This window comes from Diceros bicornis, chromosome 10, assembly GCF_020826845.1.
Source record: "Diceros bicornis minor isolate mBicDic1 chromosome 10, mDicBic1.mat.cur, whole genome shotgun sequence".
Lineage (NCBI taxonomy): Eukaryota > Metazoa > Chordata > Mammalia > Perissodactyla > Rhinocerotidae > Diceros > Diceros bicornis.
The window spans coordinates 61,811,039-61,955,217 of record NC_080749.1 but is presented as its reverse complement, the minus strand read 5'-3'; the positions used below and the strand labels follow the sequence as shown (position 1 = coordinate 61,955,217).

Below are 144,179 nucleotides of genomic sequence, written 5' to 3'. Positions count from 1 at the left end.
GAATGGTCACTGTGATGCCCGTGTGGAGGGTAGATTGGAAGGGGGCAAGACCAGAGATGAGACGAGAACATCTGAGGATATTATAATAATCTACTCAAGAGATGACAAAAGCCTTAACAGAAGTAATAGCAGTGAAGATGAAGAGAGAGAGATGGACAGAATATAGTTATTCAGTGAAATTGGATGATGATAAAGAAAAAGAGAGATTGAAGAGTGAATCCAAGATTTCAGATGCAGCATCTCAGCATATGGGGGTATCACTCACCATGAGAGAGAATGTGAGGATAAGATATAGAGCAAAAAATCAAGTACATTTTATTTTGATTTGGGTTGGTGCCAGTGACCCATCTAGGTGGAAATGCTCCTTACATTTTTTTATCATTAAAATTAGTGAAAATTAAATTTTAAAATAAGAATAAAAATTCTAACCATTTCATAGGCTTGATATGAGGATTCAGAGTCATAATTCATGGCTAATTGTGATGGTATTTTGCAAAGATGGTTGCAACCTCTCCTATTCCACAGATTCTTCTGCAATGTGCCCTTCCTACTCCCTCACCAAGAGGTGGAGTCTAATTTCCCTCCCCTTGAATCTGTCTGGCCTGTGACTCATCTGTAACCAATAGAGTACAGAGAAAGTGAGGTTGCATTACTGCCAATTTTATGTCATAAAAGGCCATACTATTTCTGCTTCGTTCTCTTACAACACTTACTCTCTAAACTCTCCATCTGGGAATGCTTCATCTTAGAAACCAGCCATCACACTGTGAAGAAGCCAAAGCCACATAGAGGATACATGTAAGGACTCTGATCAACAGCCTCAGCTGAGCCTAGCCTTCAGGTCATTCTTACCAAGGTGCCAGATGTGAGTTAAGAAGCCTCCAGAGTATTCTAGTCCCTACCTATCCAAGTTATCCAGCTGTTTGAGTCTTCAGAGCTTATGCCATCAAAGTGCAAAGAAAAGCACTTCTGCTCTACTTTGTCTGCCTACCCTCTAAATGCCCCTTCTTCAGATACTTTCTTTCAGAATCCAGCTGATATGCAGTGGGAAGCCCAAGCTACATGGAGAAGGCACATGTTGACTCCAGTCAACCGCCCCAGTGAAGATCAGCTTTTGAGTCATCACAGCCATCTCATGAGACACGTGAGTGAAGAAGCCTCTAGATGATTCCAGCCTCCAGCCATGTGAGTCACCTCCCGCTGTTTGTGTGTTCTGGCTGAGGCCCCAGACAACATGGAGCAGAGACTAGCTATTCTCACTTTACCCTGTTCGAATTCTTGACCTACAGAATATGGGAGTATAAAAATTGATTGTTGTTTATACCACTAAGTTTGGAACAGGGCTATAGAGTCAAAACTCAGTAATTTTTGGCTACTTTTAAAGTCATTATTATTATTTTTACAGCTGGCCATTTTATGGGTTTATAACTCAGAAGAAAGGTCTCACTTGAAGATATACACATAAACATATGTCATTGTCAAATAAGCAATTGAAGACATGGAAGTAGATAAATTAATCCAAGAATTATGTAGGATGCAAAGAGAAGGAAGCATAGAATTTTGAGAAACCCAAAGATTAAGGGAGGAAAGAGAAGACAGAATGGAAACAAACAAAAATTAGTCAGAGAGGTAGGAAGACCAGTAGAGAATGGTAACAGGGAAATCAAGGCTGAAGAGAGTTTCTTTAGGAACGTTGTAATCATCACTATTAAAAAATATCTGTTGAATTTGCAACAACATGGATGGACCTTGAGGTATTACGTTAAGCGGAATAAGCCAGACAGAGAAAGACAAACACTGTATGATTTCACCTATATGTGGAAGATAAACTAACATACGGACAAAGAGAACAATTTGGTGATTACCAGGGGGCAGGGGGTTAGGGGGTGGGCACAAGGGGTGAAGGGGCGCATTTATATGGCGACTGACAAATAATAATGTACAACTGTAATTTCACAATGTTATAAACTATTATAACCTCAATAAAAAATAAAAATAAAAAATATCTGTTGAATTTTAGTAACTAGGATGAGGGGGAGAGTGGGAGATGGGTAAGTGAAAACAAAAATTTACTCTAGTTCTTCAAAAAAACCCTTGGAAATTAAAAGAAAGTCTCCTTCATACACAGGACCAAGAGTGAGAGTGGAGTAGAGATTTTTAGGTTTGTTTTATAGATGAGCAAGACTTGAGTATGTCCTGGGCTGCAAGGAGGTAGCTGATGGAGAGAGAGGTTGAAAATACACAAGTGACAGAGGAGAGAGAGGGAAAATTTGTTGAAAGAAATGTAAATATCATTTTTTTAAGTTGAGGAGAATAAAGTGTAGACAATTTATGTCAGATTATACATCTATTTTCTGTGCTGGAATTACTACTCAAGATTCCTGAGGAGTAGGCCAGTATACTTTCTAGGAGGCTAGGGTTGCGCTTCTATTTCTCAACAATAAAAATAAACAAATGAATAAATAATCCATTTGTAAAATTCTTCACATTTTATCAATTTTTGATGATACAGTGGTATATTCAATGATGATAAAATTATGTTATATGGGTATTTTATTGGTTTTGGATTTGGAATAACTTCTAAAATCTCACCCCTGGTTGTTGGCATGGTTTTCAAATAATTAAAAAACTTTTTTTTCACAGTCTATTAGTAAGTACGCCTAAATTTAAAAAAGCAGGTTATTAAACAGTGTGTGTAGTATAATTCCATTACACATTTATACGGATACACACACACATACACACATGTTCATGCATTAAACACATATTGAAATATACATATATACATATTTATATTTGTGTGTGCGTGAGGTGAGAAAAATATTTGGAAGAACCTGTGTTGAGATATTACTAAGGATTATCTCTGGATAGTAGGATTATACGTCATATCTTTACTCTTTATGCTTTTCTATTTTATACAATGGGCAAGTATTAATTTTATAATGAAAAATTAGCTTCCAGAATAACAAATATATTTTTAAAATAGTACTTTCTTTCAAAGGTCTCAATTTTCATGCATAAAAGATTTTTTTCACACTCTCCCTTAAATCAGAGACATTAAAATAGAGTAGTATTTCAAAAAAACGTTTCATCTTTTAATTAAAGACAACCTGCTTTAGATGAGATCCTTATTTCCACAAGCATATGGAATTTACCTCCCCTATTAAACGCAAAAGAACAATGTTTGTGACACTCTTATATTTGCCTTTAAGAGCAATATTGCAGGAAAGACTGCAGGTACACAACAGGCCTTTCAGTCTACTTGCTGATATATGCAACATAATGCATAAGAGCTACACTCATAACTGGAAGAAATCAGGAGAATCTTTCTTTTCTTGTAATTTCCCTGAAAGCAGCTATTATTTTCTTGTTTATCTTTGTTAATTCTTTGTCTAAGCTACAAATGGAACATATCCTTACTTTTATTGTTACGTAATTAAAACAGTATGTGTAAATGAATGAATGAATGTAAGAGAAAAACAGAAAGAACAGGGCAGAAGATGAAGCTCCTTGAACTTTAAGGAACTTCAAGTCTTCTACTCAGAAGAAATGTTCAAAGCGTAAGCGGTATTACATAAGACAAAAATGTGATCAGGAAAAGTGTGAAATATATTCTGGTAATTCTCATCAATCAGAGAAGAACTGAAGGTACAAGTTCTCTCAAAGTCCTGCCCAGTCTTACTTTTTCAGGTATCTCCTCATTTGCAAGAAACATTCTGAAGAAAAAAAATAGGCAACAAATAACTCCCCAGCTAATATACTATCTCCAGTTTAGTTCTTTAAAACATGTCATCAAATGCCAGCTAGAGAGCAATCAACCTCAACTACCCCCAAGATTTTCAATTCATGGTTTCTCAAAGCAGGGTTTTGTGAGTCACCTGAGGTCAGTGCCTTGTAACCTCATGTGACTGATGTCAGGCACAATCTTGATAGTCATCGAAATTTTGATAGATTCTTAAACTCTCTCATTCGTTTCACAGACATCAGGAAAAACATTTGTGTACTACCTTTATCGAGAGGCTATTTTAAATAATTGAAGAAGACAGGAAAAGACTGCCTTCCTGAGATGGTGAAGCACTTTACTTTAAAATATATGTAACCTCTTAAAGAGTACTCAGGTATAGCTAGAGGGAGATCAGGTAGATCCCAGCCAGCTGCTGCCACCAGCCTAATTCTGACCCCTGGGAACCACTGAGAATTCTGATTTATAGTTCTCAGATTAGGGCTTCTTCTAACCCTGAACTGGTGTGTCAGTCCATCTCCCCTCTCACCCCTTCAGACTTGGACAGTCAAATAGTTTCTTACAACCCTGGGGCACAACTAGAAAATCTGAGTTCCCCAGGGAAATTCCAGGAAGGGCCCACTTTGTATGTAAGGTTGTAATTGAGATGTTTCAGATTTATCTTAACTCCAAAGCGGGCCAGTGGCGCAATGGATAACGCGCCTGACTACGGATCAGAAGATTCTATCTTAACTCCAGAAGAATCTCATATCAGAGTGGATATCAAATCTTTACCCAAGAGGTATGACCACAGTCCTTTTCAATTACAATTTGTAATAAGAATAGAATCCAAGCTCTGTGATGACGTAAAAAAGCAGACAAGATTTTTTTCATTGAATTTTTGGTTGTTCTGTGAAATGTTTTAATAGAATCTTCTGCTGAACTCATTTGTACCCTCAAATATACTCTGTGGAATTTAATTTAAAATTTACATAACACTGAGACATACATCAAGTAAGAAATATGCTGAGTATAATCTTCTGTATATTATTTTAATTAATATTCACAACCATCTCTTGGATTTCTGTGGGAAAGAGTGACAAACAGCACACACATGATTTAAATCAATTCTTGATATTGGTTCCAATTTTTTTCCCTTACTTAATGATTTTTTTTTTAACCTAAAACTCTCTCTATACATGTATACATAAAGTTTGTATTAGAAATACTGCAAGGTGACATAATTGATATAAATTTCATCTCGTACCCCTAAAGCTTCTTGCCTTGGGTAAAATGCTAATCCTGAGAAGATCGCTTAAAAGACAAGACACAGGGGAGAAAAGACCAGAGACAAATGTCTGCATAAGCCACAAATTAGTTATCAATCCCCAGAAATAGAAAGTTGGTGCTAATAGTAACTGATGCAAAAAGATTCTCAAGATCTTTTTTTAAGAAAACAAGAGGTAAATTTAAATGACGTACATATGTGATTTGAAAGTTTCATACAGTATAGATGTCAGTGGGGCTATACATTATATGAATACTATATTCATATTGAGTGTATTTTTACTTTTTTAAGAAATATATTTGATTGAACATCTCTGTGGAAGGAAGCCAATTGTTTTCTGTACTCTTGGTGTCAGAGAAATATCTACTTTGCCAAAAATCCCGTTTCTTCTGACTTATAACTCAAGAAATGGTTAAGCTTAAGTTTACACTTTAACAGTCATCATTTTGCCTTTCTTATTATCGTTATAAAACTTGATAAATGCTCCTTTCTATCTTACTTTTTCTGCTCACCTCCATATCTACTACGTAAATGATATTTATACATTTAGTACTTTGTGTATGTTCTCTCTGTTCTAACTTCCACTTAAACAAAAATAAGTTCTTTATATGATGATCGAAACTTTTGGCTTCATGTTGTTGCAATTTAGCAATTTTCTGGTTCTGAGTGGACTCTAAAGAGGAACATGATAGCCATTCTTGAGTGTTTGCCTATGTTTCCATGCACGACAAAGGCTTATTCATATCCACAAATAATCTTAAGTAATGGAACATTAAAAAATAGAATAATTTACTGATTAGGATGAGTCACTTCCAGTAAAAGCAAACCTCTTAGTAAGAATATGAAACCTGTACTGAATGTCTGAGGGCGTTTCCCACTCTTTCTTGGTCAGATTGGTCTGTAGTGACTCTGGCCTTGTCAGAGTTGCTTAGTGATCACGTTTATTTCACAGCAACTTGTTATGGGCATCATCAGTGCCATCCCATAGTCTCTGTTTCTTGAGAGTTTGAAATCTTATAAGGCTTTTTTAATGATTTCCTAACCACTTAGTTTTAAAAGTATAATTAACATATGACTCATTATACTACTTGTGTAATATATGCATAATGATTTTGAAAGCAAAGAGATTATTCTTACTGCAGAAAGAACAAGAAATTTCTAGCAATGTTCTCAGCCTTATTTTCCAGTGCAAATAAAAAACTATGACAAAGAAATCAATTTAGATCATCACCTGGCCCTTTAGAGTAGAAAGAAATAAAACAAATACTTATTTTCCAGACACATCTCAAGCCATGCACCCTACAGCCACCACTGAACTTCTTGTTCTATCTTGAATAACCCAAGCCCTGCACAGTGCTGCATCTTTTGTTCATGCAGACACTTTGCTCAGAACATCTTTCTACCTCACCTTCCCTACCTGGCAAACACCTCTTCCTTTAAGACTGAGTTCAAATGCCCCCTCCTCTGAAATGTCTTCCCAGAATCCTCTGAGCTTTCACAGGACTTTGTTCATACATTGCTTTCTGCTCTATTAAACATTAATTACACTAATTACTAATGTAATAGATGAATAACATTCATTGTCTACATCTGCCCCCAAACAAATAAGATGCCTAGCATGTCCCTTTCCCCAGTCTTCACTCACCTGACATGGTGAAATTATCTTTTATTTTAATTTCAGGGGTTTTTTTTCTTTACAGTATGTCTGATTATTTCATTTCACTAGTTTATTTGCTCACCATTATTCCTATATCCCACTTCTTTGTCTTGGATTCATTCTCTGTCTTGCTGAACTGTGTTCTTTGGTAATTTTTTTAGAAATGATTCATAGGTAGTAAACTTTCTAAGTCTTTGCACGTCTGAAAACACAAATCTTTATTTTTCCCTCCCACATGAGTGAGTTTGGCTGGGTAAAGAACTCCAGGTTAATAACTTTTTTCTTTCAGAATTCCGATAATATTTCTCTGTTGTCAACTTGTGTCCAGTGCTACTGATTTTAATCAAGAGAGAATTCTTTCAAAGGGAATCTAATTTTTCCTCCTGAGAAACTTGTAGGATTTTATCTTTATGTTTGGCATTCTGAAATCATATTAGGGTGTGTCTAAATGTGGGTAGTGTTTTTCTATTCATGCTACTTTTCGGATCCTTTGATTATTTTGAATGACTCACTTTCATGGTTAAGTTTCTTCAATTAGTCTGTAGTTTGGGGCGGCCCTTTATATTTATGGCTGAGCATCTTTGTCAAACAGGATTGTTGGAATGTGTTTCATCAGATCAAAAGAAAACCTCTTACTGTAAGTGACTTTAAATTCTGAGTATAGAAGACTGCCTTGGAAGTTTGGGAGCGGGTCAGGCTGGGAATATTTGTAAGGTGCACAAATAACTTTTATTTAGAGTCTGAGGGCTCCCCAGCCCTGCTGGTTGTTGTATGTTACCTGGTACACTGCTCACTCTGGGAGCATCCTGTGTCAGAACTCCCATCTCAGAATACCTCACTCCCAAATTCGTCCCGCAAAGGGCATCAGTGTTCTCCTTCCTCCCCCCTCTCTGCTGTGGATTTAGGTGTTCAAGTTATCTCAGGCTTGGCTTCCCTTCATGTCCAGCCCCAACCTTCATACAAGTGACTCTCCTAGGGAGGTAACTCCATTTGAATGGGAAATAGTGATCTTGTTGATTCAGACCCAAAGGACTTAAAAATAAGAAACACATTTATTAGCTGAATAAATAAATAATAATATTTAGCACTCATTTTACATGTGGGAAAAGTAGTTATTTACCAATATCAGCATTTCTCAAATGAGGTTGCTAGATTCAAGGAAAGTTTCTACAAAATTTTTAATTGTGAGTTTTCAATTTAGTGACAATTTAAAAAACAGCCTACACATCTGAAAAGGTTAAAAGTTCCAGACTGAGGTGATCAAGCTGTTGAGGATGTTGAGCAACTGAAATTCTCATACACTGCTAGTGAGAGTTAAAGTGGCACGATCACTTCGGGAAACTATGCATATGGTAATATCTATGAAAGCTTAATACATGCATGGTCTATGCAATCAACTCTACTCTCAGGTATTTGCCCAACATACCTCCCAGAAATGCAAACATTTGGGCCTCAAAATACACTTACAAAAAACTTATAACAGCATTACTCGTAATAGCCCTAAACTGGAAACAACCCAAATGCCTATTAGCAGTAAAATAAATTGAGAAACAGCCATGCAATGGAATACTCCAGAGCAATGAAAACTAATGAACTACCACTACATGCTACAACACGGATGAATCTCACAATAAGTTGAATAAAAAAGCCAGGCATAGAAGAATACATACTGTATGATTCATTATATATGGCTAAAAAGCAAGAAAACTGTAATCAGAGAACTGGTTACCTTTTCAAAGATTCTATTGAATGGGAGAAGGTACACGGAAGACTTCTGGGGTGCTTGTGTTATTCCATATCTTGATCTGGTGTTGTAATTACCCCTGGGAAGAAGGCTCCACTGCCCAAGGCTTGGCTGCATAGACATCGTTCACCCACTGTGCTCCCTCTCAAGTTTATGTCATTATGGTGGATACAGATGGTGCTCCACCCACATCCTCTTGGATCTTCCTTATGAGTTTTATGCTTCCTTATGAGTCCCTCAGCTTCTATATATTGTCCTATTGACAGCTCACAGCAACAATCTTCAAAGGACTGTCCTTGGGTTACTGGACCCCCTTTGGCCATACCTGCATAGAGCTGGAAGTGCCGGGGAGCTTTGGTCCCCCACAGGGTAGCCTGTGGCCAATGACTGACTGGTGTGGAAGAGTGAAAGCCCAGCGCCTTCCCCTCAAGACAAGACAAACTCTGAAATGTAATGTCTTCTGCACAACTTCCTGTAGGATCAAGCTGGGGTTGAGACTTGACATAAAACTACTCCTTCTTCTTCTCTCCCTTCCTTGTCTAGCTTCCCTTATGCCTCTACTGGCTTTTCCTGGGAGTACTGCCTTAGCAAATCTCTTGCTCACAGAGTCTCATGTCAAAGTCATCCTCTGAGAATCAGATCCAAAGGAGCCATATTGGAAACCCAGTATCACATGGATGTAGATTTCTTTCCCCCATTACTCTTCAAAATACTTAACACTACCTTCCTTACTGCCTAGAGTTTACACCCCAAACAGTCCCTTGTAGGGATTAAGGCCTTGAAAGGCTTCCATTGATTAAATGGGAGCACAATCTGGGAGGCATGACCTGTGAAGCATTAGTCAATGATTTGCATTTTAGCAAAATGCAATAAGATTAGCAATGCAGTCATCTGACAAGACCCTCAGCCATTAGGAGACCCACCACTGGCTGGTGATTGTGGGGGAAGGAGTGATGTCAGTAAAGGTCCAAAGCAGAAGCCTTGCCAGGAAAGGGGAGCTGAGTGGGGCATGAGAGACACATTCCTCAGTCTCCATGTGGCAATATCAGATTTTGATCATGTGGGCACAGGAAGGGAAGAAAGAAGACTCAAAACAGAAACAATTTTGAGCAGAAGACAAAGTAACTTCATGAATTTTACCTAGAACTAGCCCTGACCTGATTAATATTTATTTATTTTATGTATAAACAATGGAATAAAGGCATGTTATGATTCAATAAGTCAGAAGGACTTATAATATTTTTAAGTGGTTGAGAATGGGGAAATTACTACCTGTCCTGGATGAAACCCAGAGGGCTTCACGAATTGAGTGAGATTTCAAAAGCTTTCTTGATATAGTTAGCACAGTTATCCAGTGGAAAAGCTCATCAATACTACCTATTCTAACTCAAACAGCTAATCAAATTTTTTTTCCCAAAGTCCATTTTAAGGTTTCACAATATGAACAGCTGGTGGTATGAGCTTTAGAATTAATTACAGAGTGAGTCAATAAACATAAAATTATGTAACTTTCAGATGGAAATTTCAAAAATAATATATTTTCAATCTGTATTTCACAATTTCAATGTACTTGTATCTAAAATAATCTTAAATTGGCCTTTTTAAACAGCTTGTGCATGCAAAAAGAGGGATGTTAAATATTACATGATTGACTTAATTGGAGTGAATGGTAATCAAAATTATCAAAAGAAACGGTGACACAAAATGGGATGAATAAAACAAAATAAAAATGTATATAACATAAAAATGCGCATAGACAAAAGGCTAGACTGAAGCACGCCAACATTTCAATAATATTTATTTCTGCATGCTAGAAGTGAGGATCACTTTATTTTTTTCATCAGGAAAAGTGTTGTTTATTAACAAGATGATATATAAGACTCTCCCTCCAATTCAAATTTCCCTCAAATAAAGGCTTAGTGGGTGAATGTCACCTGAGCATGGGTGTGTTATGAAAGTATATTATTATAAATGCTTGTGTGAATTAGGTAGAGAGATTTACTTTAATCTCTTTGAATTACAATATACTGCCTAGAAAACATTCTAAAATATAAGTGAGTGTTGCAGGCCAAAATAGACCTGTTTATGTGGGTAGTGGCAAGATTAAACAACACATTTCCCTAATATCTATTTCCTTGATGGACAAATACTGAAATGGAAGGGATAAGCACATTTAAACACACACATTACCTTTACCTGGTGGAAAAGCAATTATATTTGGGCAGGTCTCCTTTAAGTAATTGTTCAATGACTCTCTTGCAGGTTATAAATGTCAACCAATTCGAAGATATGGTAAAGAGGAAAGAAAAACGGAACAAATTTCAGAGAAAAAGCACAGCTGATGAGAACAGGATTCTTATCAACGGAGTTTCAAATATCAAGTTTCCATCACATTGAAAAGGATCAGCTGTGACTCTGTGGGAGGGTTGCTCTCACGCTTGGCATTTCCTGTGAGTCACACCTTTCATCTGAGCATCTTAGAATATTTTATAAACACAAAACCTCAATAACATCTGCATTATTTTCTGTTTTTTAAACGGACTAATCAGTCATCAACGAGCTGGTAAAGCTGACAGAGGTCACCTAGGATGAGATGAATTCCGTATCAAGGCCACTCCCCACGATGGCCCTCAATTAGGACGTGAGAACTCCACAGCTTCCACTCTAGCACATCCTGGAACGTCAAACCCCTGTCCTTAACTAAATATAGACACGACGATATACTTAGAAAGGGTTCATAACCAATAAAGTAGCAATAAACTGATAGCAGGCAGAGAAGTTGGAGCCTGGCTCCTGACCGTGGATGTCTGCCTTTGTTTACATAGCCGAGAACAGAGTGGGGAAGTCTGTAGGCAATAAATAGAAAGGTGGAATGTTTGGGATTCTTTTTTTTTTTTTTTTTTTTTTGGCTAACTCCTTTGTCAATGGTGATCTTTCTGACGTCTCTTAACCCTTGTTCAGTGCTTCCAAACTTTCTTGGTTCGTGGTTCCCTGAGGTCTCACTAACGTTTTCACCTCGCCCCTAGGCTAAAAGAAATACCTAACAGTTCCGTTTATTAAGGACTAGTCAGGTACTAACTTAATAATAGTAGTTGGCGTGATGTCTGACAGACAGCGCTGTGCTTTCCCTCGACGATTGAAACTATCCTGCCGGGCTCCTTCGAGTTCACTGCGAGGGGTGCCTGGGCACCTGGGCTCAGTTTGGGGACCACAGCTCCAGATTGTCCGTGAATAAGGTGGAGTGAGCGGCAGACCTCGCCTTGGAGGAATTTGAAAACCGGTGAAAGGGACTCCATGGAGGTATCTTTCTCTCATTATAGGAACTCCAGAAAGTTATCTGGTTCTAATAAAAATGCCTGTTGCTGCCCTTTAAGCCTAATGACTACTGTCCTCCCCTAGTAAAGAGGGGAACAGCTGGTCTTTCACATAGAACATACAAGAGGCTTATTGTTATATCAGGTTTAGCTAGCTCCTCTTCAGACAAAAACCTCCAAAATTACAACCTCTAAATTGGTCTGTTCTACTCAACATTTTACTTTTTCATTGTCTATGACTCATGCTCCAATCCGAGTAACCTTAAAGATGACTGTACAAATAAAACCGGTCTCTGTATCTGAATCACACCAAAAGAAATACACTGATTTTTTGTAAATACTGCAACTTTGGGACAGACAGATTTAAAATATAAGCGTAAATGAAATTTGTGTTCTTGGACTCTGAAGGGACACTCGGAAGAACTAGGCAGTCCACTGACCTGACAACAAGCTTTGATAACAAATCTGTGTGCTTTCCGGGTGGATAAGAGGTGCTGGATACTTTAAGATGCCCTGGACAGAGGAAATGGTGGTTTTAAATGAATCTGCAGATGAGAATTACAAAGATAGGATGCTTTAAATTGCAGGCGTTGATTGGCTACAGAACTGTTTCTCACACAGGCGGCTCCATAAAGCATGTATTCAGGAGACAAGCAGCAAGGATTTTTTTTTCTTTAACCAGTGATTAGTGAGTGATTCTCGTAAGCCACACCAAGAATGCCAGAGAGTTTCTAATCAGGCTGTGGTGAGAACAAAATACGCTGTTCAGAGTTAACGTAATTCCTCTTTTTAAGAACTATAGAGAGAGTGCCTGCTAAGCGCCAGTCACTTTCTAGGTTTAGTGAAAGATCAAGGCCCGAGGTAGGGGGTGAACAGGGAAGGATGACTCTTGCCCTCTCAGAGCAGGACCTGATGGTTAAGAACAACAGGAGGTTCCACTTCACAACTCAGAGGAAAGGGAGGAGGTGTCTTGGCAATTCACTTTCCTCTCTGATCTCAATTTACTCTTTTTAAATGAGAGGTTGGACTCTGTGATCTCTAAGCCCTGATGTTCTGAGTCTAGCACCATGCGAAGTTCGCTTCAAAGTCAGCAAAAGAGTTGCAGCAACATAAATAGAGCTCAGGGTATAAACACTGTGTTATCCAAAGGGAAAATGAAGATGACAGACTACATGTTTTAAAATAAACTCACTGTGGTTTTTAATTCTCAATTCCAACCTTGAGTTTTATGAGTATTGATTTCCTAAGAAAAGAAAGCCTACAACTGCTACTTTCCTTAAGTACATTTTCTGTTCATTTTAAATAAGGCCATTAAAAATTTTCAGGCCCAATATATATAACTTTCAGTTTAAATGTTCTTCTTACCCTCACCAAAGGGACCTTTCTTATGTAACTAAAACAAAAGGTTTAATTTTGGACACATAAAAAGTTAGGCTTGATATTTACTGAGCATTTATAAGAAAACAATACCTTGCTTTGCCTGAAAAAAAATCCTGTTATGTACTTCAAACACTGACAGGAAGTGTCACTGACAACACGGTGGGATGGGAAAACGGAGAGACTGAGACCTAAGACGTTTGCAATTTACTTAAGGTCGCACAGTTATTGTATGTATCTGCCTCATTTTCATCTTATTTCATTTATCCTTCACAGCAGTCCTATCGAGTAATTTCCCTACTCTACAGATAAGGAAATTGAGTTTCAGAAATAGTATGTTCTTACAACAGTAAAGGATTTTGAAACTACCTATCTCAAAAACTCTTGCAATTTTCCCCTGTACCTTGTGAGATTCTAGCACATAACCCTACTTTCCAAATTGTATAGTCTCACATAGATCAAACGGAAAGGATACCTTCATTTTTCTTCAGAGAATGAGAACGAGGTGGTTGTAGGGGAGGGGTGAAGGGGAAAAAATGAGGTTAAAGAAGTGCCCTCCATTACTTTAAGATGTTTCCAGACTTATCTTACCCTAACCCTGCCCAGGCTTGTATTGTAGGCCAATGAGACTACCACAGTTCCTGGAATACACCCTATCTAGACTCAGCTGCTTCATTCTTTTCTCTCCTGGAATTCCCTTTCTTTCACTTCTGCTTACTGAACCTATTCATCCTTTAAAGTCCACTTCATGAGTCACTCCCCTTCCATGAGGCTCTTTGAGCCTCAGTTTCCTCAATTACAGAGTGGAGAAAGAAATTCCTACTGAGATTATAATATTTACCTGGCAGAGTTATTAAAATGATTATATGACACCTCAGTCAGTGATAAAATGTAAAAAGAAAATAAATGTCTTATTTCTCACTGTTAAAGATAAAACTGTAGTAGATCAATAGCTTTTATACTCACTCTTAGATAATGTTTGGCATTAAAAGTTCCATGCTAGTCTAATAATTGCAAAATTGGAGCCCACTCCAGTAAAGAAATAACATATCTAAACTCTTATTTGGTGTCAAGCTTTCCCCATTCTCAGAATGGAGGCCCAGGGTGAGGAGAAGAAGGGGGTATAGTTGGTTCTTAAGCAGTTCCTCCTCTGCCTCCTATCCCTAAGCCACAGTTCTGGCCTCTCCCAGGTCAGCCTAGAAAGAGAGAGACTAGAGGAAAGGGGCCAGGTTACATGGCTGGTATAATGTAATCTGGCCTCAGTGCACTCTGGACTGAAGAAGCATTGCTAACTCTTCCTCTGTTGGATACTTTTGTTGATTCTTCAGAGATTCTGACTCAAGATCACCTGCCTTTGACAACACCCTTCTCTGGGTAGCTCTGTTCTGAGCATCCAGCAACTCACCATTTCTTCATGTATTGTAACCCACTGAGGCTGTCTTTTTTTAGAAGAGATTCCCTTTTAAGATGACCATGGCCAACTCACTTTTGGAAGGAGTCTCATTTTGTCCCCACGAACCAATTTGAGTGGAAGGGCATACTACCCCAGTGGATTCTTTTTACACCTCTTCACTTTAGACTTCTCAGACTTAAATGAAACACCATTGTCTACCTCCCTCAATCTCCAGGACACAAATATCAAAATCTCCTCATAGTCTTCACTCATTGGCTTGAGGTAAAAGTAAAGCCTCCTTCAATTCCCACCAGGAGGGAGCAGAGAATACCATGCAAAGCTCCCACAAAGAAATTTCTTTACTTTCCAATTTTTCCTCTTACACCGGCTGGGGTACATGATCAAGCTGGCAGAACCATTCTGTTATCCCTTTGCATGTCATGCACAGGTGGTCCAGTGCTTCACCTTAGTACCTGGGGCATTGGGTAGGGGGGGAGAACTGTTCCTTGGAATCTATTATATTGTTCTTTGTCTTTGGGTTCCATTTTAACAACCTGTTACACAGATAATGGGCTTAAGGGATAGCTGAACAATGAAAGTGAAAGTCATCAGGAACCAAGGAAGCTTTTCTCTATCTTTCCCTTCTAAGAGTCAAATAACTACCTTAACCTACTCTTCCCTGCTCATAATCTACTTTATTTTCCTCTTTCTCTCCAAACTGTCTGTCTTTGTTTCTCTGTGCACATACAACCACAGCCACTCCACAACTTCCGATGTTACATGTTTGCTCCCCGAGATCAGCAGAGACTAACTAGTTTGAATCCTACTTCAAAATTCCTAGAGAAGAAAGACAATCTGCCTAGTTTGAACCAGGTGTCTCTTCCTGATCCAATCACCTTTGTCCAACAAACAGGCTATCAGAATCCATCCATGAGAGCAGGGAAATTCTCAAAGAAAGGAGGTAATAGTCGGGGAAGACACTCCCTAACAGTGTCAGAAACTTGTGTGTTGCCTGACACAAAGCCTAGCATAGGTAAATACTTAGCATGATTTTCTTCCCTTTCAAGACATTTATTCTCTTCTGAGTAGTTAAATATACTGGGCATTGTGTTTAGTTCTCCAACCTTACTCTCCCTTTCCTTAGTCACTAGTCAAATTTTCACTCAGGTATCTTCACCTCCCCTGGGCATCTCACACAATCAGTGGGGCAAGTGGTCAAAGCCCAAACTAATGAACATATTCCCTCTCCCTGGTCACAGTTATTTGTTCCAGGATGACTGATCTCAGGCTCATGATATCAAAGGAGAGGTTTTCTGGTGGTTTCTAAAGAAAAAGTGTTCTCCCTCATCTGAGAACACTCTTGGAAATGATCCCTTCTTTCTCCATAGATGTGCATGGAGAAGCACACTGCCATAGGAGTTGACACAACCATCTTGTGACCACAAAGGAGAACCAGGCTTAAGAAGAAGCTGAACCTGCTAGAGACAGAGAGGAGATCAAAGGAAACTGAATCCTTGAAGAAATGACTGAGCAGCTGACTCAAACCACTCCTCAAGCCAACTTATATGTCAACTTCCAGTTACATGAGCCATAAATCCTCTCTGTCATTTTAACCAGCTTGGATTGGATTCCAGAAAGACCTAATTTGTATATTCACCCAAAATTGTAACATGTCAGGACAAACCGTCCGTAAGTATATTTGCAAAAGATTCTGATGTTCCGTGAGAGGAAGTTGTAAATGGACTCTAGAAAAAAAGGAATCAAGAATTAAATCTCTCCAAGAAGAAGAGGGTAAAAGCAATCTTAGAACCTCTCAGGGAATATAGCAGGTATGTAAAAAACTCAGGGAAAGGAGTTGGAAGATGCTCGAATTGAATTATAGGAAACTGGCTGATTTTGTAGTAAAAGGTGATATTTCCAGGTGACCCCATGGGATGCCATATGGGTTGTCCCAACTCTGCCTGTGGAGGATATTGTTCTAAATCTCTCAAGAAATTGAAGAAGATATCAAGAAGTGTATAACAGCCAGTGCTACAAATAGGACCTGAGAAAATAAAAACGGCTACTCTATGTAGAAACCACACGAAATAATAACACTGCTGGGGGAAGTAGACTTTGTATCACCGTTAGTAGGCTGATCTAGAGGAGCCTTTGCACACCAGGACCCAGGACCAAGAGGAGATGGGAAGACCTTGCCAAAGAAGAGAAGGACTTTGTCATCTGAGTTCTGGCAGCACCATGGGATAGAGAGAGGGGAGAGAAGTAGCTTAGAACAGAATGCTCCTTTTTTTTAACCATTGTTTGTTGTTACCTAGTTCTTCTCAATGATTTTTTTATGCATGGGTAGGAAATCTTGTATTATATTTGTGTAGTGAAATAATATTTTGAAATACGTTACCATGCTTTTCTTTTCAAAACTTCCTTATATTTTTTTTTAACCTTACCCCTGTTCAACTAGAGCTATTCATTACCTCTGGGAGGATTAAGATTGTTATAATTAAAAAAGAAAGAGAGTCTGTAGTCAGAGTTTGGCTTTTGGCTTCCAAAATTAGATTCCTCAAATCAATTTCAGTAAGGACAGTCTTGAATTTAGTTTTCAATTTCAAGAGCCAGGCAAGAGATGGAGATAAAGGTTTTTGTTTGTTTGTTTTTAATTCTATAATGTTTCCTTTAAATGTCAAGAAACAAAGCCTAGAAGGTTGATAAAAGAGTTTTTACTAAAAACCTTTAAATATGAAGAATACAGGAGATGACAGGCGGGCAGTTTTCTAGCCCAAAGAAAGGAAACAAAAAAATAACACAACCTCCCTTAGGTGTGGTATCTTAGAGGGCTCAGGCTGCTGTAACAGAATACCACAGACTGGGTGGCTAAACAACAGAAATTTATTTCTCACAGTTCTAAGGCTGGGAAGTCCAAGAACAAGGTGCCAGCTGCTTGAATTCCTGGTGAGGACCTTCCTCTTAGCTTGCAGATGGTCGTCTTCTCTCTTTGTCCTCACATGGGAGAGAGAGAGAGCAAACATACGGGTGCCTCCTCTTATGTAGAAACTAATCCTATTGGATCAGGGCTCCACTCTGCTGGCCTCCTTTAACATTGATTACTTCCTTACTTCAGATACAGCGGCACTGGGGGTTGGGGCTTCAACATATGAATTTGGGGGGACACAATTCAGTCCAAAGCAGGTGGAAAGGATCCTGAAGGTGAGTAGAGCAAGTAAGTGAATCATAGATGAGTTTCCAGAGAGGCCCCTGCCCTGCCTCCCCTCCAAGTGGAGAAGAGGGTCAGTTATGCAATAAACTAGATGGCAGAAAACTCTCAAATAGCTCAAATCTATGTGCAGAAGGAGCTTTCACTTGTTTTGGGCCTGGAATTCTAATTGGAGGTGGCCTCCAAGAGTGTTCCATGCCAAACTGACATGTGGGCCATAAAGTAGAAGGCAACAGGGCATATTTAGACCAAGAAGACCTATGATAGCACCCTGTGTGCAGCCCCTTCGTCTCCATCTGCAGAAATTTCCACATGCTCAAGTTGGAGTTGCTGCAGGCCTTAGCAGAGGGCTGTAAGGAGGAGTCCCCTAAGCCAGGCATTGAATGGGCATCACAAAAATCTCATTGGATCTGAAACACTAGCAAGAGCTGAGGTGGGCTCTAGTCTACAGTAGAAGTTGGTCTCCTTCCTCCAGACATAGTGGCTGCTATACTATTTGTTGGCATTCTACTATTCTAATATACCATGCTGTATCTATGTAAGAAAATACAATATTTTTGTTGGCATAGTATTGTTATTCTGGAACTTTTTTAATTGACTCATTCTTCTATGAGAGCAGAACTGCTTACAGAGCTTACTCTCCTACTGCAAACAAATAGAAAACTGGACAAAATAAATGAAACAATTGTTTTTATACATTGAATAACTGTGCCCTCTGTTCCCTGAGAGAAGGGAACTAAACAAGATGAACGCTATGATTGCCCCAACAATTTCCAGACTGCAGCACAGGGACGGCAAACCCAAACAGACCCTGGAAGTTACAATGAGTTGAGAAGGCAGAACTCAGAAAAGAGGGAGGCTGAGGCAGCTAGAATTTTCAGGAAAGATTACTGGAGAGGAGAGAACTATGCAGATAATGAGCTCTAGAAATCTGCATAACAGTCTTTGGTGGAATACCAATCTTTGGTGGGTAAGGTGAAATTCAATGTGGCCAGGTAAAAAACAACTGCTGGGAGAAAATTGTTACTAGCGAACTGTAAACTGAACTACCCCCAAAACTCATGTAAACCTGGGAATCATTTGAGTCACATCAGTCAGAGTGGAGAAATGTTGTGAACACACATGGCATTTCATTAGAGAAACCAAAAGGTTCAGGGCTAGTAGTGGGATTGAAGGCTACTATAGACCTATATGAAAAACTGAAAGGCAAGCCTTGAAAAAATCAAGCTGATCTGCAAGTAGCTTACCTTGCCAGAGCAATAGCCAACACTCTTTAAAGGAATACCACAAAATCCAGCACTCAATGACATAAAATCACAATGTTCACCATCTAGTAAAAAAATTACCAGTCATGTGAAGAAGCAGGGAAATAAGCCCCATAACCAAGAGATAAATCATTTAATAGAAACAGTCCCCAAAATGGCAGATATGGTGGAATTAGCAGACAAAGACTTTAAAGTAGCTATTATAAACATGTTCAAAGATTCAAAGAAAAACAGAAACAATGAGGAGAGAAATGGGAGCTATAAAAAGAACCAAATGGAATTTCTAGAGATGAAAATATAATATTGAAATTGAAAATTTCATTGAATGATATTAACTGCAGATTAGATACTACAGAAAAGAATCCATCAACTTAAAGGCATAGAGATATCCAAAATGAAGCATGGTGGGGGAAAAAAAGAACAGAACCTCAGTAACCTGAGGAACAATATTGATAGTTTAACATATATGTAGTTGAAGTTGCAGAAGAAAAGGAGGGGTCGGAGGATAGAAAAAACATTTGAAGAAATAATAACTAAAAAATTTCCAAATTTGATGAAAGTATAAACCCACAAATCCAAGAATCTCATCCAAGAAACTCAAACCACATGAAGGCAAATCATAATCAAATTGCTGAAAACCAGCATTAAAGAGAAAATCTTAAAAGCAGCCAGCGTTGAGGGTAGGAAATGGAATTGATGTCATTTATACCTTGAGATATTCCCTGAAAGTCATCACAGACCTTTAAAATTTTGCAGTAAGCAATGGTGCCCTCATTTAGAAAACATTCTTTTATACTACCATAATCCTCAGTTTGGAGTGAACACTGCACATTACCCTGGTTAATTAAAAGTCAAAAAACCGTTTTCAGTGTCTATAACAATTTGCACAAAAATAGCCTTGTCACTTAACTATACCAGCATTCAAGGGCTTTATTTTCTTTAATTGTAATTAAAAATTGAATAACATTATTTCTTATGATTAATTAAACTTTTAGCATTTTATGAGTCTTTGATTTAATATTTTCATTCTTCTTACATTTTTATCTGTTAATTTATGGCAAAGTGACAAAACATTTGACATTTACATTTTTATAAATTTATTTTTAAATTTATTTTTAATGTTCTTATAAATTTTGTACTTAAATTTATTAAGCATTTAATTTCATTCACTATTTTATTTTGACCTCTCAACACACTTTTAAAATTAAAAAAAAATCAATACTGGTTTTTAGTTTTACATAAAGTAAATACCAAAATATTTGTGTCATAATTTCACTGCCTAATTGGAATCACAACTCAGGAGGAATCACTCTGCACTTCTCATTTTGAGAGAAACTGTAATTAATTCTATCAGCACAGTAAAAAGAAAAACCTCAAAGTGGGAATAGGCAAAACATTAATTCTTTAAGGGTATAAAGTTTTGTTTTGACTATTTCCATCAATTAGGGTATCTTACAACTGTAAAATGTGAATGTTAACTTACAGAAAACTGATAGCAATTCAAATTATTTCTGTTCAATAGCATTGCAAATGAATTTTGTCCTATAGAGATGTAAATCATTTCTGTATGGTAGAAAAGATTAAAACACAGGTTTTAAAATTCGATTTAACAATCTTATTCTGATATGCGTTTTTTTTATTATAATGTTTCTGCCTATCTAGGAAATTTTTCAATTAGCTTTATTATCCCCCTGGTTACCTCAGTAACTGACTAAATCAGTCTTTGACACTTGCTAATTTTATATTTGTAGAAGAGTCATGTTTTTAATTTTTCTGAAAATTCTATTTTTATGAGCATCAAATGCAAATGCAGATGGTGAGTAAGCTCAGTCTTAGAGAAGTAAAAATTTGCATTTCTGTACATTCACTTCACAACGAATGAATTAAAAACTCACCACATTTGTGTCGTAGGATTAGTCAGCCTGCACAGGAATTTCTATTTTTAAGAGATCAGAATCTTTTTCCCCACTATCCCTTAGGCTTATCTCCCAAGAATGTCTAAACACTGGGCACAATCTCACTAGCTGACTCCCAAGGCAAATACATAGATATTTTTCAATTTCTGTGTGTCACTGATGTTCATTTTAGGAAAACAGATGGACACGAAATACAAAAAAAACATAGGAAAACTACAAATTTAAGACCCCTAAGTTCTTTCAGCCATCATCCTTTGTCTAAAGTCCCTAACTTCTTCTGACCTAGTGATAGGAAGTTCTATTAGATTGTTTACTTTTATATGAACTTTGAAGTTCACAAAGATTGTCCCTCCATCTCCCTGAAAATAATCCTAAACAAAGTGTAGGTGGTCTTCTTTCTACAGGAAGTTCTTCTTCTTAGCCCATGTTCTGTATAAGTCATCAAAGTTGAACAGTGGAGGTCTAGTCTGAGAATACTCAGCCTACTCCATATATGCTTCTCCAGGCACCTTGCCATGGAAAAGTTGCCACCACCGCTCTCATGTGGCGGTGGTGGGTTTTCTCATGAAACAGTCAAAAGATGAGTGCCGAAGTGGAGCCCTCTCGAGTGCAGCACCCGGGACAGCAGCCTCTCCTTCGTTACTGTTGGAGAACCAGCCCTACATCACAGGCTTGACGCAAGGGATCATGGCTTAGCTAGTGTCTTTCTATTTAAGTGAGAAAAATACTAAGGAAATAAGCATAAATCAACATGAAAAGATTATCCTGCCAGAGTGCATCAGGAACAGAGATCTGACAGACATTGACTCTGTTAAATTGTGCAAAATTGGACCAATCAAATGACAAACAACTGAAAAATGAGATTCCATCATCACTCAACATTAGGTCTTGAATTAATAATTTGATCCAATTGGGTTTGTTTCTTTGTAAGTAAATGACTTTGAATCCAGAAACAGTGACTAGTTGTTCAAATGGTAGAAAGCCATTTGTATAGAACTTGCATAGAGATGCTAACTCACCAGGCCAAATTCCATATATGATTCTATGAAGCTTGGGAAGCACAAACAAGGAAAGCTCATTCACACTTTTAGGTTCCCATAAGCAAGGATTACAGAGAAAAGGATGAGCTGCTGATGTTTTTCCATTTCATCTTGTGAATCTTTCATTCTAGAAATTATCACCAGGGCTAAGGTGTTTAGGCTCATCAAAGTTAGATTGTTTTACAAGGAATGCAGCTCAACTGGTACATACTTAGTTACCGTTGACACTGCAAATGCATGCTGCGCAGGGAAAGACATACTTCATGCAGGGTCTGAGACGCTCGCAAATATGTACCTGCTGCAACGCCAACTTCCAGTCCCCAAAAGCCAAATGCAAGGGGAAGTATTTCATATATGTAAACTCCAATCCACTCCCTAAACTTAACATAATTCAAGTGAAAAAAAGGAAACACATAGAATAATCCTCACTATTCAAACAGGAGTCTGCCAATATTTACTGTTTCTACTGACCACATTTGATATGATATTTGTTTCCTAGTTTATTTCCCATAACCTCTGGACTGATAGAGGCAGTTAACAATGTAATCTCCTTGTTCTGGGATTTATGGCTAAAGATATTTAAGTAATTTTTCAATCACACCAAATTTAGTAAGACAAATATCTCCATCATCATCAAGAAGAGTATTATGGTAAACCAAAGATACAACATTGTATTGATCTTTGACAAAAGCAGCATACATCTGCTCTGAAACATTATGTGTAGTTCGGCCCATGCACTTTAAGAAAGACAGAGTTGGGGCCAGCCCTGTGCCGAAGGGTTAAGTTTGGCACGCTCTGCTCCAGCAGCCTGGGTTTGCGGGTTTGGATCCCAGGTGCAGACCTACACCACTCGTCAGCCATGCTGTGGTGGTGACCCACGTACAAAATAGAGGAAGATTGGCATGGGTGTTAGCTTAGGGCTAATCTTCCTCAAACAAAAAAAAAAAAAAGAAAGAGAAAGATTGGCAACAGATGTTAGCTCGGGGCAAATCTTCCTCAACAACAACAACAACAAAAAACGAAAGACAGAGTGAAGCCAGAAAATAGATAAAAGGGAAGCATGAACTATTGAAGGAATGTAGACAGTAGGTAGTGGGTGGGAGGAAACTACATTATGAGAGAAAAAATAAACTCTAGCGTTTCTCAGTCTGAAAGTCAGTGTGACAGTTTATTTGAAGTCTCTAAAACTTACTGAATTAATGAATTGAGGACAACATCTTGTTCTTCAAATTCCAGTAGTATTAGAGATAAGAAAATGCCCTTTGAAACAGAAATATCAAAAATGTAAAACACATAAAGGAAAATACATCACCCAAGCAGGGCAATAAATAATCTAATGCCAGCCCAAGGGTAGTGTAAATTAAAAAGGCCTGCCTCTTGCCTCTAAAAGTTTGGGGATCCAAAGCCTTCTTCATTTTGTATTCTGTTTCTTGCTTTCAAAAGTCTAAGCTGATATGATTCCTTAAAAATCCTTGTGTGTTTCTTCTGTATCAATTTATAACCAACTCAATTAGACAAAAGCCAAATCCACAAAGCTCTTCAGATAAACCCTATATAGTTAGGCTTCTTATGAAACTGCTGTGGGATAACACCGTTAAGAATCTTAGAAGCCTTATTTTTTAACTGAAATGATGTAGCCAGGCAGGCATTAAGATCCTTAAAGGACCTTTCTTCTGTTTGAAATGTTCTATGAGCAACTGTCTTAAATATTTCTGAGGTATTAACAAAGATCTTACAGACTCATCCTGGATTTGATCTTTTCCAGAAGACATTTTTTAGTTTAGTAATTGTTTTTATAGAATCTGGGTGTGAGAAATAATTTTATTTCAAACCCAGCAAGTTCTGGCTCTTTTCTATTTAATAGTTTACTCTTTAGCTCATCTCTCTTTCCTCACATTTTATCATAGGCAATGAGAAAAAAACAATTAGTTGGCATTTTGAATATTCTGCCTGGAAATCTCCTGAGCTAGATCAATGAGTTTATCAGGTACATTTCTTCTTTGCCACATTATCACAGATGACTATGTTGGCAAACCCCACCATCACCTAACAAGAGTTCCCTTTCCTTCAGCTTCCAATAATATTTTCCTCTCTTTCCTTTGAGGCCTTGCTAACAGCCTCCTCAAGGCCCTTTAGGCTTCCACTAACACTCTACTCAGGACACTTTGGTTTTCACTGTCTCCTCAAGACCATTCCAACTTCTTCCCACAGTCCAGTTCCAAAGCCAATGCCACATGTTGTAGGTTTTTGTTATTGTAGCATCCCATTTCTAGGTACCAAAATTAGCAGTAGTTACATATTGATACACACACTATCCCCAAAACTTAGTGGCTTAAAACAACAACAATTGTTTATTTTGTTCATGAATCTGCAATTTGAGCAGGGCTTAGCAAGGACAACTTGTCTCAACTCTACGTGGTATCATCTGGGATGGCTTGACTGGTAAGAAGAGAATCCACATTCAAGATAAGTCACTCACATGTTTGGCAATTTGGTGCTGTGAGTTCAGCCAGGGCCAAAGGCCAGAAGCTTCTGCTCTTCTCTACATAGGACTCTTCTTCCTAGAGTTTTTGGCCTTCCTGACAGCATGGTGGCTGGGTTCCAAGATTGAGCAACTTGAGAGAAACAGACAGCAGTTCATGGCATTTTTTGTGTCCTAACCTTGAAAGGCACAGGTCATCACTTCTACTGCATTCTGTTGTTCAAAGCAGCCAGAAAGATTCAATCAGTTTTAAGGAGAAGAGATTTAGACTCCAGCTCTTGATGAGGAAGTGGCAAGGTTTTAGAAGAGTATGTGGGACAGGAGATATTGTTGGACTCATCTTCGGAAAATATAATCTGCTACACTAAGTAAAAAAAGATTGCATAAGGAAATTAATATTGGGGTGTGGGGTATATTCCTTATCACTGATGCCAAAACTGTGGAGAAGTATTAACACTTTATAATATGGCTCTTGTTCCTCTTAAAGCAAACAAAATATGTCCAGATGAATTATAGATCTGACCCAGTTTGTGAATCTTTTTATGCCCGTCTCGAATGGACACATACTTGTAAAATATAACTATCCTAAAAATCAAGTAATTTGGCATATTTCAATCAAAATAACTGATTGTTTTTTAGTAACAAGAAAAAATGGTCAATATTTTCCATCCATATCCAGTTAAGTTCCATTTAACACGTATTTATTGAATGTCTACAACATACCAAGTGCTGTGCTAGGTATACTATGGTAAATAAGACATGTTCCTTTTTTAGTGTAGTTTGAAAGACATACACTAAACAATTAATTACACCATAGTAAGATAAATGAAAAAAAAATTAAAGGTATATACTATAGCCACATGAACATTAATAAAGTTGGACCCCTACCTCACATTATGTATAAAAATAAAAACTCAAAATCCATAAAGATCTGAATGTAAGAGCTTAAACTATAAAACTCTTGGAAGATAATATAAAAGTAAATCTTCATGACCTTGAATTAGGTAATGGTTTCTTGGATATGACATCAAAAGCATAAGCAATGAAAGAAAAAAATAGATCAATTGGCCTTCATTCAAATTAAAAAGCTTTGTGTGTCAAGGACACCATCAAGGAAATGAAAAGACAGCACCCAAAATAGAAGGAAAATTTTGCAAATCATACTTATGATAAGGGACTCATATCTAAAATATATAAAGAATTCTTACAACTCAATGACAGAAAGAGAAACTTTTTAAATGGTCAAAGGATCTGAATAGACATTTCTCCCAAGGAGATATACGAATGGTCAATAAGCATATGAAAAGATGCTCAATATCATTCAGAGAAATGCCCATCAAAACCACAATGAGATACCACTACCCACCCATTAGGATGGCTAGAAAAAAAAAAAAAGATAGACAATGACAAGTTTGTCAAGGATGTAGAGAAATTGAAACCCTCAAACACTGCTAGTAGGCATGCAAAATGGTCCATGTCGTAATTCTATTTAACCTTTGGTAACTCTATGTTTAACCAGTCACTTTGGAAAACAGTCTGGCAGTTCCTCAAAAGGTTGAACATAGAGTTTCCATCTGCCCTAGAAAATCCACTTCTAGATATCTACCCAAGAGAAATAAAAATACATGTCCATACAAAAACTTGCACATGAAAACTCTTAGAGGCATTGTTCATAATAGAGAAAAGTGAAAAAAACTGAAATAGCCATCAGATGATGAGTGGATAAACAAAATGTGGTATATCCATATAATGGAATATTATTCAACAATAAAAAGGAATGAAGTACCAATACATGCAACAACATGAATGAACTTTGGAAACATTACATTAAGTGAAAGAAGCCAGTTACACAAGCTTATGTGTTGTTTTATTCCATTTATTTGAAATGTCCAGAATAGGCAAATCTGTAGAGACAGAGAGTAGATTAATAGTAGATTAATGATGGGGGTGGGGTAGGGAGAAATGGAGAGTGATTGCTAAGGGGTGCTGGTGTTTTGGGGGTAATAAAAATGTTCTAAAATTAATTATGATGATTGGTCAACTCTGTGTGTATACTAAAAACCATGGAATTGTACATATTAAATGGGTGAATTATATGATATGTGAATTATTTCAATAACTCTAATACACACACACATATAAAGGTATGTACTAGGTAAAGTGGAGGCATTGACAAAGTAGTGATCTCTGCTTTGTAGATCATAGAGGGCTTCTTAAAGGAAGAGATGCTTCAAGTGGGTGGCACTGGAGGAAAGGGAAACGACTTCCAAGCAGAGAGAATGTGCAAATACAGGGAAGGATGGAGCAGTGTGGTTGAATATGGCTGAAGCACAGCTGCATATTGAGGGCTTTCAAGAAATGAGGCTGGGAGATGCAAAAAGGGATGCATTTGGACTCTACCAAAAATAATGAGGCGTTGGTGAAAGCTTTGAGCAAAAGGGGCAATGGGGTGACAGAATCATTTGCACACAGGACAATCACTCTAATGATATGGAGGACTAAGGACTGCTGATGAACTCCTGTAGGCAGAGATCCCTACGTGGGAAAAAGTGCCATAACTCAGGCAGCAAGTAAGAGGGCCAGAACTGAGACATCAGCAGTGGAGATGACTGGATATGAAGGAGTTAGACTATCGGGACTTGGTGTAAAAAAAGCAAGGTAGCTGGCATAAAAAAGACAACCAATATTTGCTAAGTGGAACCGGAACTTGGTGGAGCTTTTACTTAGCTATTTCAACAAGGGAAAAATGCAAAAAGTAACCTGAAAATGCTAATGCTTCAAATGACATAATCTTTGCTTATAATATTCCCTTGAAGGGAAAAAAGGGACATATGGCAAAATCTATAGATGTATTTTTATGTGCTTTGAGTCTGTAAAGGTGGGCTCAAGTATACAAAACTGTTCACACATTTCTTCTTGAGGAGAAGCCAAATATATAACATATATATAGAGTGTGTGTGTGTGTGTGTGTGTGTGTGTGTGTGTGTGAGAGGAAGATCAGCCCTGCACTAACATCTGCCAATCCTCCTCCTTTTTTGCTGAAGAAGACTGGCCCTGGGCCAACATCCGTGCCCAGCTTCCCCCACCCTACATGGGACGCCGCCACAGCATGGCTTGCCAAGTGGTGCCTTGGTGCGCGCCCGGGGTCCCAACCGGTGAACCCCGGGCCGCCGCAGAGGAGTGCAAGCACCCAACCGCTTGCGCCACCGGGCTGGCCCCCAAATATATATTTTAATAACTACATAACCACCAAACCAGGGGCTTACTTTGGATATGATGAAGTTCTTTTTATGGTTATTTTTGTAGATCAGCATCATCATTAATTAGAAGTCCCTTAATTTTTAAAGAAACAACTATGAAGTTTCGTACCTGTGATCGCAAAAACAGATGAGCTGGAAAGAAGCACATGTTGCATATGGAATGTTTTTCTAGCACTGGACCTGAATATTCTGGAGATGTCTAAATGTTCTTTGTTTGAAGAAGAAACTAGGAAGCTGGCCGTGGCCTTCCCTTCTCAAAAGTGCCTCTTCTTTTTCTTGTCTGTAATGAGATGTCAAGGTCGTGAAATACTTATGTCCACATTTCCTGATTTTCGTTGCCTAAGATGCACAAGTCATGGTTAAGTAAGTGTTACTCCCTTATCAATCCTCGTGACCTAGAGCTGTAAATTCTTCTTCTCGAGAGAGAAGATGCCAACTGTTCCATTGTAGTGTCTTTAAAAATTATTGTCAAAATTATTTGCAATGTCTACCAGTTGAATATTTATTCAACTTTAGATTGTATGTCTTTCAGAATTATATTAACCTGAGAATCACGTGGCTGTTACATAACATTTAGCATGCTAATATTCTGAATAGTAGAACCACTCAAATGTAAATGGTTATAATGCATTCTGGATATACCACATTTTATTTGTAATCCTTCTATATTGATAATAAATTGGCTTAATTTGTTAGTTTTTGTCAACCTTTTTTAACCCATACCCCACCAGTTCAGAAAATTTTAAAAGTCTATGTTTTCTGTAGTTTGTATTTCAAAAGAATATGTTTCCAAACACAAAATTATAAAACTGAATAAAAACAACATACCCATGCATGTGTACATAAACACACACACACACACACACACACACACACACACACACACACACACAGGCATGCAGAGAACACATATTCTGATAGTTGCTCTTGCCCAGCTGAGAATCGCTATGCTTACAGGGTTTTTAAAACTCAACTCATTTATTCATTGGTTCATTTTTAAAAATGAGAAACAGAGAGCCAGCCCTGATGGCCTACTGGTTAAAGTTCTGCGTGCTCCGCTTCAGCAGCCCAGGTTCGGTTCCTGGGCATGCAACCACACCACATGCCTGTCAGTAGCCATGCTGTGGCAGTGGCTCACATAAAAGAACTAGAAGGACTGACAAGTAGAATATACAACTATGTTCTGGGGCTTTGGGGAGAAAAAGAAAAGAGAGGAAGATTAGCTACATATGTTAGCTCAGTATGAATCTTTCCCAGCAAAAAAAAAAAAAAAAAAGAGAGAGAAAACAAATAGGAAGATAATGCTAGGAGAATGTTATTTTCAAGGGTATTCTTATGAAAAATAATAAAGGGCTATAAATAGTCAAAACCAAGGATTCCAGTTTTCTGAAGCCCCAAATCGTTTAAATAAATGATACAGAGTAATGCCTCTCATCATTGGCAATTATCCTAATTAATCATTTATTGTGGTGCCAATTAAGTATATTAAAAATAATAGAAAAGATAAACTTCGGACAAACGTATCTAATGTTGAGCTTTTCCTGAATTAAATAAAGCTTAGGCAAGGGCCGGCCCCGTGGCTTAGCAGTTAAGTGCATGTGCTCTGCTACTGGCGGCCTGGGTTCGGATCCCGGGCGCGCACCAATGCACCACTTCTCCGGCCATGCTGAGGCCACATCCCACATACAGCAACTAGAAGGATGTGCAACTATGACATACAACTATCTACTGGGGCTTTGGGGGAAAAAAAGGAGGAGGATTTGTAATAGATGTTAGCTCAGAGCCGGTTTTCCTCAGCAGAAAGAGGAGGATTGGCATGGATGTTAGCTCAGGGCTGATCTTCCTCACAAATAAATAAATAAGTAAAAAACCAAAAAAATACAGTTTTAAAAAAATAAAAAATAAAGCTTAGGCAGGACAAATCATATAATTTTAATAGTGGTTTATTTAACATAAAGGTGGAATAATGTTAACTGTATTTTCACTCATATTTGATTCAGATAATCAATACAGTATATCATCTTCATTTTTTAATACACTGCTATATACTTTTGCTTTCTCTTCTTCTATGATTATTATTACTACCTCTTGCTAGTATCTAATATTTATTGAGCTCTTACCATATGCTAGGCAGTATGCTAAATAGTCTCATGTTATTACACCTTATCAATGTCCCCCAATAAGACAAAGAGGTAGGTGCTATTATTATTTTCAGGGGAGCGAGGCTAAAACAAGTAAGAAAGTAGCAGAGCTAAGCCTGGAACTGAGGTCTATCTGCCTCTCAATTGGACCTCTTAATGCTTACCTTCTTCTACTCCCTTCATTATGTATATTTTTAGCAATATATTCTTGTAAAAAGAAGTGAACATAGATGTCTTTGGTTTTTAGGAAACTCAGTACAGACTCAAACATGTAGGCCAGATCATATGAAGAACTAACTTGTTTTACATACTCTGAAGTCTCAAACTCAAACAGTGTTCAGACAAGAATGACATTGAAAGGGACATTTGTTGGCAAAATGTGATATTTTAATCCAGTTCTATCAGATACTAGAATGCAAAGAAGTGAGGAAGAAAACAATGTTCTCAGAGCAGAAAAATGTGGTTCAAGAAACCCCTCAGTAAGGAAATAATTTCCAGGTCTTGAAGGGAAAGAGGTAAGAAAAGAAGAGCAGAAAGGAAATGCTGAAATTGAGAACACACCATAAAAGAAATACATATCGCTCTATAAGTACCTGTGGTTAGGATTTTTCCATCATAGAAGTGTTTCCTCACCAAACAATTCAAATTCAGGCTTTTACTAACTCCCCCAACTGCCTCCTCTTCTGTTCTTTTTATTTTTGTTATTAATTAGAAAGTGTAAAGTACTTTAAAGAAAGTTGCTTTGCTGCCTGCTTTGCTATAATTCAGCTAATCCATAAGACATTACAAGACATAGTGTAATTGGACTGTTAGTCTTACTGATGCTCCATATTGAGTTCCAGGTTGGTTTTTTCACAAAGCTAAGTATGCAATCACTTCGATTTTTAAAAAAAGATAATTTATCTAGGGGTAGACATAAATCCAAAATCTTTGGGAGGTTAAGCCTATTTTGGAAAACTGTCCTCAAAATCATGAGTGATAATTACAACTTTTTTCTATAACTCACATAATTTCTGATAATGGATGAAGTTTCCTTCACTGCTTTTGTGCCTTTCTACAAATAATTTCTGTCAATGTGTACCTAGAGTCTAAAGAAGTAAAACATCTCATAAGAGATGGGCTGTATATTCATTTCCCTTTCCCATTATGGGCATTACAGACAGAATGGACCAAGCAAAGACTCTTCTAGGAAATTAATATCTACTCTAAAAAATGGTTTAGGATTGCACCCGATAGAATTGTGATGTTATTAGTGTTCTGCTTTTGGCTTTTACAGCAATTGAGAGATAACAACAACAACAATAATAAATTGTACCAAAATTACAATATCCCTTTTGTGAATCTTGAGAAACTTGATTCAAATGCTAGTAAAAGTCACAAATTAGCAAGTAGTAAAATAAGGCCATAAAAAAATTAACTTCATCATTAGTGCCTTGTACTCAACAGTTGTTCATTAGATGTGTGTTAAATGAATTTGTGATGAGATTTCAGAATTAAAAAATAATAAAAATGTGAAGGCTCAACATTAGTCATTAAAATACTTATCTATTCCTAAGAGCAGGAGGAAACCAGTTTGCGCCAACACTGTGTTAACGCTGAAGATTCAGCCACGGTGGATTTGAATTAGTTGATTTGCAGGAGGGTGTTTTGTTAGAGAGCAAGAGAGCTTGCCAGCACTGGAGGAGAACGGGGGATGGGAAGGGCAGCAAAGTGTCTGTCTCAAGTGCTTTTCACCCATGGCCAAGACCCATGGAGAGGATAGTGAAAGCGTAAACGACCAAAGATGCATTCACAAGGGATTCTCGTGAGAAGGCTGGGTTATAAGCAGTGCTGCTTTGCTGCCAATGCAGTAAGTGGTGATACAGCAAGATAAGCTCTCTCCACTTCCAGCCAGCATGATGTCATCACAACCTTGGCCAGTTGAGGATCCCAGTGGAAGAGCAAGGGAGCACTGCAGCCCCCAATAGAGAGAGCAAGAGGAGAGGAGATCATCAGGAATTGATAGATAAGGACTATTGCGAAGACATGTAAATAACTCTTGTGGACTCCCCAATATAAATGAATGAGATTTGGGAGAGGATATGCCTCAGCAGGTGATGGAAAAAGATTAAAGATAATGTCGATCCTCATTACTGCAATCCCATTTGTCCTCAAGGGCTGATGAGGGCTGGGTGAACACATTACATTTTTATCCAAATGATTAAATGAATGAGCTCATTTTACATATCTCAATAGGTTAATAATGGTATAAGTACTTTCTAACCAACCACAAATCAGAACATTCACAACTGAGATTTATCTAATGACCCCTGTGATTCAATCAAGAGCAATCTCTGCCCAGGCACAGGATAGTGATGGAGTCTGAATCAACTCATCAGATAATAACTGCTTTGTAATACCTCAAGGGGTTTTTTACCTTGGGACTGGAGAAATAATAAAAGGAATTATTTGAGATGTACCGAAACAAAACCATGAATCATCTGTGGATGGATTTACTAAACAATTGACTCAAGAACACAAATAACATATTACAATGTGTTTGACACAGGTGTAATTGTTTTTAATCACTAATCTCTTCCCAAAAGGAATGGTAAACTCCTCCAGACATCAATGACTGGAACAAATTCCACATCCTGGAGCTGATCTCCTCTCTCGGCAGCATCTGCACAGCTAGTTCTTTCCTTTTTGGGTCTCATTCTAGTTCTTGACTGGTTGACTCTAGAGCTTATGTTTGCATTTTCTCACTGTCCAGTCAACACAGTATATAGACTTATCACCTGCTATCATTAACAGCAAAACAGCTCTTTGCTCTTGCTGTTATTGTTGCCACTCAAGGCCTCTCTTGACCGTTGTACATTTCCATGGGGTCTTAGGTGGTTCCCCTTGTGGTTTTCTTCCTATGTGCTGTGCTTACATTTGTTCTCAATTTTGAACTTTGGGCCATAATGAAAAGTTTCCTGAAGGGGGCCTCTAAGATGACATCTCCATGGAGATAAAAAGTCCTTTTCCTGCTTAAATTTCTCCCTTCGAAGCATCTGGCAGACAAATAGCAAGACATACTAATCTAAATTCTTGCTACTAAAAGAACTCCAGTTCATAGACTGGCAGCATCAACCTCACCAGAGTTCTAGAAATGCAGAAATTTGGACTCCAGAAAGTAGGACCCAGACCCAGTCAATCAGAATCTTCATTTCTATAAAATCTCAGGTGATTTGATTTCTATGCATATTAAAGTTTGAGAAGCATTGCTCTAAGTGGTATTCCATGAGCAAAAATTTTGTTTCAAAGAACAAAACTTGTTTGTTGAAAACTGAAAAGCAATAATGTTCATCCTTCACATAATAGGAGAGTCGGGTGTCCTTTGCCAGTCTCTGGTCCTATTGCTTGAAAGAACACAATGAAGATGAAAAATTCAGGCATAAATCTATAAATTCATGTTTTTTCTTCCATATAATGCTGAATTTGGCAAACCTCATCTACCTGTTACCCTATTTCTACCCACACCACCACCACCACCATTACCACAAACCTCATCGAGCTGTGCCAAGCACTGTACTAAGTGCATTTACATTCATATTGACAACTCTATGAAAGAGGCACTCTTATCACCGTCCCAGTTCTATGTAGCAGAGATTTGAACCCAGCTTGAGCCTTAACCACTAGACATATGTACATCCTGGTCAAGTCAGGGATTGCTTGAATCTCATCTAGACTAACCCTCTTATTTAAAACATTTTGTTACTCTTTCTAATGATCTAGTACCTTGTTTTCTGAGAAAGCTCCTGTAGAAATACAGAGTGATGTTTAACCACTTTTATTTACCAAAAACACTCCTTCTAACTAGTGATAAGCTTAATTACACTGGAAAAAATAGGTATTCTATTAAAACGTGCATTCGTGAACAAAAAGTAGCATTTACACTTCATTTCATGAAGCCAAATATATGACATTTAAAACTATTTTTAAAGGCATACACTTATAAAGTCTACTTTGTAAAGTATGTTACACTGGCAAGTTGCTCTCTTAGGAAAATTAAGATTTATGTACATTAGAATTAAGAACAGAAAATAATTTAGTATAAAACATTAACTCTAACTGCTTTAAAATATTCTTTTTGTGGTTGATGCTACATATCGTTTGAATGTCAAAATTGAGTACACTTGTCATTCAGAACTATATTTATTGATTCCATAGAAGTGTCTTGATGACACCAAAGTTGATTCAAGGGACATTTCTGTAAATCAAAATCAACAGGGGCATCAAAACAAGAATGTAGGTTTTCTAAAACCACAAGAACATACAAATATTTACAAATGCATGCTTTCTTGGTAGTTGTGTGGTCCTCACTCAAGTAGTATATTTGAAGTAACTTCTCAAGGTTTCTTCAATTTTTTTCTCAGCCTACAGATAAATCAGTTATTTTATTTAAAACATTTTGTCACTTCAAGTATTTTTATTTCTAAAATAAAGCAACATTCTTTTCTCAGTCCCACTTCTAAGTCATTCTGAAGTCTGCTTTTCAAAATGCACTACCTCCCGTGTTCATTCCAACTCACATTACCTACAATAATTTAATATGCTTTTCTATTCATTTAAAGAACTCTTTGGATTTTTAAAAAATGGGCAAAAAAGGACAATCTAATTCCTAAGCGTATTGCTTCTTTCAAAGGTCTAAACAATGTACTTTATTACCCTTCCTTAGAACATGCTCTTATCCATTTTTTATGTATCCACTTTCCCAAGCTCAGAGCCTTATAAAGGCTGAGTATCCAGCAAACTTGTATCAAGTGATTAACAGAGTGAGCAACTAAAGTAGTTAATCGTTGTTCACAAAAGATTTAGTCTCCTTTGGGGTATCCAAAAAGACCCTCATGAGGAAATGAACCCTGATATTTGATATGAACATTTATCTTAAAGTACATTTCTAATTTATTGCTGAGCACACTGACATTCTGTATATAAGCTATTACTCATTCAATGAGAAACAGTGCATCAGTTGTGAAAATGAGAAGAAAAAAAGGTAAAGGGCCTGAATTAATACTAATAGAAATAAAAAACCATATGAGAGGAGCTACTAATTAGATAATATCTTTACACATTGAGAATGCAGCTAGAATAAGTGCTAATTAAATGCTTTCAATATTCAAAAATGAGTCTAATCAGTCATACATAACTTACTACAGAAAACTTAGATCCTCAGCTTTAATTATAAGATAGAATGTTTCCTCTCCCCACTTCCTAGAACTGCTATCAATTCCTCCTTTCCAGGAGAGGAAAAGGAAAAGAAGACCTTGCGCTGCTTCAGCTCTGCTTTATTCCTCCCCTTGCACCACACTCCCATGTGGACGGGTGCGGAGCAGGCAGCGCACCATCTCTACAGGAATCCTCCCCCCCCACTTTTTCATTACATTATTTTACAAGCACATTACTGCATTCTTATTTTCCTCTACAAAAGTTGAAATAGGTTATAAACCTAAAACTGCTCTAAAAATATAGTTTTAAAAAAAAATAGTTGAAGATGGCCAGCTGAGCAAATAGTCTCAACTGACGTAATGCATATTTTAAATGTTACTGAAATTCAACTCAGTATTCTAAGAGGAACAATATGTACTTCATGTCTGAGAAGCTGTCAACAGTATATCATTCCCAGCAACTCCCAACTTCCAAATCACCAGTTCAAGGTACTTTTTCTTCTATGCCTTCTTCATTCAAGCTCTTAGCACACTACTCACAAGCTATAGACAACTTGGGTTCTTAAAAATATTCCTTCATCATATGCACATAGTAATTCAAACTCAATTTACGCATTCTGGATAAACTTTGCTAACATTCTTACCCGAACTCCATCCTTTCCACTTCCTGTTCTTCAAGACTTTACTCAAACCACATCTCCTTGGTAAAGACTACTCTGACCACCCCAGGCTACACTCAAATTCATTTTATTCTTCTTCATATTTTTCATTTGGTACTTCTAAAGTGACCCATAAAAACAAAGATGCCTTGTTCTTCCATCTAGTTTGTAGACCCTCTCTCACTCATTTCTACAGAGCAGCTAGCATGGTGGCTTGAATAGAGTAGCTTTCAAATCTTCAAGTACACAAAGGTTTAAAATGGGGAGAGGAAAGATGATGAAGTTCACTTAATTTCATTTATATACTATGTAAGTGATTTGTCCACTGGCTTGGCCTATTATTACAGTTTCTATATTTCTAATTTTGATGATCAAATTCTGGGTATCTTGTACTGTCAGAAATGAACTATAAGTCACTACAAAGCTGAAGAGTTAAAATTACTAAGGCCTGTATTACCATTAACATGGGGTGTTCGGTTTATACGTATCATTACTATTATTAGAATCAACTAGTTAAATTGCTGAATAATTTGAGCAAAGAATAATACTTTACTGTCTGTTCTTTGTAGTCCAACAGTACATTTTACAGAAAATTTTTATTTGGTCTCAGATGGTAATCATTAGGACCACAGAACTAGATGAGACCAAGAGGTATCAGCATGAGCTCTTTCTCCAGGGTGGTCTAGTCTTAACTGTATTTTTGAAAGCATCATAAAAGCCTCTTCAGGAAAAGAGAATATCAACTCATTAGGTTATATGCTCCAATTCTTTTGGACCTTATTTGTTACTCATCAAAATTCTTCATGTTGTAGCTCAAGAAAAGAAACTGCTAAAAACATGTTAGGCAAAATAAATACTTTATTGTTTTAATTTTTTTTCTTTAGAAATCAGCCTTTGTGTGATAATTCAAACACTTATAAACCTTTTAGATATTCTTTCAAAGAATATTGTTAACATCTTAACAGGTTTTGATTAAAATTTCACACAAAGAAAATAGGAGTTGAAAATTATGAATGCTAAAAGAGTAATTCCAATAACATTTGGCTGTTACTTTACACATTTATTTAACACATATAAAACCAAATAGGAAACCACCTCCCTTGTTTTTTTTTTTTTTTTTTCCATAAAAACAGTTCTCACTGGTTAAAACTGAATTAAAACCATCTATTATGAGGAGAACAAATCTAAATTACTTCCATTTTGAAAAAACAACACCAGCTTATTCACTTCTATCCATTCAAGTCACAGGCCCCATTATTTTGGCAATAGTCTACTATTTAGTCTAAAAGAAGAAGAAATATCTCCTTATAACAAGGAAGTCCGGACAATGCAACAAGTACATAGTGTTTAACATAAGGCATGTTTCCAAAAGAAAAATACTACATAAGCTATAATAAAATTACATCTGTCTTGGATAAAGTAACAAGGCTTACAGTGTAAGAACATTAAGTAGTTGTAGGTAACCTCATATAATTCTATCCTACTGCTATTAGTAACCTCCTCAAGAATTAAGAGCAATTTTTACAACAGAACAATTTTTCTTCTCGGAAGTGACACTAATTAACAGCAGTGGAGGGAAAATCATTGGTTGCTTCAAGCTCTCAAAAAATGAATCAGTTATTGCACAGTAAATACCTCATAGAGGTCAGTGTTTTAAGAAGCTAGTCCGAAGAAATAGGTTATTTATAAGTTGGTTAAGTCTGGAAGTTTTCAAGTTTTAAAATTAATTCTACATAGGGAATCAATTGGAAAATATTGACATACAAATAAATATTAGGCTTTTCAAATGGCTACAGTTTTGATAGTTTAGAAAAGAAATAAAGTCAGCAAAGTGCCTAAGTTTTTATGTATGCTTTTTAGATACACATAGAAGAAATAAACATTGTACACTGTATACAGTAGCCCAGATCAGCAGCAAGTATCTTCTGAAGCACAAATAACACCTCCACCAGTGTATATCATTGATAACTCCAATATCACATAGCTAATAGGATCCGTGTCAACCTTAAAAAAGAAAGAGAAGTGAACATTAATCATCTTTCAAATATAATTATTAAAACCTTCCTTAAAAGGATGAGAATATTCTCTAAATATATATATATAAACAAGATCCTCCTTTATAAATTATGACATGATTAGACATGGACCTATGGAATATGTTTGTTTAAAAGACAAAAAATTAAGAAAGATACTAAGAATTTGTGATTAACTCTCAAAATCTTGGTCTAAAAACGTACATCTGAAATATCACTACAACCAATGCTATCAAAATAAGACTCTGGTTTGAAGGTCCTGATTTCCCCAATTCCAGCATTTTTTTACTATAATGAAATTTCAGTAAAATGACCCAAGATCCCCTAGAGGTCAGCATTACAAGATTTGACTTGCTTACACTTCAAATGGGGTTAAATGAGGTTTTCACACTGTAGGATAACATATTACATTGATAAAAATCAAAATTTAGCTACAGAAACCAACCTGTGTACTAAGAAAACAAAGCATTAAAAATTAAGTACTAATTTACATTTAGCTAAAGAAAGAAATTCAGAAAAATTTACCTATAAATTCTATTTAATGATTATCTTGCTTAGAATTAGATGCTTTACTTGAAGATACTGCTGCCAAAAGTCCACTTACAATTTCCCGTCTGATTTCCCCAACAATAGACTCTTTAATCTAGAATGAAAAAAGAGAAAAATAAGAATTTAACAATATGATTGCAATCCATTTTTTCTGTTTTCAGAAAAACAGAATAGTATTTAATTTTAGAATAGTATTTAATTCTTGCATCAGCTAAACTATAGAGAAAACTACAACCTTCACGAAATATGGAGAGGCAGTGGGAAATGGTGTCCCTCTATTCTCACACCCAGATCAGACTCAGAAGTCTGGTCTAGCGTTAACTCAGATAACTTAATTGCAAAATATCACAATTCTTAAATTTAGAACATTAGAAAATGTTATTTTATAGATTAAAAAACTTCTATTAAATAATTTCCTTCATGATACAAAATAACCTGGAAGAACTGATTAAATGTTAGGTTCACTTTTATTATGTTTTTTATTAACATCTATCTTTGTATGATAATCAGGATACTCAAGGGTTCTCATTGTTAAGAAAACCAGTTTGTCGCAAAATAATATACAAGTATACTGCCTGTTTATACCAACTGAAAGCAAAGTATCTAAAGAAGTTATATATTGTTCTAATCTAATACGCAGGTTTTACATGGAAAGATCATTTAGTATAATTTATTTCAAGACATGAAAAACCTCCTCTAAACAACCATAAACTCCAAAGAAATAAATTTTTCTTTAGTTGTATGGTATGTTTGTCACCTGTCTGAAAATTTTGCTTCAGATAAGGACATAAATCTCATTTTATTATTGGAAAAGGCAAACAGACCTAGGGGCAGTGACAATTCCATCAAGATCTTCTTCTCCAGATGCCCAAACACCACACATGCCCATACACACCCTTTTCTCTCTAATGATATAGCATCACCTCCAAAGAGCCGTTTGTGAAGGCTTTAAATGTGTATTTCCTGAAATAAACTGATAACGTCTTCCCAAATTAGCACTCAAGACACTCTCAACCAGCTTTTAAAAATTCTACATTTCCACAGTTTCCTGTCAACCTAATCTATTTCCTAAAATGTTCTTAAGTACATCCTGAACACATCTCAACTGAAGTCTTTCCAAAAATGGCTCTGTATTAATCTGTCATGCAAAAATGGTACAAAATACACAGATTTATATGTAAGTATTCATAGAAACAAACTCTCCTTAGCTACCAAGCGTCTGTATTGGAATATATTTAAATAAATATAAGCTTCTCATTTTACTTCCTACCAATATTTCTACACTTTAAACATCATTAAGTTTCTGAAGTCCACAGTACTTCAGATTCTTTTTTTTTTTTTTTTCCTGCTGAGGAAGATTCACCCTGAGCTAACATCTGTTGCCAATCTTCCTCCTTTTTTCCTTTTTACGTGATCTGCAGCCACGGCATGGCCACTGATGGATGAGTGGTGTAGGTCCGCGCCCAGGAACCAAACCTGGGCCTCTGAAGTGGAGGGTGCCAAACTTAATCACTAGGTCACTGGGGCTGGCCCCAGATTCACTTTTTAAAGGAATATGTGTTGGATACAAATATTATGAAAACCAGAATCTCTTAGCCACAGTATACAAGTGCAAGGACAGTGTGTTGAATCAGAACCTCTGAAAAATCTGTATTTACAAAAGACCATGACGTGGTCCTTCCAGTTCTGTTGTCCAATGCAATATGGCAATTTTATTAAATTTCATCATCATTCATCATTCAAAAAACAAACTAGCCAAAAGTATTCTTTACAAACCAAAAAATGTGTGCCAACATCTCTGGGAGGTATAGACATTACTGGATTAAAACAGAAGAGTCTCTACCATCAAGAATGTTATAATCTAGATGGGCAGAAAATGAATATTGTTTTATAAACTATCAAAAAGAAAAAATAATTTTTTAATTCATTAATGACATAAGAACAGAATAAATTTTGAAAAATGAGAGACCAGTATGAGCTAGAAGAATAAAAATAAAAAATTCTCAGAGAATGGCAGACTTTAAAATAGTAGGTCATGGAAAAGGAAGGACAATTTCAGATGATCGTGAGGAAGGAAAACTGCAGCAGTAGGACCTTGGATGAGAGGGCAGCAAAAAGGAGCCTCGCTGACAAAAGAGTCCCTACCAGGGAGCAGAAGGGAATAGAATAGGAAGGGTGAGGTCAAATGGAAAGTGGTGTGCTGTGCGCTAGGTCTCCTCTGTCAATGTATCCTGGCATAAAGTAAGTGCTCAATACATGTCTGACTGAATGCATCAATGAGAGAGCCAGAGAGAGCGAGAGAGCACGAGAGTGAGAGACAGCCTCAGACACAAAAAGGAAGAGAAAGTAGAAAAATAAAGGACTAGAGACAGCACTGAAAACGACAAGATGCCTTTAATAATTTATTGAAGAAACAAAATGTATGGACAAATAAATTAGTTCTAAAGTCTCCCATGCCGCAGAGAGGTTCAAAGGATTAGGATTGAGAAAACTCTACTGGGATGATGGTCAAGTTGCCCTTATGGGCACAATTCCCAAAAAGTGATACCAGCTGAAGACAGACTACATGAGCAAGAAAGGAATGCTCACTGACAATATAAACTGACTAAAGTCTGCAGTGTGGGGCAACGCAGCCAGTTAATATGCATCTACTGAATGCCTACTTCCTGGCAGCCATTATACCAAGTGATCACTAAAAGAAGTTATAATAAGAACACAGGGAAGCTGTGTATTTACCAAAATACACGTTACGTTTAAAGCATATCAGACGAACTGTAAGAAAGATACTACCAGGCATGAACCAACCTTAGGAACTTCAATAAACAAAGAATTCTATAAACACAAAACAATGTATGTTTACTTTTTTTTTTTTTTCTGTGTAAGGAAGATCAGCCCTGTGCTAACATCTGCCAATCATCCTCTTTTTTTGCTGAGGAAGACTGGTCCTGGGCTAACATCCGTGCCCATCTTCCTCCACTTTACATGGGATCCCACCACAGCATGGCTTACCAAGCAGTGCATTGGTGTGCGCCCAGGATCCGAACCGGCGAACCCTGGGCCGCAGCTGAGCGCGCGCACTCAACCGCTTGCGCCACCGGGCTGGCCCCCATATTTACTTTTCGATGTTTAATTCTGTTGAATTTGCTTTGTGGGCAAATGCTCATTCTATTAAGCAATCTTTTTACTATTTTTGCTTTTTTAAGTAACTGTAAACAGTTTCAGATCACTGATTACATACATCACAGACCACTTGGCAAATTCCACGAGTGCGCACTTTTTCCCTCCCTACAACTTATATAATCTGTGCAGAAAAGGAGTATGTTCAATCTGACAAAAGCTTAGTTACTGAATGAGTGTATTAAATATTTGTCTGAAAGGACTTCCTTTCAGTGTCCTACTTTAAAGCAGAATTCTACTGTATTGACATATTATAAATAATAAAAGCATTCTTTTTAAAAACCACATATGGTGAAAGGATGAAAACAAAGGCCTGACAGACATCATTGTTCTCATGCACCCATGAATGCAATAAGAACACTTCCCTGCAAGTGTCTGCCAGACACGTGCTGAATCCTCACCTGCAGAACTGCTCAACCCAAGCTTACATCTTGCCTTCCTGAATCGCGGCTTTGTTAACAGGGTCAGGGGCCCAGAATTTACTAGGAAGACAGACTCTAATTTAATTTTCTTGGTAGCTGATAACAATAAGCTTAAAAGATGGAGTTCAGTACCATTTGTATTTAGGTAAAATGATTACAGATTTGAAATGAATGGAATCAAGACTAATCTGAACTTTAAATATTTTGTAAACAAAGTTTAACAGTACACCGTTGTAACTGAAATAAGATTGATATTAGCACAAATTGTTTTTTTAAATTATAAATGGCATTGGACTAATTTATCTACCAATACATGCTTGAAAAGTGCTTCAAAACACTTTATTTTCTTAAGCACATCAATATTTCTCTTACGCCTTTTTTGATCTGTATATTTTGCTTGTTAAGTCCTCCTTTGTAGAGAGTAAAAGGATAAATCTTAAGCCTAACTTCCTCCAAACTATGCCAAATTCTGAATTAGGGAGTTTCTAATTAATAGGTTTAGTAACAAATTCTGAAAAATTCTTCAAACATTTGACCTGCATTTCAGTTTAAATGTCTTCAAATCATGAAATCTTTTCTATTTAACGAGAGGTTCTTATAAATGATTAAGTAATTCTCTAGGACCAGGGCAGTGTAACAGGACAACCGACTTCTCCGTATGCTATGTTCTATCAGCCAAAGAATCAAGGCTCTGGTCTAGGAATGCTATCCTCCTAGGAAATTACTCACAGCACATATCAGGCCGTCCATTAACAACTTCAAAAATGAGCGCTCAACTGTGCATTAAGGGAGTATTTGAAAATCAGTTGCATTTCTGTATGCTAATAACGAACTAACAGCAAGAGAGCTCAAAAAGATAATACCATTTACAATTGCATCAAAAAGGGAGTATTTGTGCCAAATAAGCATCATAAAGTTGAGTTTTCAAGGAAAACTTTTAAATCAAAGCAAACTAAAAGGAACAAAAATACCACAATGGTAGGGGGGAAAATGTACCTTAAAACTTACTTCCTCAGTTAACAAATATAGCATGGAGAAAAACAATTACTTAATTTTACTCAAAAATTGATCTTTGGTATGAAACATATAAATAAGAATGGATTATAATCAGTTACACCTAACTGAGCAAGGTGGATACACAGAGCTTACTAAACATTAGCCAGCCATAACCAACTCAATAAAAATAATTACATCAGTGGAACAAATGAATTTATAGAATTAAGATCTAAACTTTAAGTTGGTAATTTACATCATGAAAAGAAATTACATACATGCAGTCTCTTCTGCTATAATGCTTGTTTTGAAAACGTGAATTTGTATCAACATGACAAATATTAGGAAACAATTTGAATATAATGTAAATTTCACATTTGCTTTGTGCAATTTCATACACAAGTAACACTAGGTGAAGGCAGATCACTGCATTCAGCTGAACCCAGGAACACAGCACACAAAATGCACACACATTAAACATCTACCAGCTATCTCAGTACACTGTGTGTTAGGAGCCACACCTATCCACAGCTAGTACCAAACCTTCTGTTGGATTTCACATCACCCTCCTCCACCACTTCACAGTAACTCACAAGCTGCAACCCTTCCAAAGCCCAAATCCACAAGCAAATTTCAGGACTTTTCAAGGTAAAGTATCATATTTATTGCAGTATTTATATATTTCTTAACCATTTAACATGCATAAAACTACTACTGTTTTTATTACGTTGCTATCTTTTTTTTTTTAACACCTCACTGACAAAGTTTTGAGTGTTATGCTTCTAATCCTATTTTCCCCATAAGTTCTGTGGTTTTTATTGCACGAATTTGCATAGTACAACAATTTTTAGGAATGCATATATCACACTACAGCAAAACTGACTGTATTTATTTTTAATGTACTTCTCAAGCTACTGTCATGTGGCTATAAATGATGGCACCAAAGACACAAGAACTAATCTCTGGACCCAGAGGATCAATGGCCCATTTGAGGGAATATTCCTGTCTGCTGCCACCATTCTTGACCTATAACCACTAGAAATATATTTTACGTTACTCGCAAATTAATTCTAAAAATACATTAGGTTCACATTGCTGAATTTATTGGAAATACACAGATTAAAAATAGGGAGCCACTGACCCTAATTTCTCTGGCTCATTTTGACCTTTTCTATTTCTAAATTCTCAGTTCTTGAATATATAATACTAAATGCTTTTCTGTGTAATTGTCCAATTGTCTCCTGAGTTATCCTGTTTACCTTCCTATTAGCCTCTAAGCTTAAGGATTTCATGTCTTATATGTATTTTTCTTTTATCCTTTACAGAGCAGATACTCACTAAGATGCTTATAAAGTGACTTTTTTTTTTTAATGTGTATATTCCTCTTTTTAACTAATGGAAAGAATAAAAGATCCTTTCCCATCATGGGTTTTAGTATCTCAGTTGGAAAGAACTATGGATAATTACGGTTCTTCCTTAGAGTTACTCTTAAGACGAGGGAACAGAATGGAAAAAAAACATACTGTTTATCATGTGTAATTTTTATCCCATACACTCTACTTTTTTTGCACCCAAAGACAGTGTGATTTGAGAAGGAAAAAAATTAAAAGGCCATCATAAAAATGTATCTAGAGGTCTGCTTTATTTATTTATTTTTTGCTGAGGAAGATTCACCCTGAGCTAACATCTGTTGCCTATGCTCCTCTGTTTTGTACGTGAGCCACAGCCACAGCATAGCCACTGATGAGTGGTACAGGTCTGAGCCTGGGAACCGAACCTGGGCCACCACAACAGAGTGTGCCGAACTTAACCACTGGGCCGGCGGCGCTGGCCCTAGAGGTTTCCCTTTTTAAATGATATATATGCTATTCCTTCTTATTACCTGATCCTAGCGCCAAAAACAGCTATTTTACTAATTTTCTCAATTAACTTTGGACTTTTGACAACTAATCTTAATTTTTTGCAGTCCTTTTGGTAACCGAGAACTATGGTTAAATGCTTCAGGTTTGCACACTGCTATCATTCTGGGTAAACCTTCTTTACATTCTATATTTCTATATTTGAACAACTCACATAATTTCCACACTTCTTTACCCACTAAACCAAACAGATCAAATTCTTTATACTTATTGAAATCACAACACCATTTTCTCACATCATTTGACATTATAAAAAGACAGCTTTTAATCCTGGAAGACATCTAAACTGTAATCCCTCATCTTACAAATGCAGAAACATAAGTCTAAAGAGTTTGTCACATGTTTATCTATTTCCAACCCTACAAACACCTTCTTCACCAGAGTAAATACATAGAATTGAAATCATTTCGCACTGGAGTATGAAATTTGAAATGCCATTACAAACATATCTTAATAGACATGAGCTGGATCAATGGGAAAGTTAATTTAAACACACTCTGAAAATTACTGAATACAGTGAATGAAAGGAATATCTTATAAATAATTAATGTTCAAATAAAACCTCCTCCAATACATATTGCCAAATAAATTAATTAAGCATAGATTTTACTCACCTCCCGTATAACTTGCTGCAACTCATCTTCCTCCACATTTTTACGTGTTTCCTCAGCAGCTGGCATTAATGGGATTTTTCCATGCCCTTCTTCCACTTCAGATTTAAACCCTATAGCCTCTGAGGCTTCTTCAGCTGCTCTAACTTCCTCAGAACTTTCCACATCTGGAGGCATCTGCACAGAGCCTTTTCTAGAAGGAGCAGTTGGTGTTAGGGCCACCGACGCTCGGAATACTTTCTTTCTTGGTACCGGATGAGTCTTGGGTTTGCCCACTGAGTCACTAGAAGGTACTCCAGTTCTTCTATTAGCATGAGAGGGACCAGAACATACAGAAGATGACTCTGATGTTGCTTGGGAGAAAACAGACTCTGAGCTTTCTCCAGGAGGGATTTCAAATCCCATTTCTCCAAGTCCCAGGCCCAATTCAGACTTCAGATATGACTGTTCTCGCATCAGTTCAGTGACCTGGAGATCAGAAAAATTGTAATTATTCTCTCTTGAAATTAAGATTGGTAGTTAAAAGAAGATTAAAATCCTAGCTGTGATTCCTGCCAAAAATCACTTAACTTGTAAAGACATGATTCCAATTAATTCATTTAGTAACTACTCAATTTCATTTGCAAAAACAGCATGAAAAATTTAAATTCATAGTGAGATCAAGCCATGAAATGTGTAACCAGAATACACAGTTAGATGAAATTTTACTTGTTACCACATGGGTATCCAAATTACTTGTAAGGAAGAATAACTATTGAAAATCAAAATAACTACTCATAATGCTTTTGCCACCAAATGAACCAAATTTGTTTACAATATTTAAAAAATCAGAATTTTCTGGGCCGGCCCCGTGGCTTATCGGTTAGGTGTACGCGCTCCGCTGCTGGCGGCCCGGGGTTCGGATCCCAGGCGTGCACCGATGCGCCGCTTCTCCGGCCATGCTGAGGCCGCGTCCCACATACAGCAACTAGAAGGATGTGCACCTATGACATACAACTATCTACTGGAGCTTTGGGGGGAAAAAAAAAAGGAGGAGGATTGGCAATAGATAGTAGCTCAGAGCCAGTCTTCCTCAGCAAAAAGAGGAGGATTAGCATGGATGTTAGCTCAGGGCTGATCTTTCTCACAAAAAAAAAAAAAAAAAAAATCAGACTTTTGTTCAAAAAGTAGTCATCTTACAGATCCAACTACTTAAAGGACCTGGATTTCCCCTGGAGTATAAACTAAATACTTTTTATGATGTATTATCTCCTTTAGGCCACAAAGATAAACCACTATTGCAATTAACTGGTTTTCTAGTGGCCTAAAAAAAGCATTTCATGTACACTAGGAAAGCTGTGTATTTATGAAATGTTCTGTCATTCCCTTCCCCAAGGATATAAAAGGAGAGAGGCTTACTGGTTCCAGTACATTCAATGGAGAAGGGCATGACAAGTTATCAGCACTTCTACTGCCACACATTCCCTGCAAAGTAAGAACAAAAGATGTGTGTGTGTGTGTGTGTGTGTGTATTTTTTCAAATTGCAAGAGTTTTATAATAAAATGAAGTGGCTAATTATTGCCCCGAAACATTCCTTTATGTCATAAAGGTCACCCTCCACTATCGTGGGATCCTATAAAATATGTTATTGTGACTGAAGGTGCATAGAAGATGTTCTGATTCTCTGCTGTCACCAACACACATCTCTCAGAATAACGGATCAAAAACTTTTATGGAAAAATATTCATCAGTGATATAGGACATTCTCATTCTATGCTATATACATATGTGTATCTACACATACACATTCTTATTCTACTGATTCTACTCCATGTGTGTGCATATGTTCACGTGTGTGTGTTCTTCTATTTATTTTTAACAAAATCAAATATATTGTTCAAGTGACAGAGAAAAGTTCACGATGTCAACATTTCAAAGCAGTATATAAAACTGCAAAGATATTGGCAAAAATAATACAACTGCTGAAGTTCAAATTTCATGGAAGGGAATATCAGAAGTATGAAAACTGGTACAAAATAAAGATAAATAGTGTCTCCTTATATTCTCTTAGTTGTAAACATGTTTTCTCCCCTTACAAAGATCTCATGTGATTCCCTGAAAAACATAAAGAAGGGAAAAGAATTCAAAATAAAGAAAAAGTTTAAAAGAAATAGTGCTTTATTCAAAGGCAAGAAAGGGAAAAAAAAGACTGGGTGAAATATATATCTGTGTTCTTTGCAGTTACATGCAGTGATTAAAATCTAAATTAGTCATATGTTAACCCACTATCATTTTTCCTTTAAAACCCCCAAACTTTTGTATTGCTCCTTACTTTCTACTATGAAAAATTATGATTAAAATTTTTCAATGTATTTCTAAATATACTAAATATTTAAGAAAATAATCACAACTTGCACATTCAACTGATTTGTAGGAAAGGCTCCTTAAACATTTTGCATGCCTCTAATGCCATTAAAATAAGTGTTTTTAAATTAAGGAATTTGTCCTAAACGATGTGGAACACTAGAAATAAATCCTTAGCGAAAAGTACGCCAAGCCCCAAGCCGCCATACCACAAGTGCTGAGGAACGGAAGGGAGAAGGCACGTGCTGCGCGCGAAGCTGATCCTCCAGGCCCAGCAGGCGCTCCTCCAGCTGCAGCTCCAGCTCCTGAAGTTCCATTCGGACCGAATTTCTCAAACTCTGGAGCTGATCAACTTCATACCTATCGGCATGGTGACAGGCACAAAGTTTGAAAGAAGCAGTTTGGAGATTCATATTAACAGCTCTCTCACCAGCGATCAGAAGGTACTGAAATTCCAAGTTCTATAAATTAGCACACAACTGCAATAGGTGTAATCACTACGACGGTTGGTCTTTCTTCCTCTACCCTCTCTCACAAATACCCCAAACACTAAAAAACAGACCAAAAAAAGGTCGACAATGCTTTCTAGAAGGAAAAATATTTGAGTTACACTAAGACAAAATCAACTTTTACCTTTCCTCCTCAGTCATGTGATGATAAAACATGGTTTGCTGACGCAGCATTGCCAATTCTAAATCCATCATTTGTGTTCTGAACAAATTCAGGCTCCGCCTCATTACCTGGAGCTCCTGAAAAGTATTCTAAGATACAATATAACAAAATTAAACTTCTAAATCATACAAACTATCTTGCAACACAGAGATGTGAGAAGGAACTTACTTCATAAAGAGGTAGAACAGGTGACTTCTGAGTGCTACACGGAGCAGCAGCAAGATCAGGTCCTCGCGTCACAGGGCACTTCAAAGAAGGGAGAGTACAGTCACAAACCAATGCTCAAGTGGCTACTTCTAAATTATCTAAGGTGCTAAAAAGGTGGAATCTGGATCCTAGGTATTTTTCTCTTTGAGATACACATAAACAAACAAACAAAAACACTTTATATTGTAATCAGGAACCAAATAAATCAGTCCCCAATGCTATCTATTACTCCTGTCTGTTTCAGGTATAGGAATGAGGAAGAGGCAAAAGAACAGGTATAGTTCAAATTTATGTTTTACGGGACTTCCCTCTTGCCTTGAGGAAGTAGAAAAACAAAAATAAAACTGAAAAACGTAGAAGCAATAGCAGATGTCATTCTGAGATTACAGACACCATTGACTCGGCTGGAAAGAGTAGCAAGCAACCATCACACTCATCCATAGACATCTGAGCATCTACTACATGTCACTACTTTGGGCAATTAAAAAAGATAAAAGGCGTTCCCATCCTTCAAGTGTTCTCACAGTGTAAGAAAGAAGAGAAAAGAGAAGTTAAAAAAAAACTATTTTAGGGGCTGGCCCAGCGGCATAGTGGTTAAGTTCACGCCCTCTGCTTCAGTGGCCTGAGGTTTGCAGGTTCGGATCCTGGGTACCGACTTACACACCGCGTATCAAGCCATGCTGAGACGGCGTCCCATATATAAAGTAAAGGAAGATGGGCACGGATGTTAGCCCAGGGCCAATCTTCCTCAGCAAAAAGAAGAGGATTGGCAACAGATGTTAACTCAGGGCTAATCTTCCTCACAAAAAAACCGAATTATTTTAATATTGGGGTGGGTGGGGAGTGCTATGATGGAAACAAACAAAAATCCAGATTAGATGAGTGAGCCTTCCCAACAGTGGTGACACCTGAGCTGAGCCTTAACAGTAAATAGGGCTCAGTCAGGCAAAAAAAGGCAAAGGTGAGGCATTCCAGGTAAGAAAAAGCGGCATGTGTAAAAACAGATACCTAGGAACACACAACGATTTAGAGGCCAGCATGCAGTTCAACACGGCTGGAGCACACACAAGGAATGAGACAGGAGAGACAGGCAGAGGCCAGGTCATGAAGAGTATCTGTCTATTGAGTGGGGTGGGGTGAGGGTGGGAAAATTAAGTAGTTGAGTTACTGATGGGACATCCAAGAGGAGAAGACCACATCTAGAGCAGAAGAACAAGCTGGTCTAGAGAAAGAGGTGCACCATGAGGGTGCAGTGGACAGGGCCCCAGCTTTACATAATTACAGCTGAAAGGGTAAATATCTCACTCATGGGGAGAACTCCATTTTGTAAGGGGAAAGAAGAAACACCCATATTCTGGTTAGACTGACAATCATTAGGAGACAATTGTCATGAGGATAAAATCTATATATAAAGAAGGTATATTTTACTACATAACTTGAAAAGTTACAACTTTCATTTTTACTTTCAAAGTGGCTTGCTGTCTACTATGTGATCATCAGAAGAGATCCAGTGTACACATTCCAGGCCTCATAACTCCCAGCTGAACACTGATCATTACATTACACTGTCATTTTCTTCATTTCCTCAATTGTCTAAATATAAGTAGTTCAGAGAAAGATTTAGAAAGGAAATGTAAAATGTCAAAGGCAAACCTAAAGACAATTTACTTATTTTCAAAGCTTTTTTTGGACATTATTTCCAGCCCACTAACAAATCTAAGAGCAATGACTTGAAAAGTGACAAGACACACAGACCATTTTTATGCAAATTCACACTGTACCTGATGTTTTCCTCTGGAGTAGTTCCAGTCCTTGAACCCACAGTGGAGGCAGACTAATTCTGGACCAGGAGACCAGCATCAGGAGTCAGTAGATGAAGGGGAAAGCTTAGTCAGAGAGCTACGAGCGGAACCAGGAAACATACGGCGACACAGAGCCAAGGGAGGAAAACTTAGAAAGGAAGAGGTGGTGAACACTGTCATGTGGCAGAGAGAGGAAGAGAAAACTTGAGACTGAAGATTTTTTAATAATAGGGACAACTTGACTAAGACAAAGATGATGGAGAGGCTAAAGAAGGGAGGATACCTCATGAGTAAAATCTCTTCTCTAGAAGGAAGGGAGATTACGAGCAGAGAAATGAACCTTGTTCAGGATTAGTTACAGCTCTTCCCTTGAGACAGAGGGACGAGTACAGGAGGAGGGCAGGTATAGATAAGTTTAGGCATGTAAGAAATGAAGCAGAGGTGCCTCACACCTGATGGGTCTCAGTTTCTCAGTGAATGAAAAGGCGTGCAGATCAGTAAGAGAAAAAAAGTTAAGAAAGATCTACTTTTTCTCATACCTGTGAAAGATTCTGCAGTGAGCTTCTAATATCATGCAACACTCTTCGCAACTGCATTTCGATGGCGGAAGGAGGGTTCACAGAGCACGCTCGGTAAGGGTAGGCAGCATGTCTATGTGAGTAGGGATACCAGAAAGGGGAAGTGAAGGCACTACAGGTGGTGCCCGAGATGTTGGGAACACTGTGGGTGCTCAGAGTTCTCATGTGCTCACACAGGGGCTTCTCCTGCCACTCAGAGTGGACAGTGTGGAGGGAGCAGGTGGACTGGGATATAGGTGCTGGAGCATACAGAGAGCAGGTGGGAGTCCTTCGATGATGGCACTCCTCCAACCGGTTCGCCTCGCTCTGAAAGGCTTCTTTCTTCACAGATGACGGAGAGATGAAAATAGTGGATTTAACTAAAGACTGACCATCATGCTCAATCACCTCTTCTTCTAACTTCTGTTCCTCTTCAGGTGTGTACTTATAGGTGAAGGAAGGTGGACTGCATCTGGTCTCCTTTCCTGGGGACAACCTAACATTGACAGAGGACACAACCTTTACTGGGCTCAATAAGGTTGTTGGTAAAGACTGAGACCTTCTTAGAGGATAGCCGGCTTTGGCAAATAAGTACCTCTGTTTTAACAGATCTTTTGATTTTACCAAGCTACGCCCTGCTCTTTGATTAGACAAACTGCAAACCTTCATTTGAGCTCTTTGCAAAGCTGTAGTAACTCTGTCCACAGAAGAGGGAGGCCCAGTTGTATTTTCAGAGCCCTTCTCACTGCACTTAGCTTCAACAGAAGCCGATGATTTGAGAATATGGTGCGTGGTATACTGGGGAAATTCACAGTCACTGCTGTTATCCACATCACTTTCAGCACTTGCTTCCCTCAGCAGTTCCAATGGCTGTGCTGGAGACAAATCCTCTTTCATTTCGGTAATTTCAGTAACGGGATCCCCTGCACTACAAGTGGACTGTTTATTTCCTGTATTTTCAACAGTCTCACACTGGGGGAAATCCTGGCTATCTGACCTTCTTTTGTCAGTAACTGTTGTTGCCTTCTTGCTTCCCTTCTGAAAAGGGATCAGAGACTCCTCCTCTGATTCATTAAAATAAGGCTGGTCTTGTGCTGCCGGTGTGACAAGCTCTTCACCAAATGACGTGACTGTTGTCTCACTGTCACAACTATCAGCACTACTCCCCATGGCTTGCAAGGACTCCTGAACCTGTGAAAGGAAAACAGGAGGAAGGATGCAGAATTCAAATAAGAAGGATCACTAACGAAATACCAAACTGATGTGATGCTTCCATACTTTTAGGGACTCCTGCCTCAGATGTGGCCCCGGTGCTGTTCAAAACTGCTTTTACTGCTCCTGATCAGCAACCCTTCCACTTTCTCACAAAGGTTATTCTAGACCTTTACTATTTTCCTTATTGTCCTTTTCAACATCCATCTCCTTTTCTTCCAACACATGACACTGACTCAGAGAAAATGGACAAAAATCGCTTAACTTTCTTCCCCAACACATACAAACTTCCCCATACCTCTCCCCCATCATTCCCTCCTCTGCATTCTGAAAGGAAACTGTGTCTCTTGTTTCAAAGCTAATCCTTCCAACCTGTACCTCTGATCATACCCTCTCCAGGACTTGGGTATTTCTCCAGTTTCATCCCAGATTTTTCTGCATCAAATTCTCCTTCTCTTACAGTGGCCCCCCGGCCAAAAAACTTCCCTAAGTCATTACCGTATGAAAAAGACAAAAAGACCTATCACCCCCTTCAGCTATCATCATTTAAAAAGTCAACATTCGTATCTTCTCTTTCTTATAGTCGATTTACTCTCCAATCATGCTTTTGTCTCATTTACTCCATCAGAACTATTTATTCAACTATTCAATTTCCAAATAACCAAATCCTGATCTTTCACTCTGATGGCCATAGTTTTCCTTTTAAAAGTTTCTCGTCCATCTCCCAATTTTTCTGCCCACTGGGTTATTCTTTCTGAGTCTCCTTAGACATTTCTCTTGTCTGTCTATCCCTTAAATGCTATGTTTCTAAAGGCTCTTTTTCGGATTCTCATTTTCTCTTATTCCAATTTTCTTTAAAACTTGCTTATAGAGTTTTAAACATTTTTCATGTACATTCTGTGTACTGCACACGTAGACTATAAGCTCCTTGAGGATAAAGACGTGCCTATCTTCTGGGTTATCTAGTATACACTAGCTCAAAAGTAATACAATACTCAGCAAGCTATGGATCCATACTTAATGTCAGTTATTAAATAAACAATTATTGTAAAATACTGAAACACAATGATAAAAAGTAAGGAAAATAACAGACAGAATAGATTAACAATTAAAATGACCTCTCTTATACTGGTAGTCCAAAAATAAGGGAGAAGCTTTTTTTTGTTGTTTTTAAATATTCAGTCCAAGAGAGATGAAGAATGAGAAAAACCTAAAATTCATAGTCAAATTCTTAGATAACATCCGCATCCCAGGAAAGTTTTATTCTTACAGTCATTTGAAAAATAAAGATTATACAGATTCAGTCTTGAAATGTACAGCTACTAAAAAATCACCTAAACTGAAGAAGTTAATCATAGTGCCTACTACAGTAGAAAATTTTACCTGAAGATGATTAACGGAGAGGGGCTCTGTCGAATCTTCAGCAAAACCACTGCTATCAGAATGCTGACTTGCGGTACGTAACAGATGATCTACCAAAAGAAATGTCATTAAACAAAACTGTTAAACATGACGTCAATGAGAACAATATTATTACAGATATATGATTCCCAACAAATATATGATACACACATTCATTGTTTCTTAGAAAAGTATGCATCACTTACACAAAACTGTGGCTTCAAAGCACAGGAGGTAACTTCAATTCAAACAAAAACTGAATCAGATCTATCACAAATTCTCAGTGTTCAGTTGCTAATTAAGCTCTAATTATAATGTACTTTGGTAAATCCAGTTAACGTTCTATTCTTGGAGGACAACTGGTTGAAAAAAACAACGCCTCTAATAAAAATAAGAGTCCCAAAGCAAACCATTTCCATTATGTAAATATATAAAGATATTTAGAAGGTGAAATTAGAAGTTTAAATGCAGTGTGTAAAAACTTCTACTATCTTCCTAATAAGAAAATAAGAATACAATTAAGGCCAATAAATTAAATAATTTGTATGCAAGGGTATACTTAAATGCCTCTGATGTTTCAAATGATGCAAATATTTGTAAGGTATGAAACAATTATTTCATAACAGTTGCATGAAACTCAGTCAACCAGTACATAATATTGCTAATCTTTTAACCATCTTGTTCATTTTTCACTTCAAAATTCTAATTCCTGGTTAGTATAACCTAAAAAATTTTTTTTTAAGTAACTGAAATGGCCAAGTAAGCACAGCAAGTAAGATCACATGCCCTTCCACACCACAAGTATCACAGGGGGAGAGACTGTGCAACCATTACAGTTACTAAGGGAGATGCTTCATAAGATAGTCAAGTTCTGCAGAACTTCAAAAGCAACAGGCTAAATAAAGTGTTTACCAAACCCACATTCATTTAAGATTTGAACGACAGAAAGAAATAACTTAATAATATGTTTGAATAAAATCCAAAATCAATTAAAGTCTGTCTGACTTTGAAAACTATTACATCATAGCCTCAGGTTCAACCAGCAACATGGAATGGAATAACTTTTTCCCCACTGAAAATTTAGAATATTTCGGTAATATGGTTTTAAAATTAACAAAACTCCATAACGAAAAGTAAGGAATTGAATCCATATCCTTGAAAAGTCTAGGTAAATTAGAATAACTGTGAAACTGAATTGGAATAAGCTGTTACCATATGTACTAATTATGTATTACACTGACTGAGAAAATGATTAGCATTCTATGTCATAGTAGCTACCACCGTAATTATGTTTGCATGTCTTTTTTTAAAAACACTAGACTGTGAGCATTCTGAAGGCAGAAACCTTATTTATTCTTTGTATCCCAAGTACCTAGAGCAAGCTAACAATAAAAAATGTTTGCTGAATGAGTCAATGATGATGATTTTCTCCTTAAAGCAACAAAAGAATTAAGCAGTCACTTAAAGGATTTGGAAGTGAAACTGCCTATCTGGTCAGGCAAAGGGCAGTGGCCAGAGAGCCAGGGAAGCCCTGACTAGCTCTGTTCAGGTTCTCTCTGCTAAGATCTGTTCTATCTGTAGCAGAGCAGTTTGTGCCAAGTTCACCTCTCCGTGGTCAGTCCTGAGTTCACGCAGGTTAGGTCAGAGTGTAGACAGGCTTCAGAACAGGTGTCAGGCAGTGGAAAGAGCAAGGAGGCCTGGATGCAAGTTCCTGCTTTATTGCTGTAAGGAGTAATTTCTCTCCTCAGCAAATCAGGATTATAAGTCTCCTATCTATCTCACAGGGCTACTTCAGGAGCTAAGTAGAATATAGGTGAAACTATCCTGTAAACTATAAATCACAATCTAGGTTCTTTAGTCAGACATTTCAATTTCACAAAAAACACAGTTTGCCAAAGAAAAAGGTGGAACTAAAAAGAAACAGACCTCTGTCCTAACTGAAGAGATAAGACATTATTTCTGATGAAAAACTAGAAAGTTAGAGCAAACGTTGAAGTGAGGACAAAACAAAATCTGGAAATTTTATTTATCCAGTATCATAAAGAAACAAAACAAGACACCGGTATCCTCTGCTAGACTAAAGGAAATATTGTATGCCTTCTGTAATAAGGAAAATGCTGGGCTGCACTCAACATTATCTACTGAACGTTAGCTTGTGACAGGAGTGGAGTCACTAAACCTCTCTGGGCTTCAGGTTTTAAATCTCAGGACTGGATTTGAGATTAAGATCACTGCAACTTCAAAAGTCCTATTACTAAAGTGTAAAGTATTTTTATACATGCATCATATGCATTTTTACTAAACTTGTGAAGTAAATATATTACCAGTGATTCTAATTCTGCAATTATGATTAATCTAAGATACTTGCATATCACATTACCAAAATTTGATAGGCTACCTTCAAAAATGACTAAAACACTATATTGTTCTCTCTCCCTCTCCTGCACACACACAACCATTTTACTGTTAATTTATAAAAATACGATTCATAAAAATATTAAGATTTTTACTTACGCCACCAAAAATAAGAGATCCTATATCAATAAGAGGAAGAAACTCAGAAGTGAATATAAACCACATTCCATCTTTCCCACCACAGGAACCTTACTCTTGAAAGATCTTCAAGTAATTATACTGTTTTTATATGCTTTTGACACAGGGCAAGCTGCTTTTCCAATATATCCCTTGTCTACCTATCTAAAGCAAAGATTCCTTGATGGCTGTGAACACTGCCTTACAGCTCAGAAACATACACATATATTTATGAACTTACAAGGGAAAGAAAATTAAGTAGTAAAGTTCCTTTTATGTTTTATCAGAACTGTAGTGACCTAGTGAGAGTGAAACTCTTGTTTCTTAGTACCATATTGCAATAAAAGAAAAACTATATGCAAACTGTCTCTTATGAAGTCATTTCAGAGATCAGAAGAGAACACACATGTAATCTGCTATTCTAGGAACATACATATGAATCTTTGCTTAAAAAAAAACCAGGGTGGTTCAGCATGGGTAAACTTTTAAAAATAAAACTTTTTTAAAACAGTCCGACTTTCACGTGTAAAGTTTTAAAAATAAAACTTTTTTAAAACAGTCCTACCTTCAGTGGTCATTTTAACTTCTTTACTTCCTCTCTCCTCTTCTCTAAATCTCAAAAGCTTTGTGACTTGAAACATCAGACATGTTTTTCTTGTTGCAAGTTAAAAGTGAAAGGAATGGATTCCAAGGTTCTTTGGTCAATAATTAATAATTCAAGAGGAGAACGATATCCACAGCCACTCACCTTTGATCCACAGTTTGAATTTAACTTAACTAGCTTTAACTATTGCTGAGAGATTGGCATTTTTTGTCAGAGGCATATTCACGTATTATACCTAGGCGCCACATTTAAATAATGAAAACCCAGAGGTGGGTAATACAAGTGTATATTTCAATCATAACCATGTAAAAAGTAGCCCTGATCTGTTGCACTTTCTATCACTTCCAATATAGCCCTTATGCAAAACTTAAAAATATTTAAAGTACATGGAATTGTGTAAGGAGGTCATAACAGGATAAGCAAAAACTACAACGATTTTATGAGCACAAGTCTTCAAGAAGATACAAAAAAATTCTATAACAAACCATAATGAAGCATGCATACCAGTGTTCTTAGTCTTCTTTTTATACTTATAGGTACTACAAACACTGGTAGATTAAAACCCCTTTTCCAAATCAACTGACGACATTTTGGTAATGTGCTCCGGAACTAGTGGATATGGGTCTACTTACCTCTCTTTGACTTGGTGAGACCTAGCTGGTAAGTGGCTGGAACATGAGGAGCTTCTCCCTCCGTACTTTGAACCTAAAGAATAGTTTTAAGTAGTTAAAACTTAAAGAATCTATGGCAAAGAAGAATAGCTCTTGACAATCATTTATGAAACAAATCAACCTAACAAAAAAGGTACCAAAGCTTTATATATTTAAAAAATGCAAGACATCTTATCTCAAAATTGTTAAGAATGTCCCACATCTTAATCTTATGATCTATTTTCCAGTTAACAAAAGGACTGCAAGTTTGTAGCTAGCAAAGAAAAATGATTCCTTGTATAAACTACTTCATTAAAAAAAGTCGCCATCAAATGAAAAATAGATCCATAAGAAAAAGTTCTCGAAATGTTGAACTTCCACGTGTGAGGTCAACCCCAGGAGAAACACTGGTATACGCATCGCAGCAGGGTGACGCACAGTTGAGACAATTACAAGTCCTGCATCTCTGAAAAATGGTACATCGTGCTCCCAATGCAAAATTTTATAAAATCCCACAAATTTTCAGGTATCAAAAGCCACTCATGTAAGACTGCTTTGTCCTGACATAAACGTTCTTTTAAGATATAACTTGGGAGTTGTAAGTGAAAAAGCAGGTTTCATTACAGAACTAAAATGTTGAAAATCTTAAAACATAAATCCTCCCTGAAAACTATGTTCAAAGAAGGTATCAAACCCACAAAAGTTATCTTTTTATGCTGTCTTTTTTTTCCCTACATGCACACCTATATAATTTAGGAATTTTCAGTTTCCTTATTTACCACACGCACCCCCCCCCAAATACTCTATTCTAACATAACTAAGTCTATACTAAGATTAAACATTGGGTAATACTAATTCCCAACACTTTACCCTGTAATGATTAGTACTTAAAATAATAAATAACATCCTAGTAAAGTGGGCAAACTAGTCAAACCTATGGGTTTTCAACCTTGAACAAATCAGAGAGCAAATAGCAAACAGGTTTTAGGTAGAACCCTGGTAGTTTTGAATGAATCCATTTAAGAATTAGAAATATTCCACAGGAATGAATGGAATGACCAACACAAAAAAAAAAGCTCAAAGGTTAATGATATTATTACCCAATTTAAAACTTGCTCTGATTTGTGATAATTTCATCCTATATAGTTCCATGAATCCAAGATTACACATCTTTTGAAAACTGGAAGCACACTGGTTATTTAAAACTATCACCTATAAATCACATATAAAACAGTTTCTAGTATTGTTATTATTGAAAAATTATAATAGTATTCTTCAAAGCAGCAGACATAAGTTCAACAGGAAAACCATTGTTTTGTGTGCAAAGAAACAAAACGCATTTTCTTTTTATATTCAACAAAAGGTCTATTAATAGTCTCTATTCAGGCCTACCCTACTTCAAAGAGTTTTCTGTAAAGTAAATATCACAAAGACCAAAAAATTATAACTGAAATCCAAATGTCTCTTTAATTATATTCTAGGACTCTCAGCCTAGGCACAGCATTATGATACACCAAATTATCATCTCTCATTTTTAAAGGTAAAATTATCATATATTATATTCCTTAGATTTATAAAATTAGTGACAAAATAACATCACTTTCGTGAATATGTATCCTCAGTACACTATCCTTCAAGACGCTACTCTAGGCAAAAAAAAAAATCTACTCCCTCTCGCCTTTCACTACAAATTCCAGAATTAATTGAAAGAAAAGGGCCCGTAAAAATATAAGCTGAGAGGGTCATATTTTACTAATAAAACTACTAAAGTCAAGATCCTTCTTCCCACCTTCTCAGCAAAATCATCAATCATTTGTTGAAGACAGAAACAGACTTGCTGTTGATAATGGTTGAAATTTCATAGCTTATTATGTTTTACTATTGGTCACAGTTGTGCAAAGGAAAGCAGTCAGATTCAAAATGGAGTGCACCACAGAAAATTATGACACAAACACAGAACTTAGATTTATGTGGCAGGATTTTCCCTATTCGATAGTTTCAAATCTTCAGTAGAATTCTGGTCATTTGCTACAGGTTGCCTTTCATTAAATTAACTATCGCTAAATACTGACAACTGAATTGAGTGATGGATAATGAGTATTCATTATACCATTTTCTCATCTTCGGGTAAGCTTGAGACTTTCTGTAATCAAAATTACAAAAAAAACTACAAACTACAAAAACCAAAAGGATAAATTGCTTGGTCTCAGTGTTTTGGGATTTAAAGCTGTATGAAAACAGCTTCAGAGTAACCCATACATTTGAGTTACTTCATTTTAAAAATGTTTTAATAAAACAAAGACTATACCTTTTTGAATCAATGTCCTGCTACCATGGCAGGCACCTACTTTGTTTTTTTGTTTTTTTTTTTGGTGAGGGAGATTGTCCCTGAGCCAACATCTGTGCCAGTCTTTCCTCTATTTTGTATGTGGGACACTGCCACAGCACGGCTTGATGAGTGGTGCAGGTCTGGGCCCGGGATCCAAACCCGTGAACCCGGCCCACAGAAGCGGAGTGTGCCAAACTTAACCACTATGTCACTGGGCTCCCCCCATCTACTTTGATTTTTTAACATCTGTCATATTTATCTTGACTAAGATACATCTTCTAGGCACCATACTATTGTATCATGTTCTACAGAGTAGCAATATGTGGAATGTCCTAACTCAACCCTTCCTCTAAGGTTTAAAGAGAACTGTATAGCAGTTTAAAAAAACAAGAAAGTCAAAACTAGAGGTTTAGAAACTATAATTCTAATTTTTAATGACATCTCAAAAAAATTCAAAGGAAAGAATTATTTTTCTAAAGAAGTAGTATGGGGCTGTGAATCAGATGACTTGAGCTCTTGTCCAATGTCTGACCCTACCAACCAGTCCGACCTTTACCAAGCTGTACGGTACAGTCAAGAGTAGCAGGTTTGTGCAAAGACCTGAATTCAAGTCTTATTCATGCCACTCACTGGCTAAACGGCTTCAGATAATTATCTGAATTATCTGTGATAATTATCTCAGTTTTCTTAACTGCAAAATAAAGATTGAAACTCCTACTTCACAGGTCCTTAGGATGATCAAATGTGATTGCAAATAAGTATTTTGAAACAGTAAAGCAGTAAAGATGTACAACAGATCTCTCTCTGCCATCCTCCAGGAACTCCCTACACTGATACCCCCTTGTCCCTCCCCCCAGTAAGGCACTGACATCAAAGTGAACATTATATCCCTCAGAAAGAGGATGGAGAACCACCGTTGCCAAGTAACATCAAATGTTAGAGGGGAAAAACGTCTCCTCATCTGTAAAGGGAGAAAACTGGAAACGAATTCCAAGATCTCTTTCCTCACTAGGTTATGATTGTATAATTAGTTGCAAATTTTTACCTTAAGAATAAAAAAAAAAAAAACACCTGAGGCCAGCCCAGTGGCGTAGTGCTTAAGTTCCTGTGCTCTGCTCTGGCGGCTGGGGTTCCCAGGTTCGGATCCTGGGCACAGACCTACACACCGCTCATCAAGCCATGCTGTGGCGGCATCCCACATACAAAGTAGAGGAAGACTGGCACAGGTGTTAACTCAGGGACCATCTTCCTCAAGCAAAAAGAGGAAGACTGGCAACAGATGTTAGCTCAGGGCCAATCTTCCTCACCAAAAACAAACCAAAAAAACCCCTTCCAAGTTGTACTCACACACATACATGTATATGGTTTACTCTTATTGTCAGGTAAATACTTTTTAAAAAGTTAACTTAGTCTTGTAGATAAATATCAAATAAAACTTAGTGGTTAACTGGGCTTTGAAGTAACAAACATCAGTGCATATGTGTTAGTGTTCATCTTCTACTATGGACACAATACTTGCCTGCAAAACATATACAGTTAAATTTGAAAGGCCAAAGGAACAATTTAACTATCCATTAATTATCTGACTGATTTGGGATTATTTTAACTCAGCCTAACATAATAAAAAGAATCCTGAAACTTAATGGCTACAAATAAGTAATAAGGTACATTAGTTAAATCAACAATCAGTGTGAAGACAGGATTAGAAATACTAAAACTTCAGAGCTTATAAAATTATGTATACTTCCAATAATATCTATATTTGAATATAAATTCATTTACAGAGTGAAGAGACACAGAACAACCTATTTATAACCTACACAGATAAAACTTTTCCTTCCTCCAACATTTAAGTATGAGAAATTTTTCCCTCACACCTGAAAGATGAACAACTGCTTACTGAGTAGGATCACTCCAGTTTAACTGTGAGTCATTCACACTATTCATCTATGGCTCTAGGGGGTGACCATGACGTATTTATTCAAAATAAAACCATTTTAAGAAGAACACAAGAATTATCCAGCCAAGTCATTTAGAATTACAAAACTCAAGAGTAGGGTGTTACAACTTTTAGATACACTGAAACATTTTCAATAGTCTACTTTTTTTTTTTATAAGGCAAACTGATTTTTAATTAAAAATAGTTTCTGGTCCTTTTTTTTTCCTTAACATAAGAAATAGTCACTTTCATTCTCCAAGGCCTGGGTCAGTCTTGCCATCTATTTAACTCTCTTTACATTTAAACTTAATTTCCTCTCATTGCTCCTCGTGACTGCCAGATCTTACCTTTTGCCTCAGAGGGATCAGGCAGCTTCATGAACAAAGCCATGTCTGCAACATTTCTCCTATCTAGTTACCCAAAGCAGCTGGCAGTAGCTAATCTGAAAACTGGCTTACTGAGAGAGAGAGAGCATGTACTCTAACTTATATTTATTCACTCTTTTTACAGGAAGAAAGTTCCCAGTAGGAATCAAACCTCAAGGGAAAGGAGTCCAAAAGAAAAATAGTAACAACCTACTTTGAATGGGATCTAAAAGTTTGCCTCAATAAGATTGTTTCTTCATTTGTCAGTACGATTCAAATCATGCTTGGGAGAAGAGGAAATTAAAGCAACACATTATTTCCCTTCTTTATCCATTGTTCTACATGCTCTCTTTAAAGTTCCCAAAGGGAAAAAAACACAATTCTAAGAGCTTTTTCTCCATATCTAAAATATATCTGAAGAACAAGGATTCATTATCCTTAAAATTCCTCATATTCACAACATAGCTATGGTTGATCATATATTTTTTGAAAACAAAAATCTACCATTATTGTTCAACCACCAATGGCTGTAATCTTGTACTTCAGAAAAAAAAATGTTCACTTCAATGTCACATTACTTTCTCCATTAACTGCTTTTGCCAGCAGAGGGAGCAAAAGAACCCCAGTCTATCATTAAATGTTAACTTGCCACCAAAGTGCATCAGCACTTTATAAAGGTTTTAAAGATCTTTTGTGTATAGCATCAATTAATTAAAAAAAAAAAAACTATAGCTTAGAATTCAGGAATTCGAGAAGTTAAAAAGCAACATATAAGAGTATCTTCTTATCTGAGTCACTGATATCAGATTTCCAGGTATCTAACATAGTTTGTTTACATTTTTATTTTTATTTTATTATTATTTTTTTTGGTGAAGAAGATTGGCCCTGAGCTATCTGTTGCCAATCCTCCTCTTTTTGCTTGAGGAAGATTGTTGCTGAGCTAACATTTGTGCCAAGCTTCCTCTATTTTTTTTGTATATGGGATGCCCCCACAGCATGGCTTGCTGAGCCACGTGTAGGTCTGCGTCTGGGATCCAAACCCACGAACCCCGGGGCCGCCAATGCAGAGTGTGCAAACTTAACCACTATGCTACCAGGCCACCCCCATTCACATTTTTATACTCTGCTATTGTATTAAAACAAGGAAACTCATTATCATATCTGACTGTCATAGAAGAGTGGCCCTAATGGAAGGCAAGAAGTTACACTTTAATCACAAGCGCTAGGACAAGTTTAGACCAAAACAAAGTCAAAAAACGAATTTAACAGTGAAACGGAACAAAAAGGTTTTAATTAAAGTAGTCATTTTCCAAATTCATTATAATGAGAAATAAATATTATGGATTAAATAGGAGAAATATAAAAATATATAAATAAAAAAAAAGCTTACAAAAACTGTAAAATATTTCAAAATGCTGCTCCTGCTCCCTTTTTATTTCACTTTTTAGTTGAACTTTAAGTGTTAAAAGATACATCCAAAGACCACAAAAAAGGTAAATAGCTATATGAGCAATCGAAATTTTGCAATAAATGAGAAATCTTCACTAATGTGAGAGACACACTCACCTAAGAAGACACTTATGGGCAGAATCAATGATCCCGTTTTCCAATCCCCTAAAATAATGCCATGTGATTCTAAAACTGTGAGCTATTACTAAAACTATTGTGTAATAAATTTTAAAAAGAAAAATTGCATATTATATAATTTATAGCCACAACTCTCCAGCAGTACATATATGCCTCAAGTTCCTCATGTGTAAAATGAGACCACCACTGCCCGCCTCACAGACTGAGAGAGAAAACGACTTCAACGGCCTAGTACAGTGCCTGCCACAAGGTTCGGTGTCCACCCCAAGCTATACAGCTCCTACTCGTAAGTATCAGCTCCCGTTATTCAAAAGCAGTTTTAGCTGAACTTCATCAAAATGAATATTTTTATCTTGTCCAATTTGAAATTTATGTAAACTAGCAGGAATATCAGCAGGTTAAAGAAAAAAAGTAACCAAACATTGGTCTTCTGGGCTTACAGAAATCCTTTTCAGTGGCCTTTCAAACCTCCTTCCTCAAGGCTCCCTATCCTCCCCTTCAGGTATATATCTTCACATGCCTTCCAGTCTCACACCCAACCTATTCTCCAAGCTTTCTTCACACTTACCCTTTCTACTGAGATACATTAAGAAAAGCTCACCCAACGGCACAGAGCAATTCAGTGGCTGACAGAACTCAAACCTGTTTGATTTCAGAGTTTGTGTTTTTAACATCATGCAATATTGATTTGAATTTGAATATCCTCTCTCAGGGCTTTCTCAGGGCATCAAAATCTTAAACTGAGAGAAAAAGGGGTTAAAGGTCAAGTATCAGCAGGGGATGACAGGATCTAGAGGAGCCCATGAACTGTCCCATGACCCTCACACATCACATAGTTCTGTGACCACTCCTTGGTTTGTGAAACACAGAATACCTGAAAAGTCAAAATTAGGATGATTTTTTCTAGTATAAATCTATTTTAAAAACATTTTTTGGCACTTTTTTCCTAACTCACTATTTGAAACAAGACTCAGTTATTTTTTACCTACCTCTTCCATTTCAAAGGAGTCCTTCTGCTGTGCCATTATATTTCTTATGGATGGGATCGTCAGCGGCGCGCACAGCTCTTTCTCAGGTGTGGACACACTGGCATTTTTCAGCTCACTGTGGCTGGACATGTTGAAATCGTCACCTAAATCAGATTCCGTAATACCAGACTCCTCACCCAGTTTACTCTCATGACTTTGAGTTTCTTTACTTTGTTCACTTTCAGTTTCTTGGTTCAAATTACCGATTGCTTCATCACAAAGTGTATCCACGTCAGCAATCTCCATAAGAGTTGCTGAACTACCTGATACTTCTTCTTTAACTGTAGCTAACATAGAAGAAGAGTCTTTCTTCTTTACAATTTTTTGAGACTTCTGATCATGTTTACTGCCACTTTCTTCCATCACTGACACATTCAGAATCTTTCCTTTTTCAATTGCTGAGAAAGGAGTACTACCTTCTCCTTTCTCTGTTTTATCAACACATAAATTTAGTTTTGATAGTGTTTTCATCAAGCGATTTGCAGTGTTACTTCGGGTTAAAGGTGGAGGCGAGTCTGTCTCCTTGTTAGAGGTCACTGAGGACATACTTCCAATTCTCTGTAAAGGAGTCCCAGAGACTTGGGAATATAAAGAAGAAAACGCATTGGCCACAGTAGTAAGCACTTCAATTTGACGAAAACGGCCTACAGGAAGAAAAATGCATTAATTATATACATATTTATGTTTATATATATCCATCCATTAATTTGTTACTATTGTTCAGAATTCTAATTACTGAACTTAAACCACAAAGATTATGAAACCAGATTTTTTTCCTTATCTAATACTTAAAACTTCTCTATATTTACTGTTGAGAGGGAGGAAGATTTTTCACTCTAAGCACTAGAATTTACATTGGAAAAAAGCACAAAGCATGATTGACAACAGTGAGTAAAACTAGCTAATGATCTACAGCTGTGATTCTGTTTTTAGGGCTTGGACTCCATTAAGACTCTTCCAAATGTCTTCCTAATAAAAGTATACAGAAGTATATATTTCAGACCTAATGGGGGGGTGTATTTATAGATCTCTTAAAGCTAATCCAAGAACCACCTAGGGATCTCAGTTTTGGAACTTCTGGTCACCAGGGAAAAATAAGCAAAGACACAACATGACTAAAAATTATCAAATTACCTATGCTATTTTAGCTTTACGAAAAGCACCTAAAATTGACTAACTTCATTTAATAGTAACAAGGCCCCTCCTCTACATTCCTTCTTGAACAAAAGCAATCTGGAGATAAGTATAAGCTTCTACAAGTTACACTCTGCAACGTGATAAGTGTTCCTCTACAAGATAACACTTAAATAAGTCAAGATTGGGAAGGAGGGGAAGAATAGGCAAGTTAACTTCTATAAATAGAATAATAATTCAGAATAAATAAAACAGGTATTGTGTTAACCTCAGTAATTAAATTTCCACTGCTATTCGTAGAAATTAGTAAGGCTTTAAAATAAGACCATCTTGCTGTGGATGCTATAATTTTAAAAATAATATGCTAACATTGAAAAACCTTACTTGTTAAAGCATAATTTGGGTTTTCTACTTCCATTCGTTGCATTTGAGCACTCAAAAATACTTTAATATCTATCCCTCTAGCAAATGATGATGAATTAAAAAATCTGGAAGGAATTTTAGAAGCAATATCTGGTTCATCTCGTCCAAATCCGAGATTATAAAGAATTTCTTCAGGATCTTCCTCATAAAGTTCCAACAATTCTGAAACACTACAAAAAAAGAAAAGAGAAACATCAAGATATAAAATAAGTTTATAGTCCACATCACATTATAAATGAATTCATATTCCTGCATTCCTGTGATAAAATCTTTTTCTACAGCTTCTGCTCTTTAAACCATTATTTCAGCATCTTTATACATTGTGTACTAAATGTGATAAATAGCCCTTAAAAAGGGTCCATTCTCTTTAGCTGTTAGTATTGGGGAAATGAGCTAACCCCTAAGAACACAGTAAGAGACTAAAAGATTCCTCACCTTATTTTTTTTGTCATTTTAAGAGATTCCCAGTAAAGGAGCTAAAACAATTAGAGGACAGCTGAGGGAGAATAAGGAAAAAACAGATTAAAGAAGAAACGAGAGGGAAAATACACTAGGAAGCTGGTAGAACTTTGGTACCAAGAAGCATTCTGTTCAACCCGAGCTTTTCTGCTACCGTGGGCCATCCAAAAAGAGGCAATACAGGTAGCAGCCTGATCTCAGAAGGTGAGGGAGGAGCTTACTTTCAACTTTTCTCTAAGCACTTCCACTTAGGAAGGAGGAGGAGTAAGGCAAGGAGCACGGGTTACATACACCAAGGTAACTTCCTGCTCTAATTTCACTGGGAATTAAACATTCATTATCCCTTCTCTCTCACACCAGTGATGACCCAGGCTGAGCCTCATTGAGGAGAACAAGAATGTTAGGGAGAGAACTTGAAGAGAAGAAAATGTCAATTTGTTTCAGATTCCAACACAATAATTTGGATAACAGTTTAAACTGGTTCCACAGGCACATGTTTTGCTTATATTAATATATTTTAAAGATCTTTGGTTTAATATGAAGAAAAATGTACGCTTAAATATCAAGCTTTAAATCAAAGAAGTTTATTCCAATTTTTATGTCAGAATGGAGGATTTTGGAACAGAAGTCACTCCACCATGGAGTTTCTCTTCCAAGTTGTTGATAGGGCTCAAAATACTCATTAATGGATTCCAGCAGCACTATAAACATATTTGTTGCTTTTTATTTAATCTTAATTTTGAAAAAACAACAAAAAAAAGAAGCTCCTGTCAGTTATGCTGATCCATGAAACACTTTGGATTCCTTTTGATTTCATACTACCAAGCTGAATGCAAGACTGAAAGAGTGAAAAGAGTAGGTCATCTAGAACACAATGGCATTGTAGCATAATTTCAGAATAAGTTACCTGGAGACTGTCCCACTACTTTTCCCAGATCCAGTCGAATTCATACTTCTCCCTTTCTGATGAAACTGTAGTCTTCTCTCTTTGGCCAAGATGTTACTGCTACAAAGAAAAGTAGATTATATAAAACCTTATTTTCATAAATGTTCTTCAATTTTAAAAAGGAAGAAAACACACACAGTTACATACCAGTTTTCAATCTGAGCATCAGTTTCATGGAGGTGGTTGGCTATAGGTAAAAAGAATAAATGCAGAGCAAAATTTTAGTAGGACAGTAACTATTATGATACAATCATCAAGAAAGCAAATTAGCCACAATATTATAGCTAAATGCCTAATACGCCAAACTCTTGTCTTGGCTCATTAAATTTGCAGATCAATAAGAACAGTACCAGTAGCTTTTGGAGGGTGTTTTTGTTTTTGTTTGTTAGTAGTATAAAACTAACTACTTCCACTGAATGTTTACAATAAAAAGATATATAGATAACCAATTAAACTTCTTTGTTTAACAGTTTAGAAATAAGTAGTAAGAAAAAGATACACAGCATATGTGGTATATGTGGTTCTAATTATTATGTTTAAAAGCTGTTAATCAAGAATACATTAAGAGCAAAAACATGATTTAGCCTTAAGTGTGACAATAGTATACATCAACTTCCAATGTGCTTTTTTTAAGGCTCAAAATTCACTCCAGTTACAACCAATTTTCCATGCACGTACTTTGAAAATTTCTACTCATTTCAACATAAGTTTTCTTTTAAAAATTATCTTTCAAGTGTATCTACACTTACAAGTTCTAAATAGATAAACGTTGCTAATGTTAAGTTTAGAATGTTTTAAATTTACTCTATTTAACTTTTATAGACAAATATAAAGAATGAAATTAATCAAAAACGTATCTATTTCAACACACCAGAATTTTTTTTCATTTCTGATCTGCAAAGTCGTGGCAATTTCTTATGTTTCTTTGTACATCCACCAGAGAAATGCCTCACACACAGCACTCAATATTTACTGAATGAATGAAAATAATCTTGAAATGATTTTCAGTAAAACAACACAGTAGGTCCACTCTTCTCTGGGACTCCTTTTTAGGGTCTGGTTTCCAATAAAATCATTCAATATGGATGAACAGGCAGAGCACAGAGCAGTTTTAGGGCAGTTAAAATATGCTGCATGATATCATAATGATGATACATATCATTATACATTTGTCCAAACCCATTGAATGTATGTACAAGACCAAGAATGAACTCTAATGTAAACTACGGACTTTGGGTAAATATGATACCTCATTACAGGTTCGCCAGTTGTAACAAATGTACTACTCTGGTGGGGGATATTGATAATGATGGAGGCTATGCATATATGGGGGCAGGGAATATATGAGAAATCTCTGTACCTTCTCCTCAATTTTTCTGTGAACCTAAAACTGCTCTAAAAAAATAGTCTTAAAAATGATTTCCATATTGTGAAACTACTAAGGCAGATATCAAAAGTGCTATTTACAGTAATACTGAAATGTATTTTAATAAGGGGTTGACATGTTCAACTGTACTGATTGGGAAGAAGTTAAGTTTAAGTTCTTTACAGAGTTTATTCCTTAAAACCCTATTAACAGCAATAATAAAAACTAATATATTCACATATTCTAGGGTTTTCAATGTTAGAAGTTTCCAAATAAGTAATCTATCATACAGATTGATTTAAAAGAGCAAAAGATCAAGGATATTAAATTCAGTGGATAAATTCACTACTCATCAACTTATAACTTTGAAAGATTAAATAAAATCCTTAATTTTTTCTTTATAAAAGGCACACATTAATAACACAGCTATACAGCTACCAATAATCTAAAAATATCAGTAAAATAATAAAATAATTTAAAAAATCATAATTTTACATTGTGGAAAGCTTTATTATGAATCCACAGGAAAAGATTACATAATCTGTGAAAATTTAAACACAGCACAATACACTTTTAAAATGCTAATGCAATCATCAGCATAATTATTTCTAATGAAATTCTAATAACTCTATTTTGTCTTTAACTTTTAATTTTCTAAAAATCTGGAAAAAGCGGAAGGGAGAAAAGACAGGAGACACTTGAATGCAAAGAGAAAGACAGGCTGCAGCTGTAAGTCTCACATAAGGCTACCTCACACTAAAAATAAGCTTCAATTTAGTTTTCTCATGTATAAATATTTAAGCTTCCTTCCTTCTTCGGGACAATCCTTCCCTCAGTTTTATCACCATTGTTTGCCCCCAAACAGTTCCTTTAAGAATTTAAGTCCAAGCAAGACATACAGACATTTCATAATGGTTTTTCAGAGCCATTCCTACATATATCATACAGGCTCTGACTAGATTATTAACACACAAAAGCTTCTGTAAAATATGTCTGAGCCATTTTCAAGACCTTTAAATTTGCCTCTGAAGATCATAAACCTGAAAGCACTCGACTTTCTCTTTTTTTAAAATTTTAAAACTATATGAAAATACAGTTCTTCCAAACAAATTTACCTTCAGCTCCCAATGACAAATCATCTTCAAAACTTCCTCCATTTCTCACGAGCACACCTGAAAGAAACATTAGAAGATTCATCCTGGTGTTCTGCTCTTCCCGACTCCCACATAAAAACCACTGTTTCAGTTAAAACAAATTGACCAAGCAAAATGTAAGATACATTAAAGTGTTTCAGACCCGAATGTACTCAGACATTATTCTGATTATATAACTTCAAGAAGCAAGTATAAGCTTTTACTTTATCGTAAAGAAACCATGATCTGCAGCGAGGTAAGTTGTTAGAAGTCAATCTACAGGCTATTTTATACTTATTCAGCCTTTGAAGATGCTCAATCAAATAACATTTCTTACTGAAGAGCTTCATGGAAAACCAGATCCTGGAGCAATCTTTCCTTTTGCCTTCCTTACATTAAGTCAGCAACTCAAGCTCGATTTTCCTGATACTGTGAACGTTTTTTAAATGCCTTGCCACTACCTGCATATTCTTGTTGTACTTTGAACTTTAGAATGCTGTCTTGCACAGGTGGTAAAATTTCAGGTGTGGCAATGTCAGTTAATTTAAGCAAGGAATTGCTGCACGAAAGCTGACCTGGTTCACTCAATATATATTTTCCTTATGTTCATGTATCATATTTCTAAATTTAGCCTTTATAATATCTTTAGACAATAAAAATATGAGTTTCACATTGTGGGAAGGTTTGGTAATTTGCTTAAACTCAACACTGTTTTATGATTTATGACAAGGTTTCTCCCTTTTGGCTTCTATCTCAGAACAGCATATTTTATAAACATAAACATCAGTCTTAAATGCATACATAGACTTTCACTCAGAGGACAAATGAAGTAGGACCCTCATAAAGAACAGATTTAGAAAGGCAACTTTCTCTTACCCTTGAGTGTACTACTGCTTTGCTCATCCAGTGAGGCTCCCAAAGGGGTACTGAAACCACAAAAACATAGAAACCTTAGTCTTGGAAAGCTGTCACTGCACAGCCTTACACCTACAGGGTTCTAGCGAAGCAAGCTTCTAATCACAGTTTAACTCTCCTCTAAACACACAAGGAATGCAAGTAGATTACATAAGTAATATCCTACTAACTAAGCAAATACCCACCGTCAAGTCAGTTCCCCAGGAATGATTTAATCACATGTCTGATCTGCCAGCAATTGAGAGCAAGAATGGCAATTACAAATGATATGAACTGGTATTTTCTTTACAAAAACAGAAAAAGAAAAAGAATGACAACAGGCATTAAGAAATGTCTGCTCCCTTCAATCCCTTCCCTAAAAACAGGAAACAGAATTAAAAGAAAACAAATCTTTACCTCAATAAAATTAAAAAGTCCAGTTAAAAATAAGGCTCAACAGTTTTCTTAAACCTCATCTGTTGAATCTATCATTAGCATTTCAGAGCACCACTCAGGGCCTCCCTTACCCCAACGACTACGTTTTTTGATATAAATGGAGAAGCCTGAAATTTATTTTTAGCTTTTAAACTAAAAAATACATATATTCTTCATTTAACTCTGCAAAGAAAATTACTAACAAGTCGGCTTGAGAATCAACGTTAAGAACTAGCCATTACTAAAGTTCTTTCACATTCTTGTAGTCCAAACACAGATAACTCAGAAATCTTTTTTTAAATGTTTTTCATTTCCTTCTCCAAACTAAGTTCAAGTAAGAAACAGATTGCTTATTTTGTGATACAAACCTTTTTTCAGTAACAATTTATACGTGTCACAAATTCACATCAGACATGGGATCAATCATAAAAATATCAGTTTCAAAGAAATATTATTTAAATGCCAATTAAATGTTAAAACTTTCTGCAAACAAATATACAAGCAATGGCTGTTCTTTGAAAATTAGTGCTTTTGAAATGTAAAAGAATCACAAGCAATTACCATAAAGATATTAATAAAAGCTTAGAGCTAAGTTTTTATATATATTTTAATAAAACTCTTAATTTATGCCTTCAAAAAGGTCAATCTTCTTCCCTGATGGCTACTTTCTTAGTTGGGACAAAACCCTGTATTACTGCTTCTGCAGATGTTTCTACGGGTCTATACACTAAAAGAAAATGGTAAATAGGCAGAATATAACTGGCATTCTCCTTCAAAAACAAGTCCCTCACTCTTATAAGCGCTCTCCAAATTCTATATATACTCTTCCAAATTCTATCAAAAACTATCCCTTCACTTGTTTCCACTTAGCCAAAAAAAATGGGTATCAAAATAAAGACTCCCTTTAAGGAAAGACAACATGGTATGTTTATTCAGGATATGGACAGCAAAAAGAAAACAAAGAATATTTGAGAACTTATCAGAGGTAAAAATGCTGTCTTCAGATCATTTGTACATAATGTATAAAGCAGACAGATGCCCAACTCTGGGAGGGATCCTAAATTGTTATAGGAAAAAAAAATACAGTTGCATATATTCTAGCAGTCAAATCTGTGATAATAAAGTCCACTTTAAAAGACTATTTGTTCCAGCTTTCCCGGGTACAAATGAATGTCCCTTTTGTACAGAATAGGTATAACTGTAGGGAATAAGAAGAAAACCTATGAAGGAAACCCACGAGGGAAGGAGCAGCAGACTACAGAATCTGCCTACATATAAGTCACGATTAGCAAAAAACTTCTGGAATTTTCAGAGATGCTGTGTCCTGGTGAATGCTGACATTCGCCTATTGTATTTATCTTAAAAGATGTACTTATTTACTGTCTACTTGATATGATCTCTTATACAATCTTAATTCCTATACATCATAAAATAAACATAATGTGATTCTTCTCTTGCTCTTTAACTTTTATGTGTGTGCATCTTTGGAGAGAAGGTCCATATATTTCATCATCTCTCAGAAGTGTCTGTGACACCCCCAATAAAGGTTAAGGAGTTCTGTAATGAAAAGCGTTCATATTGTGGCATATACGAGAATCACTTCTCCCTCCCCAAAAAAAGACTTCCCAAACTCTGGTACTTAAACAAAAGATTAAGAAAAGCCCCTTGAGATGGCAGAAATATGCGCAGAAACAAACAGCCTAACAAAAGTTAAAAAGCAACATTCTTCACAAGAGAGTTTACAAGTAGCAAACAAGTTGGAAAAAAATAATTAAAATATAAAACAAGCACATTTTACTGTAGTAAGATTTACTTGCAATATCATTCATCTCCTCTGTACTTTATCAAACATTTTTGTACCAGCTCCCAAAGCATGTAATTAAACAGATTTACACAGTCTGAATGCCTTCAAAGCTCTATTTCCCTTCTGTGAATTCCAGTGCCATCTGACAAATGCACGTCCAAGAAGTAAACTACAAGAACAAAGTTAGCTAGTTTTAATAGCTCTCCAAACAGAATGAAGGCACAGAAATAAAATTAAAGCCCGGTTAGCGTAGTTAAGTAAATTAAACTAATCTAAAACACATATGAACGGGAAATGATTTGATGCCAGATGTACGGATGTCAAAACAAAAGCAAAATAAAATATTGCATGAAATGTGAAAATCCTTTCGAATAAAAACAAGTCAAACATAGTAACACGGCATGATTATCTGTCGTAGGCTTCTGATCTCTGATGCTAACATCATGCAGCAGATCTGAAGTCCTAACAACTGTCAACAGGGTCACCAAATAATCAGCGGTCATACTTCCATGTCTAATCACTTAAACGAGGAAGCTGTGCGCCGGCTCACTTTCCGGTTTTTAGCTTACAACGGCCATGGGACCCACAAGGAGCGGGGCACGAGTCACTCTGCTCGGGCGTCCCATCTGCGCGGATCTCCCTCCGGGACACGAGCGGCGCAAGCGAGGACTCACCGGCAGTCCTTGAGCCATATAGCAATCTTCTCGTTGGGCACGTTTCCTGCGGGGCAGAGCGAGGGGACAGCTCGTTACAGACCCGAGGGGGACTCTGATGGTGGGGTCAACCTGGACACTCCCATGTAGGAAAATCGACTGAGGGCAAATGCAGCCTAAGCAACACGTCTCAGCGTCCATCTGAAGGGAACCGAGATGGCACCGGGGTGTCTATGTTGACGCTGGCGTCGCCTTGCCAAGCGCGCGCGTTTAAAGGTCGGAAGCGTCCCCTCTGCCCTCGGCCCCTCAAGCCCGGCCGGACCTTCCAGAACTCCCAGCAGTCGCCCAGGGCGCACGAGACTTTCCCCGCCCGCCAGCCCGAACTTCCCCGCGTCCCCGCCGCTGTCCGGCCCGGCGCACCGACCTCTCCCCGCGGCCGCCGGCAGCTTCGCGCCCGGGAGGTCCTCCTCGTCGTCCTCGTCCTCGTCCTGCGTCGTCGCTTCTGTGGACAGGTCCTCCGTCTCCGACGCCTGCCAGGAGCTGCGGCACTTGGCCCAGGCCTTCCTCCTGCGACTCGCCACTTGCCACTCCAGTTCCTCCTCCGCCTCCGCCGACGCCACCAGGGGCCGGTCCATGGCCACACCGGGGGCTCCGCGGCCCCAGCCGGAGCCTGCGCGAGACAAGGCGGCGGCGGGGACCCCCGCCCTGCTGTCAGCGCCCTGCCGGGCTGGGGGCCCCTGGGAGCCGGGGCGGACGCGGGAGGAGGAGAAGAGAGGAGGAGGAGGAGGAGGGGACGGGAGGGAGGGAGGGAGGGAAGGAAGGGGAGGGAGGAGGCGGAGGGCCGGCGCTTCACATGAAGCCGGCCTGGCGCGGCGCGGGAGCGCCAGCGGCCCGAGCGAGCGCGGCTGGGAGCCGAGCGCCAGCCGGCCCCCACCTCCCGCCTCCGCCGCGCGTCTGCGCGCCCCTCCCTCGGCGGCGTCCACGCCCCCTTCCGGCCGGGGGCGCGCGGGGCGGGGCGCGGCGGGTGCCGAGGGGCGTGACCCGCCCGCCGCCGAGAAGCGCCAAGGGGCGAGATTTGTGTGCTTGTTTGTTTGTTAGTAATCTTTCTTCTTCTCTATTTCTCCTCTCTGTGTCTAAAACAGAAAAAATGTGGGAAGGCCAAGTCTCGCTAAACGCCCGTCTTCACCGTCTCCAAACTAGTGTGTAGTTGGGCTCGCTGAAACTTACTCTGCGAGGAATTGTGGATAATCATGACAGAGAGAGGCGCGTGTTTGGTATTTCTTGCCAGTGTCCTAACTGGAAAAGACCAAGCTTTGTAGACTGCTACTTTCGTGCCTAAGAAAGTGCTTTATCGTGGTTGTGTTATGTATCAAAATGAATTGAGAAAGAATATTTAATCTGGAAATTCCATATTTAAGTTGGACATAAAGAGGTGGAGGAAAATAGAGCACAAAATGGCCAGGAAAATGTAGATATATTTGCTTGGATATTGGTGCTACAAGATGCTACAAGAAACAAATGTCAAGGTTCAGAAATATTTTAAAAATGAGTATGAGCATTCTCTTTTGTTAATTTTTAAATCTCATTAGAAAGACTATCAAATCCTATTCAGAACCAGACATAAACGTCTAATGGTTTACCAGTATCCGCAAGATCGTATCCAAAATCCAAACTAACTTTGCAGAACCATCAAAATATCATTCTGGGCCTTATGTATGCTGTGAAATGGAAGGGGAGCTAGAACAGTGATACCAGTATCTCATTGGCTTGAAATTTCACTGTTTCTTTGCATCTTAAAGACTTTTCAGCCTTCAAGAGTCCTATAGAAAAACGCAGCTAACAGTTTAATGGCCCTCCAGAATAGGACAGAGTGTAGCTGCCTGTAGGAAAGGAAAGCAAGAGAGAGTGGAGGAGGTACCTAGAGAGGAAGCACTGAAACGGCTGGTGGAAAGCCACAGAGAACGAACTATGCCGCCTTCATAGCACCATTCAGGGCCCTGATGGACCCCACCCATCTGCTGCTCCCAGCTTCAGTTCTAACATCTCCACATGCTGTTGCTGATTCTATGTCTTCACCTCTCAATTCATTCCAGTTCTTTCTGTCCAATACCTCATGATCTTCAGGATCCAGCTAAGCCAGAACTTTTCCTCAACTACATCTTTCCACCACCCCCAGGCACATCTCTCTCACAATTCCCTGATAAACAACTGAATGTCTACATCATTTATTTGGGGACTGATTTGTGCAGTAAATCAAATGGCCTCTGAGGATATGTTTGACTTCCCAGCCAGACTGTAAACTGTGAGAGAGTAAGGAACATTTCTCGATGTTCTTGCACCCCTTACACTTTTAGTACAGTGCTGGTCCCACAAGGAACAATGAATTCTCTTGAAGTAAATTTCTATTCTTTATGTTATTCAGAATCGACAGTCCAATGGAAAGAATATTTGCTTCATGTTGTTTCTCTAAGGCACATTGTCTTTTGGTTTTGTTGTTATTTAAATACACTTTTAGACAACAACAAAGAATTCTTGAGAAAAGCGATAATGAACCATATTTTATATTTAAAAAACAAACCACCAGAGTCAAATAAGAAAGGAAAAAAAAAGAAATTACCAGCAGGTAACATTAGAATAAAGTAGAGCAATTGTTGAATCTCTAATAGCACAATCGTATGTTTTCTTCGACATGATAATTTTTCATGCAAAATGTTGAGGGTACAGAAATAATAGAGAAGGAAATCCTTGAAACAGCAAACTATTTTGAAAAGTAAGGGGTTTTGTACTCGCAATTTTGAGATTTTAAAAAATGCCCAAGGTGCTTCATTTGTTCAGTAATGAATGCTGTACCACACATGAGGAGTGTTTGCCCTTTGTTTCTGCAAGGATTTTTTTTCCAAACAAGTACTGTTCCACACTGCAGAAGCTCTACGTAAAGAATAATGTCTGAGTCACTGATGCTTATGAGGTAGAGGAAGCAACAAATATATATTAGATGTGGATAGTTGCATCCAGCATGATGTAGTGAAAACAGTACAGTCTTGGGTGTCAGACTGAAGTTTGAAATCTGTTTCTGTCTCTTTCTAGATGTATGGCCTAGGGCAAGACAGCTAGGACCTCTGGTCATCACATTCCTCATCTGTGAAACAGCGATCATGATAATTACCTTCTCAAGGTGATGTGAGCATCACATGGAATAAAGTAGGTGCTCAGTGTAGCTATTGGAATTATTATATTGCAGAAGGCAAAAATCAATTAATTTCATACAGGGGGATTATTCTTATGCTAGGAAATGGCACCTACATGCTTATGCAGCTGAATTTTTTAAATGGCATAAATTCAGGACGTTTAAAAATTCAGGACTTTTAGGACAGAAAACATACTCTAGTTAAATTAGGCAGTTTTAAATGGAAAAGCTTATATCAAAACTGAAACATTATGTTCGGGTTAATTGCTTTAGTTATTTTTTGCTTTTCCAGTCCTTAACCCATGCCTCAAAATTAGAAAACAAGATTTGCTGAGTAAGCTAAGGCATTTTGGTACTAGCTTAGGTAAAGCATTTGATATTTTGGCTAAGGTTATGGTATTGTTTCTTCAATAATATTTATGGAATCAATAAATTTTATTTTGTGCATTGAAATCTTAATAATTCAGAATCTGATCACAAAGTCATAGTGTTACAGTTTACCAAATTTTTACCCCTTATTAAGACAAAAGGGAGCTAGGAGGTATAAAGTAAGTAGAATTTCAGATTAAATAAACAGAGAAAGCATCTTATGTTTTAATAGAATTGCCTGGAGAAAATAATTGTATATGAAATTATTTTAGAAAATACTACATATCATATCCTCGCTTCCCCACATCCCAACCCAGTCACAATGAGTGTTAAAGACTTGAGAAGTCTTCAAGATTTATTTTAAAAACAACAACAACAAGAAAAACTCCTTATCTTTGTTTAACCCAGTTAAACAAATTCAATATTTCAACATGAAATCTTTTGGGCCCCCTCAATATACCTATTAATATTTCCAGGGATACCAGTGGAATAATTTGCAATAGGATAAAAGAGAATGAAAGGAAAATATTGCCCAAGTAGCAAATTATTCAAAAACTCTCAAAGATTATTTACAAAGCATGTAATTGAACTATGAGAAAGGTGGTTATTCTGACTTAGATTGGCTTTTTGATATATTCCTTTAAGTTATTTTAATCATTAAAGTATTTCTGCTCATCCTGTATATTTTAAAGTGATAAAATTGCATATTTAATGTCTGTAATTTAAACCTATTACTTGTTCTTAGGGTTTGTCCACATTAGCAAGAATTCGAGGATTATTGTATTAGTTCATTGTCCTCATAAGTAAACATTAATAGAACCATCTGCTATATTGTGATGGTGCTCAGGGCAAGCTGCCCCAGGAAGCACCACTCTGGTTTGCGGATTATTTCGAGCTGAAGACAATAAGGACATTTGACCTCCCCCACTAACTGCCTAAAGAATCTGACATGGTAGCTCATTCCTGGAACAGATCTTCTATCATGATGGCTATAAAGATAATGTAAAATAGATGTTACAATGGGAGGGGCACCAAGCCCCTTTTATCAAAAAACTCTATCTCTCCCTGACCAAATGATCAATAGATGACCCTGAAAAGAATTGTCCTTCTGCCCTCTGAAGTCCCAGGCCACTACCCACCCCCAACGCGTTCCTTCGCCTTTAGCTGCAATACTTAAGCAAGCAGCTTAGACAGAGGGACGAGTTGCTCATTTCTGAGTTTCTCCCATGTATACATGTTATTAAACTTGGTATTATTTTCTCCTGCTAACCTGTCTTGTTGATTATTTGGCCAGCCAGAAGAACCTTAAGGGAAAGGGCAGAGGGAGATTCTCCCTCTTCCCCCTACAATTGATTTCCCTTATTTTCCCAAGTACACACCAGAAGGTGAAGCAGATGTAAATACTATAGGACTTTACCTTGCAACTTATTTACATAATCTGGGTAAATTTATATACTTCCCGATTTTGTGCGTATTGAAGATTTGTCATTTTATCACTCATTTCATCGTGCCCAGATCACAATTTCCTCAGTTTGCCATATAATGCTAAATTTACCCTCTCCGTGGTAAAATCTTGTAGACAGCTTGTTTTCTTTTCAGTGGCTCAGTTCTCTGGTGTTTCTGAGCAATAGGTGAGAATTGCTCATCTATTCTTCATCAACAGTAAGTGAAGCCAGATTATATAACAAAATAAGCTTTATTTGGTCTGTTTTATGAATTCTTGAAACAACTCAAAGGAGGTTTTGAAATCCTCATAACTGGACATAATTACATATGGAAAAGCCAAAAGTTTTTAAATTCACCTGTGAAGCCTTAATGCTCAAGTTTAGATTAGTCCTTTTTTCTTTTTCCTTTCAGTCCTGCCCTAAAATATTGCTTTTAAAGATCTCTGACATTTTGAATCATAAAAGCTTTTAATGAGGTATATCTGTTGATCTCAAATACTCAGTCTATGCCACTTGATATTAAACATTTTTCTGCAGTATACATGACAAAACAGGAGGATGTCATTATTGTATTTCCCAGTTTTAATACTGTCCTATTATGTGATCAATCTATTGATACACATTTTCTTCCTAATTTAAGATTAATTTCTAGCTCTTATGTTACATACATGATTTCTTCCTGTTTGAAGCCATTTAGAACTTTAAAAAAATATATTTCACTATGCATATATTTGGAATTATATATTTACATGTAAATCTCTCCTTTCACATTTTATGAGGATCAGAGAAAGGAAGTTGGTGACTAGATGAACCATGTATCTACCTAAATACTGATGTATCTTTAAAGCTTTAAATGGTACAGACCTCATAAACTTTTTTTAAAACACACACACACACAAACACACACACACAATGTCTTTTTTAAAAAATAATTCTGATGTGTGCCTGAAGCTGAATAAATATAAACTGCTGCACTGGCCTCTCCCACCACATTTCCCTTCTCTAATCTCCCTTCTGCAGCTCCTTCATCCCCATCACAGAACAAACACAATCTGCATTCAGAACAGGACCATTTACAAGTTGAATGGAGTTATTTTGGGTGAGTCATTGAAAACACAGTACAAAACCTTTCCTCACTCACCAGAAATGCATTTTTCAAATAAAGCCAAAGTGAACAAGGCTTGGCAAGTTTGAGGGTGGACAAAATGGGGAGAGAGCAGGGTTTCTGCCAGACTCAGACAGGATTCTGCTAAACCATGTTTGGCTAGTCTTTACATTCAATTTCCCTTACCATCACTAACCAAAAAGTACAAGAGTGAGCAGGTAGAACATTGAAACAAGGACCCTCCATTTCAACCAGCATTGTGATGGTGAGCAGAGCCAGTAGATCCTTTATAGCTTAGGGACAGTTTTAAGTCCCCCTTTAGGTCATTCTTTAATTCAGAAGCTATAAGCTGTATATACTTAATTATCCCTTTCTTCTGATTAAATCATTTTGACAGATTAATAATAATTATAGGCAATTTTTAGAAAGTCGTATGTAAATTCAGCATGCAATTCTTTGAAGTTGCTTTTAAAATAAGTCAAGTTCCATGAGAGTTGATCAAACAAAATGCTAAAGGAAATAGAGCTATAGAGACAAAAATAAGCTCGTTCCTAAGAAACTTTTAAAATTGAATTAATATAATAAAAGTCTATACAATGGCTTGATAAATCTTGGATATTTAACATGCAAGTATTCAAGATTTATGAATTAGCATAAAATTATCTATTTATAGAACATATTACTCACCCTTTATCCTGCAGAGAACTTTCTAGCAGAAATACAAGTGATTACTTTTCCACAACATGCTACAGATCAGTTGAGGCTCACATCTCGTGAACGAGGAGAAAACTAGAATCAACAAGGACACATTCTTAAACATATCATGGTAACTCAGAACTCTTTTGCTATAAAATTTGATAGTCCTTAAAAGTTGCCTTTAACACAGGTTGACCCAGCCCATTACTGTACACTGATTAACACACCCTGTAGAGGACCCTACAGTTAGAAGTGTTGCCTTTTCACAAAGGGTCTATCCTCAAACTGAGGGGACATCTACTAGATGTAATTATGCAAGTATTCTCCTTGCACTCTCGGTGAATTATCAGTTTCCAAAAGGCAGGGTGAGAATTGTTGGTTAAACGGAATGAAAACTCTTTGTTTGCAAGTTAATCTGGCTGTGGAAGCACCAGGGTCATAATAAACAAACACATATTTCCTGATGTAGTTAAGAACATAGCAAAGAACTCTGGTTTCCCACATTTGGGAGAATTTTTTTCCTTCTCTTTTATGGTTAAGCAATTGTTTGTAAATTATAAAGTAAGTACTTATACAGCCTTCAAAGCTTATCTTGCCCATCTAGGAATGATTTTATCTCATTTAGCTGTGTTTAAATATAATCTACATACAATCAAAAGTTAATGGGACCAAATATCTATTGATGGGAACCCAAAACTAAGAACTTCTCGGCAATCTTGTTTGAAGACAAACAGAAAAGTGAAGCAAACCTCCACTAAATTTTCTTTGGGGCAAGAAAGTTTATTACCGCTCTTAGGTTGCATATTTGGCCTGGATTACATTAGTACTAATCAAACAGCTTAAAGCTGTGTTTATTAGTAGACTGTTATTAAATAAAAGAACTCTAGGGTAAAGGTCAGCACACAGGTTGTTTTGCTTAATTTTTTAAAAATCCCCTGAGCTTATGTCTTTCCAGTTTTCTTCAAACAAGTCAGCCCCAGTTGGCACCTTAAAACCGTTAAATACTGTAATTGCAATCATGCTGATATTCAATTTGGAGAAATGCTATTAGAAAAGCAATTATTTCAGTGGACCCAAGGAAATAACAATGTTAAAATGGATACTTTTGATTGAGCACTGCTTGTGCCAGACATTGTATTTAGGGCTGGATTTATGGCATCTCATTTAATACAACAACTCTATAAGGGCTGGTATTCCATTTTATAGATAAGAGAAACTGAGCTTCAGAGAGGTGAATACTTGCCTCAAGCCATGTTTTAGTAAGTGCAGAGTGGAACCATGACTCCCCCCGCCCCGCAAAGCCGGTGCTCTTACCTAAGATATGTGGCTGTTTCATAGTACTCCAGGTCCACTGTTAGAGAAACATTAGCAATCGCTTACTCTTATCAGAGAGGGGATTCTTCACTTACAGCTGATGGGCAGAGGGTCAGTGTGACTCACGAGGGGAAGGATCCTAGGAGGCGATAATCTACTACAACTCTCTCATTTTACAAGGGAGGAAAACTGAGCTCAGAAACTTTAGTCTGCCTAAGGTCAGCCATCTAGTTAGTGACAGAAATATTCAGGGACAAGAATACATGTCTCAACAGCCCTACAAACATTGATAAAGGCAAAGGTAGAAAAACTGCTTTTGTCTTATCAAATCTTCTGAAAAACTCAGAGAATGTAAAAACAAAGATTTTAGTATCCAGGCTTCTTACCAGCCTGAATATTATAATTGATCAGTAAAGTTGATACTTCTGGCCCAAATCTGTAACTCCACCTACTCATATTTCTGGGAAGGACTCAAGGTTGGGGACAGTGAGAATCTCTGTAAACTTGCATATGTTATTCAACTTACGTTTGAGTCCTAGAATAACATTCTATTTTGTATTACATACAAAAGCCCAAGAGTATAACATCCCTGGCCCGGCCACATCCTTGTACTCAAAGGACTTTCCCAAGAGGTATCATATACATGATCAAAAAGTGAAAATTTTTGCTTCTCAACCTAAAATCTGGTCTTCCAAGCAAGCCTTAGCTGCCCAGTATAGGACCTGAAGTTTTGAGATTTCACCTAAGAACTATTTAAAACTCTATCTTGAAGAGAAATAATATTCAGAAAGCTTTTCTAAAGGATAAAAATGCAGCCACTACTGTGACTGTCTAATAAGGAATCTTCCCAGAAGTTAAGTATATTACCCTGTACTCTCTTTAGGAGGACCTCAGGAGAAATATCTTTTTACAATATTTGTTCCAAGAAGAATTGAAATTACCGGGACATTTTTTTTTTTTTTAATCTCCTGGGCACTGGGACTTGGACAACTGACAAAGTTTCTGTTTTTACATTGGTTACTAGAAAATCGAGAGCCAAGTGTGTGGCTCACTCATGGTGGATGAGTAGGGCATCATGGTATGCATCTTAAACCTTATTCATAGCTCTATTTTGTCCCCACCCTTATTTTCTTTTACTTTCTGCTTCCATTTTTTCTTTTCTTGAAATAATATTTTTTAATTTTTGATATTCCTTTTCTGCAACATGACAAGGCATAGCTAAATAAAATATGTGAGAATATTATGCAAAATTATGTGTTTACTATACAAATATGTGTATACATAGAAGAATATTAGGAGGGAAATAAAGATGCTCTGTTAAAATGGCAATATTATGGCTAAATTTTTTCATTGATTTTCCAAACGTTTTGAAATTGTATTTGCAATTTAGGAAGAAAAAGTTATTTGAACTTTGAAAACTCTAGTTATTTATCCCAGGGGCAGAAGAAGTGTCGGAAGTACACGCATGACCTCATGACATGTACTTCATTTTGATTATGTTAAGGCAAGAGGGGAACCTCATAAACTGAGGTTGGAATGGTAGGTGACAGCAAAATTTCAAAGGCCTTGGAATACTATTCTAAGGGATCTATATTATTGCCAGTGGGAAGTTGGAAGCAGCTTTCAGTTTTTAACTAAAGTGCTTTACTGAAAGATAACTAGTAACTATACAGTAGGGCGTAGGAAGTCCTCAGGCAAGGGAACCAGTTAGGAAACTTATTAGTGGGAGGGGAGAGATGGATAAAGACTAAAGTTAGAGCAGTGGAGATAAGGGCTGCAATCAGATTTGACAGATTAGAAATGGGTGGGGAGGAAGAAACAGAATGATCCCCAAGGTTTGTTTTCTACTGTAGATGAATGGATAGGTATTGGTGTCATTTAATATGGTAGAGAATTTAGGAGGCTTGTTTATGTGACATTAATTTGTTTGGGAGTAAGGAGAACAAGAAGAAAGGAAGGAAAAGAGTTAATTATTGGATATATTGGAGATGAGGTGCTTATAAGATATACTGATGGAAATGAAGCCCCAAGCATTCAGAAATACAGTACAGAGCTGGAACTCTGGAGAAAAGTTTGCCTTAAATATTGTAAGGGTGTGTGTGTATGTGTGTGGGAGTGTTTGGAGTCATTAATACCAGACAGCATCTACCTATATGATCCTGGTCAGCCCTCTTCCTATTTCCCAAGTAAGCTATTCCAAACCTACTGAGGCAGTAGTCATCAATGACTCCCAAAATGCCAAATCCAGTGGATCCTTTTCAGCCCTCATTTTATAGGTATCCTTATAGCTTTTCTCAGGATTGACTATTCCTCTCATTTCTTTCTTGATCTTACGTTTTCTGATTCTCCTACTTTTCAGTCTCCTTCACTGGCTTTCATTCTTTTACCAGCCTTATTGTCATGTTCCTGTGAGTTCTCCTCTCTTAAGTTCATACACTCTCCCTGACTGAGATGGAGAAGGCTTCAGGTGGAGGAGTTTTGAGAGAAACAAAAGTTCGTTGATATGTTTGGTGATGGATAAAAACTAAACTACTGGTGGTGAGCATGATGCAGTCTATACAGAAAATGATATATAATAATGTACACCTGAAATTACACAATGTTATAAACCAATATGACCTCAATAAAATAATTTTAAAAAATTAAAATTAAAAAAGTTTTTAAAAAAAGTTTGTTGAATGCATTAAGTTTGAAAAGCCTGTTAGACATCCAAATGGATGTGTTGAGTAGGCATTTGGATATATGAGTATAGAGTTCAAGGGGAAAATCTGGACTGTAATATAAATTTAGGAGTCATCAGCAAATAAATGGTATCTAAAGCTAAAATGCTAGGTGGGGCCACGAGAGGGGAGTTGGTGAAGAATGAAAAGAAGAGATATCCAAGGACAGTATCTTGAGGTACTCCACGTTTTAGAGGCAGATAAATGAGAAGAATCCAGCAAAGGAGGCTGAGAAAGATCAACCAGCAAGAGTGGATGAGAACTAAGAGAAAGTGGTGTCCAGAAGGCCACTGAAAAAAGGTTTTAAAGAAGAGGAAGTGGTCAACTCTACCAACTTCCTGAGAAGTTGATTAAGATGAAGACTGAGAATTGACCTCTGGATTTGGCAATGTAGATGTTATTGCTGACCTTGGCAATAATTGTGGTGGAATAGTGAAGAGTGAAGCCTGACTGGAGTGGGAATCTGTGGGGCTGATTCCTTTTAGAAGAGGGAAACAGGAAAGAGTAGGGGTATTCAGACTAAAATAATTAATTGGTTAAGATAGTACAAAAGAGCAGGAAAGCCATTATATAAATATATGACCATTCAAAATCGTGTATGTCTATGCCTGGCCAAGGCTGGGAAAAAGCCAAGTTCTAAAGTTTTGACCCTTCTGAGTTTATTCCCAATTAATTTTAATATTAGACCTTCATACTATTGCTATCATTTCTCAATAATGCGTAAGAGAGGTAAAGGTAGAAACAGTAAATGTAGACATCTGATGAAGGGAAGGGTGAAGATAGGAAAATAGCTAAAAGGAAATGTAGGGTTGAAGAAGGATTTTTGGTTATTTTGTAGGGGGGGAATGTATGGAAATAAAACATGTTTATTGGTTAACGACAGGAACAAATAGACAGAGAAAGGTTAAATATACACAAGAAAGATTAGGTATTTGAAGGGATAAGATCTTGATAAGAGCAAGAAAATTAACTTTAGAATGTCATTTCTTTCTCTTTCGTAGGAAGGAGATACAAATGCACCAATGTAGTTAAAGTCTCAGTGGGAGATAATTTAAAGGAGTTCACACCTAATGTCACAGATGTACTCTCAGAATTAGGCCAGATCATCTGCTAAAGTGATAGAGCCTGAATTGTTTGGACAATTAAAGAGAGTGAAAGTTTAGAATAGCTGTTACTAAAAATGGAAACAAAACTACAAGGGAAAAGTGAAATACTTGTTTAACAGTTATGTACCCCTCTAAGCACCTTATAAATATTAGCTCATTTAGTCATCATAATACACCTATGAGATATGCTTGATTATTATCCTCTTTTTGCAGATAAAGAAAATGGGGCATAAAGCGGTCATGCTATTTTCCTAATGGCACCCCGCTAGTAAGTGGAGGAGCCAGGAACTGAGCCTAGGTGTTCTGGCTCCAGAGTCCGTGCTCTTAACCGCCTTACAATGCTGATGGCAACGATATGACTTTACTTAGCAGGCTTAGGTGCATAGGTGTTGAATTTCAAAAGACAAAATTGTAGATTCATCCAGGATAGGAGTTCAGAGATTGAACGTGATGGAAATTGAGGGATTAGTTGATGAAAAAAATGCATAGAATACAGGCTATCTGGAAGAGGTAGGGAAGGAGGGAAGGAAGCAGGCGTATAGAGGGGCTCAGACTTGAATCTTTGCTATTTTCCTAAGGTTTTAGATTCCTTATGAAGTCAGAGAATTGGTTTGATAGAAGTAAGGAAAAGGGATAGTTGAAAACATCAGGATTAAAGAAATTAATTTTGTCGTAAAGAAAATGGGGCATAAAGTGGTCATGCTATTTTCCTAATGGCACCCCGCTAGTAAGTGGAGGAGCCAGGAACTGAGTTTAGGTGTCCCTGTCTCAGATTATGACAGTCTGATTGTGAAGTGTAGTTAAGAGAAGTGAGGAGTTGCTGGGGATGACTAGGTAACACTGGGGTGTGGCACTGGTAGATCACAGAGGTCCAAAGGAGGCAAAGGCCTGTGCAGAAAGGTCAAGAAATTATGAGTCTAGGGTGTTGGGTGGAGCATCTCTATAAATATTGAAGTCACGTATGAATCACTCAAGAGGAGACAGGAAATGGGGTGGAGAAAATGGCTACAGAAACCAGTGGATTGCAATGTGAGCTTGATGAGGGAATGTAAGATGGCATAAGTTGAGACACCAGGCTGACATAATGAACACACTCCAGGCAGTAGAGTCATATAGGCCAACCTTTCTTGTAGCCACCTGCCTCTGTGAGTGTGTTAGGTAAGCCAAAAGTGCCATGCCACTAAGATACCTAACCTGGCAGCATTCCTGAAGAGCTTTTAAAGGGGTTGAACTGTTAAATGATTAAAGCTTTGAATTACCTCAGAGGTCCAACACTCTAGCAAAATGAATATTAACACAGATTAGTTTATCTAGCCCAGTTTAAACCATTATCACGTAAGTACAAATAGGGCCCTAAGGACATGGATAAGTTTTAAAAGCTGGGAGAGTGGAAGGAGGAAGGGAATACAGGAAATTGAGGTGTGATTTGGCCCTGGGTAATGAGAGCAACTAACAGAAAGGAGGAGGAAAGAACCAGCAACCATGATCATGGAGAAGCTCTAATATGTGCCCTAGGAATAACATGGAAAAGGAGAAATGTACAAATGAGCCATATTCTTCCCTTCCTTCAGAATCCTCAATAAAAATTATTTCAGATGCAGTGATATGAGCTTTCCCAATTCTAAGAGCTTCAAAAACAAAAAATAAATTTTTACAGAAACAAAAATTCTATCCCTGAATCAGAAGGCAGACTAAATTACATACTATTATAGAACTAACTACTTATTAGTAGAGGAAATTATGTTTTAGTAAACAAAAATTCTGATTTGCCTTGGTGACCTATATTGTTGGTTACCTACCAAACCACCACTCCTCCACCTTCTTCCTTATCAACAGAATCCTTTTTATGCCTCTGGATATTGTCATCTACACATAACACTAAGAGATATGGCAGCCATCTTGTCACCCCTAGTAGAGCTAGCCTACGAAGAAGAAAAACCAGATGCTGATAAGTTTCCCAGTTTTAGGAAATAGTAATGCAGGGACCCAGTTAAATTTGAAATTTCAGATAACAAATATATTTCATGGGACATACATTGTTTAACTAAAATTCAAATTGAACTGGATGTCCTGTGTTTAATCTGACAACCCTAGATACTCAGGATGACAAAATGGAAAGTTGGATAGATCCTAGGTCATTGATGAAGTAATTGAGCTGCTGAATTAGCCAACTCTAGGACCACCTTAACTCAAAATATTTTAATATTAGGTAAATCTTCCTTGCTGTTAAACCAGTTCTTGTTGCATTTTCTGCTACTTACGGCCAAAAGCATCCTAACTAATGCAGTTTTATCAGCCTTCTCATTGAGCAAGTCAGTAACACATATTGTTCATCCGTAAGTATCAACTTACAAGTTCTAATTAGCATTTGTGAAAGTTCGTCAGTATGAAATACATCTGTTTTCAGAGTTCATAGTTTTACATCTTTGTATAGTACTCCATAAAAATTATTTTTGTGGAACGCATAAGATGTAGTGTCTTCCTCTGCACAGTTTAGCTGGATTGGATGATCTCTAAGATCTATTCTAATTCAGAAAGTATTAGTTACTATAGGACAAACGAAGACATGATATAAAGATGGGCAGATATTTTCCTACTTGGTAAAGCACTTAACAATAAGGCCATACAACAGATATTATCCAGTGTTAAAATTAATTGTCATAAAGGGCTTCTTTTGACAGTAGTCACTTGTTTTAGGAGTTAACAGAGTTAAATTCATAATACTGCCACCATGAAAAGCAGTAATTAAACAACTTGGGCATGGTGTTTCTTGAGTTATGAATACAAATTAGAATGAAGTCCTTTATCTATATAAACATATAGTTTTGATTCTTAATATCCCAAAAGTACAAAGTAACCTCAGGCAAAAGAAAACATGATAAATGCTGGAAAATTTCTAAATGATTACATTCACAGGTTTTGTGGCCCTGAAAGCACTAAAAGCTGGCATTTTTCATCCCTTTCCAAAGGCATATCAGAGGGCCAAATCAGTTTGTGAATACTTTTATAGTTCTTTTTTCTACCTTGAGTATAACCACAGTAATTCAAGAACAGAATGTTTTACACGAACTGACCTCCCCTGGTCAATCAGGAAACAGCTTAAGCTGACAGGTAGGAACCTTTTTACAAGGTGATATACATCTGTGTGCATGTGTACAGTTCTATGAGTGTGTGTGCACATGTCTGTGAGTGTGTGAGTAAACTTATGCTTGTGAGTGATCTGAGTTTTTTAGATCAAGAAGCCTCTGCTCTTTCCCCCATGCCCATCCTCAAGGCAGATCCAGCCACACAATACCAGAGCAGGTGAACTCAATTTTCCTAAGGACTTCCAGGGCTGGGAAATTTCAGGGGGCTACTAAGAAGTTTGCAATCAACACCGTTGTAGGGCAGGTCAGGACTCTTCAAAATTATGCTCTGATCTGAAACCAGCCGTCTCATCACGCTTCTCCCCTAACATAATTTTATTTAAATGCAACTCAGCTCTCTTTCTAAGCTTGTATTCTAAGAAAAACAAAAACAGTGCAGTTATAAAAGCTATTTGTTTTAGAATACTGTCCAGTTACCGCTATTCTCACTCAAACATACCTCTTGACAGACTTCCCATGCACACCCCTCAACAAACATATCATAGTATTTAATCCAGCAAAACCAGGTAACTCCCAAGAAGGAAAAATTTTTCTCCTTAGAAAAATAGTTTTCTCTGTATCAGATTTTACAAAGGAGAACCGTGGCATATCCATGCATGCATACCCACAGACCTCCCCAATGAACTTGGGGGAAAAAAAGAGAAGAGAAGAGGAAACATTTAACATTTCAATGGGGTGGTCTGAAGACATTGGAGATAGATGAAATATATTTAGAAGTTAAATCTTTTTGTAGGATAATTTTTATTTGAGATCTATATTAACCCATATAGCAGGATGTGTTACCTTAAAAAATATTTTGTCTGGTTCCTCTAAAAATTAATAATCATACAATAAACTATTTCTAAGGACCATTCATTGAATTTACCTTAAAAGGATATTTCTAGCCCAGTGATTCCTTCTTTGTACTACTTATTCGTTTATACTGGGTTAAATTTTGTCTCCGTGTCTTGCATAGTGAAGAAACGGAAATAAGAGCTATAAATGGAAAAGAACACTTCTCCAGGGTCATTTAATTCAAATCTACCTAAGGACAGTTCTTTCCTCAATTTTAATTATCTAGTAATATCCATTATTTTTCTAATGTATCCAAATAATATTTCTAAACTACCCTAAGAGACACTAGTTTATTTCAAATAGTTCTCAAACTAATAGAGCTTACCATTAAGCAAAATTTCTTAATGTATTTTCCAAATTCTTCTTTAAAAGGTATGATAAAAATTATATGTATTATATAAATCTGGCCTGAAAGAGATGGATTAGGTCATTGGTGTATTCTTCCTAAGTTTTTTTTTTTGCCAACACAATTGTAAGAGCAGTATGCAATGTTCATGTGTCTACTATTGCGTATGTGATTTTAAATCTATGCAAACAATCTAGCATCTTTTGAAGTACCACCTAAATTTTTTCCACCACCAGTAATTTAAGACAGTAAAAGAAAAGTCCCTTAAATATTCAGAACACGCTGCCAGCCTGCTAGCACTAAAGCATTCCTTTAGTTGAATACCAACGGTAGTACCGTATTGCCCTTATGTATACTTTAAATTGAGTGTCCTCCATTGCCTTCAAAGTGCGTCTTCAGTGTAACCCCATTTTACCAATTCAAGTTTATATCCCACTGACACAAAGACTCCTCTTCATTCAGATCTACCTTCTTTCTCTTCAATAAACATGCTTTCCCCTGCTTCATCTCTGTTGTTCTCTCCATCAGGAATGCCCCCTTTTCTCTTACTTGAGCATCTCTCTTCCAGAAACCTCCTCCTGAGTCTTTTAGTCCACATGGTGCTCTTACTATCAGTATGTCCATTTAGCGCTCCATTGTTCTGATTTCTAACTAGTTTATTCTTTTGCTTTTCTATATGCTCCACCTCTTCTTGCATTCTAAAACACATTGAAAGTTTCTCTACCAAACTTTGTTGATACGTTGTTCAATTCTGTACAGTTCAAATTTCCAGAAACAGTAAGTCAATAACCAAAGTGCAAGAAAAAAGAAAACAAGGTTTTGCTTGTACTAAAAACTACATTCGGCACTTGTTTTCCCTGATTTTGGAATGCAATTTCTAGGCGTTTCTCATGATAGCTACCTACAGTGACATCATTTCAGATTTGAATCCCCATGATAGTCCCCTTCTTTTTTCCCATGGCGCACAAGGTAATGCAGTGGTTTTCAAAAATGTTTTTTAGGAACAGAATTCTTTTTTTTTCAAAGCTCATTGTTACCCAGAATTTCAAATATACAAGAGAGATGCAGGGAGAGCACACTTTGTTAAAGAGAGTACAGTGTGTGAGGGGCAAGGTGAGGGGTCCTGTCTGCTTGACCCTTCCACAGCCCCACCAGTAGTGCCTGTGGCTCCTTGGAGGAATTCTGGAGGTATTTTTTAGAAACAGCAGAAACCCTGGCCTTGGCTCTGCTGTCTTCTCTCTGTTCAGGCTTGAGCAAGTCTCTTTCCTCAACCTAAAAAACAATGAACTTGATCTTCAGAGACCGTTAGTTTAAACTAAAAAGCCTCATAGTACAAGCAGCACTCAAAACAAATGAAAAAAAGATTCATGCCCAGACTATTTTGGTGTTCTATTGTTGTGTTGGGTCAGTATTTTTAGATACTTCCATAGAAAAAAAATGATGTTTGATAAAAATCAGTATCCAGGGTTGATTAAACATTTGAACTTTCTTTTTGTTTATTTAGATTGTAGTTTGTGAGTATCTTTTATTATCAGTAAATTTAAGTTGTGAAAATTCTACTTTGAAGTAGCATTTCAAAAAAAGAAACCAAAGTTTGTATTCAACATTCACAACTTCTAATCTTCTGTATTCCTTCAAGGAAGCAAGCAATGTAACACAGTGTTCCTACATAGAAACAATCTGGTATAAATATCATTCAGATATTTGCTTTGGCGGATGTTCATTTAACAGAATATGTGAAAAAATACACAAACCCAGTGTAGGGCAAATACCATTAAAAAGTACTATCATTCCAGTTAATAAAATATATTGGTGAAATTAGGACATTTCAGTTTGGCTATATTTAAAAATTATTTCTATGGGGCACTGGTTCATTTGTAAATGGAAAAAACAAAGTCAGGCAAAATACCAAAACAGTAAGTTCTACTTGATTCCGAGCAAACTGTTAAATAAACTGTTGCTGCTTTTAACTGCAGAGTGCTTAAATGTAACTGCCAACATCTATAATTTTTTTAGAATTCCTGGTTTCCCTGTCAGATGAGCTTGACTCAGCTATCAACATAAAAGTGCCTTAGCTGTCAATTTGGCTTGAATCAAAACAACTTTTGATACCATTAATTTTTTTACCCAAATTTTTCATTTTACAAAATAGATTTATAACATGAAAATCTCAATGAAAAACCCAGCTCATCTATTTGTGTGTATATATATGTGTACGAATATATATAATTTTAGAAATACTTGAAGTTATTCCTAGTGAATTAAACTTTGCAAATAAAAGTAATACATTTATACAACTTACTGAAAATTTAATTTTTTTACCATAGTGCTGTTATTACTAAGGTTATATAGAATATATTTATATTATAATATATAAAACAAATTATATAAAACTTTAAATACAGTTAAATTAAGAATCATTCAGTCCATGCACATTTTTATTCATTCAATAAACAGTTGTGTTGCACTTCTTGTACAAGGAGATTTACTTGACCCAGATAGGAATTGAGTACTAAGATTTTGTTTCTGATACCCAGAAACTTGCAAACTAAAGAGGACCACAATGAGGAACTGCAGTGTAAGATAATTTTCATCTTAGTGGTACAGGCATGTGCTTTAAAATATCACTTTAGAAAGAATGTCAAAAAGCAAATAAGGTCTGAAATGAATCTAAGGGAAACTTTTTTGCCTGGAGAAGCAGTGAGAGATTCCTGGTCATACTGTCTCTCCCTTCTCCTGCGGAAGTAACATCAACCAGCTTTATTTATTTATTTATTTTTTAATTTATTTATTTTCCCCCCCAAAGCCCCAGTAGATAGTTGTATGTCATAGCTGCACATCCTTCTAGTTGCTGTATGTGGGACTCGGCCTCAGCATGGCCAGAGAAGCGGTGCGTCAGTGCGTGCCCGGGATTCGAACCCCAGGCCGCCAGCAGCAGAGCGCACACACTTAACCGCTAAGCCACGGGGCTGGCCCCTCAACCAGCTTTAAATACACTGTTATTTAAAAAAAAATTAGTCTGACAAGAGTGAGAAGAGTGAATTTGACTTGGGAAAACCTGAAGGAGAGGGGAAATATAAAAAAGTAAGATAAAAAGAAAGGGAACTCACATTTATGGAGTACTTAGCAATCAAGCTTTTATGTCTGTTACAACATTATGCTTATTCTTAAAGGAACCAGTGAGAAAGCTGTCGAAACCACTGAGGTATAAGCAGGAGTAGAAACTGTACAAATTGAGTAGAATTTTTTATAGTGGCTCTATTCAAGTTGTCCCAATTGGCCAGTCCTTGAAGGAAGAGTATCTTAGCACCAAACTAATGGAGAATGTCAAATAAGATTTTCTTTCGAACTGTATTTGTGCCTTGGATTTAGTAGATCATCAATGATTTTATTTGGCTTATTTAAGCTATAAATTATAAGGAAAAATGAGTAAATAAAGATAATGCTCAGAAGACATATTATGGAATAAATTTTTGGAATAGATGCCACTTATAAGCACTTGAATATAATTGCTATTGATAAGGCCCACAAGAAGTATAGCCAGGCCATGGAAAGACGCTGGAAAGTTGGTTGCATATTCCTTTTTAGAATGATGTTGAGTTTGTGGTCTTTAAGAAAAAGATCCTATATTTTTCAGTAGCTCAAATACGTCAGATTAAAAACCAAAAGCAAAGCATTCTGATAGTTAAAATATTGTGGTTTCATTTTTTTAAAAAAATTTCTAACTTTACTATACATTTGTGTTTCATGTATCTACTCCAGTTCTTTATTTCATGCTCCAATTTAAATTTCTCTCAAATTTCTAGCAATCATAAAAGAAAGTCTCGTTTTTCCAGTTTCTCCAAAGTTATTTTAAGAGTAGAAAAGCCAGGACCAGGCAATAATTTGAAGTTGTATTTGCCTTCCAGAAAATCTATGTTTAGTTCATTTGTATGTTCAACTGGTGAGAATCTACTATTATTGGTACAATTTTGTATTACATATCATAGAATTATAGCACATCTTGTCTGAAGAGGATGTTTCTAAAGAAAGAGCTAGATATTTGTGCTCAAGTGTAAAACTCGCTCCTAGGAGATGATGTCCAAAAGTAAGCCTAAATCAGCCTTAGTGCATATTTTAAGGCTATAAGAATTATTTGGTAATTGCTTCTATTAAGAGCTAAGTGCAAGCTAAGCCGAAATATTGACAGGAATGCAATTGCATGCCATACTAAATTAGAACTGTATTAGTGTCACTGTAAGAGCAGACTTTTTTTTGCACTTCTCTGAGTTCATGATAGTCACATAATTATCAATAAATCAAAATTCCCCTAATTATTTTATTGTCAACATGCATATTTTGATATGCTGCTTCCTGTATTGTAAAATAAAATATCAACATTAAATGCTGTGAAATTCTATATTTCACGTCTTGTAGTATGGAGATTTCTCATAGAAAATGTGCTACAATGTATCACACATTATTAATTTGACATCATAAAGTGAGAAAAACAGTTTTAAATTGGTTATTTAAATATGGTTCGTAAGGACAAATTGCTGTAGAACAGAGTCAGAAATTTTTTTTCATTAAGAGGCCAGATAGTAAATGTTTTAGGCTCTGTGAGCCTACTGGTCTCTGTCACAACTACTGAATTCTGCCATTGTAGCAGAAAAGCAGCCATACGCAATACGTAAATGAATGAGCAGGGCTGTCTTCCAATAAAACTTCATTTTCAAAAACAGGTAGTGGGTCAAGTTTGGCCTCCGGGCCATATTTTACTGACTGCTGTTGTAGAATATATATACTTTTTACATTTTCTCTATTTAACAAAGATGATTGAACCACAGTTCCCACTCTCTATAGTTATCATGATGTCTGTGAGGATCAAACAAACACATGGGAAAGCACTTTAAAAACTAGAAGTATTGGGGCCAGGCTGGTGGCATGGTGGTTAAGTTCACAGGCTCTACTTCAGTGGCCCAGGGTTTGTGAGTTCGGATCCTAGGTGCAGACCTACACATCACTCACCAAGCCATGCTGTGGCAGCATCCCATGTACAAAATAGAGGATGATTGGCACAGATGTTAGCTCAGGGACATCTTCCTCCAGCAAAAAGAGGAAGATTGGCAATGGACATTAGCTCAGGGCCAATCTTCATTACCAAAAAAAAAAAAAAAAAAACTAGAAGTATTGGTCAAAGGGTACAAATGTCCAATTAAAGATGAATAAGTTTTGGGGATCTGTTGTACAGCATGGTAATTATAGCTAATAATTCTGTATTATGTACTTGCAGGTTGCTAAGTAGTAGATCTTAAAAGTTCTCACCATAAAAGAGAAATGATGATTATGGGACATCATAGGGGTGTTAGCTAATAATATAGGCGGTAAACATTTTATGATATATATCAAATCAACATGTTGTACACCTTGAACTTACACAATGTTACATGTCAATTATGTCTCAATAAAGCTGGAAAAAAAAACTAAAAGCATTTTCATTTCTAAGTGAAAGGCGATATGATTATAAACATGACATGTTCAAATAGTCATATGTAAAATGGGTATTATCTACCTTCAAACATGTCAGGATGCTTTTCCAATATTATAATAGATGAAAATTATTTCGTGTTTCTAATATGTGAGGAGATTTGAAAATATCTGTTATTTATGACCCTCAATTATAGTTAAGTCTATCATAAATAGGAAATTTGTTTGAAACTAATTTAGTATATTTTAACATTGTGTTTCAAATACATGGAACCAGCACCATTTATTTTATCTTCTACTACACCTGAAAAATAGGAAGGTACTAATTTTAAGAATGAAATATAAATACCGTATCCAATAACCCCATAAATGTACTATAAAATTGGCATCACTGCCATGATTACTGGGGATGAGGAAGTTAGGAAAGAAAGAGGTGAGTTAAAGAAATGACAGTAACAGCACTGGTGCCGAGGGAAGCTGATGTTGCCTTCACTTGGAAAAGTAGAGGAAATACTGAACCTGAAATTCTCCATGTACATTGGGAAATATAAGTTCTGATCCAGGCTAGACAAAAGACATTCCTTTAAATTATTTTAATGTGAAGACTGTTCAGATTAGACATTGTGATTTATCCTTAATAGATTAAAGAATTCAGATTACAGTGACAGGTAGCTCACAGATTCACATTAAAATTTTTCTGCTTCAAAGGCAACAAAAAAATTGCCTCACAGTTTTAGAGAAATATGTTTTGTAGCTTTCAGTCTGAAAAAAATCTTAATTTATATAAATTATGATATCCAGATTAAGTGTTCTTAGGAATACCATCATACTTTAGGTATTGACTTGAATTTAAACATATTTTATGGTATATTACATAATCTAAGGAAATATTTCTAGTTAAGCAGGTGCATATTATATAATTTGCATTTTTAGAATACTTATAAGGGAGACCAGGGTGTTTTAAAACCTAAAGGGAAATAACAATTCCAGTAACATTATCACTCGTTTGAATTAGGATCAAACACTAGAAAAGTTAGTGCTAATCAGATGTTTTTCTGACCTATATAAAATGATTCAACCCTCCCACATCCATTTACTAGAGAAAAAAAATATTACTGAATTGCTTAATTTATCATTATCATATCATTTTTCTCTCCAGGTATGGGGATCTTCTCTGTTGATTCTCAAGTCTGATATGGATTGATGCATACTTCTGTATTAGTATCTAGATAAGTATCATATTATATCATAGGTATTTTATATTTTTACACATATAAAATGAGTTCTTTAAGGGCAGAGCTGTATCTTATTCACAGTATCCCTAGTGCTTTACACAGTGCCTGGCACTTAGTCATACTTTATTGGTTAAGTTGAATGAAAGACCATACCACAAGGAGTTCCACTGTCACTGATATTGACATTGTTAACATAGATGGTTTCTCAGCACGCTGGCACCATACAAATAACTTTTCTATAAACTACCCAGGGAGGCATTAGATGGACAAAGTTGTCTTTCAAGGAAGGTACTGTGCTGAAATTTCCTAAGGTGCCCAGTAAGCTTATATTTTAATTACCTCTTAATAAATGTTTTTAACAATAAACTTGCACTGACTATTGAAACCCACTATTATCTTGAGGTAATCTATCATTAGGAGTAGAGTAAAGAGGCCTTTAGGGGCGGGCCTGGTGGCGCAGTCGTTGAGTTCGCTCATTCCACTTTGGCGGCCTGGGGTTCCCGGTTCGGATCCTGGGTGCAGACCTACTCACCACTCACCAAGCCATGCTGAGGCGGCATCCCGCATAGAAGAACTAGAAGGACCTACAACTAGGATACACAACTATGTACTGGGGGCTTTGGGGAGAAAAAAGAAAAAAAGAGGAAGATTGTCAACAGATGTTCGCCCAGGGCCAATCTTCCTCAAAAAAAAATAATAATAATAATAATAAAATAAACGAAATAAAAAATTAAAAAAAAATGAGGCCATTAAACCAACACTTCTCTGTAGCCCATCTATAGGGCATTGAGTGTAACTTGTTATATAGATGATCTACTGCTGTGAGAATGGTTAGATTAAAACACTAAAAATAATGTTTTTCACACAAGAAGTCAGGAGGATGCTTTTCCATTAGAAACAAAGGAACCTGAACCTATAATTCTAATGTAGATAAGTTTCCTTAGGAAAGAATACCTGGAAAAGGGAAGTAGGGGAGATTTCTCTCAATTGTTAATGAGGTATTTTCCCTACAGAGTATACACTACCTATAGACACGTCTGACCTCCGCAGGCCTGAGGCATATATTATATTTTAAAGGATTTTGACCTATGCCTCAGAGTAAATGACTACCAGCCTGTACATCTAAGGATACTGATTGTTGGTCCGCAATATACACCGTTGTGTACAAGCATTTGTGCTGCCTCTTCTTGACTTGTATTTTCAACGGCTGGGAGAAGAGAACTGCTTCAACTTCATTCCCTTAAAATCAAAATTCCCCTGCCCTACGCTAAATTCTACATTCCAGCCTAGCTGACCTATTGTAAATACGGAATATTCTGTGTCCTCTCTCACGGCCTGCACCTTTGCATGCAGAGCATCCTCTCCACTCCTTTACATCATGGATGTTTCCTTTGCGTAGGACACTCTTCACCCCACCCAAGCCCATGATCTAATTCCTGCCCACACTTCAAGACCAGGTTAGCTGTAAACTTCTATGGAAGCCATTCCCAGGCCTTCCATACAGGGTTAAAAGCCCTTTGACAGTGCTCCCAGAGTATCTATGCAGAACCGTCCATTCACTTCTTTCTCTCCCTGTTTAAAGTGTTATCCTTGAAGGCAGTCAGTGTCTCTTCCATTGTCATACCTCTAGCAATACGAAAGCAATGAGGCAGCGTGGAAAAAGACGGATTTGGGAGTTGCCGAGGCTATAGGCCTTAGTAGCAGTGTTACTTTAGGCAAGTCACAATCTTTCTATGGCTTGGTTTCATCACCAATAAAATAGACATAATACTGTCTACTTTGCCAGGTTGTTATCAAGTACTTAAATATGTACTTGGTGGCTTTCTAAGCACTTTACATGCACTATCTCATTTATTCCTCAGCACAACCTCAATGAGGTAGGTAGTGTTATTATTCATATTTTACAGTCAAGGAAACTGAAATTTAGCAAGATTAAGTAACTTGCCCACAGATATCCAGCTAATAAGGGAATAACCAGGATTTGAACTTGGAAGTCTGACTCCAGAGCACTCATGAGTTCTATACTGCTTTTCACTTTGTTTCATAACTTCTAGAGTGTGGTTCAAATAATTGGATTGAGTTGCCACTTCTACTAGATAACACAGGATATTGTATTTGAGGATCTTCATTTTCACATATTTTGAGCTTTTAGAAAGTCTCACAAGGCAGTACTTTTGCTTTCTATTTACAGTAAATTTAAAGTAAATTGTATAGATTCAAAAAGGATTGTAATAAAGACAAGTCCTTCTTAATGTGTGTTTTTAAGGTACTTTATTCCAATTTAAGGAGCAATATCAAATATTTAGAATAATTACAGTTCTCTCACCTTAATTCATAAGTCTTTCTCATAGGCCTTAATACCTAAATACACTAAATTCTTGCTTCATTTCTAGTCTGAACTTGATACTAAATGCTCTCCTATAAGATATTACCTCCTTGGGTAATAGCATCCTAGTGTGTCTAAGAGGCCCCAAGCTCACTTAGACAGGAGGCCAAGTTTCTCTGCTTTCTGCCCTTCTTATTCTTTTTGTCAATGTATTTGTTCCAAAAATCTATTTCCACAGTTGCTGGTTCTTATTTCTGTTTGCTGAGAAAGATTATCACCCAACAGACCTGCAGATAGGAGATTAAATGAACCAACTATGCTAAGAATCAAAACTCCGCTTACATTAAAATTCTCAGTTCTAAACAATCCCTATTCTATTTCAAAACAGAGCAATTTAACTTTTCTTGAAAAGATCGGATAGTTGTGGTGGGTCTTGTGTGAAGGCTTTAGACTTCATTCTGTAGTCACTGGAGAGTTATTCATGATACAGAAATGTGGTGTAAAATGATTTACAAAGATTCAGCTGGCAGCTTTCGGGGGGATTTTGAAGGCAGTTAGGGAATTGAGGCTGCAGCGGGGAATGCAGTAGTCAACTGTTGCAGTATTACAGATGCAGAGTGTTCTCACGTAGGTGCTTTTGAAAAGTAATGTGAAGCAAGAATCCATGCAATGTCTGACAAGAAAGGAGTCCACGGGGAGAGAGAAAAGGAAGAGCCATGGGTTTCTCTGTTTTACGGCTGGGTGACCAAAGAAAGGATGGTATAAACTGAGATGGGGAGAGCTGATTCGGGCAACAGGCATGGAAAGTGATTTAGGGTACTGGATCAGAGAAGAGGAGGGGGATGAGTAATTTGACTACAGATATGTTTCATGTAATGGTGGTACATCTGCATCTTATATTTTACATACAAAAGCAAGAGTCTGAGTTGAAAATTAATGTATTCTAAAAACCCAAAAGTCTTATTCTTAAATTCTCTTTCTCCTAACTTCTAAATCATATAAAAACATGAGTCATTAACTTTTAAAAAATAGGACGTCTAATTTAGTCCTATAAAACAACTGAGAATGCTTTCTAAATATCTAAGTATTTAGATACGTCACATAACACTTCTTTCTAGAAATAACATATTTGAAAAACGATCCTTCAAATACTCCATTGGCCCTAAAGTAGCCCTTTCATAGTATGTGCTCTATCTAGTGAATGAGTGAATGAATGAATGAATAAGAATATAACCAGTGTGCAATAGTTTAAAACTGTACCAAAGTGGTCAAAAATAAATATGTCAGTTTTGGAGCTGTCCACATATTAGTGACAATTAGTCAAGAAAACTCTAAGGGGGTGAGATCCAATAAAGAAGAGCAAACGATCTAGAAAATATCTTGCATTATGACTAAATTTAAGGTATGGAGAGAGAGTGAGAGCTAAGGTAGAAGGTTGGGTAATTGCACAGAAAAGAGTGCAAAGAATAAAGGGCAGACTATGGTGGTAAATGCAATGGAAGATCTAGGAGGGGGAGGGCTGGAAAATGTTGCTGAGTATGTGTGCATTCTAGTAGAAAAGCCAGAGTAGTAGAGGATGGAAGGATGGAAATTGTGCTAAAATAACAAAACTGGATATGTGCAGAAAGAAACTGTGTTGCACAGTTGGATTTCGGCCATTTGTCCCACACCCACGCTTTACAACATTGGTTTGGTTCACAAACGCAGGTACTTGCAGATAAGCCCTCACCTTCATTCTGCACCTTGACAATATATGTAGTTTGCTTAAATTCTCAGTGCAGCTGACCATGTATCATTGTGCCAATCACAGCTCAAGAACCTTTCCTTATTTGCCAGGTATTGTTTGAGTGTGAAAAAATAAAATCAAGTGACGCAAGTAGCTTTTCTGTGGCCGTATTGTTTGCCGAAGGTATGATTGGATAAGGTCCAGTAATACCTTTAGGGTAGGCTTAGACATAAATAAAAAAGGAATGTGCATTTTGAAAGAAACTTCTAGAAACATCACATGATTTCATAGTTTTAATTGACCTTAGGAATCAGAGCCCAGCCCCTCGTTTACAGTGAAAAAAATTTAAGGTCGAAGGAAGTCAAATGACCTGTGCAAGCTCACCAGACTAGTTATTGGCAAAGCTATACTCAGAAGTCAAGTGCAATTCTTTTTTTTTGTGAGGAAGCCTTGCTCTGAGCTAACATCCATTGCCAATCTTCCTCTTTTTGCTGAGGAAGATTAGCTCTGAGCTAACATCTGTGCGCATCTTTCTCTATATTGTATGTGGGATGCCTCTACAGCATGGCTTGATAAGCGGTGCGTAGGTCCATGCCCTAGATCTGAACCTGTGAACCCCAGGCCGCCGAAGTGGAGCATGCAAACTTAACCGCTATGCCACCAGGCCAGCCCCAAGTGCAGTTCTTGTTCCCAGTGACCTGCTCATTTTATAAGCCATATCACCTTTCACATGAATTCACAAAACTCCCAGATGCCAACAATTTTGGCTCTGACATATTCTAAAAATATCTTTTTTTATATATAGACCAATTTAGTTACAACATGCAACATACAACATACAACCTTTAGTGCCTGAGACATTCTGAAATTAACATTTTCTACTATTCCAAACTGAATCTTGGTAAGCCAAATTTTAATCAAATATTTAATATCAGGTGTTTAAAACAAATTAGTTCAGTTGAACAACTTCCCAGATTTTATCTGCCTGTTATTCAGTTTCACAGGTTAGAACCTAGAAAACCACTTGACCTTTCCCATGAGGACTCTGAAATGGTTTTAATGATTAATATAATTCACATTTAAGAACGGTTAGTTTTTTGAATGCACATTGTTTTACAGTGAGACAGTATAGGTAACATTAGCTTAAGTTCTTGTTAGGGAAGCCAGTTAACACTTTCTCTCTCTCCCTCTCTGACTCTGTCCTTGACAAGTAAAACAATTCTTTAAAGACGTTAAAAATATATGACAATGTTTTAACTGCTCTGCTTGTAACTAATGGTAGGAACAATATCTGATGTCGGTTTGTTTGGTTTTCATCAGTATTTACAGTTTAGATTTCATTTCATTTTTTCAAAAGATCATTTCATAGCAGTTCAAAGTAACATTTAACAACACCCTAGCAAAACAACCCAAAGTTGATCCAGTACACATACACACACACCACACCACACATAGACACACACGCACTCATGCACATACACACACACATTACAGGCCTTTTGCAAATGTCGGATAACTGCAGATAAAAGGCAATGGTTACCCAATACTTTTATATTCTTTTTTTGTGTGTGTGTGAGGAAGATCAGCCCTGAGCTAACATCCATGCTAATACTCCTCTTTTTGCTGAGGAAGACCGGCTCTGAGCTAACATCTGTTGCTAATCCTCCTCCTTTTCTTTTCCCCCAAAGCCCCAGTAGATAGTTGTGTGTCATAGCTGCATATCCTTCTAGTTGCTGTATGTGGGATGCAGCCTCAGCATGGCCGGAGAAGTGGTGCGTTGGTGCACTCCTGGGATCCGAACCCGGGCCGCCAGTAGCAGAGCGTGCGCACTTAACCGCTAAGCCACAGGGCCGGCCCTACTTTTATATTCTTGAAGGTTCATCTCTCAGGCCTATCTGAACAGAGGGAAGACTCACATGAGTATTATAGTAATAGAGAAGACAGTTTAGAATAAGAGCTAATTTATTTTCCAGTTATTTTTTTAGAACCCCTAAGGTTTTCTGCAGTTCATTGCTTAGGTGTTTATGAGGTTACACAGACCAAGAGAACACACAGAAGAGTCTAACTAGCCAGGTAGGTTCTGGTAGATACCATACTTCGAGAGCCTCAGGAAGGCCATGTGTGGTAGACACAAGGCTGGGAGGGGCACAAAGTTGTTCTACTCTAGGCTAGATGCCAGGGAAGCCAGGTAAGGCCAACCACAGCTGTCAAGGGCCATCGTTCTAGATAACCAAGGCCCAGAGTCCAGGAAATCTGAGTGGGTGGGAAAGAAAGTTTCCAAGAACAGGTGACACTTTGTTCTTCCTGCTGTGTGGCCATCACAGGTCCCTGGTTGCTGATTGCTACCAGAAAGAGGTCAGAAATCTGCCTGGGAGTTCTGCCTCTCACTGAGACAGAGGAACCAGAATAATTTAATGCACAGAGTTTTGCCATTTTAGATCACAGTTTACTGACTTCCCTATTTCAAAGTATGCTGGTAGCCTTGAAAGGAAGTTACTTACTATATATACCTATCATACTCTTGATATGCCAATTAAAGCTAACAAGATTTAAATTTGTGATGCGTGTAAATATTATGAGAGAATAGAAGTAATAAAATGACAGTAGCTGGTAGGTGAGTCTATCGTTTCACAAGCTGTGTTATCTTGGGCAGGTTATATAACCTTGTTGATCCTCATTTCTTTACCTATAACAGAAGATTTAATGCCATACAATATACAAAACACTAATCAAACTAAAATACTAATCCCTGAGCCAGAGTCAGTGCTTGATATAAATTACTTCCATTAATTGACTTATTCTTTTATTAGTCAGCAAATACTTACTGAGGACCCTAACTATGGGCCATTTTTGGATTCTAGGTTCTGGAAACAGAGTGGTGAGCCAGCAAGATGTCTTTGTCTCCAGGGAGCTGCACTCTTGCTCACTTCCTCTGTTTGTTTACATATGCCAATTACCCACTTTCTTCTTCAAAGAGTAATAAAATATTTGAAAACATGGTTAGGTAATAAGGAAACCCATAAATAGTTATAATGGTCATGATCCAGGGTGTGGATCACCTAAAATATCAGTAAAGTACCTTGTCTCATTACAAATTTTGGCAAATCAGATCACAACAGATTAAATTCGCTACTCAAGTTATCCAAGACTATTAGATACAGTATTAAACCTGAGTAGTTCACATACATGTATTTGTAATATCTGCTCAAACATGTGATTCATTTTACTAAGAATTTTACTGCATCTTATATACCTTGATGGCTTCTCTATTACCTATACTCAAATCTCTGACTTGTCCACTTTCAAAATACAGACACTAGCTGAAACATTGCCTCTTAAAAAAATTAAAAGCCACATTCACACATAAAAAGTAATTTTCTCTATTTACATGCTTCATTTTGTTGATTTTCAATATCACCATATCACAAAAGTAAATATAGTTAGGGCTTCAATATTTTTTGTTCACAAGACTAAAGATTGAGCTTCAACTCTCTCTATTGCCAAAGATAGTTGGCAGTTCATAAGATTAAAGGGTTATGAGGTTTTAAGAAAATCTCTTCCAAAGTGCCTACAAGAAGAGCAGGGGCACTCAAGGGAAGCCACCAATGTGGGTGGGGGGACCTAGCTGAAAGAGACATCCCCATGTCAGCCTCCTACTAGGCTCCATTCAGCAGAAGACAACGCTCCTCATTTTCCCACAGTGCAAAGCAGTGCAGTAAAGGGTGAGATGAAGTTGATCCTTCAGTACATAGACAAGGGAAACAATAACTTACCAGGCCTTTCTGAGAGGGACTTCAATCTCATTATTTTATAATGTATCATTATTTGTTTGAAGTATTTAGATATCCATAGTCAACTAATTGTTGTAGTGCACCCAATCTCAAATGTGTTGTAATGCTCATCCTTTTAAATCATCTGTAAGGTTATACCACTCCCTTAGATAAGATAATCAATACATGATCGTATGTTAAATTTTCTGTATCTTTAAAAGACATGTAGGCAGCAGTGCTTGGTATATATACACACGCGTATATATATACACACGCATATATATATACACACACAGAGTATGGCTCTTTGACCCAGGCAAGAGGGCCCTCTGTTCTGGGCCTTAGGTTTCAGAGAATCTCTCCGCTCTTGCTCTGACTACAGCTCTCTGCACAAGACGAAGAACTCAGGAACTAAAGAATTGTGCCCACCCAGAGCCTGAGCCATGCCCCCTTCTATGCCTTCTCTGGTTACTTGGAATCCCAGAATTCCCCACCCAAAGGGCCATGAGCCTGCTTTAGCTTCTTCCCCAGATCTGTTCCCAGGCATGCATTGTTCCATCTGTGTGAAACACCCCTAGACCTGAGGGATGCCCAAGCCACAGCTGTTTGCAGGGGCTCTGATATGGATATGTGGGTACGTGTATCCACATGAATACTCTTGAAATATCTCACCTTGTGGGATGGAGCTGGGGATGGGAAGAGAGCGGGGCTGGGCTGTGGGCTTTGGGGCAGGCTCTCCCAGGATCTTCACTTTTTAAACACAGAGCATCAAGGTATCAAAGAATTTTAAATTTGAACTTAGCCTGAAGGTATATTTTTTAAGGTAGGAAGATAGAACACACTTCATTTAAAGATATTTACCATGATTTATAACTTGATATATTATACATGAGCCTCTATTTGTACTCTTTTTCAAGTCCCACAAATGTTAGGGCAGGGACTGTATGTATATTGAGTTAATTTTCCCTAGCATTTCTGGTATATGAATTTCCAAGAGGATGGCAAAAGCTCTCTAAATTTTTTAAGGTGTGCTTCAGACTGTGATTTCATACTGAGTCCACATTACTTTGGATTGCCTTTTCCCAACATGTCTCAGCAAAACATTATACAGCCTGATTAAACAAAGCCTCATTCCCACACAGCTCCACCTTCCTTAACTTGGCAAAGACTTAATCTGGTAACACCCTTTAAAGACCATCATTCCAGCCACATTTAGAGGAAATAGCCATTAGGACTCAATACAATGGGTTTTTTAAAAGTTAATTCTATTTCTGACCACAGGGCAGGTATAACCAAAGAAAAAATATTCCTAAAGGAATAACACACTTGAAACTTTTCTTCCCACTCCTCCTCTCCTATATTTTTAACCAAAGCCATACAAATTAAGCACACAAAACTAAAAAACCAAAATAGAAACAAAGTTGAACTCCATGGGATGATTCTGATATTTATCTCCCTAATACTTCCAAGCCATAATAATAATACATTAGTAAATATTCACTGAGAACCCTCTACAGCCCTCCGATATGCCCCTATGTGATGGCAGTCAAGGGACAGATATATAATACAGTGTGGAAAATAAGACATAAGAAGTGCTAAGCAACAAAAAGAGTGTTAATGTGAGTTCAGGGCAGGAAGGATTATTTTACCTTAGGCAGTGGGTAGGAATTGAATATATTTGATGAAAGGCAAGAGGGCATTCCATAATTGCATTTTAATTTAGTTTAGGGCATTCTGGAATATTTCAAGTTTAAATATCAAAGGTATTAAACCATCTTGCTTTCGCATATCCAGGCCACTTAAGATTTGCCAACTGCCTAAGGTAATCTGAAATAGAGGTCACAAAGATGGGCAAGGAGAAATAGAGAAAGATTGGGCATTGACTTTTAGGGCATTACTCCTGAAAAGTGATGACTTTTTGAGAAAAGTAATGGCTGTAAAATACATGGAAATTTTCATAGCAAGTATGTCTTCTCTTTGGATACAGTAGGAACACGGTATATAATCAACAATGTCTGATTGTCTAACATTAACTCCAGAGAGTCATGGAATTACCACAGCCATATTTGGTAAAAGTGATGAACCAACCCCATGATACACACCCACTGTGTCATAGCCGATGATTCCCAAGGTAGGCTGTTCTTAAGCCATCCAGATTCCTCAACATACAGCTCCTTGGAATTAAGTCATCCCGGTGGAATTCACTACATTCTCTATTGTCAGAATACAAACGTAGTTGTCATAAATTACTGAGGCCTGACTGTCTTTAATTGCTTAAACTATTGTCAAGTCCCTAGTGAAAGTTCTGAACCACGGATATGGTCCACCAATTATGATTTGGGAAATATCACCGTAGGCATTCAGTTTTAAGTGTGTTGAATTGGATTGAAGTTGCAACATCAGAAACAGTACTTGAGCAAGGATGCAAAATGTAATGTAGGAAGATGTTTTGGATTTTTTTGTTGTTTTTGTCTTAGTTTTAAATTTATCTAATTTTGAACATTATCTAAACTGAATCTTCTTGGGGATGGTACAATTTATAATCCATTATGGCAAAATATTTTTAGAAAAGAAACTGGGGAAATTGGGATATGCACAGAAATTATGCTGTTTGCATTAGAAATACAGAAGGAGGGGGAAAATTTGAACTGAGCCAAGCACGTTTCACCTCAGGTCACTGCACTTGCTGCTCTGGATGCATGGGACACTCTTCCTTAGTATATCTGCACAGATAGTTCTCTGCAACCTTCCAGTTTCTGATTAGTGTTGCGTTAGCCAAAGAGACCTCTGACCACTCTATGTAAACTAGCAACCCCTTTCTGTATCACTCTCTACTCTCTTACTCTGCTTCAATTTTCTTCTTAACATGTATTAACACCTCACATGTTATACGTCTACTTTTTTTTCTGCTTCTTCTTTCTAGAATATGTTCCTTGAGGACAAGGACTATATTTTTTTCATTACTATACTTACAGCATTATATCCGTGGTACCTAGTAGGTACTCAATAAATTTTTCTTGAGGAAATAAATGGATGAATTGCTAGCTCTTTGTGGGTCCAAGAATTAATTACTTATAACAGTTTTCACCCATTTTAAACTTAAATATAGTAAATGATATGTTTACTTTGGGGAAGAGAAATACATCCAAGAACCTAAGATATTCAACAGAACAAAACTCCCAAAGTAATCAGAAACAAGAAGAGATATACAGTGTATACAAATCTACAGAATCAAATACTGATACCTGAAGCCTCCCAGAGTTGAATTTGCTTGCTGGGATACTCAGTGACAGAGAGCTAACATAGCTGCTAACTTAACAGCTTCCTAGTAGATGGTGTAGAAGCATATGCAATTTCAACAAATGGTGCTGGGATAACTGGATACCTACATGAAAAAGAATCAAGTTAGATCCCTACCTCACACCATATACAAAAATTAATCTAAAACAGATCCTAGACCTAAAGTTAAAAGCTAAAATTATAAAACTCTTAGAAGAAAACATAAATGTAAATGTTGGTGACTTTGGGTGAGGCAATATTTTCTTTGATATGACTCCAAAAGAATAAGCAACAAAAGGAAAAATAGACAAATTGGACTTCCTCAAAATTAAAGATTTTTGTGCTTCAAAAAAACCAATAACAAAGTGAAGAGACAACCCATAGGATGGGAGAAAATATTTGCAAATTATGTATCTGACAAACAACTTATATACAGAATATATAAAGATAAATAATTTGCTAATAATAAAAGGACAAATGACACAATTAAAAGTGGGCAAAGGGGGTTGGCCCAGTGATGTAGTGGTTAGGTTCGCATGCTCTGCTTCAGCGGGTTTGCCAGTTTGGATCCTGGGAACAGACTTACACACTGCTCGTCGGCCCATGCTGTGGCAGCATCCCATATACAAAATAAAGGAAGATGGGCACAGATGTTAGCTCAGGACTAATCTTCCTCAGCAAAAGGGGAGGATTGGCAATGGATGTTAGCTCAGAGCCAGCCTTCCTCACAAAAAAAATAAAAAAGTAGGCAAAGGATGTGAATAGACATTTCTCCAAGGAAGATACACAAATGGCCAATAAGCACATGAAAAGATGATTAACATGGTTAGTCCTTAGGGAAAGGCAAATCAAAACCATAACGAGATACCACCTTACACCCACGAGGATGGCAATAGCAAGTGCTGGTGAAGATGTGGAGAAACTGGAAACCTCATACATTGCTGATGGGAATAAAAACTGGGGTAGCAACTTTGGAAACACTTTGGCAGTTCCTCAAAATGTTAAACATAGAATTACCGTATGACCCAGCAATTCCCCAACAAGGATATATCCAAGAGAATTGAAAACACGTATCCACACAAAAACTTGCACAGTAACAGCAAGCATTATATATAGCAGCATTATTCATAATAGACAAAAAGTGGCAACAACCCAAATGTCCATCAACTGATGAATGGATAAACAATGGTGGTACATCCATATAATGGAATATTATTTAGCAATAAAAAGGAGTGAAGTATTACTGATACATGCCACAACATGGATGAATCTTGAAAACATTATGCTAGGTGAAGGAAGCCAGTCACAAAAAGTCACATATTGTATGATTCCATTTGTATGAAAAGTCCAGAATAGGCAAATCTATAGAGCCAGAAAATAGATTGTTACCTAGTGCTGGGTTGGGGTAGTAGAGGTGGGAATGGAGAATGACTGCTGATGTGTACAGGGTTTCTTTTGGGGATGATGAGAATATTTGAAAATTAGATAGTAGTGATGGTTGCACAACTCTGAGAAAATACTAAAAATTACTCAACTGTATACATTAAATGGGTGAATTTTATGGTATGTAAATTATATCTAAATAAAGCTATTTTTAAAAAAAACAAATGGACAATTCAAGTAAGCAGGAATCACAGCTGGATAGCAAAATATCACTGTTGGTACACTGAAGTTGTGCTATGTAATAGGGTTATTCAGAGTAGCCTGAAACCCTCTCCTGAGGGGTACAGATTATACAAAGGCAATAGAATTCTTCCCTTCAGGGCCAGTTCTATTCACAGGCAGAGGAAGAGCTGGGGGTCTAAGAGGTGTTCAAAAGCCCATTTGCTCAAATTTTCTCCTCAGCTTGTTGCTTCAGGGTCTGAAATGCCTTTTATAGGTCATCCTGTGGAATAAGTCATGAAGGACCTTATTAAAATAGAAACATTGTATGTGGAAATGCATAGTACATTAACTTACTAACACTCATAAGAATAAGCTAATGAACTTACTTAGCCAGGCATTTCAGGAAGGCCCTAAAGGAATGAAATGTTAATTAAAATTGAAGGAAAGAGAAAAAGATTTGGTACCTGGCACACTGTCTGAAGCACTGATTTTAGAAGTAAAATCTGAGAAGCATAGATACAAAACATGGGATGGCACTAAAGACTAATTTTTTGTCTGTCATAATTTACCCATCTTGCCTCACCTTTCCTGCCATGTAAATCAACTCTGCCCATGTAGGTTAGATTTATACCATTTTACTCTTTTGTTCTTTAAGCTTTAGTAGGCAGGTGGTAAATCTAGGATTATAAATCATCCTTGGCAGGGAAGAGCCACTGAAGTGTTTTTAAGAAAGGGAGTGTCATGATCAGATGGTTTAGAAATATCATTCTGGCTTCAGTGTGGAGAACAGATCTGTGGGAAGAAGACTGGATGTAGGGAGATAGTACAGGGACCAACCACCCCCCAAAACAGCATGAAAGTTACTTCAGAGTGAAAACATCTGCAGAAAGGAATCTTATCTGAACTGCCCTTATCTGAGATAGCAGAGCTTTATGCGAGTCAGCTACCGCAAGGCCCCTCTCGGGGAAATCTCCACTCAGGGTGATTCTGGCCTCAGGCACCGGGACAGTCCAAAAAATTCTGTAAACAAGCCTCATCAGAACCTTCCATCCTTTGAAGCCCTAAACTCACTCCCCCCACCCCTTTCATTAAGCTGGTATAGAAACCCTTATTCCTAGGGTTTGGGGAGTCACTTCTTATGAAGTTCTCCCACGTGCACGTGAAAATAAACTTTTCTCCTGTTAATCTGTCTATTATCAATTAATTTGCAGGCCTCTGACCACTCGGACCTAAATTCGTAGAAGATGAGTTTTTCCTCCCAACAATAGGTTAGGAGGCTGTTACTCTAATCCCATGAAAGGACAATGCTGGTTTGGATTAGGGAAGCGGCAGAGGGAAGAGATGTTCCAAGTAGAATTAGCAGGGCTTGGGGTTTGGATACGGTCAAGAGGGAACAGGGAGATCATGGGAATGAATTCCAGGTCTCTCCCCAGGGCCTTCAAAACTTTATGGCACGTAGAGTGTGCCTCAAAACCTGTGTGTTGGGGGGCAGGTAGGGGTGGGCGGATAACTCAAAAGCAGGTGACAGAATTCCTCACAGAAAAATCTAACTTGGTTAGTAAAAACATCTTGGTGATCCATCTTCGGTTCTGCATTTGGAGCTTGTCTAAAATGAGCTAAAAATTGGACAAAGAAAATATTGCCTGCACAATAAAGTGAGAAGAATGTTTTGCTTCAGCCAGAGATGGATGAATTAAGTGTTCCAAGACCAGAAAAAGCAGTGGAGGATAACAGGAGGTGGGGAAGATGGCCCAGCAAGACATCAGGAGCTAGATCCTGAGCACAAGTGCTGGCTAGTGGCAAGTACTGCCAATGAACGGGGATGTCTGATGTTCAGTTTAACATTATTTGCCATGCTGTGCTGTGATGTAATGTCCTCACATCCCAAGATGTACACCCAAATCGTGAAACCAACTGCCTGGTGTGAATGTGTTTAGGGAAACAAATGAAAACGCATGTGTTTCACATTTGTGTCCATGAAAAATGGATAGAAGAGGATAGCTACAAGAGGAAGGATGTGAAAGAGATGATTCGGCAGTAGTAGGAACGGAGAACAAAGAATAAAGGGGGGAGGACAACCCCCCTGACATTCAACACCTTTACTGGGAAGTGGGGTGGGAGCAAAGGAAACAAGAAAATTATGTTTCACACTATATGTGAGACCCGGGGTAGGGGCAAAAGTGGGACCATTTCCATTCAGTGCCTGTAGGGCAAAGAACACCGAGCAAACTGGATGACTAGGGCCGCCAGGCAGCTGATACACGGGTAGATTCCTAAATGAGAATCTTTCTAAATTACCTTTTCAGAAATATTTCTGAATTTCTTCATTTCTAGGCAAAAAAATGAAAGTACTTCTCTATTTGTTCACGTAGGTTCTCTTGGACACATATCTAATGGTTAAGAGTATTAAAAGATCTATTATCTATATCATGTATGAGATGTACCAGTTATGTGGAAGATCCAAGGGTTGGAACACAAAAAGATAATATTGTCTGGAGTAGAGAATAATGTTGGACAATATTTAATCTTATGACTCTTCTTAGTGCTTCAGCCAAGTATAGGTTTTTTAAAATTAAGACTACTGAACTAATGAAAATGTCTAAATTCCAGTATAAAACTAGTGCCTTCTTACCTGGAATAGCTACAAAGTCAGTGAAATATATTTTGAAGAAAAATATATTGAATGTCTTATCTAATGTTTTAAAGTTTGTTTTCTTATTGTTTGAATTATTCTCCAGAGAGGTCTCCTCGAAGCAGGGCAGTTTAGAAAATCAGTGATATACCTGGAAAATATCCTTATGGGTTAATCTTAAAAATTATGTCCTTCAATCGTGATTTTCACGCAGACATTATTGTATTTGTCAAGTTACTGGCTCTTTCTGTGGTTACCACCAGGAGCTCTAAAGAAAAATATATTATTTTCTCCTCTTGTTGAGATCAATGCAATCTGTAGTATACTCTTAATCTTCAAACAAGATCTAATATTAATACCCTGAAAACAAACTGGAAAATGAGGGGTTTTTTTAAAGTTGAAAGCCACAGATGCTTGGTTTGGAATGTCCTGTGAATTTGTATATTCTACCAATAAAAGATATAAAACAATTTACATTATTTTGGTTCTATAATATGGGTAAATTTTTTAACTTTGTATAAATCAGGTTTATAGATTCTGTGGAAAATTTAAATTTATTTACTTTTTAAGCAGTGATAGAAAAATATAAACATGAGCATTGTAATTGGTCACCAGCACTTCTTACAGGTATTATCTGTCCATGCACAATTTATTTACAATGATTAGCAGTGCTCAGTGGTGTCACTGAGCTAACCTAACCTTCATCAGCCTGACATACTAAGCAAGTGACAGTTAAAATGAAGTATTTTTTGTCTTTGAAAGATTTAATTTGTCTCCAAGGCTGGTTCCTAACATCGTCTAATAGAAAAGATACGCTTCTAGATCTTTCACATGAAACCAAGTCACATTGGCACTTTGGCATAAATATAGAGGCTTTCCACACACAACTTTTAAGTAAAACTATCTCTAAGATTTGTGATGGCAGGAAATTTTTGCAATAGCTCCACAAAATGGGAAGTGGACAAAATGTTTCCATTTTGAGACATCAAAATTCAGGAAATGAAACATAACTAGTCCTTTTATATTAGCTTCTTTTCCCAGTCTGCTAATTACACTATCTAACCGAAATTCAATATTTTATTATTATCAGACCTCTCCGATAGTTTTCTAATTGCCATAGTTCTTTCTGCCATTTGAGGAAATCTTAAGAATAGCAGTAGGAAGTTTATCAATAAAATATTCTCCTCTTCTCCCCACCCTCAAAGCCATAGATAAAGAGTTGGACTTTAAGAGAAAAGATTCTGTTTGTTTGTGTATATGGAATGGAATCATTAAAAGTAAATCTTTAGCAATATTTTTTTCCTGGAGTGTGAGTATTTAGATCATGTTTGGAGGATTTCAACAAAGGAGCGTTAGAAAGAAATACTAGGCATTTGAAGGAGTAAGCACATTTATCACAAAAATTGTGGGGGGGGGGCGTGGAATGAAAAGTTATGTTTTATTAATAGAAGAAAGAAGTCAATACAAATGTTAACTTAACTGTTAACTTCAGTTAGCTGTTATTTCCTGAGAAACGAACACATGATATCTAATTCAGCGCTCTATTCTAAAATAGAACAAGTTTCAAGTCTTGAAACTGGTCAAAAATAGGAAAAATAAGATTGTAGCTGAGAATCTCTCTCCACTAGCTTCAAATACATAAGCTTTGTGTGAAACTTCACCCAGATGATTAACATACCTAATAAAGTTTTGAGTCACTGACTTCAGCCATTTGCAGCATTTGTGGGAGTGGGAGAAATGAGAAAAAATTCCTAACGCGTTTCCCTCCCACTGTCCTTTCTTCTTGATAAAGGTCACAATTTTGCTTTATGATAGATTGAGTTATAGACTGTTGGAGCCACAAGAGACTCTTTCAGCCATCTAGACTCATTTTCTCGTTTTATACGGAAGAGGAAACTGAGGCCCAGAGAATTTAAATGACTTGCCCAAGGTCACAGAGCTAGAAATAATGGAGTAGGAGCTAGAAAATGTAGAGCAGGCAAGAGCTTTCTCTGTTAATTATTTTTTATGGTTGTCAGTTCAAATATGTTAGCTGTTTAAGAGGTTAATTCAGGTAAGCCAGCGAAAAATACTTGTATTAGTTTTTTTCTCAACATAACAAGGATAGAAAAAAAAATCTGGAGCAAAGGAATGAAAAGAGGAATGGCCCACAGAACAAATGAGACACAGCATATGTACTTCGTTTTTAAGCCTCTGGGCCAAAATCACACTTATGATCTTGGTAACCAAAAAGAATCTTGTTCCTGGAATGCTTGTAGAGACCTGAGTTAGTCATAAGCTTCTTAGGAAAGAATTCATCCTTTGTTTGATATTGCAATGATTCTTGATCAGAAAGGCAAGCAAGCCTCCTTTATTGTCATGGGCCTAGTCATACTGCAATTGCTGGTGTTAACAAATCCCTTGGAAATCTTTGACTACAGAACCATGTACTCTGCATGATTTTAGTGTGGATTAGATGATCTCATGATCTATCCCCACTCTATCATTCTTTCCCTATTGGTACCAGCACAACAAACCTTACATGCTTGTTTCAGGGAATTAGAGTAGCCAGCAATGAAAGAATTTCTAATTGTAGACTTATTCAACTGGGGAAATAACTAGAGAAAGTTTATTCCAAAGTATTGCTAGAATCGTTATTCTAAAAGGTTTAAATAAGGAGGACTTAAATGCCAATATCCAAGACAAAACAACTCCAATGAAGTCACTGGCTGGGGATTAAATATTTAGACCATTTGATAACTTTAGTGATAAGTCTAGCTTCTGGTTTTCCTTCTACTCGATTCCTCTCCCCTGCCCCACGTAAATCTGTTACCATCTGTAGGCAGAGGATAAAAATTCCTTTCTAATAGACTTTCACAGGTAGGAGACTGACCAAAAGATCCATTTGGTCCTTAATTAAAGTTTTTCATTTTGCTAAAAGATAAGAAAGAAGCATTCTACCTTTATTTCCTAAGTCTCTAGGAACAACTTTAGCTTGATATTATATTAAAATACAACATTCAAAATAATATCTGGCACTTTCTTGACATTCCAGAGGCATACTTGAAATAAGTGATGCCAAAAGGAGCTAAAAATGGTGAAGGAAATTACAGAAGTGTTTGACTATTATCCAAAAGATTCTAACAGGGGAAAATTTCCCTCCACCCAAGCATCTTAAGGCTTTCTACCAAAGAATGCTAAAGATTTTAACTGGCTGGCCAGATACATAGCAGGTGGCAAAATATTTTTGACTTGGTAGCTGAACATTTTCTTTTTATTTACCTACTTGACCATTTTATAAGCAAAAATTAATAAGAAAACAACAAAAAAGTAGGAATAATTAATATATGATCGAATCCATTCTATTTGAAACTAGCAAGTTTTTTCAATCTTTTATAGCACATAGAAACTCTTCAATGCTCACATATTTGATTCTCTGGTCTCCTCTAGTGCCTCCCTGCCCCACGGAAATATGTGAACAACCCTTCATGTTTATTCTTATGAATCAACATGAAATTTGACAGCACTTTCCCTTCCTCATTTCAGATATGACTCATTGCTCTTGGTGTAATCTCCAAGGACCAGAAGCTCTACTTCAAAGTAAGGAAACAAAAGAAGCACCTTTAATTCAAGCTGCTTTACCCAGAGAACTCTGTCATTATTCACTGGCTTCTTAAGTACAGATTATAAAGCTGAGAGCTTGAAGTGTCTTCTCTTCATCTCTCCCTGGGGAAACCAATGTAGAAAAGCTGGAGAGGTCACCTGACTGATAAGTCTTAGACTTGAAGTTTATCAGCAGTTCTACTTAACCATCTGTTATCTCTAGGATGCTATTGGATTTTAGCTTTGGGAGCATTTTATTTTATTTTCACGATTTTGGATCATCTTCCCTCCAGACCCCTCTGACTTTGCATATGAAAAGTAATAGATCTGAGCTATTTCTTAAGAGCCTTTCTAATTTAAAACTTGACCCTTTTTCTGCTGAGTGATAACCACTACCCCACCTCCCAGTCTCTCTCAGACTTAGAAAGTGCTATGGAACTCAATTCACTACAGAAATCTTAAATCATCTAGAGAAGCCTGAGGTCTTTCAAACAATATTCAAATAAGAAGGAAAAAAGAATATGGTGCTTTAAGTAAAATTCTACTTACCATTACTGTAAAATAGGAAAAAATAAATAAAAAGCTGAGGCCTCTTTACTTTTCCAAATCCTAGAAACATCTAATCCCAAGAGAAACTGTTTCTCGATTTAGAAGATGAGAAGAGCTGAAGTTAAACAATGATCCTTTTTCCATTTCTTAAAAAAAAAAAGGCCAGCAGAGGCGAATGCTCGGTTGGACAAATTGTTTCAGCAGATGTTCATTGTCCCAGGGAGAAAACAGCCCCTACTCTGCAGCTTAGCATTTGCAAAGTTAGAAACTTAAATATTTTTAACTTGAAATGGTCCATGTGGTATGAGTGAGATGTAAATATTAAAATCATTTATATGACCTAGTGCTCACATTTTACCGTTAAGTCCATAGAAGGCTGACGACTGTTGGTATATCATGATATGATGATGCAACAGTTATCACCCATCTGAGCTTTTCAAGCTTCTGTAGTTTTTTTTTTTTTTTTCCAATCATTTACAATGGCACCCTGGAAGAATATTAGTAATTACAGTAACATTTATAGCACACTTATGATATACTATGCACTCATAATTATCCTATGAGATAAATACTATTAGTACGCCTACTTTAAAATGTGTAAACTAAGGCTCACAAAGATTAAGGAACTTACCTAAATCACAGAGCCAAGAAGTGGTAGCACTGCCATTCAAATGCAGGCAGTTTGACTCTAGAACAGGGGTTGTCAAATCTCTTCTGTAAGCGGCCAGGTAATAAATATTTTAAGCTTCACAAGCCATAAAGTCTGTGTTGTAACTACCCAACTCTGGTTTTGCAGAACAAAAGCAGCCTCAGACAATACGTAAATAAGTGAGCATGGTTTGTTCCAAAAAAATTTATTTATGGACGGTGAAATTTGAATTTCATATAATTTTCATGTGTCACAAAGTATCATCCTTCTTTTGATTTTTTTCCAACAGTTTAAAAATATTAAAACAATTCTTACCCCAATCGGCTGTACGAAAACAGATGGCAGGCTGGATCTGGCCCACAGACTAGCTTGTGGACCCCTGCTCAGGGCCCTTAATGACTGTATTATTTTTCTAGCACTGTCTTTATAAAATGTTTTTTCAAACAGCTAATAGAACTACATTTACATTCTAACATTATCAAGTTATATCAGACTTTTATCATATAAATTTATGTTTTGGGAAACAAGATTTGTTTTTTATATTATATAAGGTCGAATCATATGAAATTTGCCAATATTGGACTGTTTGACCTATAAAAGTGGCAATTTCATAGGTTTCAACATAATATTTATAAATGTCTGTTGTCCTAGGAGGTAACACGTTTTATTGGAGCTTATAGTGTATGCTAGTGACCAGGGAAACATTATATAAACAATTCAGGCATCGGATGTGTGACACACTGTGAGATGATCTTTAAGATTCCTTTAGAATCTTTTCTATGATATGAATTTTAGTCTAGAACTGAGGTTATAAAGAAAGGGGAACATCGTATTACATCATTTCTCTGTGACAAGTGCTAAACTGTATTATTTCATTTAGTTTCCGTAATGACAATATGGGTTGAGTATTTTTACCCAGTTCACAGTTGAGGAAATCTAGGTTCTTGGAGACTCAGTAACTTGCTTACATTCAGAGCACTAATAGATGGCAAAGTCTTTGTTTTGCTTATACAACAAAGGCAATTTCACTGCAATCTGTTGGTACCACTAAGACCTTTAAAATAAAATTAATTTTTTTTTCAAATTCATTGCTAGAAAACCAGTAGCAAGCCATGGTATTAGAATTTCTCTCATTTTCAGTAAACTCTGGAAAACATACTCATATAATTTTAAAACATTTCTTTAGCCACATTTGTTTCTTTGGAATTTTTTATACCAATAACCCCCTAGTTGGGTGAGATCACAATTTATTTTTAAATGGAAGAGAAGAGGAAGATAGAAATCATAGCTTTTGGTAAATTCAATCTTAGTAAGCTAATGATGACTTAAAACTGATAGGTTTACAAAGTCTGAAAATTTTAGAGCGTCAAGTCCTTTTTTTCACATTTTAACATAGTAGTGGAACATTGAACTCCTGCATATATTAAGAAAACAAGTATTAGGGAGGGCAAGAAACTGCAAAGCAAAATCAAAAGAAATAGCAAGATCAAAATATTAAAATATTAAAATATTAAAATACTACTTTACTTCACTATGCTTCTCACTCCCTATCTAAAGAAGAAGCCAATAACCTCATCAATGACTATTGAGGAATAAACTACAAAATAGATAAGGAATTCTAAAGAATTCACCAGAGACAGAGATATCCACCAGAGGAAAAGAATTACTCTGAGTACAGTTACGCTGGAAAGATACATTACTGCTCTTTTTCTTCTCTTCTTTTTTTCTTTCCTTTTCCCTTTTTTCTTGGCATAGCATATAAAATAAATTTCAGGCCCAACTGGCCTCTTTCCTCTCACAATTTTCCATCATTACTTTATGTCTTTTTCCTAAATGCCAGATTCACTTTTTTTACTAATATTATTTCAACTCATCAAATATTCTATTTCCCTTCATTCAAAATTTACTTCAAAATCAGTCTTCTCTAAAATGCACACCAAGCAAGTTGAAAATAGAGATATCTGCCAGAAAGTGAAGTTCAGAAATTAATGAAAAGGTTCTTAGTAGTCCCCAAGAAACAGAGGGTTTACATGAAAAAAAAAAACTATGAACAAACTTTTGCAACTATTTAGAATGCACCAGATTCTGTTCTTGTTGTTTTGCTTTGTTTTAACATGTAATAGATCAGGATCAAAAATGGTTGAAGGAAAAATGGATTTTGGATCTTCTGATTTCTACTATAATGTAATCACTACAAAAGTAAGGTTTTTGTCTTACTCACTGCTAAATTTCCAACATAAAACAGTTTCTAGAACATGATAGATGCTTGATAAATATCTATAGAATGAATGAATGATTACTGAAGAGTGACTTTGGACATGAAATGAGGAGCACAGAAACAGATGATATTACTGTCCTGCCGTAATGAGTCCTTCTTTATCCACAAGTAGAAGCTGTGAGGGAAATATTCTACAAGTCATTCAGACAAAGCACTATTTAGTAATATGGACATGACATGAGCTTAAAGATAACGTGACCATTGTCATTTTGGTACTGGTAATAATCAAGGAAGGGAAAACAGGACAATCCAGTCAGATCATGATTCCTAAACTTTATATAGGCAAATTCCAGAAAGGTCAATTAAAAATTAGGTGTGATCCTATAGACCAATAAAATGAAGATTCCTTTTATTTGTATATGAGATTTCAGGATATTCTGAAAACAAAAATTTTAACCCACAATCATGGATTTAGCCATGATAAGGCATGTGAGACCTGTAAAGCAGTTTCTCAATCTCAGGTATTATTGACATTGGGAATCTGATACTTCCTTGTTGTGGGGATTCTCCTGTGCGTTGTAGGATGTTTAGCAGCATCCCTGTCCTCTACCTACTAGATGCCAGGAGCACCCCACACCCTCATTGTAGCAACCAAAAAATATCTTCAGACATTGCGAAATTGAGAACAACTGCTCAAAAGGAAGGAGGAGAGGAGAGACAGCATTCTCAGGTCTTAGAAATACTTATAAGCAAAAATGGAAAAAGGAATTTACAAGAGTAATTCAAAAATCATATCATTGCAGTTGAGAAGTTAAAAATCCCAGTTTAACAAAAATTTTAACAACAAAAGAAAGAACTGTCCTTCGTGGCTTAATAGAGCAAGATAAAGTTTTGTGCTGATTGTGTATAGATAAACAACAGGACAATTAAAACTACTAAAATATTTTGCATATATCTTCTCTGTTTAGGCAAATAATCTTGTAATATCACAAAGAGACCATTTTTCAGTAAGAAGAGAGTAAAAAAGCACTTTATTACTTTATATATTTTAAATTCCTAAAGTTAGGTAGATGTCATATCAAGAGAATATAGGAAAATTAGCAATCGAAGGGACAATAATGTTTTTAGAAATCTTTGAAATGATGTTTAAGAGTTGTACCATAAAATAAATAGTCCTAATTTAAAAAAAAAATAGGTGGTGTTCAAAAAAATTGATAAGCTCCTTAGTAAGGATCCCTGAAATAATTCTAGAATGGAAGAAATGCTGAGTGCCTGCAACAGAAGAATTGACTGTCAAAAACCTTGAGTGCACTATAAATAAAATATGTCAAATTAATCTCATACTTGATTGGGTTTCTTAAATTGTAGATCAGAGTAATGCTATAAATACAGTGTATCTTGATTTCCACAAACGGTTTGTCAAATATTTTTAGGCTATCTGTGTTCTTGCAGACAAAGTTGAAAAGCATGGGCTGGTTGATAATACAATGTATTTCTCCTACTCCACCAGCTAACCATTCCCCCCATCTTCACATACTCACCCTTGTTATAATGCTTTTGGGAATCTCTAGGACTCCTCAAAATCAAGTTTCAAAGCCCTTAGATTCAATAATCAATAAGTGCCTTTAAAAGTCTATCATTTTTTGGTATTTCAGTCACTGTCATCTACAAACTATCAACGCAATTCAGTCTCTTCTTAATTAAGGTTGAACAAAAATTTTACAGACTGATCTCCATCCCAACCTAGATGGACATCATTCTTTTTGCAAAATTCTTAAACCACAGAGAGGCAAATCATTATCAGTTAATATTTGTTTAATTAAAAATATACCATTCAGAAATAAAATCAAGACTTTTTGTTACACTATTAAATATTTCCTTTATAGTTAATTAATAGCACAATCATTCTGTTATACTGACAATGAAAAAATAGTGTGCTAGATATGGGACGAAATCTGCCTATAAGATATTGTATCAGGCTGACTTTCGTACCACTCCACCCATCCCACATATTCACCTCTCACCTTGCTCCAATAATTGTTAAAATGACTAAGCAAAAATTTTACCAGCATAGATATTTTAAGCACCATAGTACCAATAATATCTAAGGTATATTTTCAGGGGGCTGGCCCTGTGCACTAGCGGTTAAGTTCGGCACACTCTGCTTGGGCAGCCCAGGTTCGCAGGTTCGGATTCCAGGTGTGGACCTACACCACTCGTCAGCCATGCTGTGGTGGTGACCCACATACAAAATGGAGGAAGACTGGCACAGATGTTAGCTCAGGGCAAATCTTGCTCAAGAAAAATCAGGAAGATTGGCAATAGATGTTAGTTAAGGGTGAATCTTCCTCAGCAAAAAAAAAAAAAAAGTATATTTTCAGAGCAAAGATCACTCTTTGACAAGGTGAAGAAAGGAATGTAAACTAGAATGGAATTGTTTAGTTACTTCTTACCTGGAAACAAAAGCACATTTCCAATAAAAAATGGTAAAAAGTCACACCAAGTATACATAACTACAAACCATGTATTTCTTTAATTGGGCTGCTTCAATTTTACTACTACGTAAATAAAAAATACAGTGTTATGAATTTGTGATAGCTGATGATACTGTGATTCTTTACTTTAGTTAATTAAAAAATGTATAGGAATTCAAGAAAGGAGACTCCAGTTTGACAAGTTAAAAATAAATGGATGGATTGCATGTCATATTCAACTATCACTTCATCAACATTACTCCACATAATAGTTTCCTTACCAGAGTATTGGGTCACTTGTGGAAAACCCAAATCATATTATCAGGTACAGGCAATGCCGCAATGATTTCTCTCCAGCATCAACTAGGGTTCATAATACACAGGTCATATTTATACTCAAGTGTCTTCAGCCCCGGGACAAGTGGAAATTTACCTAATGAGACAACGAATGTTTGACCTGACTTGTGTCCATTTTGATGATCTTCCTTGTAAAGGAAATATATTCCTAGGAAACCCAGAGCCATGGAAGAGAGGAGGTAAAATATGATTTTGAAAGAAAAGATCAATAACCACACTCAACTAGGTTCGTCTGCAAATTTGACACTTGTTTTCAACGGATAGTCTGGGTAAACTGTGTAAGGTTGTAAGTATAAATTCAAGGGATTACAGAGTTCAACCTAAACCTATGAAAGTATTAACTCCTTAAGAGTGGGAGGATGATTGGACCCAACAAACTCAACTCACAAAATCCTTTGCAAACACTTGCCTGCAGATTATTACCCACATTGAGCATTGCATTGGTGAGCCTGGGAGCAACTAACTTTGAATCAAGAAATTCTGTTTTCCTTCCTGAGGAAGAAGGGCAACTTTTTTATTCCTATCACACCTATTAGTACGCTCCATTGAGTAAAACAACCTTGATTTTATCTTCAAAACTAAATCGTGAAGAAAATAGCCAACAGAAAAGAGATAATGAAAATATATAAAAGTTTTAGTTTTCTTTAAGAGACAAGTAACCAAGTTATACATAAGATCAACAAGTCTTTTTGAAGTTAGCTAATAGAAAACCCATTTCTCAGTTGGAAAGAGTCGAATAAGATTTTAAATCTTTTCTCCAAATAGAAATAATGTTTGCTTCCATAGCAATGATTTTAATGTTCCAAAGCTAAACACACTCACAACTTCTTGATTTACATGTATTTACTACTCTGAAATCAAGAAGAAACAAATTCTAGAGCCAGTCTCAGAGATGTCTATTATTATCTCTACCTCTTTTTTTTCCCTCAGAACCTTCCGCTGGAAGAAAATCAACTTAGCGTGATTTTACACGAAACTCTCCCAAGTAAAATCATCATTTTAGATCCACTCATTCACTCAACATAAAAACATTTAAGTCACTGAGGAAAAGTTAAGCATTAGGAAGAAGGTAGCACTTTCAAATCCAAATCTTACCTGGTAAATTGAAATGGAACAACACCCCTGAAACCCTTCTTGATTTGTGTTCCTCTCCTCAAGGGACAACTAAATCACAGCAGCCTATATTCTTAAACCCTGAAAGAAAAATCAGGAAGCTTAATCTGTGCACATAATGGCCTGCATAATGTAAGAAAGCGCCGTTTCTTGGCAACTAGAAAACAATCCTTTTCAATTAACTCACAGCAATTGGCCCACATTTGTTGTTAAACACAGAGTAAAGAAAATGTTTTAAGAACTCAGAAGAACCTGGTAATAGCTCACCAAGAAAGTGAGATCAGTTTGTTCATTTTGAAAAGCATTTTTAATTAATTGCCCGTTCCGTTTGCCTAACCCTTTCCTAAGAACTTTTATTGACGTACCTGTCTCACTTCCTTGTGGCATATTATTTACTTAAAACTGCAATCCTGAATAGTTGCATCTGTTTTTGCAGAAACATGGTGAAAAGGTGAAAGACAGTTCTAGCAAACCAGTGGTAGGTAATGTTTTCCTGGTCTTGGTAATCTTGCATACCATATTTTGCTTTCTAAAATATCAGCTTGAATGTAGCCTGGGATGCTCATTAGGATACATAATTCAAAGCAGTTGTATGTTCTCTTAGCTGTTAAAGACCACCTCCAGCAGGCACTAATTTTAGGTAATATATAAGTGCAGCTGGGCCAGGTTGATTTTATGCTAACTTAACTGTTTTGAGGGGGCTCATATATACTTATAAGAATTTGATGAATTCTTAGAGTGCTGTGCATTCTCACATACATATTGGAAATTTCATATATCAATAGGGGTCCATATGTGGGACCCCTATTTAAGAATCTCTGTTCAAAAAGGCAAATGGTGAGGAAAATATTATACAGATAATTTTCACTGTTAAATTTCACCATTGCAAATGGTAAAGTTTTAACTATCTAGTATGGTTATATTTCCCAAATAAGAAGACAGCTTAAGATGGATAATTTCCATATCCAACCAAAGCCAAATTAAAAGAATTTTGTCTTCCTCACCCCTCCACTTTGTCAGGATTGACCAAGAGTGTATATTATGGTGTTTACCTTCAAGAGGTCGTTTGTTTTCTTTTTCCTCATTTTATCATCCAAATCTCCTTAAAATGTGTCTACTTTGTATTACTATCATTAGGGAACAATTCTTCTTAGGTTATATTTTTAAAATATAGCTTTTTGGACATTATCTTCATACCAAGCACTTTATTGGTGGGAATTTGAGGCAGTGTTGTAAACCGTTGAAGGTGATGTAGTTGGGTAGACCTTCTGGCACCTTCAAATCACACTGTCGACAGCTGTGTACACTTTCCATGGATAGAACTGGCTGGGATAATTTTACAAGTGTTTCTTCAGCTTTAATACTGACTCTCCCACTTGCTAGATCTATGACCTCAGGCGGATTTGTTAAACATTTTGTGTCTCAGTTCCCTTATCTGTCAGATGAATTTAATAATATTTACATTGTAGCGTTGTTGTGAGGATTGACTGAGATTACATATGTAAAGCTTCTTAAAACAGTATCCAGCAGATGGTAAGCACTCAAAGGTTAGCTATATTATTAGCATCATTGTTGTTGTTATTAGCATTCCCAAACTAAATAACTTTCAAGGTCCTTTTCAGATTTAGAATTTCCAAAATCCTATATTATCCTTATGTAAAAATTTAAAGTAATGTAAAAAAGGGCTCTTGAGGCATAATAACATAATTTTTTTCCTTTTTTATAGATTAATCCTCATTTACCATCTAATACATCTAATATTTAGAACTTTTATATGCCCCTTTACTAATAAAAGAAAATGCATGATTATTTTGAAAGGTGGAAAATTTCTTTGGTTTTCTGAAAAATGCACTCATGTTAAATACATTGACTTAAGCAATTTAACCAAAAGCATAGAGAAGCAGAAATTCTGCAAGAATCTTTTCTTATAAGACATTTTATTACATGCAATGCCATTATTAAAAGATTCACAAGGGCAGGCCTGGTGGCTTAGCGGTTAAGTGTGCTCGCTCCGCTACTGGCGGCCTGGGTTCGGATCCCGGCGCGCACCGATGCACCGCTTCTCCGGCCATGCTGAGGCCACGTCCCACATACAGCAACTAGAAGGATGTGCAACTATGACATACAACTATCTACTGGGGCTTTGGGGAAGGAAAAAAAAAAGGAGGAGGATGGGCAATAGATGTTAGCTCGGAGCCAATCTTCCTCGGCAAAAAGAGGAGGATTAGCACGGATGTTAGCTCAGGGCTGATCTCCCTCACAGGAAAAAAATAAATAAAAAAATAAAAAATAAAAAAAACACATTGCTTAAACCTCACTAACTGATTATTAAAAAAAAAAAAAAAGATTCACAAGCCTTTCTTCTTATATTCCTAAAATGTATGGACCATTTGCTTCAGCTTTTGGCATCCCTTTGGATGCGTTTTTAACCAGCAGCTGCAAATCCTAATATCTGAGAGGAAATGCATGCTTTTGCGTATTCGCTGTGAACACAGTCCAGCCAGAGTGGGCCATAAAGACTCCATCTGATCCTCTCCAGCTTAAAGGGCAGGTTTAAGCTTAGGTCTCAGCCAAATCCATTATGCAGCTCTCTCAATCAAAATACCACACCCTCTCTCTGCTAGGGAAAAATCCAAAATTAGTAAGAGGCCAAATGAGAAACAATCTTCTTCGGAGGGATTGGATTCAACTCCTCAGGTAGATATTTACTATTATCTACTTGGTACATGACAGTGCCTCCCTTGTTCTTGATTTCTGACAGTCTTGTTTGCCTCCGTATCTTGAAATAGCAAATTCTGGCACAGGGCAAATTAAGCTATGAAATCTGCAAAAAACTGGAAGGACAATATTTGTTTAAAAGTGCTGAACTCTGGAGATTGTAACAGAAATACTCCGGAAAACATCAATCTAATGTCTCTCTTCACAGAAGATTGGGTGTAATATGAAAGCAGTGCTGCATAAGCTCCTGGGAAATGTGAATTCCTCATCACTAATTCTAAAACAATCTAAGTCACACAGTCATTTTACTTCCATAACTCTGAAAAAGTCCTCAAAGTTCAGTGCTACCAACTTGAGCAGCACAAAAACATAGCGTGATATCTGGCGTTTATTAGTAACTTTTGGGTAACTTTTTTTTCTAATTCAAGTATAATGTTGAAAAATGATTCATCACGGGAAATATTATCATTTAAATAAAAATAAAATCAGTGCTGTTATACAAAAAATATAGAAGTCATACATAATCCTTCCACAATTTATAAATTTGCAAACAAGACATCAAGTCTCATATGACACAAATTGATGAGGACTGTGCAAAGTGATTCTTATGGATAGTATTTAATGATGAAATATTTCACAAAATAAAATATTTTATAAACATTGAACAAAAATAGGAATAAAAACTTAGCAGATTATAGTCAGTGAAAATATAATAGAGCCAAACCAAATATTTCTGAGTTATTTTTGGAGCAAAGAAAAAAATCGAGTATAAGAAACTGCTCAGATGCCCATCAGAAGGGTGCTGTTCCTATAATGCAGAATTCTAATTTTCAAGCCTCACAGTAAGAAAGAACTGACGTGGGAAACTTGTTAAACATGCAGATTCTTGGGTCCCAATCCCAGAGATACTGATTGAATGTCTTGAGTGAGGCCAAGGAATCTGCATTTTAGTAGGTTCCCGTCATGACACAGTTTGGTTTAGGGCCACTGTTGAGAACTACTGATCCAGAGAAACGCAGGTGGCTGGGTCTCTGCTTCTCTGACAGAGGGAACACTTGGATGGTTGAAAGAAGAGGAAGGTGGCCAAAAGGAAGACATGCAATTGGTCATGAGGAAAATCCTGCTTAGCTTCCCCATGCCAGAGAACAGGATGGAGAAGGGTGGAGAATGAATCTTGAGAGATAAACAGAAGAAGAGATATACCTGTAATGCCATTTAATGAAATGGCATAAAAGCCAAAGTCCTTAAAATAGACCACCAGACTGACCCCCGCTTACCTTCCATTTCTCACCACTCTTCCCTTAGCTGACTCCACTTGCCCTGCTTACTGTTCCTTAAAACACAACGTCCTCCCCTACTTCCTTCACATCTTTCCTTGAATGTCATCGTCTCAAGAGCCCTTATCTGACCACCCTATCTGAAACCATGACCCCTGCCCAACCGCACTGACACTCCCTGTTCCCTTCCTGTCTTAATTTTCTCTTTATCGTTTATCACCACGTTCTACTTATTCATATTGTTCATTTTCTGTCTCCCCCCACTAGACCATAAACTCAACAACCGGGATTTTTACTTGTTTTGTTTACTGGTATATCCCCAGCCTCTAGAATGTTACCTGGCACATTGTAATTATTACCACACAGGATTAAAGAGGTTCCCTATTAAAAAGTATGATATTGGGGGCCGACTCGGTGGCGCAGCAGTTAAGTTTGTGCGCTCCACTTCAGTGCCCGGGGTTTGCAGGTTCTGATCCCAGGCGCGCACCCATGCACTGCTTATCAAGCCATGCTGTGGCAGCATCCCATATAAAGTAGAGGAAGATGGGCAGGGATGTTAGCCCAGGGCCAGTCTTCCTCAGCAAAAAGCGGAGGATTGGCATCGGATGTTAGCTCAGGGCTGATCTTCCTCCAAAAAAAGAAAGTATGATATTGTTGACATTTAGGGATAGAAAGGACTTTATTCAGCACTAGAAGGAGAGAAAAGTTTATTTAAAACATTTGATTTTTTAAAAAATTCCCCTGTGCTCTTTTAGGAAAAAGAAGAATAAGAAAGAACTGAAGTATGGGAATATTGTCAGCTGTTACAATGCTTCAAGTTATATTTGTTTTCCATTCTTTCACAAAGGTAAGAACAGGTTATTGTTTAACCCTATCAAAAGCTAATAATTGTGTCACTTTAGCCTTGGGGAAATGAAAAACAGGAAACATTTTATCAAGGTGCATAGATTCATAAGTAATATTTTAAAAGGTTATTTGAAGGGTGTTAGAATTGTTTTGAACAGAACTGTGTTAAGGTAAAATAAAAATCTGTTTTTTTGAAAAAGGATTAAAAAACCTAGAAATTGGCCATTGACATCTATTTCTTTATATACATGGCTAAACCTGCATATTACTTTTTGACCAAAATCGTTATAAGAAATAAACCTTAAGCAGTGGAAATTATTATTCTAATTAATAATGGCAAGATTACTGCACTATATTGCAGAATGTATTTCTTCCAGATGGTCTAACATATAAAGATTAAAAGCAGGAATGACCTCACCAGTTCATTCGAAAAGGGAGGAAAGGCCTAGCCCATCTCAAAATCTCTCCTTCACTCTTTTCCCAACTTTGGCTCCTTTGGAAAGCCCCCTTTTATTTGTATATCAGACTGGACTTTCCGCCCATAATAACGTGAAAATACCTCTAAGTTATTTGTAGTGACACTGTAGCGGCCTGGTGACTTTCCAACTGTCTCACTTAGTGGACAGCTGAGTCTTGTTCAAAGAACAGACTTTTGACATGGGGTGCATAGAAGTGCCGGGGTGAGTGGGGATGGTGTGCAAAAGTATGATTGAAATGGGAACAGAACGGAGAGCAGGAAGTGGGAAAAGTTTCTGACTTTCTGCTTTGTCCTGTGTACAGGAGACAAGTAACTCTCTCAAAATAACATAAATCTCCATATGCTTCCTGACATTCTGTTCCTGTTCCATTCCAGCATCTTTAAAATTCAAAATCCCTTCATCTAATAAATTAATGTTAGCAAATAATCATCACATCCATGCTGTCTCCAACAATGTTCTCTATATACCCTTTCCAAAATATTCTCTCTCCATCTCCGTCAATCTCTATCCCTCAATTTCTCTCTCTCCCTTTCCCCCTTCTCCCTCTCCTCCTCCTCCCTACACACACACACACACACACACACACTCACACAAAGTGTACTCTCACTGTTGTCTGACTTGTAACCGTGCATCTATTCTGTGCCAAGCACTGATAAGTAAATTACATATGTTATCTCATGTAACCCTTAAGCCCACCCTAGAAGGTGAATACTTTTATCTCCATGTTACAAATGAGGAAAATGAGCCACAGAGAGGTTAAGTAAATTTGCTAGTCACACATTAATCAGAGAGGCTAAAACCAGATCTGACTAACACCAAAATCCACACTTTTAACAATCACACTATATGGCCTCTCCTCCACCATCTGCCACGTCCAACAAATGATTGTACTTGAAAAGTCTCTGACTTTTGTTTATTAAATAAATAATAACATAAAATAGAATGCCTGGCAGATCTACTGCTTATGACTCTCAGAATGGATTTCTTTAGTCTAATTAATATTTTTTTTGGCTATTTATAAAACACCATGAAATTCTTTTAAAGACAAAAGAAGCAAACATTTTCATGCAATCTTATGTAATGATGTGCAATTTAGACCTAATCCTTTTAGCCCAGAGATGGAAGACTGACACTCTAAACAAAGCTCATTGTGTTCTTTTGTGCTGTCATAACAAGGTATTTAAAGGATGAAATTCTGGCTGGCAGATGGATTTCTTGGCATCACTATACATGCATCACAGAAATTGTTTTGTTTCAGAGGATTCAAACAAGATGCCTGACATTTCTCACAAGATATTTCCACTTATAAATATGGTAACTTGTTAGGTGGGCGTGTTAAGGGACAATAACAAAGGTTTTTAAGGCTGGTGTCCTATTTACAACTTTGTATGATGTGTAAAAAGTGCATTTACTGAACCTCATCCTAGCTCCAAGTCTAGGTATTTGGTCTTGATATATAATATTCCTATAGCTCCTCTCACCCACATGTGGAATTTCTGTGTATCCTGTAGCACAAGAAAATGAAAACACTCTACTATATACCCAAACTAACATGGAACAGAGAAGTACATTCAGCTGGATATCTGTGTGGCCAAATTTGCTCCCTAGAATACAGTACTTAGAGGATATCCCTAGTTCTTCCAGATCACTTCTTTGCTGTATGCTACTTGAGGCTGCTACAAGGTTATCTTAACTCCACATATTCTTGGAGTATGGAAACCTGACTGTTATTCAAAAATGCAAATAAAAGCTCTGGTAATGTCGGAATCTCCCTCATGCCGAGAATAATCACAAAATGAAAAGGGCCAAGAGAAGAACACAAAGATTAGCCCTTTGCTTTTAGACAAATGAGTGCTTGCATCACCCAGGGTAGCCAATGGTGGTGTCTCTTCTCTTCTTGAAGATCTTAGGGGTAGGGACTTCACATGGTGCCTCACTAGTTTTAGCATTACCCGTGGAATTTCTTTTCTTTTCCTACCAAAATCCATTATTTCAACAAACACTTATGAGGCATCCCCTATGTGTCTGGTATTATCATAAGGTCTGGTGATATAAGAGAAAGCAAGACAGTAAGGCCACTTGTGGTGGGTTTTAAAAAGTGGCTGCAAAGTTCTTAGACGCTCCTCACATTGGCAGTAGGTGAGTTTGTAACTACTTTGACTGATAGAGTACAAGAGAATTGATGCTATGTGATTTCTGAGACCAGGTCATAAAAGGTGACGCAGCTTTCACTGTGCTCATGAGAACACTCACCCTTGAGGTCCTGAGTTGCCACATAAGAAGCCCAACTACCTGAAGCTGCCAAGATGTTGGGAAGCTAAGCCGTATGTAGGGGTCACCTATACGTGCTCTGGTTGACAGGCAAGCTGAGCTCCCAGTTGACAGCTAGCTTCATCTGCCAGCCATGAGAATGAGCCTTCTTGGACATCCAGCTCGGTCAAGCCTTCAGATGACTGTAGTTCCTGGCCAAAATTTCATGAGAACCATAATGAAAGACTCCAAGTAGGATCTGCCCAGCTGAGCCCCTCCCAAAATTACCGTCAGATAAAATCTATGAGCAAAACAAAATGAAGGTTGTTTTATACCAGTAGGTTTTGGGTACGTTTGCTATGTAGCAAGGATACCAGATTTTGTTACCTGGAAGTAGGGTGTTACCAGGACCAATGAACCTCAAAGTAGCTGTCAGTGAAGGCTTGAAGGAGAGGGGGTGAAATGTTCTTGGGGATTAGAAGATAGAAGACTTTTGGTATATGGTGGTGGAAAGTTTGAGAAAACTGTCATCTGCAGAAAATAGAAATGTACCTAGTGAACCTATTGATCTGGCTAAGGATATTTCTGGGCTAAATGTTGAAAGTGACACCTAATTTCTTTTAGCTGCATAACATAAAATGAAGATAAAGAGATATGAGCTAAAGAAGAAAATATTCCATTTTCAACAGAATGTTGAACAAATAAAAATGGCCCTTAATTTGCTAGGTTCAAATATAAAACTATTTCGCATCCCTAGTCTCTCCCAGAAGAAGACTCTCAAAAGTAAGAGAGAGCCTCAGGGCACAGATCAAACCCAGGCCTCTGTCAGGAAACATAGTCTTAGAGTAAATATGAAGCAAAATGTGTGACTGTAAATCCCTTTCTTAAGATATTGAAAGATTTAAGGTGATTTCTCATAAATCTTTTCAAAAAGCTTCCTACAGACTTTCAGGATGTGCCTCACAGACCCTCTATTTTCAAGTGAACAATAGCCCTTCTAACTATCTTACAGGAATAGGTCCACAACAGCATCACAGGGAACCCAAGGTAGACATCTACGCTGAAGTCAGTATGGGGATATACTGTTCAAGATGGGATATTTTAAGCAAAAATCAAGGTATCATATAATTACATAAGCCAAAACCATCCCAAGTTGCAGGTGAAGGTATTTTTTTTAAGAGGTTTACCTCAACAGACTCTAAAATATAACTTTCTCTTTGGAATGGGAAGTGTGTACATGGCCATTGCATTTTTGCCTGATTAAAGGCTCCTACCAAGCTCCATTTGTTGAGACAGGACATCTATTCAGATGCAGGACATCTACTGTTGAAGTAGGTGTTAAAGAAGCTTTGGAACCCCCGGTAGAGGCTGCGAACCTGTTATTCATGTGCTAGATACATTCTCAGGCAGACCAATTTCAGGGAACAGACAAAAGGATTTTGAGTTTGAAGAGAGCATACTGTGTTTCAGTCATGGCAGGCTTCAGAGGCAGAGATGTGAAGGAGATTAAAAGAAAGTTTATGGGCTTGGCATTAGGAGGTACACATGATCTCAGTCCCGTCAGAGCTTCACCTTGGTGACGAAATACTCAATAGCATTGAAAAGTGTACTCGATAATGTGGTGAGTTGCTGGGACTCCCACATCCACTTCCCCACCATGCACCAACAGGAACGAGAAGAGTTCTCTGAAAATGTGTTAATACCAGAGAGTCTTTTGCAATGAGCCATATGACAAGGTGCTATTGAACAGTTTGGAAAATTGGATTCAGTTAAAGCATGTTATTACTAGAGCAACATACCTTAAAGCGTTATTAGAAAAGCTTTAGAATTCATCAGAGATCTAAATTCTCCTTGTTAGCAATGCTTTATTCAAGAACAGAAGAAAGAGGGGTAAAACAGATGCTGTCTGTATAGAACCCAACCAAACGGCAGAGTTGAATTGGAGGCCTTAGTTGAGACTTGGGGAGTTGCAGTTGATGATGCCGGTTTAATAGCCTTCCTAGTAAATCAACTTCCCTGCAAGTAAGTAAGGTCCCAGGGAGTGGTTTCCAACATCCAGCTCTGGTCTGAAACCCAGAAAGAGTTGGAGCCCTGGTGAGAGACTGTGTCCATTAATATAGTTTTAGTTTATGAGGTCTGATCTCAGAGAGAACAGCTGGAACTATTCAAGTACAAACCACCTTTAACTTAGGAGCTACTCATTTATCTGGTGCATATTCAATGCATAGGGTTTCCAGGAGAAAGGAAGGTATCTCCCTCCCTGCTTTTTAGAATTTCATTATAGAAAAGATGGGTATTTTCTAGCAAACAACACTTGCCATGGGAGACTTTTCTTAGCTATCCAGAAATTAAGATCAGAAAACAAGGAGGAACCAAGGAGACAAGTCAACCCTGTAAGCAAAATTGCCCAATAATATTCTGGCTACTTCCTCTTGTAGGAGGCAGAGATGATGCATGTAGGAGCTGAAAAGAACAGAAGCTGATACTCCTTCCTGGTATGTGGGAGTCATTAACCCGGAAGTAAGCTTTGATTCTGAGAGTGGAAAAGATGATGGAAGACACTGGTGAGAATTTTATTTTTTCCAGACTCATATTCTATATGGGCTGAGATCTTCAAGCTAGGGACAACTGTAGAGCCCCCAGAAAGCCACATGCCACAGAGATGTCTGTTGAGGCAGGGAGACCCTGCCTGATGAGGCTGGGGCAGTGGCGGTATTGGCATGGGTGACTAGTGCTGTGTAGGTTACTGTGAGAAACTTTCCTGGTATCCAAGTGACAGGGCAGAGCCAGAAATAAATACCTCAGGTGCCAATTCAAATCCTCAAGGAGAAAAAGGGGTTGTTTGGGCTTAGAGGAGGAGTTTGAGGCTTGGGTGCTAAAGTAAATTCAGTCTTGTCTTTTCAGTCATACCTCAAGTAGAGGATTTTTATGGAAGGTAAGCAAGAGGCTGAATTTTTCCCCCTCAGGGATGCTGTAGTTGATGCTGTTGTGCACCACCCAGATTCCGTTTTAGAATCAAGATAGTTACTCTCCTTGTTGTCTGGAATTTTGGTTGCTGATGGCTCACAGCTGGATCCTTCTTCAGGCATTGTCCTTTGCTCAAAGAAGCTGCCTCACCCAAGGTTATGCCCTCTTCCTGGGATGCAACACACATCCAATGCTTGGAAAATGCAGGATACAAAGGTTTATCCCTCTTTCCTCAATTCAGAACATATCTAAAGGGCCACTCCACTTTCAGAGATCCTCATGGGATGCACTGAGGCTGCAAGACTGTTCTTGTAATTACAGGTCAGCTTCCCTTCCCTGTGTCTTGGATTAGCAGTAATTCCCTTAACAAATTAATTTAAATATTTTGGTACTAACGATATTAAGACACTCTGCTAGATGTTATGAAAATCAAAAGTATGACCTGATCTCTGTCTTCAAGGAGATTTTTAACTTATAAAAGTGATAAATGACTCCAAAATACAAGACAAGGCTGTGTGGCCTAAGTATAAGGTGCTAAGGCTTTCATTCATCAAACCTTAAGCACCTATTCTACTCTTTGTGCAGCAGTATAAAGATTAGCAAGATGTGGGCCGTGCCATTAGGGATTTTAGTGTGTTCAGGGGAGGGAAGATCTAATTTTGACCGGGAGTTTCTTCTTGGAGGCTCAATTTGTTTGTTTATTTAAGTCCTAATTTACTTCCAGAAAGAATTTGAGTTGGATCATAAAAAGTAATTAAGTATTTCATGAAGGATTGAAGTATGATTGGGTGGGAGGAAATTTCCAGGATGAAGTAATAACATGAAGGCAGTAAATGGAAGATCAGTTTCTAACAATAGTTTCTGTTATGGTCTTTCAAAGTGTAGCTAGAGGAGAATATTTAACAGCCAAATGGAGTCCAAAGTGGGGAGAGGCCTGAAGATGAAGGTAAGGAATTCTGGTTTTGTTTAGCAGAAAGCATAAAGATTTTTTCTAGTCTATCTCCTATGTTTATTTAAAACTTCATTCTCTTTATCTCCACGTCATGCCACTGTTTGTTTATGGTGATATCACAATTCCTATTTTATGGGATACGTCCTCATTTTATGACTTTCACTTGCATTCCACTTCATTTGTCTCCATCTTTGGCCATGTTTGTCATCTCTCTTTAAGAAATAATAAACTATTATTGTTTTAAACCACTTAGTTTGGGGATGGTTTGTTACACAACAGTAGACAACTGATACAGACTTTGGACTCTCACGCAATAGCCTCACTCAGGGGTGGTCTTTATTTTTTTTTTTGTGAGGAAGATCAGCCCTGAGCTAACATCTGCCAATCTTCCTCTTTTTGTTGAGGAAGACTGGCTCTGAGCTAACATCGGTCCCCATCTTCCTCCACTTTATATGGGACTCTGCCACAGCATGGCTTGACAAGCTGTGCATCAGTGCCGCGCCCAGGATCTGAACCCCGGCCCACCGCAGTGGAGCATGCGCACTTAGCCTCTATGCCACCGGGCCAGCCGCTAGGGGTGATCTTGAAAGACAGCAGTGAAGGGCAGTCTTCCCCATTTGCAGAAGTTTGGGTAGTGTGCGTGATCATCTATTTTGTGCTGAAAGAGAAGTAGGTTGATATCAGATTATATATGGACTCATTAGCAGGGACAAGTGGTTTGGCTTGTTGGTCAGGGGCTTGGAAGGAGAAAAGTTAGAAGAATGAGACAAAGAAGTCTTGGGAAGAAGCCTGTGAATTGGTATACAAATATGGCCATGAAGTATGAATATCTGATTCATATAGTGATGCCCACCAGAGAGAATCTACTATTGAAGGGGCACTAAACAATCTTAGAGAATAACTTAGCTGGTTGACAATAGCCAGTCTTTGTCAAAAGCCCCCCCAATGTTGTACAAAGGTTTTATACAGGAGAAGCTATGGAGGCTGTGTATAAGCCCAGCAACATGGACTACCACTCACCAAGGCAGACCTAGTACTGCTGCTGCCAGTCATCTAACCTGCCAGAAGCAAGACTAATGCTGACCCTCTAATATGGCACAATCATTTGAGGGGATCAACTAGCCAAAGTTGACTATATTGTGACCATTCCATCTTGGAAGGCAGAAATTATTCTGAGTGGAGTTCCCTATGTGATTGCCTTTCCTGCCCATTAGGTTCATAGGCAGCACCATTATCCAAGGGCAAACAAAAATGTTTGTTCTACCAACATGTGATCCTACATAAATGCATTGGACCAAACAATGCACTTTACAGCAAATGAGATGTGACAGTAGGCACCTGAGATTCACTGGTCCTATCATATATCCTACCACCCTGATTCTGCCAGCCTGACAGAGTGATGGAATGGCTTTTTGAAGGTACGTCTAAGGTGTCAACTTGGAAATTATACTCTGTAAGGATATGGTACACATCTTCATCATCCAGGATGAAAAGCATACCCTAAATCATTAACCATTATATAATGCTGTGTGCCCCAATAGGGAGAATATATGGATCTGGCCACTAAAGGTTGCAAGGAGAAGGGACTCTGCTTATTATCACTCCCTGTGACCCATTTGGGAAATCTGTTCTTCCTATCGCCACAGCTCTGGGTTCTGTAGGTCTAATGGTTGTGATTCCCAGAGGGAAGATGCTTCCACAGGAGCCTCATTAAACTTTATCTATGACTGCCACGTGGTTACTTTAGGTTTTTTGTGTCAAGGATCCAGTAGGCCAAAAAAGGATCCACATCCTGGCAGGAGTAATTGTCTCTGTTCATCAGGAGAAGGTAGGGGTGCTGTTACATAATAGGAGCAGGGAAAAATACATTGGGCACCCCAGTGATCTGCTGGGGAAGGGGGAGGAAGGAAGGGGGCTCTTGGTATTCCCCAGACTAATTTTGATGGTAAATGGATGTGTGCAGAAGCCACATCCTGAGAAGGGCACAGCAACTAGGGGCTCAGACCCCCCTCAGGGATAAGGGCCTGGGTCATCCTACCAGGTAAGTGATGGAGACCTGCTGATGTCATAGTCAAAGGTGAGTGGAATCTAGAGATGGGGTTAATGGAAGAGAGAGACTATAAATATCAGGTGCAATCTAGAGAATAGCTGCAGGGGCAAGGGCAAGGACAGGCAGGCAGGCAGGCAGCAGGCAGAAGGAGAATGGGGCAGAGGGCTGACACTGTAGCTTATCCCACTAAACTCTTCTTAAAGCTTTCCTAGAAAAGGAGACCAATTGCAATCTTGGAGGAGTTGTTCAGTTGTGGACGGAATATACTATATGAAGCAAGTGGAACTGAACGGTACAGGGGTAGATTGTAGTGGATGCATTTGGACGCCTCCTAGAGTCCCCTTCACGGTCTCAAATGCTGGTAGTGTTAGCTACTGATGAGTCACAGTGGCCGCCAGCTCTGGGAATTGCCCTCAGCTGAAGGAAGCTGCCTTGCCCAAATCTATGCGCCTATTCTTGGCTGCAGCCCTATCCAATGATGGATTGTTGTGGGGTATGTTCTTTAATGTGGGACATCTTTGCAGGATCATCTCAGCCTTGAGATATCTCTGTGGCATTGGCTGAGGCTGCTGTTTCAACTATCTCATTCCAACTTTTCCTTCTGCCCAGTCTTGCCTCCCTTGCTCCTTCACAGACATTGCTTTTAAGAGCACTTCCAATAAATCTCCTGCATGCAAACCCTGGGGGAACTTTACCAGCTATAGTGGGGCATATTTATAAACCTAAACTGCTAGGAAGGGCAGAGCCTGAAGCCTTCTTTATTCTGATAACCTCCATAAGGGGTTTTGTGTATATAATGCTGAGTGTATGAGATAGTTATATTCCACATAAAATAAGGAGAGAATTCAGAACACACAGGAAGCAATTTCATAGGGGAGGAACATAGACCACATGAGAGAATAAAAAAAAAAAAAAGGGTGAGGAAAACTGATAAATGTGGGAGGAGAAGACTTCTTGTTGAAACCAGTGAAGGGACTGAGTTTTGCATCCAGGTTGACATGGAGGAGAGGAGGTAGGCACACGTGGATATGTCAAATTGGATAAGAAAGTGAAACCAAATTATATACTGTGTACAAGAGACTAATTTTAAATATGGGACATGGATAAGTTAAAAGTAAAGAGATGGAAAAAGATATACTATGAAAACACTAATAAAAAAAAGCTGCAGTAGCTATATTAAAAATGGATAAAATAGACTTTAGAATAACAAGTATTACCAGAGTTAAAGAGCGACACAACTTAATGATAAAGAGGTCAATTCTCCAAGAAACCATTATAATCCTTCATGTATATGCATATAACGACAGAGCTTCAAAATACATAAAGCAAAAATTGATAGAAATAAAAGACAAGACAAATTCATAATTATGGTTGGAGACTTCAACACTCCTCTCAGTAATTGATAGGACAAATAGAAAATCAATAAGGATATAAAAGACTTGAACATTATTAACCAACTTAACCTAATTAATATTCATAGAACATTCCACCAAACAACTGTAGAATACACATTCTTTTCAAGCTCATGTAAAACATTCACTAAGATAGACCATCTTCTAGGTCATGCAACACACATTAATATATTAACACATTTAAATGAATTGAAATAATATAAAGTGTGCTTCAGACTTTAATAGAATTAAGCCAAAAATCAATAACCAAAATATATGCAGAAAGTCCCCAAATATTAGAAAATAAAACTAATTATTTCTAAATAACCCATGGGTCAGAAGAGGAAATCATAAGGGAAATTAGAAAATATTTTGAATCGAATGATAATGAAACACAGCCCATCAATTTGTGAGATGCAGCTAAAGCAGTGCTTAGAGGGAAATATATAACATTAAATGCTTATGTTACAAAATACTTTCAGAATTCAACTACTTCTCAGTTATACTTAGGATCCATCACTCTTTCTCACCTGGATTATTGCAAAGACTCCTAACTTATTTTCTTGCTTCTACCCTTGTCCACTACAGTCTATTCTTAATATAGCAGCCAGAGTAATTCCTTTAAATCCTGTCAGATTTGTCACTTTCAAATTCCTTCACTGGCTATGCATTTTTCTCAGTGCAAACATCAAAGACCTTAAGAGGCCAACTTGACTCTCTATGTTTGGGTCCCATTACCTCTCTGACCTCATCTCCTTGTTCTCCCTGCTCTCTCACTCTGTTCAGCCACACAGTCTCCTTGCTTGCTTCAAGCACATCAACCACACTCCTGCCTTGAGCCTACGCGCTGGCTTTGTCCTCTGTCTAGAACAGTCTTCCCCCTAAAAGCTACATGGTTAACTCCTTCACCTCCTTCAAATTTTTGCTTAACTATGCTCTTCTCAATGAGGTCTCTCTTGACCATCATATTTGAAATAGCAACCTGCCTCTCTCATTCTTACAGCACCAATCCTGCCCTATTTTTTTTGCATAGCATTTACCACTTTCTAACATACTATGTATTTTCCTTTGTTGGCTTATTTTTGTCATCTGTGCCCTCCCGCTAGAATATAACTTCCTTGAGGACAGTGATTTTGTCTCTTTTTTTGCTGGTATATCACAAATATACAAAGCAGTATCTGGCATAAAGTATGCACTAAATAAATGTTTGAGGGATTACGGGGAGGAAGGAGACAAGGGAGGGGGTGACTAGGGTGGGGGGAAGGGGAAAAGATCAAGGGGAGAAGAGATCTTATAATTTAACTTTGCTAATATTTTAGGATAGATATGATGTTTGAAGTTTTGGGGCAGTAAACTTCATACTACTTGTTACAGAACATATAACTACTCCCAAAAATTCAGTGCCCTACATTTTTTTTTCTTTTTTTTTTTTTTTTTTTTTTGTGAGGAGATCAGCCCTGTGCTAACATCTGCCAATCCTCCTCTTTTTTTTGCTTAGGAAGACTGGCCGTGGGCTAACATCCATGCTCATCTTCCTCCACTTTATATGGGACGCCGCCACAGCATGGCTTGCCAAGCAGTGTGTCCGTGCACGCCCGGGATCCGAACTGGAGAACCTCAGGCCGCTGCAGCGGAGCACGCACACTTAACCGCTTGTGCCACCGGGCCAGCCCCTATTTTTTTCTCTTAATATTTGTTTATTTCTGTGGTAAGCCCTTTAGAAATCCTTTTATTGCAATTTGTATATTTCTTCCCACTTTTCTACATGATTTTGTAGATTTTTCTGGCTTCTTAAGACTAATATTTATGTGAGTAAACATGGGATGGATTCATAATGGGGCTGGGGGTTGGCAGTGTGTAGGTTTACATGCCCTGGAAATTATATGTCAATGTACATATGTACATTTAGCCTCGGAGGGTGATCTATATTCTAAAATGGGTTTGTGTCTCAAAAAAGTTTAAAATATTCATTGATTGTTCATAAGACAAATTAGGGGTTAAGAATGTGTGTCTTGGAATCAGATTCCCTGAGTGTGACTCCTGGCTCTGCGCCTTACTTCCTGTGCAATTTTGAGCATATGATTTAACATTCAGAGCTTTTGAATGGGGGGGGGGGATGCTAATAGTGACCTCATTGGTTCTTTGTGAGCATAAAAAGAGATGATACACGTACAAAGCTTAGCAGAGTATATGAGACTTAGTAAGTATTCAAATGCAAGTTATTACAATTATTAACATTTGTAAAATCCTGTTTTTAAATCAGTTATTTAAAACTGAAAATAATTTCCCTTTGCACTGCTATCCATACTGGATGAATTCCCAGACTACATGAGATAGCATGCAGAAAGTCAATAAATATATATAAATTACATTCTACACCTGGATTGACTATATAAAATTGTCCTGATAGAAGAGAACTCAACTTTCAAGGGAGGATAAAAAAGAAAGATCTCTATTCATTTACTTACTTGTTCACTGAACTAATAATTCCTCAGCACCTCCTTTCTGCCAGGTACTACTGTAAGTATCAGTGGTACTTTCCTTCAGGAAAATGTACTCAGAGTTATGAAATCCTCTCACACAGAAGCTCTGTGAGTGAGACCAAGACATTCCCCTACACAGTGCCCACCCCCTCGCCTGTCAGGTGGTAGCCCTTTGGACCTCCTCACCTCCTGCCATTGGAAAGAGTTCCATGGCTTTAGCAAGGCCTATACTCAGGGATATTTCTCAGATTCAAGCTGGTTTCCCCCTCCTGTTTTATACTGACAATATTTTTACTACTATTAACTTTCTCCCTACCTCCATCTTGATCCACATAAGATAATTCGGCTTCAATTTCTCTCTGAAGTTAAATGTCTCCAAAGAAAGTTCCACATCTTTTTTTTACTGGCATCAATGGGGTGAGAGGCAGGGATCAATAATAAGAGAAGAGTAAAGCCCAAAATACCCACTACTCCCCAAAAAACCCTCAAAAATAAATTATCCTAGTAGTATAAAGGAATCTAGGTCCTGAAGTTCACAGTACTTCCTCGATTTTAACAGCTTTTAACAGATTTAACAGCCGCTGCATTTTTGTTCTTGAAACTCCTCCACAATGTAAAGGACAGATTCCGTTTTTAAGGTCTGCCCACAAATTGGTTTAGTTAGTAAACCTACCAAAAATGATTAACTTTGAGATAAGATTAGGTTTTGATTTCATTAAAAAGGCCAAATTGGCAATTTTTCATTGGCATCACTTTCCAGACAATAATAAACGAACATACTATTTAAGTCTGCCTCAAAGATGGAATGCCGTATACGAGTATGTGTTTATCAGTGTGGGAAGGGATTTCGCTTATTCTGAGAGTCTAGAACCAGTTGAAACTAACTAGGATGCTGTAGGGGTGCCCATCGGCATTTCATAATCTCTCAATCACCCTGTGTTTTTCTGTCTAAAGCATAGTACACTTTCTTCTTTCAGATTTTGGAAATTTAATTCAGACTCACTTCACTGACTCTGGGAGAAGTTAAACAAAGCTGTATTCGGCCTTTCATTATCTTTCAATTAATTATGATCCTTGGAACAACTTGGGCACGGGAATTTAAACTGTCAAATTTGCCTTCTGGGATGCTTTTCTTTCACAAATTCGTGTTTCTCAAAAGCGTCCCATAGAAATAATGACACTGACATTCTAGACAAGCGAAGCAGCTGCTTTTCTTTCAACAGTTCTCTTTGAGCTAGGAGGTATAATTCTATATCTATAATCACATCGCAGACTGCGTTTCAAAAACACTTTTAAAAACTGGCATTCTGTGTTCTGCAGATGATGAAACCTGGGATTTGTGTATTTGAGGAACACACACTTTGTGAATGATTTAAAAAAAAAAATTCACAGAAACTTGGTTGATGGCCAGATATACATGATGAATTTTTAGGCAGTCGTTAAAATGTTTGCCTTCAAAAGCCTTCTTTGGAAATGGAAACCAGGCCCCTCTAAACCACCTATCTAGCTCCCTTTGTTATCTGCTGCCACAGCTGTCATTAATAACGTGTGAACAGAGCTTGATCTCCATACAACAGCTGGAAAATCGACAGGTAGTATTCACTCACCAGATGTTTTCTGACTATCTATGTGTATGAAGCTCTATACTGTGTCTTATGCAAGTAGAAAATATAAGACATGGCTTCTATCCTCTAAGAGTTTCTAAGCAAATAAGGGAGAAGAGACATTGACGTAAATAATTATGTCATAAGGAAGAAAGGGCCTCTTAAAGATCTATTTTATTTTAACGTAGAAAACAGAAGTACAATCCAAGGTAATGTTTAAGAGCCTCACATAAGAAGAATCCTTGGTCTTCTTCACTTCACTTGGTCCCTTTCCCATTTCCTGCACTCGTCACCCCACCCCCACACCTCCCACAAATAAACACAGGCGCAAAGCCTTAAGATTTACTTTTCTCATGGGAAATGCTTCAGAATTTACACACAGATACCTTGGCTGAGGCTCTTTCCATGCTTAAGCATAAAATAAATTGTACAGCTCAGATACAAATCTTGCGCCTTATTCCTCTCAAAGTGTTGCATATAGTCAGGATCTTATTTAATCTTAACAGCAGGACATCAGTAGAGATTGATTTATTTATTAAAAGAGGCAATTGAGACGCACATAGGCTGTTATTCAACATTTCACGTATACCATTAGTTATGAGGCTGGCATTAGAATCTAGTTTTCCAAAAGCTCTGCCCAAAATAATTCTTTATTAAATTTTATTGATAGTTTATAACAATAATTAGCGATTCCTAGTTATCCTAGAATAGCTAATCTCACCACAGAAATGGTCCCTCCACCCTACTAGGGAACGGACAGCACAATGTGATCAAAGAGTTTAGGGATATACAGTATCAGGAGACAGTCACTGCTTTACATACTTAAAGTCCCAGCTACTCCCCGGTGAGTAATGATTGGATGCCCTCAGGACCCTCTTCCCAGCCATGAGCTGGGAACACAGAACTGATACTGGAGAAGCCAATGGTATGTACAATTTGGATCTAAATCCCTAGATTCCAGTTTTACTTTTCTTATATCTTTTTTTTTTAATAGTCCCACAGATTATAACACTTTCCCCAAGTAGTTAACTGAGAAAGTACACTTTTGCTTCCGACTCTGAGCCCAACCCCCATTTCAGATCTCATCTTTCTTTTCTCTTTTCCCATGCTCAGATGCCCCATTATTCCTTCCTCCTGATGCTTCACCATACTGTAAGCCTTTATAAAACAAGCTGGAGGGGGAGTGCTGACAGAGAAAGAATATTAAATGCTACAACACAAGCTGCTCTTTCAGACTTTGTTTATTTTTCACGTTCTATGTTGACTTCTGACTGTGAAGGGTAACCATTTTTTTAGTATATCAATCAACCAAAAACAATACATCAATGCTCTAGTGATGTTCCAGGAACTGTCTAGCACATCATCTCTTTAATGTCTAGAGAAAATATCTACTGAATCTCTTCCCACACTTCACTTGAACGTCCTTCTCCCTGGATATGTCTCTCTGATCTTTGTAATCTTATACTTTTCAATACAGAAATCTCTGCTTAAGAAAATAAAATGGAAAAAACTAAATTTCAAACAGGCTTTCATATTCATAAAATATAAGTATTCATAAAACAGCCAATATTTGTCTATCTTAATACCTTTCATGAATTCATACAATAGTATTCTCTTCAAAATACCCTAAAGAACAATAGTTAACAAGATCCTAAATTCTCAAGTAAGCATTAAATGAATATGCATATTGAAAGTAAGAACTGATGAAAGGGTATTTTCATAAAATTCTAAGTCCCAGTCAATTATATTAATAATACCAAAGCTTTCATAATAAAGAAATTCTTATTCAGCATCTGTTTTCACTAATAAAAAAACCCACATAACAAATAGAACAAGCAAAACATTATGCTTCATTTACCTCCAAAGTTAAACTTGTAGATGACTCCTTATAAGCCTGTAAGTTATTTCCAAGTCAAGTCTGTTCTTGCTGTAAACTTCACTACACCAGATGATTCTTCATTGCACTGAATACAGAGGTTATCCAAAATTCTACATTAAACAGCAAAATAAAGTCAAAATTGAAAGGAGCTGACTCTGGTTCTTGTAATTTTCACTCCATGATTTGAGGCTAATTTT

The 144,179-nt window shown here is 37.2% G+C and overlaps 1 protein-coding gene across 4 annotated transcripts; it reads right to left on the bottom strand.

The window, feature by feature from the left end:
• Positions 1-36,497: 36,497 nt before the first annotated feature.
• On the bottom strand, positions 36,498-80,658 carry ITPRID2 (ITPR interacting domain containing 2). 4 transcript variants are annotated; one of them, XM_058549364.1, is made up of 19 exons: positions 80,631-80,658; positions 74,262-74,507; positions 73,859-73,904; positions 70,928-70,977; positions 70,034-70,090; positions 67,700-67,739; positions 67,514-67,612; positions 66,109-66,317; positions 64,552-65,234; positions 57,325-57,397; positions 53,539-53,627; positions 50,926-52,134; positions 48,546-48,623; positions 48,339-48,466; positions 47,915-48,065; positions 46,760-46,825; positions 45,365-45,829; positions 38,216-38,333; positions 36,498-37,661 (listed from the first exon to the last, which is right to left on the bottom strand). In XM_058549364.1, exons 2-18 carry the CDS (start codon positions 74,470-74,472, stop codon positions 38,229-38,231), a joined length of 3,759 nt encoding a protein of 1,252 aa, XP_058405347.1. In that variant the 5' UTR covers positions 74,473-74,507; positions 80,631-80,658; the 3' UTR covers positions 36,498-37,661; positions 38,216-38,228. The 4 variants fall into 4 exon arrangements, with proteins under 4 accessions (XP_058405347.1, XP_058405346.1, XP_058405349.1 ...); XM_058549363.1 differs by lacking the exon at positions 80,631-80,658 and having other exon boundaries at positions 74,262-74,705; XM_058549366.1 differs by lacking the exons at positions 38,216-38,333; positions 80,631-80,658 and having other exon boundaries at positions 74,262-74,706.
• Between the last annotated feature and the right edge of the window lie 63,521 nt (positions 80,659-144,179).

Excerpts from the sequence above, each read along its gene's own strand:
- ITPRID2 (XM_058549364.1), bottom strand. The coding sequence starts at position 74,472 with ATGGACCGGCCCCTGGTGGCGTCGGCGGAGGCGGAGGAGGAACTGGAG. Across the intron at positions 73,905-74,261 it reads GCCGGCGGCCGCGGGGAGAG|GAAACGTGCCCAACGAGAAG; the intron begins GTCGGTGCGCCG and ends TCTGCCCCGCAG. Across the intron at positions 48,624-50,925 it reads CACTGCAGAATCTTTCACAG|TGCCCTGTGACGCGAGGACC; the intron begins GTATGAGAAAAA and ends CCTTCTTTGAAG.